This window comes from Leuciscus leuciscus (assembly GCF_965113295.1).
Source record: "Leuciscus leuciscus genome assembly, chromosome: 25".
Taxonomy (NCBI): domain Eukaryota; kingdom Metazoa; phylum Chordata; class Actinopteri; order Cypriniformes; family Leuciscidae; genus Leuciscus; species Leuciscus leuciscus.
In genome coordinates, this window is record NC_138724.1 from 4,686,967 (window position 1) to 4,831,145 (window position 144,179).

The following is a 144,179-nucleotide window of genomic DNA, read 5'->3' on the forward strand; positions in this document are numbered from 1 at the left end:
AAAAAAAAGTGAACATACTGATATCAAGATTTCAATAGGCCTGCACGATTTTGGGAATACATTTTAGATTTTTCAGGTTAAAATTGCTTTTTAAAATTCACAGAATACACACACACACACAAATGTTTCCAACAATATATAATATAATGAACACCAGGTTTGTTGTTCCTTGTAAGCATAGGCTATGCGCAGTGCTGGGTAAAATAATAATAACAATAACCTATAGCAGCCTATAAATCTTCCAAAAGATTAAGAGAAAAATATATTGATTATAATATGTTACTTCAAATGTTTCCATTCGTTATGATGATATGAAATTAGATATTAGTAAAAACATGAAGCCGTTTGGTGCGTTTTGCTTTACAAACGCGATCGCGATCCAAAATATGATACATTCAAACGCACAGCATGCTCCAAAATATGAAACATTATGGTTACCATATTATACATATCTACGTTTGAGCAGATATCCACAAACACAGTAACAGTAAAAACGGGTCTAAATATTATAATATTCACCATATATCTAGCAACAGTTCAACTGCAATGTGAAGTTTATGCAACAATAACATAAACTAATAAGTAAGAATTTCTTACCTTACATCTTTCTTGTCTTCAAATCGCGTTCTTCTTCTTCTGAGGTAAATCCAATGTAAGCTCACGGCACGTCTTTCAAACTCGCGTTCGCGTTCCATGTGGAGATTTGCATGTGAATCTCTTTTGCGCGCGTGGGCGTGGTCAAATAAAAAATAATGAGATACTGGACATCTTGTTGGTTTTATACAAATTTGCTTAAACAGAGAATATTTGTTTTCAGTTTGAATCTGATCATTTAAAAGTACACACTTAAATGTTTATAAAGGTATATGGCTCATAAATGTGTGACAAGTATTCGCTGAGTTTTGTTTCAATTTATAGACGTGCTCAAGAAAAAAAAGTTCACCGCGACGGAGAGGCAGAACGCACACCCTGTTTATTTTCTTTATTTTACAAAAGCACAATGTTTTGATTTGATTGTAAGTGGACACATACAAAAGTCGAAATATCACAGATTATTTTTTCATATTTCTTTTTTCTGGATGACCATAAATGACGGAGAAATTTAAGTTTATAGTGCTACTGTGTGAAGAAAATCCAGCAAAACGCACGGGCGCGTTTGTCAACCCCAGAGGGTTAAGGTCAACACAGAGAATCAACAGAAACGCAAATGTCCTAAGAGAGAGGGCAGCTGTTATTACTGTGGTAAGCATGGACATTGGAGAAAAGAGTGTAGGGAAAAAAAAAAGAACTTTAGAGAAGTTAACAATGTTACTCAGCTTCTACTCAGTCTGCTTGCTACTCTGAAGCAACCCCTCCCCTTGTCATTAAACTCGTGGGGCAGCTTGATGAAGTGTTAACCATTTGGGCTGTGAGTGCTTAATCTCCCCAGTAACCTACAACAAAGATTAAATACTTTTTTTTTTTTTTTTTTTTTAAGAACAAAAGGAAAGTGACTGTCTCAGCCTTCCTTTGGGGGACACTGGTTAACTACACTCACAGCCTTAAATGTTATACTACAGCACAAGCCATTCACTTATCCATCCACTATGGCAGGGGTCGGCAAGTAACTTTGGCCGCGGGCCAATATTTTTTTTAGCCAGTAGATGGCGGGCCAGCTACACAGAGTAGGCCTATGGATACAAATTAAATACTCTTAATGAACTCTGTCTCACCTCCCATTTCAATGTTGTGAATAATAAATTCAATTTTGTACTATCAGCAGAGAAAAAAATGTCACAGAAAAAATTTATGAAATATAAATAACATAAATAGGACAAAGCCTATCACTCAAATTTCTAAGCAACATAAACGAAAACCATATTGCCCTACTGACAAATGAAGTAGGCTATTTTCTGCCAAACTATTTCAAACATCCTTGCAAAAAAAGAATGTTGTTGACTGACAATGGTTTCAGAACCAAACAGCTCCTCAGAGCTAGGTGTAGCCTACAGGTGGTCAGAATCAAGTGCGGATACGCTGTCAAAAGATGTCGGGAGTGGGCTATTGTCAGTCAGACCGCCCGCTCCGTCTAAAGTATAGGTACACCAGAGTTCCGACCGCTACTGTCTTTATACTTTAAAATGTAATCCCGCGCCGCATGATAGTACTTGATCTGTTTAAAATGATTTCATTGGTATATGTCTGCTAAGGTGTTAAATTAAAATTCAAAATTAAAATTTGTCTAAACCCGTTATTATTTTTTTCTATTTTTGATCTGAGTGCACATCAGAAAATCGGAAAACGAGTCGTTATTTGTTTTTTCATTTTAGTTCAGGAAATAAATAATGGAAAAACAAGTCATTTTTGTAATTTTTGGTTTTGATTTGAAAAAACGATTGATACGAATGATACACTGGGCCTATTTGTAAACCGTTATTGTAAAATAAAAATAGGCTAAAAAAAAAAAAAAAAAAAACAGACTTCCAAAATAATCCGGCGGGCCAGAAAATATTGCTGGCGGGCCGCCTGTTGCTGGCCCCTGCTCTATGGGTTATGATGTCTGCTATGACTGATGTTTTCATTGGAAGATGGAGATGTTGCACAGTAAAGTTTGCAAATCACCTACAGGGACAGAATAGGACACACAGACCAGTGAGGAGCCCAGGGAAGAACCGAAGTGCAAGGCCTCGGGGGCCAACCCTGTGGTGAAGACTTCCTCATAGGTTTCCCCCTCTCAGTAGTTTATCCCCACCTTATTGGTCCATAGGTGTCAATTCAATTAAGAATAGGTTATGGAAAAACACTATACAATCACAATGTTTACTGTAATACGGTTACGATAGGTAGTCAACCAGAATGCCTATAACATTCTGATGAAACATAAAACTGCAAATCGACTCATCATTCATGTGGGGAAGAATGATATTCATAAAGAGCAGTCAGAACTCCTTAAGAAGGATTTCAATGAACTTTTTGAAACACTTAAAAGACTGAAAGTTCAAACATTCATCAGTGGACCACTCCCAGCAAGAGGAACAAACAGGTTTTCTCGGCTGCTTGGGATTAATACATGGCTGCAAAAAACCTGCAATATAAAAGGAGTAAACTTCATTGACAACTTCAATCTTTTCTGGAGTCAGAGACAACTGTTTCATCGAGATGGCCATCACCCAAACAAACTTGGTTCAAGAGTGTTAAAGGACAATATCGACTTCTCCCTCAATCATCCTTCTGCAGTGTGTGTCAATCTGAACGACACACACACTCCTGGAAACAGTATGAATGAACACAGGACTTCACTGCAGCAGCAAAATGGACATGCAGTTGACATATCACACAAGGACAATGATAACACCACTGAGCCACAACAACCTCTGCTCACGGACACAATCTCAGCTGAGCCCTGCCCACAGAGCTCACCACAGACATACATATCAGAACTGCTCCAAGATTCAGCACCCAAGGACGACTTCCTGGAAAACAGCCAGGGAAGCCAGGACAGCATATTACAGCATCCGATAACACCTGAGAAACAGCCCCTTTCACCAGATACTCTCTCCCTCTCGCCAGCAACTCCACTTCTGTGCTTCTCACAGAAAATGGAAGAACTGGTGCATGCTGGAACCAGACTATCCCACTCTTTTGCTGCAAGCCCCCAGTTACCAACCAAAAAACGTCAGGCACCTCAAACACCGAAGCCTGCGCGCCGAGCTCGCCCGCCCCCTCCTGTGAGAGCTCTTCGGCCTCTGCCACAACGCCAGGGCCCACACCCTCCTCCATCTGCTCGAGGTGAACCAAAAACAACTGATACCAGCTCTCAGTGATATGTGTCGGGTCCCTGCTATGATAACAGTAACTTTCTCAAATGTTTACAGAACAAGCGGGAACCCAGTGTGCCTGTATCTTTCTCTATTGCTGTTCTATTACAAGATAGAAAGTCTAAGGCCTTCAATAGCCGTACAGTAAAACCAGCAGTAGTGTGTGGGGTAATAATCGTTTAGCCTGGTACTCACAGAAACCTGGAGAAGCTCCTAAACTCCTCATATATTATGCAACAACCCGTAATACTGGAACTCCATCTAGATTCAGTGGCAGTGGATCTGGCAGTGATTTTACTCTGACCATCAGTGGAGTCCAGACTGAAGATACAGGAGATTATTACTGTCAGAGTGCACACAGTATCAGTGGTAGTAGCTGGGTGTTCACACAGTGATAAAGAGTCGTACAAAAACCTCTGTCAGTCAGAAGTCACAGTGACTGCACTGATACAGCTGAGAGAAACTGCAGCTACTGATGGAGGATCACAAACTACACAATATCAATGTTTAGTTCAAAGTTTCTAAAGACCTTATATAAAGGTAAATATTATATAAGATTTTCTTAATGCTAAAATACATTAACCCTCTGAGGTCTGAGGTGTTTTTGGGGTCCTTGAGATGTTCTGACATGCCCTGACATTTGTGCTTTTTTCAGTTGCTTATAAACATATTAATGGCAAAGGTATAATTACACTCTATTTAGCACAATCAGGGCTACCATAATATGTGAGCAACATGCATGTACATATTTGTATTTTTGAGAGAATAATGTTTATGCATGGTTATTGAAAAAACTAAAAACTAAAGTTTCTGAAATAAGGCCACAAAACACATACTAAATATGTGTCAATAAGACTTTTGACTAATTGATGTCTTTGCCTCGAGTTTTTTCTTCAAAATGATGTGAAAATCATCCTGCCCTTATCATTCAAATAACACAATACATTGATTTAAATCTTGTAAAACACTTTTTGTTTGTAAAGGCAATATGCGCAAGGGGCGTCAACCATTCAACAGCATCATGCATATGTAGTGGTTCACACCTGAGGAGACAATGGGGCCCGCATACTTAATGAGCCATTCATTCAGGTGTGTCACCTATAGCCACAAGAAAGAATGCAAGAGCAATATATATACAGTATATATATATATATATATATATATATATATATATATATATATATATATATATTCTACCAAATTGGTTCACAGTTGGAAGCATGTCAATTTTTTTTTTTTTTTTTACAAATTTTGCTTGCAAATTGTATAATATCCAAGGAAAACATGTCTATTAATTGTGCAGTTAATTCTCATACTGTATTTTCAGTTTTGGAATATGTATCCTCTCCCCAAATTTGTCAATAATAAAACACAATAAAAATTATTTAAAGAAAATGCTTATATTTACCTTTTAAAATTTGTTTACATCTACCTTGTAAATATATTTTTTTTTATTAAAAAGGTTACAATTACAACAACAATTGAAGTGTAATCTTTCTTTGTAAAAACTAAAGTATACATTTTATCATACATATTTCAAAGTTAAGGATTCATTACTTCGAATATAGCCTACATTGACAAAACATACTATATTTAACATATTAGCAAAAATTGGCAAACAAAAGCTTATTTGAGGTGGCAGATATTTTACTGTAAAAATGTGTAATCTATCCAAAACTAATCAACGAAATGTTGTCTTTCATTTGTCTGTAAAATAGGTCTTTCGTTTTTATTATAAGGAATATAAATGTTAATTTGCAGTTTAATACGTTGCTTATACAAATACATTTTATTTCAACATATTTCAATCGATTTTACTCAGTATAGCAAAATAGTTTGCTAAAAGCAGATCATTCATTCACACACAGAAACGCAATTCAAATTTAAACCGTCTTTTTGCAAGTTGTGGTAAACAGCGCATCTCTGCGTTCATTCATTCACACAGAAACGCGATTTACTTGAGAATGAAAAAAAAAACTTACTACATTATTCCATCCGTTGCTCCTCGAAATACCAGCACTTCTGAGGTAAGTTTTCCATTATTATTATTCCTCACAGCGCTGCGAGACAGTGTAGACAACTACACTTATCTGAATAAACTTGATGTGTTTTCTCGAGCTGATATGTGGGCGTTCACAGTTTGTATGGGATCGTCTCAGTCATTTGCGTTTGAATAGCGCGCGCTCTCCGTGGGCGTGGCCGATTAAAACGTAATGAGATGAGATGAGCTCGACTGGAATCGCTCTCTTTTAATACAGATTTCACAAGATGAGAATATTTGTTTTTTATATAAATTACTTCATTTAAAAGAAGAGAATTCAAGCTTCATGCCTGTGTGTCTGTATGCCTGTTTGACTGAGTATTCGCTGAGTTATTGTTAATTTTCGGACGCGTTTCAGAATGGACTTCACTGGCAGAGAGAAGGCAGAACTCGCTTCGTGTTTATTTTTCTTTATTTGGCAAAAAGCACAACACTTTGTTTTTATTGTGAGTATACACAAAAATAATACACATTTAACAGAATCGATTGATGTATGAAACTCCTATGGAAAATCAAAGTCAACAGAGTATTTATGAGTTTCTTTTACATTGATAAAAAAAAAGCGAGCTGGTATCGCCGGCGAGACCGTAGACCTCAGGGGGTTAACCCAGTTCACAGTGATGTAGTGGTGCCTGGAGAAGTGGGTATACTCTTAATTTATGCCCCCACTATCTTTTTAAGCGTCCCAGCAAAGGATGAACGCTCTGTGTTATAAACAGTGACATGTAAGACTAGTCTTGCATATTAGTTCACCCCAAAATGGGCCAGTAGTATTTGCACATTATCACTTAACTTTTGCTGCTTGACTTCACGGAGAAAGGATCATTATGAAATTAATATTAGCCACAGAAGAGGAGCAGTTTCTGCAATTAATACTGGCCCACAGACTATAGGAAGAGACAACTAAATAATTATGTATTTTGAGTGACTATTCCTTAGTCCATCCACACATGAAAATTGGACAACTAGTCTCTCACGTTGTAAATAGTCTGCGCCAGTAGTTTATTTTGTGAACTATCTCTTAGAACAGCTGATTTGCAGCAGATAGTGTAGGCCAGAGTGTGCCACCATTATACATTTACACTATCTGTTGCAAATCAGCTGTTCTAAGAGATAGTTCACTCAAAATTCATAATTATTTAGTTGTCTCAATTCCTATAGTCTGTGGGCCAGTAAAAATAAACTAATCTCTGACTGAAACACCATGCTTACCTCATCTTAAATATATCATATTAGATTAGTTTATTTAACATTAAAATATCATCATCATCATCATCATCATTCAAAGAATTCAACAATATATTCAAAACAATGTTAAAACATAACAATATATATAACAAAAATATATACATTTTACAACATTTTCATTAAAACCACAATGATATACTCATGCAGGGTTTCTAAATAAGTGCTTATATTTTTGGCTCAAGGGGCTTAACTTCAGGAGGTAAGTAGCGCAATTTCATAAATATGATATAACAAATAACTGATTTTGAATGTATAGTCAGTGCAGGTTTTTAAACCTGTCAAAAGCCTGTCTACCCCTGTACTCCAGTATATTGCAGACACACTTGCTCTCTGCAGGGGTTTTCACAGAGAGGCAGTACGGTGGCTCTTCAACCAGGTCCTTGTATACTTTCTAGGATCAAACTTTGAAGTAGGGGGTCCGTTGATGTTAATCATCATTAAGTTTGATATGTTTGAGACCAGTAGGACAGCCCTTTTGTCTGTGCTTATATTGTTCATAAGGCTAAAGTTCCTCTCACACTCTGCTGTGCTGACAGGGAATGTTTTCATCCAGTTAATGAGTGGTTTCAGGTCATTGGGCTCACTGTTGGGCTCTTCCAGTAGGTCCCGCATCCCATTCAGTGCTTGGTCTGTGCACAAGTTAAATCGCTTGCACAGTCGCTTAACTTGTTCTTCACCATGGCGGATGCTGGGGTTTGATGGCCATTTACTCTGATCAAGGATGCTGAGGTCTTTGATGGTCTCATCTTCGAAAGACAAGCGTTGCTCAAGATAGTTCACAAGGCTTTGTAAGAACTGTCCTGGATTGATAGACTTGAGCTTTGTATTTATTTTCAAGGCTATAGATCGATACAGCCCACTCTCTTTTGCCTCTGAAGCCTCACCATATTTCTCACCTGGACTCTCTTTAAATGAATGAATCACTCTGATTGTGCGTTTCAGCAGATGCTCTGCTCTGAGGAGAGTTATAGAACGAGCCTGAAGCTCCTGTGACAGGACACTTAGTTCATGGAGTGTGTCATACATGAGCCCAAGGTCACAAATAAATTCAGGACTTTGAACACGGTCCAATAAACCTCTGTACATTTGCTTCTCTGTGTTGGAACTCCTCTCATTAGAACAAGCATTCTTAAAGTTCTGCACAAGAGCTCCCAGTGATGTCCAAACAGCATGAACAGTCCGAAAGCTACTGGCCACCCAGCGTACATCCAAGACTCTGCCAATGCGAAGAAGTTGTGAGCCTACATCAGCTGCTGCATCTTTGAGTTCACGCTCATTTTTGTTTGACATACTATACAGAGAATATAGCTTGTGCATAAAAGCTTTAATGGACATTTTTGTCCTGAAGGTTCTGAGAGGAAGTATTTTGTGTTACAAGTGCAAAATAGATTTTTTAAAAGGAAATGGGGGTGAAATAGTAAAATTCCAATAAAAAATACACACCTGTGCCAACATGTATGCAGTTGGCATTAACACAGGCAAAATTATTAAAAATAATAATAATAATGTCATGATTCTGTCCTCTAGTCCTCGAATTCTCTAGTTCTGAGACAGGATCATGGCAGACCCATGTTTGTGTACAACACATGGTCTTTGGTTTGGGCCATGTGCTTGTGTGTCTCGTTACCTTACCCCGCCCCCTTGTTATCCTCGTTTGTCATGATTGTCTAGTTAGCATCACCTGTTCCCCTTATTGGTTCTCCTATTTAGTCTCCTTGTGTTTGCTGTCTTGTGTTGGTTCATTGTGATCTTTACCTCTGTGTGATCATTGTGAGGTTTGAGACCGTGTGATATCCTGTGAAGTTTCCTGTTCCAGAGTATTGTCTAGTTATTGTTAGTTATAGTCTAGTTTAGTCTCTTTGTGTTCTGTCTACGTTTTGCCCCCTCGTGGGTTTTGTTTTCCCTGTTGTTAGTAAATAAACTATTTGTTATATATCCTGTTTGGGTTCATCCGTATTTATCGTGACAAATAATAAACTGAAAAGGACCAAATTGTCCATAAGATGCACAAGGGTTAAACATTGTTTTCTTGACAGCATTGCTTTAACTGTAAAATTATGCAATCTTTGATAACAGGCTTTCATTCTGTTGGCGAGGCTTCAAACCAAAGGCTTTTTTACCAGATGGTGCCATTTTTTCAGGTTTGGCCTATAAAGCAAATACTCACGTTATTCCTGTTTTCTGCTTCAGCATATTATTGAGACAGTTGGATAAATTATGCAGCGATAATTGTGTGGGTGTGCTAACACAACTTAGATTTATGGCTTTGAATTTCTACCAGTTTTAGAGTTCAACATGTTTCATAAAATATATATTTTATATAAAGTTTTCTTAAGCCCTCAGTACATCATGTTCAGTACATGTTTCTTTAAATGATTGCAACCAATTAGAAGGTTAAAAGAGTATCAAAGAACAGGCCAATAAGGTTTGGGAGTCGCTATCAAAATGATCAAATCAATCAAATGTTCCCAAATGAGCCAAGAAATGATGTGGAATAATTTTTATCATGTGTCATCAAAATGTTTGCAGAGGGTTAATATATATGAATGTCTTCAAATCAATAGTTTCCTCGTCAGTTGTTAATTAAAGGTATAGCGGAGGATTTTCTTTTTCCGGGTGGATCATCAAGACTATTGGTCCTCCAAAGTGTCAATCATTCTAGTGATATGTTTACGTAAGGCCGTCGTACGTGCTCATGCACACGATTCACACGAGGGCGGTTCTTTTCTAAAATTCGGGAAAATCCTCCGCTATACCTTTAAGTGCAATGTAAATATTAATAATGACTGAATCAATAATATGTATGATTCTGTCAATAGACTCTTCAGAAATGTGTGTGTAATAGCTTGACATTTCTCAACATGAGGAAGTTGTTTGATAATGTGTTTGTGACTGATCTACAGTCTTCAGGATAATGATTTAAATAGAGAGAGTCACTTTGCATTGTCAGCACATGCTTCAGTGCTCTGAGTGTTTATAGTGCTGTGAGTTTAACACTTCATGACTGAGAGCAGAACAGAACACAATCTTCATCATCACACAAGACTAAACTACAGCAATGAACACAATCAACATCTTCATCTGGATATTGCTCTGTATATCAGGTATACAATAAGACACTGACATGCTTATAACTACATTAATAAAGTTGGTTCATATTTTATAAACATTTATTTCTATTTCTAATATGACACATTGTTTTTTATATTGTCTTTATGCATTTCTCTTCCAGGCTCCAGTGGACAGATCACAGTAACTCAAACTCCTGTAGTTCATACAGTTTCATCAGGAGAGAATGTTGTGATGAGATGCAGCGCCAGCACTCCTTTAACAGGCTGTAGTCCACCCTGTCTGTCCTGGTACTCACAGAAACCTGGAGAAGCTCCTAAACTCCTCATATATCTGACATCAACCCGTAATACTGGAACTCCATCTAGATTCAGTGGCAGTGGATCTGGCAGTGATTTTACTCTGACCATCAGTGGAGTCCAGACTGAAGATACAGGAGATTATTACTGTCAGAGTTTTCACGTTATCAACAGTCAGTATGTGTTCACACAGTGATAAAGAGTCGTACAAAAACCTCTGTCAGTCAGACGTCACAGTGACTGCACTGATACAGCTGAGAGAAACTGCAGCTACTGATGGAGGATCACAAACTACACAATATCAATGTTTACCAAAGTTTCTGAAGACTTAAAAAAAAGAATGAATTAATTGAGTAAATATACATTTATCTGTAGTACACTGTAAAAAATAAATGTATTTTTACAGAAAAAAAACGGTAGAATTTAACAGTATTATGACATTTTGATCAGAACTGTGAAATTCCATAAAAATGCTAACTTTGACATCTAATGTACATTTTCCCTGTTTTTTAACTATTTAAATTTGTTACTGCAAAAAAAAAGACATTTTCCTTTAAATAACAGTAATTGTTGTCTATTGTTATCCTGACATGTCCTTAAAAAAACATTCCTGTATATTTTTTGGTCAGAGTTGAATTTTTTTTAGTTTTACAGAGAAAACCAGTAGAATTTCACAGTCATATCACATTTTCATCAGAACGGTGAAATTCCACAAAAAATGCATACACTGTAAAAAAAAAAATTACATCCCCAAGTCAAAAATTTCTACCCTTACAGAAAAAACACATGAACTTCACATGTGCAAAAACTCATGTGATCACATGTGACCACATGCACATGTGATTTTGCACATGTGAAATTTAACATGTAAAAATGTGATTTGCACATGTGAAATATGTGGATCACATGTGAAACGTGTTTTGCACATGGGAAATGTGTGCTTTTGGAACATTTACAAATGTGATTACATGTGAAACACATGTGATCATATGTGAAACACATGTGAAACATGTGAAATTCCCATGTGAAACCCATGAGATCACATGTGAAACCCATAATCACATGTGAAACCCATAATCACATGTGAAACCCATGAGATCACATGTGAAACCTGAAATTCCCATGTGAAACCTATAATCACGTTAGAAACGTAAAATTCCCATGCGAGACCCATGGAATAACATTTGAAACCCATCAACAATCTATGTTAAACCTACACCCCATGTAAACCTGCAACTTTATGTGAAACCCATGTAAAAATCATTAAGCAATATACCACAGAAAATGGCAGGCCTACCATGTTCTTTTGTAGGGCCTATAGCCATGTTTCCCAACATTAAAACAAATAATTCAAATTGAGCTTTTATTTCATTTAAAAATATGCAGTACAAATTGAATGTTTAAAAAAAAACATTACATGAAAAATGTAATTTTAACATTTAAAATTAAACAATTAACATTAAACAAAGCAAAAACAAATTAAAATTATACATTAAAAAAAGCCTCTAAAACGATGATGTACAAGAGCGTGTGTGTGTGTATTGTGTGTTTGTGAACGTGTGTTGTCTCAGTCCTCTGTCTCCTTCAGCAGGCATCCTGTTTTGGGATAGAAAAACAATCAAAAATTAGGGCAGTGCAAACACAAGTCTATCCTGATAAACTAAAATTTCCTTTGGATAAAAACCTTAACCCTCTGGAGTCTGAGCGGTTTTCTGGGCCCTGGAGGTGTTCTGACATTCTCTGACATTAGTGCTTTTTTCAGTTATTTATAAACATGTTAATGGCAAAGGTGTAAATTCACTCTATATAGCACAAACAGGGCTACCAAAATATGTGATCACCATGCATGTATATTTTTTAATTTTTAAGAGAATAATGTTTATGCGTGGTTATTGAAAAAAATAAAAATGAAAGTTGCTGAAATATGACCACAAAACTCATAATAAATATGTGTCAATAAGACTTTTGATTAATGGATGTTGTTCCTTCGAGTTCTGACTTATGTGAAAATAGTCTTGCTTTATCGTTCACATAAAACTATACATTTATTTAACCCCCTGAGGTCTACGGTATCGCCGGCGATACCAGCTCGCTTTTTTTTTATCAATGTAAAAGAAACTCATAAATACTCTGTTGACTTTGATTTTCCATAGGAGTTTCATACATCAATCGATTCTGTTAAATGTGTATTATTTTTGTGTATACTCACAATAAAAACAAAGTGTTGTACTTTTTGCCAAATAAAGAAAAATAAACACGAAGCGAGTTCTGCCTTCTCTCTGCCAGTGAAGTCCATTCTGAAACGCGTCCGAAAATGAACAATAACTCAGCGAATACTCAGTCAAACAGGCATACAGACACACAGGCATGAAGCTTGAATTCTCTTCTTTTAAATGAAGTAATTTATATAAAAAACAAATATTCTCATCTTGTGAAATCTGTATTAAAAGAGAGCAATTCTAGTCGAGCTCATCTCATCTCATTACGTTATAATCGGCCACGCCCACGGAGAGCGCGCGCTATTCAAACGCAAATGACTGAGACGATCCCATACAAACTGTGAACGCCCACATATCAGCTCGAGAAAACACATGAAGTTTATTCAGATAAGTGTAGTTGTCTATACTGTCTCGCAGCGCTGTGAGGAATAATAATAATGGAAAACTTACCTCAGAAGTGCTGGTATTTCGAGGAGCAACGGATGGAATAATGTAGTACGTTTTTTTTTTCATTCTCAAGTAAATCGCGTTTCTGTGTGAATGAATGAACGCAGAGATGCGCTGTTTACCACAACTCGCAAAAAGACGGTTTAAATTTGAATTGCGTTTCTGTGTGTGAATGAATGATCTGCTTTTAGCAAACTATTTTGCTATACTGAGTAAAATCGATTGAAATATGTTGAAATAAAATGTATTTGTATAAGCAACGTATTAAACTGCAAATTAACATTTATAATCCTTATAATAAAAACGAAAGACCTATGTTACAGACATATGAAAGACAACATTTCGTTGATTAGTTTTGGATAGATTACACATTTTTACTGTAAAATATCTGCCACCTCAAATAAGCTTTTGTTTGCCAATTTTTGCTAATATGTTAAATATAGTATGTTTTGTCAATGTAGGCTATATTCGAAGTTTGAAATATGTATGATAAAATGTATACTTTAGTTTTTACAAAGAAAGATTACACTTCAATTGTTGTTGTAATTGTAACCTTTTTAATAAAAAAATATATATTTACAAGGTAGATGTAAACAAATTTTAAAAGGTAAATATAAGCATTTTCTTTAAATAATTTTTATTGTGTTTTATTATTGACAAATTTGGGGAGAGGATACATATTCCAAAACTGAAAATACAGTATGAGAATTAACTGCACAATTAATAGACATGTTTTCCTTGGATATTATACAATTTGCAAGCAAAATTTATGAAAAAAAAAAAAAATTGACATGCTTCCAACTGTGAACCAATTTGGTAGAATATATATATATATATATATATATATATATATATATATATATACAGTATATATATATATATATATTGCTCTTGCAATCCTTTCTTGTGGCTATAGGTGACACACCTGAATGAATGGCTCATTAAGTATGCGGGCCCCATTGTCTCCTAAGGTGTGAACCACTACATATGCATGATGCTGTTGAATGGTTGACGCCCCTTGCGCATATTGCCTTTACAAACAAAAAGTGTTTTACAAGATTTAAATCAATGTATTGTGTTATGTGAATGATAAGGGCAGGATGATTTTCACATCATTTTGAAGAAAAAACTCTAGGCAAAGACATCAATTAGTCAAAATTCTTATTGACACGTATTTAGTATGTGTTTTGTGGCCTTATTTCAGAAACTTTAGTTTTTAGTTTTTTCAATAACCATGCATAAACATTATTCTCTCAAAAATACAAACATGTACATGCATGTTGCTCACATATTATGGTAGCCCTGTTTGTGCTAAATAGAGTGTAATTATACCTTTGCCATTAATATGTTTATAAGCAACTGAAAAAAGCACAAATGTCAGGGCATGTCAGAACATCTCAAGGACCCCAAAAACCCCTCAGACCTCAGAGGGTTAAATTGATGTAAAACAGGTTCTCTTACGAGAGGTACTCTCGTACTGCGTAAATCTTACGCTAGGGGAAAATCTCTTTTCCGCGAGATACTGAAGCCAAAAATTATCCTTAATTTTGAAATAATGTAAAACGCGTTGTGGCAGCATGCAGACACAGGCGAGACGGCTTGTGCGCCTATTGGCTGCCCTGCGGCAACTGCAGCAGCCTATCGATAAGGCCCACTCGTGACGTCAGCTCCAATGGGGGCGCTTCGCGCCCAATACGTCACGTCCCGCCAGAATGGGCGTGGTCTAGGGCTATAAACATAGCTTCGAGAGGCTAGCTCACTGATTTTTCATCTCTTCAGCGAAGCTCTCGCATCGCTGGATCCGGAGAGAAGCCGCGCCGTCTGAAAAAGCCTTTCAGCGGGACGAGTCGACACTCTGAAGCCGCTGGCCGCGCTGCCTTCAGTCGCCTTCCTGCTGTGCTATCCGGCGTTATATCCTTTCTCTGCTACTGTGTTTTGTGTATGTGTGTGTGCTCGCCGCCGCGACACACACTCTCATTGCACTAAAAGAGCCGGGCGTCTTTTTCAAGACGCCCCTTTCCTGAGGATCACGCAGCTCTCGCGCTCGCGCTGACGGCGACCGCCCTCACTGCGAGCCAGTTACTGCCTATGGTGACTCTGAGGACTCACCTGGCATCCTTCTCCGAGACTGCTCCTCCGCCCCCCCCAACCCGCAAAGCTCGCCGGTTCGCCCGCTTGCCTTGCCTGCTTGGGGGATGATACCTGCTCTCCCTCTGTTCGAGCCGCGCAAACCGCGCCGTTCACAGGGGATGTCAGGAGCGGACGGTCACGGGGCTAGCTTTCTCTCTCCCTCTGTTCGAGCCGCGCAAACTGCGCCGTTCACAAGGGAGGCTGGAAGCGGACGATCGGGGTTAGTTTTTCTTTACGTTACAAGAAAGCTACCCTGCCCTTGCGCCCCATTCACGCGTCACTCACCGGCGAAAAGACAACTCAGTTCCCTGATTAGGCGACTGGAAATATCAATATTGCAGCAAACGAGCCTGTTGTAACACGCACGCTTGCAAGCAAACGCCGAAGAAAACATGTTGACGCTCTCTTATATGCTCATGCATCTACACACCTTTGTGTTCCCCCCTGTGGCTCAGTGGCGGAATCTTAGGTTTTTCGCACGAGAGACCGGGGTTCGAATCCCGGTCTAACGGCAGATATATTATGCCGCCAATGCTTCGCTCTGTCAGTTCCCTGAAAGGCGACTGCAGATGTGCATTTTGCAGCCAACGAGCGCGCTGTACAACCCGCTCGCCTGCACCCAAACACCGTTTCTATGGTTCCCGTGCGTCACTGGCGAAAGGAGAAAAGGGTGTTTTTAGCCCCGCTGCGGCCGGGCCGACCTCCACTCCTGACACATTTCTCATTCCCCTCTTAAGTTCAGGTGACTGGAAATGTCAATATTGCAGTGAGCGAGCCTGTTGTTTTGCACGCACGCCTGCAAACAAACGCCAGCATGTTGACGCTCTTTGATAATACTCGCGCTACTGAATGTTTATGTGTCTTCCTCTGTGGTCCAGTGGTAGATCGTCAGATTTTCGCGCGAGAGACCCGCGATCGAATCCCGGGTCTACCGGCAAAACACACTTTTTGCCGTCAATTCTCGCTCTGGCAGTTCCCTGAAAAGGCGACTGCAGATGTGTATTTTGCAGCCAACGAGCGCGTGGTACAACCCGTTCGCCTGCACCCAAACTCTGTTTCTATGGTTTCCGCCTCTGAAGTTCAGACGACTGGAAATGTCAATATTGCAGTGAACAAGCCTGCTGTAATACACGCACGCCTGCAAACAAACGCCAGCATGTTGACGCTCTCTGTTTCTATGGCAACTTCTCGCTCGTTCAGTTCCAGTAAATGCGACTGTTCCAGTGTATTCTGCAGTAAACAAGTCGGCGAAACAGCCCGCTTGCCTGCACACAAACGCCGCTTTTACGGCTACCCAGATAAATCCCATAAGAGTGTATTTTCTGGTGTCCCGGCCACGGCCGATGGTGTTACGAATGTAGACGAAATTCCTACACACAAACACAGCCCGTCACACAGGGCTCGCGCACATGAAATCGACCCAGGTCGATTGCGCATTAAACGTGGTAAATGTGCCCACTCCCCAGTGCCCACAAACACTACGTTCCGCATATCTCAAGGTTTCTGTAAAAACAAAACCAACGTGCATTCGCTCTGCTCAGGCGGACAATGCTCTCAGTGTTGTAAATGTGCCCGCTATCCCGCGCCCACATTCACACATAGACATGACAGGTCCTACGGGACTCGCCCAGCCCTCCCCTCTCGGTTGACCACCGCAGAGGAGTCGAGCGCGGGCAATCTGCCTCGAAGCGCGACGCTTATGTTACAGCACACCGAAGCCCCTCTGTCGCTGAGCGACCAGAGCGCGCTCCGCATTCAGCCCCTAGCCATTCGTGCAGATGCATGGGCAAGGGCTACCCGGGGGTTTTGAAGTGGGTGCTAGACATTATAGAAAGAGGCTATTCGCTACAGTTTCGCCGACGCCCTCGCCGCTATGTGACGCGCGTCGAAGCTACGGTAAAAACAGAAGTAGCACCACCTACTTCGAGCCGAAATTTTGAAACTGTTGAGCAAAGGGGCCATAGAGCCTTTATCTCAAGCTCAGAGTGAAGGAGGGCTATACAGCAGATACTTCCTGGTACTGAAAAAAGACGGGGGTCTCAGACCCATACTAGATCTAAGGCAACTGAACAGAGTGCTTGCGAAGCAACAGTTCAGAATGCTCACGACCAGAAAAACCCTCACGCACATTCGCCGAGGAGATTGGTTTGTGTCAATAGATCTGAAAGACGCATATTTTCAAATACAAATAGCGTCACGTCACAGGCGACGTTTGAGATTCGCCTTCGAGGGCCAGGCATATCAGTGCTCAGTCCTACCGTTCGGCTTGTCTCTAGCCGCTCGCACCCCTCAGACTACAGGGCATGCGAGTATTGAACTACTTGGACGATTGGCTGATTCTAGCTCAATCTCACTCGGTGCTCATAGAGCACAGGACCATTTTGCTCGATCACCTCGAGAATCTGGGTCAATTGGGCGAAGAGTTCTCTGTCCCCCAGACAGATAATATCTTTTCTGGGCACAGAACTGGACTCGCTGTCTATGATAGCGAGACTGTCACCAGAGCGCGTACTAGACATTCAGCGCGCAGCGAGCTCTTTCCGCTGCGGCGCATCTGTCCCGCTCAAGAAATTTCAGAGGATGCTAGGTCTCATGGCCTCAGCATCATCAGTACTTCAGCTGGGCTTGCTTCGCATGCGCCCGCTACAGTTCTGGCTGAAAGCGCGAGTACCGCGCCGAGCGTGGGCTTCCGGTCTGCTTCGTCTCAAGGTCAATCAGAAATGCATCGCAGCTCTGAAACCTTGGAAAGCAAACGACTTGTACCAATCAGGTGTTAGCCTGGGGACTTCCTCGAGTGTGAAGGTAGTGTCTACGGACGCCTCCACCTTGGGATGGGGAGCACTGCTCAAGGGCAGACCGTTCTTCGGCCAATGGTCAGAACGGGAGAAGCTTCTACACATAAACTGCCTCGAAATGTTGGCAGTAGACAACGCACTGACGCGTTTTTGTCCCTAAATACAAGGACACCACGTCCTGGTCCGCTCGGACAACATGTCAGTGGTGTCCTACATAAATCGCCAGGGCGGCCTCAGGTCCCGAAACCTGCACAGGCTGACAGAACGCCTCCTGGTGTGGGCTCAGCGCAACCTGCTCTCGCCGAGAGCAGCGCATGTGCCAGGGCTCCTGAACGTAGGACCGGACAGACTGTCCAGAAACAATGTTCCGACAGGCGAATGGCCTCTACACCCACAGACAGTCCAGCTGCTGTGGAAGAAATTCGGCAGAGCGGAAGTAGACCTGTTCGCGTCTCAAGAAAACGCTCACTGTCTGGAATTTTTCTCCAAGAGCAGGGACGCGCTGGCTCACGTATGGCCCCGCCGCCCGCTCTATGCCTTTCCTCCCGTCTTTCTCCTGCCTCAGGTGATAGAACGGATCAGAGAAGGGTGCTCAGTGCTACTCGTAGCGCCGTTCTGGAAAAACCAACCCTGGTTCCCAGTTCTGATGCAGCTAGCAAGCACTGCCCCATGGCCAGTGCCAGTGAGGAGGGACCTCCTCTCTCAGGCCAAGGGCTCGTTTTGGCATCCGCGCCCAGAGCTGTGGTCCCTTCATGTTTGGGCCATCAACGGGTACCCGCTGACCTCCCCAAGCGGAGTGTTAAACACGATCACGCAGGCTAGAGCTCCGTCTATGCGACGTCTCTATTCCTCGAAATGGTCAGTGTTCTCCAGCTGGTGCACAGCTCGTGGCGTGTCGCCCCTAGACTGTGGGGTGACGGAGGTTCTCTCCTTCCTACAAGAGCTGTTGGACAAGGGCAGGACCCCTTCCACGCTCAAAGTGTATGTGGCGGCCATAGCAGCGTTCTCAAAAACAACGCTGGGTCAGTCAGTAGGAAGGAACGATTTAGTCATCGTCTTCCTTAGAGGAGCTAAGAGACTGAATCCTCCCAGACCTCCCTCAGTCCCTGTATGGAACCTTTCTACAGTGCTGGAAGCCATGAAAGGTGACCCATTCGAGCCTTTACAGACGATTGATCTTAAACACCTGTCTTTCAAGACAGTGTTTCTTCTGGCTCTCGCTTCAGTGAAGCGCACAGGGGACTTACACGCGCTCTCAGTAAGCGCGACGTGTATGGAGTTTGGGCCTAATGACTCAAGAGTTATACTCAAACCTAAGCACGGTTATGTTCCAAAATCCCTCAACACACCGTTTAGGGCGCAGGTCATTCCCTGTCAGCCTTACCGGTCTCTGACGAGGAAGGAGACGCAAGCTTCCTTTGCCCAGTCAGAGCATTAAGAGCTTATGTGTCTCGCACGTCTGTTTTCAGACAGACAGAGCAGCTCTTTGTTTTCACTCTACGGACGTTCTAAGGGACTTGCCGTGTCGAAACAGAGCCTATCCAGTTGGATAGTTGATGCTATAGCGCTGGCTTATACCTCTAAGGGCTTACAGTGCCCATTTGGAGTCAGAGCACACTCCACGAGAGGCGTGGCCTCGTCGTGGGCTTGGTCTAGTGGGATTGCCTTGCAAGATATCTGTATGGCGGCAGGCTGGGCCTCCCCGTCTACATTTATAAGGTTTTATAACCTAGAGGTTCCCGCCTTGCAGGCTAAGCTGCTTTCGGTCTAAAATTGGTACTGTCTGCCCTGATGTGTTCGGGCCAGAATACTGAAACTGCTTGAGCAAATGCTCGCTGTTGGATCGCGCAGCTCTATGGGCAGTGTGTAAGACCCACTATATTCGTCAGTCCAGGCCGGGGGTCGCCCTGACTGTACGACACATCATCAGTATAACTGCTCCTTATAAGATGTTATATTATTACAGGAATGATGCTATTCTAGCCACTCTTTCCTGGGCTCTCTGTGAGTCCCTTATGATCATGTACTATATGAGCCCGGGCACTTGCCCTTGGGACTTTGGTGCTGGATCTTAGCATGCACGGCGTTTTACACTGTTTCCCCTAGCGTAAGATTTACGCAGTACGAGAGTACCTCTCGTAAGAGAACGTACTCGGTTACTAACGTAACCTCGGTTCTCTCTAGAGAGGAAACGAGTACTGCGTATCTTGCCATGCCTGCACACGCTCTGGTTCGCTTCGGCGATGAAAAACCAGTGAGCTAGCCTCTCGAAGCTATGTTTATAGCCCTAGACCACGCCCATTCTGGCGGGCCTTATCGATAGGCTGCTGCAGTTGCCGCAGGGCAGCCAATAGGCGCACAAGCCGTCTCGCCTGTGTCTGCATGCTGCCGCAACGCGTTTTACATTATTTCAAAATTAAGGATAATTTTTGGCTTCAGTATCTCGCGGAAAAGAGATTTTCCCCTAGCGTAAGATTTACGCAGTACTCTTTTCCTCTCTAGAGAGAACCGAGGTTACGTTAGTAACCGAGTACGTTTTGCTTGGAAAGCCAATATGCGAGGGGGGCGTGAACGAGGAGTGGTTTACACCTGAAAATACAATGTCCCACCCACTCTGCATAATGATGAGCCATTCACTCAGGTGTGACACAGTGACTGAGCCACAATGCAAGGACAAAAGATATATTTAGAAGAAGACTTATATTGACCATTTAAGATTTTGCTTACATCTATCTTGTAAATATGTTTTGCTATTTTATTAAAAAGGTTACAATTACAACAATAATTACAATTTCAACAATATTTCAAGTGTACTCTTTCTTTGTAAAAAAAATGATTATAGGCCTACATTTTATCTATGTATTCATTAGTTTTAATATAGCCAACATTGGAACAGCTAACATCTTAGTTGATGACTTTATTTTTGACAAAAATTGTATTTTATATATAGAAATTGCTAAACAAAAGCTTATTTGATGTGGCAGTATATTCTACAGTAAAAACTGTACCCACATCTAGTCAACAAAATGTTGTCTTTCATATTTCGCCTGACTGTAACGTTGTTTTTATGAAATATTAGGGCATATAAATGTTAATTTGCAGTTTAATACGTTGCTTATACAAATAGCCTACATTTCGATTTTTACTCATCTCAGTATAGCAATACAGTTTGCTAAAACATCATCATTCATTCACACACGCGATTTAAATTTAAACTGTCTTTTTGCGAGCTGTGGTAAACAGCGCGCATCTCTGCCGTTCATTCATTCACAAAACAGAAACGCGATTCACGTGAGAAGGAAAAAAACTTACTACAGTTTTCCTCAGCTCAGTGGGATCCTTGCTCCTCGATACCCGCACTTCTGAGGGACATTTTCCATTATTATTATTCCTCACAGCGCTGCGAGACGGTGTAGTAATGATCTGAATAAATTAGTTTTCTCGAGCTGATATGGGGGCGTTCACAGGTTTGCGTGGATTGCCTCAATCATTTGCGTTTGAATAGCGCGCGCTCTCCGTGGGCGGAGTCACATTACATTTGAATGAGCTGTAATGAGCTCGACTGGAATCGCTCTCTTTTAATACAGATTTCACAAGATGAGAATATTTGTTTTTTATATAAATTACTTCATTTAAAAGAAGAGAATTCAAGCTTCATGCCTGTGTGTCTGTATGCCTGTTTGACTGAGTATTCGCTGAGTTATTGTTCATTTTCGGCCGCGTTTCAGAATTGACTTCACTGGCAGAGAGAAGGCAGAACTCGCTTCATGTTTATTTTTCTTTATTTGGCAAAAAGCACAACACTTTGTTTTTATTGTGAGTATACACAAAAATAATACACATTTAACAGAATCGATTGATGTATGAAACTCCTATGGAAAATCAAAGTCAACAGAGTATTTATGAGTTTCTTTTACACTAATAAAAAAAAAAGCGAGCTGGTATCGCCGGCGATACCGTCGACCTCAGGGGGTTAAAATGGATTTAGTGTCATCGGTATCTTAGCATTACAGCAAGGGTACCCAATCCTGTGCCCAATGATCAAGCATTTCTGAAGATCTTAAGGAGTTGGTTCAGCTGTGTTTGATTAGGGCTGGAGCTGAACTTTGCAGGAAGGTAGATCTTCAGAAACGTGATTGGGCACCCCTGATATGCAGTACAAATTACTGTGTTGGGCGATATGCTCAATTTTCATATCGTCCTATCGTCAGCCTGTTCGATCGGCGATACACGATATTATTGTGTGACTCAGAGTATTCCATTTATTATGTCAGTTGTGATGTAAATAATAAAGTATTCCAACATGTAAGCGGGAAACTTACGGACACATTATCCTCTCATGCCGTTACATAGGATTTTGACAGTACTTCTGCACCAGATGAAAACACATTTCAAGAAAGATTCAGAGTTTGCGGCCGCGAAAAGCTCGCTCTGTCTGGACTTGAACGTTTTAACACGTTTACGTGACCACATGCATGGTCGGCTTATTAAGCATAATAACATTAAGAACATGGATGTAAACGTGCTCTTATTCCCTAAAAGTGAAAGCAAAATGGTCCTATCCTTTGGCATCTGTCTCTTCATTAAAGTCTGCGTGAATCGGAAGTTGCAACCGACTTTATTTCAGTGTTGTGACGCATTTCCAAGTGAAAGGGAATATTGAACAGAGGGCAGGGTTTTTGCTTTAGCGCTCCTCCTCTCCATCTCTGCTCATAGCAGACTAACGGTTGGAAGGGAGGGTGTTAAGGATGTTCAAACCCAACTCGTCAAACAGACGTCATCAGAGAGGGGACGCCATTCCATGCCATTCCAGGGCGGAAGCAAATTTTCAGATTTTGATTAATGATTACCACGAGAAATAATTTGTTTTCTGTGTATTAACTTAAACGGATTAATTGTTCACCTCAAGACAAAGTAATGTGCGATAACAAAGTAAATAGGGTAAATTTTGATTTCATGATATAAGTTTTCTTTTAACGCGGTGTTTGAAGCTGCTTTTGATTTTCACAGATGACTTATTTGCTGTGTTCGTATCTAAAGACTGTTAGTTGTAATTGTATTGTTATTAGTCAGTCATTAAATGTTTTGTGAATATGCTATGGAAACAAAAAATGCTGGCGAACAGCAATGTCGTTTTCATCTTGACTTAAACAACTGTATAAGAGTGATGAGTCTCTTTTATAAAAAGCACTATTGACAATTTGTGAATAGATCACAAAATAGACTGAGGAATAGACTGATGTTGGATCATCTGAAGATTACCTTTCTGCTCGTCTCCTCAGATCTTTTAACTTTTGTGCCATGCAGACCTTGATCTCAGTGCCTCCGATGTGTCTTTTTGACATGGTCTGTAAGAAATGAGATTGATAACATTAAAATTTGAAAACAAGTTTGGAATTAGCTGCCAAAGTGGGCCTAAATCAGGGTATATGCAGGAATCATAGAGATGAATTTACTACCTTTTTTACCACCTCCACAATATTTTTGACTACCAACACAACATCAAGCAGCAGCCCTTTTTTGGGGGGTGTGGGGGGGGGGGGTGGGGTGGGAGGGGTATGCAAAGCACCACTTACTATAAGGTATAAGTGTGACACTGTCACACCCATCATAATAAATAATAAATAATTGTCGCTTAGAACTCCATTATAGTTTTTTTGTTTTTTTTATCTGTTGATAATGATTAGACTATAAACACTTCAGTGCCCTCCAAAGGCAATTTAGATGGTTTGGCATGCAGAGATTGTGTGTGCATGCAAGATGTGAGAGTGTGTGCGTGTGAGAGAGAAAGATAGTGTGTGTGTCTGAAAAAAGTAAAAAAAAAGTAGCACAAATAAATACAATAGAATAAAGATACCAATAAAGAGAAATAAAGAGAAAAGTTGTTGCTTAGGTCTAACACTAGTATTCAGAAATACTACAGAGACTGAATAAAGTAATCAAATGTAAAATAACACTGGACCGTAGTATTTTAGTCCTGACTAAATTAAATACATAGGCTATTAATCCTGATTCCTGTTTTGTTGTTTTGACAACCAAATGACAGACACATATGTCTGCTGTCACTGTAAGAGCTAGTGCACGGATCCTGTGTTCATTATACGGTCACATGCGATTAATGCTTATTTAAGACATAACCGACTGTGTTTAGAGCAGGGGTTTTCAAATTGGTTGAATGTGAGCCTCCCCTTAGAGTAGGTAAGGACAGCCGAGCCCCCCCTTCCCCAAAATCCCATCCGCCTGCCCTAACCCACTCTCGCCTCTGCAGTAAATGCCATCTTTTGTGTGTTCCAGGTAATGATGAGTTTCAATAACAACTGATAAAATGTAAATATTATTTTATTTCCACAACTTTCTTAAAAGTGCATTCATAAACGATTCTTTGCAACAGCAAATAATTTCCAACTTCATGCAGGCCTAATTGAGGCTACTTTTAAAATCCCTGAACATCAGTAGGCCTAACCACAAGTCAACAAAACATGCTTAACATGTGCAATCGGCGCCAAAGCTACCACCGACGACACCTGATGGCTGAAATTGGCACGGTGTGTCTGGGCTTTAAGCGCACATTTGAAGGAGATGCACATCATCTTGAACAAAATCGAGAGTACTGAAAAAACATACTCAAGTAAAAGTACCATTACATTCCAAAAAATGTAGTGTGAGTAGAGTACAAAGTACCTGTCCAAAAAACTACTTGAGTAAGAGTAAAAAAGTAGCTTATTTAAATGTACTCATGAGTCGTGAGTACTGAGCTGCGGATTCTACCCCCTTATAATAAACACTGTGCACTACAATTTATAAATTTTTAAAAATTGCACATACTGTAATTCACATTATATTTTGTTCTTTGTCAGAAAGATTGAAGAATATCTATCATCCATCTTTTTAAAATGCTTAAAATCAGTACACTCATCACCATTAAAATCATATTACAGTATAAAAAAAAAAAAAAAGCATTTAAAATTAGGCGAAAGGCCACTGAGCCTGAACATGCTATTGTAGCACATAAAATACCAATATTCATAACTGAGCAAAGAATTCAAAAACCTTTAGAAACTCATATGATAGTTCAGCATCACACACCATGAGATGGGTTAAATAGAGAGATTAAAAAATACCCAATTTCTCTCCAAAACGGTACCAGTTTTAGTGTTTTGATAAATGAGAATCACTAATATTATCAGATTACCTCACCTAATGCACTGAAAAAGGCTAAGATAGTGAGCTAACACTAATTTAACTGGAACTGCATTTCTGTCAGTGCGTGACTACAGCTCGTTAATAAACTACAGCTCGTTTTTTTTTTTTTATCCATTTCATACATTCCGTCTTCATTTGGCAAGTGCACTTGCGCAAAAACATTTATGTTCAACTGTTTTTGTTTTTTTGTGTGTGGATGCAGCTGATAATACAGCTTCGCGAGAGACTACAAAGAGACATGCATTTGTGTGTGTGTGTGTCTGTGTGTGTGTGTTTGTTTGTTTCTTTTGTAAAAGTTTCCCGGATATAACTTCCCTATTTAATGCACAATTTTTCTTACAAATTATATTATCAGCATTACAATGTGAGTAAATGTAGCCGTGTAAAATGTAAGGGATGATGCCACCCTTATAGAACAATGTGCATTTGCGTTTAAATTGTAACATATTTAATAGCATGGAATTACAGTGCATGGTTCATAAGGTGCACTGATACTGAAGCTGGCTGCATGGCGAGCGCGAGACGCGGCAGAGCACAGAACAGATCGTGACGCGCGTCTCTCTATAATGAGATTGTGAAGTAAATGGGAGCGGGAATTCACCGCATTATGAACTCCAGTGTTGTAATGTAACGGAGTACAAATACTTCGTTACTGTACTTAAGTAGAAATTTCACGTATCTGTACTTTACTTCGCTATTTAAATTTATGTCAACTTTCACTTTTACTCCACTACATTTCCTAGATAAAATTGATACTTTTACTCCGATATATTTCCACTAAGCATCTTCGTTACTCGTTACTACAAAATAAAATCAGAAGAAATGTGTGCGACTGCAATAAGGCAGGTTTGGCGAATCACTGCTTCTAGATTGCATTACGCACGCTCCGCACGGCGCGCGCTCCAGTGTAATGCTTGTTTGTTGCCATGCCAAAGAAGGAGGAAGCACAACTGAAACTGCCATGGAAGCACGAGCACCAATATCTATGCGAGCGCACCTACCTTTTGATTTAATTAAACAGAGAACTCTCAAAGACATGTCCATAATACTGAAACACGCTTAACTGTTTTTGGTATAGCATAACTGCCGGGCCGAATATTTCCTCAGGTAGGCTAATGTTAGACTGAGAAATATTTTTTGAGAACTGCTACGTTAATCAGTGGCAGGTTAGAAAGAAAGTGTTAAGGGCTATTCACGTCTTTAAAAGCATCATACATTTTGTCAAACTTGAGATTTCCTTTTATGTTAATTAACTCAAAACTCAGTGGTTATAGGATAATGTTGGGCTAATGTTGCTGTGTGTGTGTGTGAGATGGTGACCTGGGGAGTAAGCCCTACAAATGCTCATACCACATGACCAAAATATTCTCCTTACCATCAGGTCTTTTTTTTTTTTTTTTTTTTTTTTTAAGAAATAGGTTATTATTTATTTTCATTTTTACCTGAAGTTCATACAAAAGTGAAATTTCTGTTTCAGTTTTTTTTCTTTGATGTCAGCTCTAAAAATATGCTGTTTGTTCTTTGAACTTAAGAGAATTGTGCCTGAAAAGTCCTGGAAAAGACTGTGATTTTGATTTGATGAGTGAGATTAAGAAGATATAGGAAGTTGGAACCCTGAATATGCTTTATAAGAAAGCCACAATAAAGTTCACAAACCCAAAGTTCTAACCACTTGCTTTAAAAAAACAACTTTTTACTTTTACTTCAATTACTTAAGTACATTAAATATCAGAAAATTACTTTTGATACTTAAGTACAGTATATATCAGATACTTTAAGACTTTTACTTAAGTAATATTCTAAAAGGTAACTTTCACTTCTACCAAAGTCTTTTTCTAGTACGATACTTGTACTTTTACTCAAGTATTGCTTTCTAGTACTTTATACAACACTGATGAACTCGTCACGCAATACTACGTGGGAACGGATTGCGAAAATAAATTTTCGGTTAACAATTCTGAGAGCGCGGATTAGAAACTCGTGGGCACGATTTGTTAAACCGAGGGAACAGTTTGAGAATTCGTGACTGTTTATAAAGTACTGTTTATAAACTGAGCGGACGGATTGCAAAACCGTCGCCACGGATCGTTTTTTTACTCACACAGGTGACTTCCCAGGCTCCGTATCCTCCCTTAATGCTGACTTCTGTTGACTTGGGACAAGGAAACAACGCATTTTAAAGCTAATACTCGCACACACAATTACCGATATCAATAGAGCTGCATACAGTTATTTTTTCTCTGCGTGTTGCTCTTTGGCGCCCCCCAGGGGAGGCGCGCCTCACCTATTGAAAACCGCTGGTTTAGAGGATACTCACCAAGACCGAAATTGACATAATTTTCGCATGTTTTTGACTGTTAAAGCGATATAATCGCCGAAAAATAACTTTTGTTACCCGCGAGCTGTGTCTGAGGCGGCTTTACTCTATGTATGTGTGCAGAGAAACATCTCTCAGACAGCGCGCAAGTAGGCCTACCGAAGAAATCACGTGAATGTTTAAACTGGTAAGACTTAAAAAGATGTGCAGATGGTAAACTTTAGTTACTCATGATGCAATGCTGGCCCGATTATGCAAGTGACATTTCCGTCTATCCCGACTCCCGAAACGCGAGTGTGTATTATCGCCGCCTGCAGCGTGCAAACCATTTTGAGAGACGAGAGATAGAAGACGCAGCACCGCTGAATCACTCACGCTGTTTGTGAAATTGCGTCTCGCAGAGTTTTAAAATGACTGATTTGATTTTATAATCTGTGTGGATTAATTTACTAATACAACCTACATGCTAAAGTGAATCAATGTTTGCGGGAATTTCCCGCATTATAAATGGCAGACCTGCGGGAATGATTAAAATTGTGTGCAATACCCGCGCCGAAATTCGAGCCCTACTCGCTGATAGGCTATCAACCAGGAACTCAGTTTACTTCTACGTCATTGCTATCAACTCCGACTCAGGTCCTGTTAGCACCGTATATATTTTTAAACTATGCTAGATGAAGTTAAAACATGGAGACACAAATATGGAAACTCATATATTGAGATGGTGATGAAAAATTTACTTCCAAGTCAAATTGCGTTTGTTACCTTTTACTACCTTTCAAGGGCCTTAATTTTGGTAGATTCTTTTTACTACCTTTTACTACTGCACGGACACCCTGTAAATAATCCAATAATCCATACTGTGTAAAACAGATGTCAATGATTCATCAAAAAGTGCAAAAGTATTATTTCATTAGAGTATGACCTCTTTAAATTGGAGACGTGAAAAAGAACATTTTTGTGTGCTAAAGGAGTCATGAAATGGATTCAAAATATTCTTGATATTTAAACATTTAAGAGGTGAGATTAGAAAATGATCACATTTACAAACATTGGACATTTTTAGCGCAAAACACTTTGCAAACTTTATGACCTCCAGGAACAAAATATAAAATACCGAAACTGCATTTAAAGTGTCAACGATTTCGATGTTGGCACACTGCAGCAGCTGACCACTAAGGAGCGAATGTACAGTGAAGTGACAACGTGACATTAGGGGTGTTGAAATTAATCGTTTCAACGATGCATCGCGATGCAAACGAGGACGATACGGTATCGGTATAGTAATAGACCATAACGGATTATAATGTACTGACACTTTTCTGACGTCATTTGTCGCGTACGTGCTTTGTCGCGGTAGCACTGAGGGAGGCGAGACGCGAGTGTAAACGCAGCCATAGTGGTACACAGTAATTAAAGTTGTATATTATTTCGATGAGGATAAAGATGTTTATGTCAGTGAGTGGTCAGTGTGAAACAAAGCAAAGGCGATACATGTATGAATGATCAAATTAAAATTGTTCACCCAAAAATCTAAATTTTGTCATCACTTACTCACCCTCAAGCTTTTTCAAACCTCTTTTTTGTTTAACAGAAGAAGGAAACTCATACAGGTTTGTATCAACTTGAGGGTGAAATTTTGGGTGCACATTTCTTGAAATTACCACCACAAAACCAGTCATTTTGATCACAAAACTCACTAGGAGAAATTTTTTTTTTGCAAAATGCAGTACAGGTGGAACTGTAAAATTGAAATGCTTACCCTCTTGCATTTGAAAGTTTAATTTTCGCAAACGCCTTATCTCGTTTTCCTTGGTTTTTCAGCCTCTCCTCAAGCTCCTTTACATCATTTTTGTAGTCTCTCTATCAGTGTAGAAAGAGGAGAAGTATACAAGAGAAAGAAAATAGAGAAAGCCACTTGAAGTGCTTAAGAACTTTCTAGAATCTTGTAATTATGAAAAGATAGGCCTATCTGTTATCTGTTGCTCAGGTAGAGACAACTAATGAATTGTGTTTTGTTTTCTCTCACCATGTACTGCCTATTTGGTGACATATGTATGAAAAATACACTTTTGCCACATACTCCCTCTTCAGTTACAAATTGTTCGCAATGCGTTAAAACAGATAATTTTAAATCATGTGGAGTTTGTTTTTGTGCGTTTTAAAAGTTGATAATATATTTGTTTCAAATATACAGTTTGCAAAAGGGCATGTTACAGTCTCATGTTGCTTTAGATGGCTAAAATGTCTTTTCCTCACAGTGTTATGGATCTGTGAAGGAGGACTCAAATGCAGGATGACAATTAACAGCTTTATTGAAAAACAGATGACACGACGAGGAGGGAGAAGGTAGCAATCCAAACAATAGGTAGAGATGAGACAATGACAACAGTAGAGCAGCAGATGTAATGAGGTGTCCGTAAGCTGGAGTGTAGATATGGCAGAACAGAGTGAGACCAGAGGTAACCAGCTAAAGCCAGACAGGAACTTCTTACAGCTTGGCGCTCAGGTATCTCAGGCTCAGAACAGGACTGCTTGCTGGACAGGACTTGGACAGGACTGGAACAGGGAAACAAGACAGAGCCAATGGCAGTAACCAGAGCACTAACAAACTTTTACAACAAAACACTAAAGACTTAGCGATATGATACTGAGACACAGTAGTACTCTGAGGTACAACATTTAACGAACTGGCAAACACAAGAGGGAAAGAGCGAACATATAAAGGGAGCTAGGAACATGAGGAACAGGTGAGCACACTCAGACAAACAAGGACTTAACGAGACGACAGGTGCCAACACTCAAACAAGGACTCAACTAAACAATGGGGCGTGGTAACAGGAAACAAGGAGGAAGGGACAGAGGAGCACATGGCAAACACAAACAAAGACACAACCATGTGTTAAAACACAACGTAAACATAGAAACATTAAACAGACACAAGACAGACAACGCTGCCAGGGCAGAACCCTGACAGTACCCCCCCTCTAAAGGACGCCTCCAGGCGTCCAAAACAGGCAGAGACCATGGAGAGAACAACTGGGGGGGAGGGAAGGGCAAAGACATGGAAGTCCCAAACTGACCAGGGAACACAAAAGGTGGCATATGGCAGGTGGGAACAGAACTGGGAAAAAGATTAGGAGCTGACAAAGGGGATACTGGCTTATAACCAGGAAACACAGAGGGTGGAATGGGAACTTGATATGGGGCACTTTGGGGACCAGGAACTGGCCTAGCTGGTCTGGGCTTCCAAGGGGGCTTGATAGACCTGGGGGCAAAGACAGGGCTGGTAGGGTCAGGGAAGGTCTTGGGAACAGGTAAGGGGTGTGACTCGGGGACACCCTCCTGGGCTGTGCGGACATGCACGGGGACTGACTCGGGGACACCCTCCTGGGCTGTGCAGATGTGCACGGGGACGCCCTCCTGGGCTGTGCAGACGTGCATGGGGACGCCCTCCTGGGCTGTGCAGACATGCACGGGGACTGACTCAGGGACGCCCTCCTGGGCTGTGCAGACATGCACGGGGACTGACTCGGGGACACCCTCCTGGGCTGTGCAGACGCGATTCACGTGAGAAGGAAAAAAACTTACTACAGTTTTCCTCAGCTCAGTGGGATCCTTGCTCCTCGATACCCGCACTTCTGAGGGACATTTTCCATTATTATTATTCCTCACAGCGCTGCGAGACGGTGTAGTAATGATCTGAATAAATTAGTTTTCTCGAGCTGATATGGGGGCGTTCACAGGTTTGCGTGGATTGCCTCAATCATTTGCGTTTGAATAGCGCGCGCTCTCCGTGGGCGGAGTCACATTACATTTGAATGAGCTGTAATGAGCTCGACTGGAATCGCTCTCTTTTAATACAGATTTCACAAGATGAGAATATTTGTTTTTTATATAAATTACTTCATTTAAAAGAAGAGAATTCAAGCTTCATGCCTGTGTGTCTGTATGCCTGTTTGACTGAGTATTCGCTGAGTTATTGTTCATTTTCGGCCGCTTTTCAGAATTGACTTCACTGGCAGAGAGAAGGCAGAACTCGCTTCATGTTTATTTTTCTTTATTTGGCAAAAAGCACAACACTTTGTTTTTATTGTGAGTATACACAAAAATAATACACATTTAACAGAATCGATTGATGTATGAAACTCCTATGGAAAATCAAAGTCAACAGAGTATTTATGAGTTTCTTTTACACTAATAAAAAAAAAAGCGAGCTGGTATCGCCGGCGATACCGTCGACCTCAGGGGGTTAAAATGGATTTAGTGTCATCGGTATCTTAGCATTACAGCAAGGGTACCCAATCCTGTGCCCAATGATCAAGCATTTCTGAAGATCTTAAGGAGTTGGTTCAGCTGTGTTTGATTAGGGCTGGAGCTGAACTTTGCAGGAAGGTAGATCTTCAGAAACGTGATTGGGCACCCCTGATATGCAGTACAAATTACTGTGTTGGGCGATATGCTCAATTTTCATATCGTCCTATCGTCAGCCTGTTCGATCGGCGATACACGATATTATTGTGTGACTCAGAGTATTCCATTTATTATGTCAGTTGTGATGTAAATAATAAAGTATTCCAACATGTAAGCGGGAAACTTACGGACACATTATCCTCTCATGCCGTTACATAGGATTTTGACAGTACTTCTGCACCAGATGAAAACACATTTCAAGAAAGATTCAGAGTTTGCGGCCGCGAAAAGCTCGCTCTGTCTGGACTTGAACGTTTTAACACGTTTACGTGACCACATGCATGGTCGGCTTATTAAGCATAATAACATTAAGAACATGGATGTAAACGTGCTCTTATTCCCTAAAAGTGAAAGCAAAATGGTCCTATCCTTTGGCATCTGTCTGATGGACGCCCTCCTGGGCTGTGCAGACGTGCATGGGGACGCCCTCCTGGGCTGTGCAGACATGCACGGGGACTGACTCAGGGACGCCCTCCTGGGCTGTGCAGACATGCACGGGGACTGACTCGGGGACACCCTCCTGGGCTGTGCAGACGTGCACGGGGACACCCTCCTGGGCTGTGCAGACGTGCACGGGGACACCCTCCTGGGCTGTGCAGACGTGCACGGGGACACCCTCCTGGGCTGTGCAGACTGGAGCAGAAGGCTTGGAAACAGTGCTTTCTATAGCCTCAGCGGGCTCTGGGACAGCACCTTCTGTAGCATCAGCAGGCTTTGGGACAGCCCTTTCAGTTGCATCAGCGGGCGCTGGGACAGCACTTTCAGTAGCATCAGCGGGCGCTGGGACAGCACTTTCAGTAGCATCTGCGGGCTCTGGGACAGCGCTTTCAGTAGCATCTGCGGGCTCTGGGACAGCGCTTTCAGTTGCATCAGCGGGCTCTGGGACAGCGCTTTCAGTTGCATCAGCGGGCTCTGGGACAGCGCTTTCAGTTGCATCAGCGGACTCTGGGACAGCGCTTCCAGTTGCATCAGCGGACTCTGGGACAGCGCTTCCAGTTGCATCAGCGGACTCTGGGACAGCGCTTTCAGTTGCATCTGCGGGCTCTGGGACAGCGCTTTCAGTAGCATCTGCGGGCTCTGGGACAGCGCTTTCAGTAGCAGAGGGCTCGGGCAACGCCCTCTCTGTAGCTGCAGCGGGCTCGGGAAACGCCCTCTCTGTAGCAGCAGCGGGCTCGGGAAACGCCCTCTCTGTTGCAGCAGCGGGCTCGGGAAACGCCCTCTCTGTAGCAGCAGCGGGCTCGGGAAACGCCCTCTCTGTAGCAGCAGCGGGCTCGGGAAACGCCCTCTCTGTAGCAGCAGCGGGCTCGGGAAACGCCCTCTCTGTAGCAGCGGGCTCGGGAAACGCCCTCTCTGTAGCAGCAGCGGGCTCAGTGAATGCCCTCTCAACAGCAGACTTGGGACTAATGGACAAGACAGGATTGACAGGCATCTCCAGGATCTTGACAAGACTAGTTAGAAGTTCAGATAAAGCCTCTGCAGCAATGACAATAGGCATCTTGGGACTGGGATCAGTAAACATAACAGGACTGGTAGAGGTTGTCTCGGCGGGAATGACATCGCTTATCAACGGTATGGGAATAGAACTCACTTGGCTTGACACCTCAGAAACCACTGGATCTGGGGCTTGGGAATGGAGAAATGTAGACTGTTCAGCACGTACCCTTTTCTTCTTCCTCTTACGACGAGCTGATACTGCTTGCTGGGCTGTTTCTGTAGTATCTGTAGCCAACTCGGCCAACCCAGGCGGAGAAGCAGTAACCCTCGTAGAATCAGCACTGACTGAAACAGATTGAGCAGGCTCTGAAGATACAGGATAGTTCTCGTTAGTAACAGGGAAAACAGAGGTTAAGTCGACAGACTCAGAGATGACTAGAACAGGCGTAATTGACTGAGGGAAGACAGCGGTTGACTTGGCTGTATCATGAAGAACAGATGGAGACTCAGATCTTGAAGTGACCGGGAGTGACATAATTCTCTGAGAGATGACTACGGTGGATCTGACAGTGTCTTGAATAACAGACAGTGACTCCGATCCTGGAGTGACTGGGGCTGGCGTTATTGTCTGAGAGGTGACAGCGGTTAATTTGACTAAGTCTTGAATAACAGTTAATGAGTCAGATCTTGAATTGACTGGCGTTATTGTCTGAGAGGTGATAGCGGTAGATTTGACTGTGTCTTGAATAACAGATGGTACCTCAAATCTTGAAGTGACTGGAACTGGCATATCTGTCTGAGAGACGACAGCGGTTGATTTGGCTGTAGCTTGAATAACAGATAGTGAGTCAGATCTTGAAGTAATTGGCATAGTTGACTGAGAGATGACAGCAGTTGACTTAGCTGTGTCTTGAATAGCAGATAGTAATTCAGATCTTGAAGTGATTGGGACTGACCTGGATGTCTGAGAAGTGGTGGGGGTTGGTTTGACTGGCTCTGAGGTAGATGTGGTGGACTGGACTGCCCTATTCCATCTGGATCTCAGTCTCCTCGTAGAAGCCAAAGGAGGATCATAAATGTGACGAGACAGGCGGGGAAAGTTGAAGGCAGATGCAGGTGGGCTTGGTGGCATTCCCCACTTACTGCGATTACTAAGGTAACTAGTGAAATCCCAGAAATCCAGAATATGGAGAGAATCCATCTCCCATGCAGGCAAGGGGTCATCCAGGCAGGAGTTAAAGATATGCTTGAGAGCAGCATCATTATAATCTAGCCCCCTAGACCAGGTCCAAAACTTCTGGGCAAAACCCCCAACTCCTAAGCCATCCTGGCGAAGAGCAGTGAGACTACGATGACGGGCCATTCTCTCTTGCATGTTGGCAGGTGGCAGGACCTTGATGCTCATCCTGCTGAGTCCTGTAGTGGCCAGTTCGTTCTGTTATGGATCTGTGAAGGAGGACTCAAATGCAGGATGACAATTAACCCTCTGGGGACCAAAAACGTGCCCCCGCGTTTTGCTCGTTTTTTTTTTTTAGCAATGAAAATAAACACTAAATGCTCTGTTAATTTGGATCTTTCATTTTCGTGTAATACATCAATCGATCCTGTTCAGTTTCTATTTTTTTTCTGTATATTCACAATAAAAATAAAGTGTTTTGCTTTTTGACAAATAAAGAAACTTTAACATGATGCGATTTCTGCCTTCTCTCTGTCAGTGAACTCCCGTTTGAAACGCGTTCGAAAATGATCTATAACTCTGCGAAAATTCAGTCAAACAGGCAAACAGACCCACGGGCATAAAGCTTGAGATCGCAGCTTTTAAATGAAGTAATTTATATAAAAAACAAATATTATCAGCTTCTGTAATCTGTATAAAAAGAGAGCGACTCCAGTCGAGCTCATTACGAGCCATTCAAAAGTAATTTGACCACGCCCCGGAGAGCGCGTGCTATTCAAACGCAAATTCTGAGAACCATTTCAGTCTGTGAAACGCCCCCACATCAGCTGTAAACAAAGAGGCATAATATAGCCTACCTTATGGAGAAAATTTTCCGTGCTGATATGAGGAGCAGATCCCGCTGAGGAGTGAGGTAGGCTAAGTTATCCTTTCTCAAGTGTTAACCCCCTGAGGTCTACGGTATCGCCGGCGATACCAGCTCGCTTTTTTTTTATTAGTGTAAAAGAAACTCATAAATACTCTGTTGACTTTGATTTTCCATAGGAGTTTCATACATCAATCGATTCTGTTAAATGTGTATTATTTTTGTGTATACTCACAATAAAAACAAAGTGTTGTGCTTTTTGCCAAATAAAGAAAAATAAACACGAAGCGAGTTCTGCCTTCTCTCTGCCAGTGAAGTCCATTCTGAAACGCGTCCGAAAATGAACAATAACTCAGCGAATACTCAGTCAAACAGACATACAGACAGACAGGCATGAAGCTTGAATTCTCTTCTTTTAAATGAAGTCATTTATATAAAAAAACAATTATTCTCATCTTGTGAAATCTGTATTAAAAGAGAGCGATTCCAGTCGAGCTCATCTCATCTCATTACGTTATAATCGGCCCCGCCCACGGAGAGCGCGCGCTATTCAAACGCAAATGGCTGAGGCAATCCTGTGAACGCCCACATCAGCTCGAGAAAACACACAAGTTTATTTAGATCATTACTTGTTTACACCGTCTTGCAGCGCTGTGAGGAATAATACTAATGGAAAATGTCCCTCAGAAGTGCGGGTATATCGAGGAGCGAGCTGAGGAATACAAGTAAGTTTTTTCCTTCTCACGTGAATTTCTTCACGTGGGTTTCTGTTTATGAATGAATAAACGGCAGAGATGCGCGCTGTTTACCACAGCTGGCAAAGACAGTTTAAATTTAAATCGCGTGTGTGAATGAATGATGATGTTTTAGCAAACTGTATTGCTATACTGAGATAAGTAAACATCGACTGAATGTTGAAATAAAATGTAGGCTATTTGTATAAGCAACGTATTAAACTGCAAATTAACAATATGCCCTAATATTTCATGAAAACAACGTTACAGTCAGACGAAATATGAAAGACAACATTTTGTTGACCAGATTTGGGTACAGTTTTTACTGTAGAATATACTGCCACATCAAATAAGCTTTTGTTTAGCCATTTCTATATATAAAATACTATTTTTGTCAAAAATAAAGTCATCAACTAAGATGTTAGCTGTTCCAATGTTGGTTATATTCAAACTAATGAATACATAGATAAAATGTAGGGCCTATAATCATTTTTTTTTTACAAAGAAAGAGTACACTTGAAATATTGTTGAAATTGTAATTATTGTTGTAATTGTAACCATTTTAATAAAATAGCAAAACATATTTACAAGATAGATGTAAGCAAAATCTTAAATGGTCAATATAAGTCTTCTTCTAAATATATCTTTTGTCTTTGCATTGTGGCTCAGTCAGTGTCACACCTGAGTGAATGGCTAATTATGCAGAGTGGGTGTATTCTAAGGTGTAAACCACTCCTCGTTCACGCCCCCTCGCATATTGGCTTTCCAAGCAAAACCTGTTTTACATCAATTTAAATCAATGTATGGTTTTATGTGAACGATAAAGCAAGACTATTTTCACATAATTTTGAAGAAAAAACTATAGGCGACGACATCCATAAGTCAAAAGTCTTATTGCCACATATTTAGTATGTGTTTTGTGGTCTTATTTCAAAATTTTAAATTTTTAGTTTTTTCGATAACCACGCATAAACATTATTCTCTCAAAAATGAAAACATGTACATACATGTGGCTCACATATTATTGTAGTCCTGTTTGTGCTATATAGAGTGAATTTACACCTTTGCCATTAATATGTTTATAAGCAACTGAAAAAAGCACAAATGTCAGAGCATGTCAGAACACCCCCAGGGCCCAAAAAAACGCTCAGACTCCAGAGGGTTAATGTGGAATAACGTTATGGAATAACGTTGTAGGCTTATGTAAACAAAAAGATGAATCGCGTTTCTATAATACGAATCGCGTTTCTGTGAGATGAATGAAGGGTACATATTTGTAAAGACTGTTTAGCCTAAATATGAATCGCGTTTCTGTGAGATGAATGAAGGGTACATATTTGTAAAGACTGTTTAGCCTAAATATGAATCGCGTTTCTGTGAGATGAATGAAGGGTACATATTTGTAAAGACTGTTTAGCCTAAAATGAATCGCGTTTCTGTGAGATGAATGAAGGGTACATATTTGTAAAGAGTGTTTAGCCTAAATATGAATCGCGCGTCTGTGTGTGAAAGAATAAACTGCTTTTACAGTTACAGTTACTGCGTTACAGTCAGGCGAAGTATGAAAGACAACATTTTGTTGACTAGATTTGGGTACAGTTTTTACTGTAGAATATACTGTCACATCAAATAAGCTTTTCTGCTCAAATATATAAAATACTATTTGTCAAAAATAAAGTCATAGACTAAGATGTTCCAATGTTGGCTATATTCAAACTAATGAATACATATGATAAAATGTAGGCCTATAATCTTTTTTTTTTTTTTTTTACAAAGAAAGAGTACTTTTTTGCAGAAATATTGCTGAAATTGTAATTAGTGGTGCTTTTCAAAGCAACACTATTGTTATTCTCCATACTTATTATTAGTGGTGCTTTTTCAAAGCACCACTAGTGTTATTGTCACTCATACTTATTATTAGTGGTGCTTTGAAAAGCACCACTATTGTTATCCTCCATACTTATTATTATTCTTATTCTTATTATTCTGGACAAAAGTTTGGCGCGTAACTCGTCCCGCACCGTTTGTCACAGACCCATGAATGAGGTGTCAAATCGACCAGCGTATTGAGGAGAGGTGTGCTATGACTTTTATAAGCGATCGGGGGTACGGTGTTCGCCCCAGGGGCGAAAAAGCGGCCGAAAAATCCCATAGACTTAACATTGCAACGAACTTTGATGACTCGTAGCTCTGAGTGAGGATTTCGCAGAAACGTGTGATTTGCCACATTTGAAGAGGCTGACAGGCTCTGTAAGAACATACCTCACAATGGGGTAAAAGTTGCACCCCTGGGGGGCAGGAGCTGCCCAAAGTTTCCCATTGACTTACTATGGTGTAGGACGGCCCATGAAAGGGGCCGTCCTACACCATAGCATGTGTTTTTCCTACTATGGTAAATTACATAAGGTTTTTGTATTGAACGTAGCTCTGGATCACAGTGTCATAGAGACAAGGGGGCGGGCTCATTTTACTCAGACGACCAATCAGTCTCTCAGGATCATTGTGAAGCTATCAAGCCACGCCCTAGCAACCATTTAGAGCACCTTAGCAACAAGTTCCATAGACTTCCATTGAAAGAGATCAAAGGGATATCTCTGGACTGAATTGTCATAGAAACATGAGGGTGGTCTCATTTGACTCGGGGCAGCAAACAGCCAATCATGAATCACCTCAACACTTCCTAGCCCATCCCTAGCAACCATTGTCGAGCACCTTAGCAACAAAAATCCAAAGAGGGATATCTTCCATTCTGAATGTCACAGAGGCATGGGAGTTGGTTTATATCATTCATACTGACAAGCAGCCTTTGGAGTTTCATGACTGGCAGCTGCCAAGCCACTCCCTAACAACCAAATAGAGTACCCTAGCAACCAAAATCCAGAGAGGGATATCTTCCATTCTGTATGTCACAGAGGCATGGGAGTTGGTTTATATCATTCATACTGACAAGCAGCCTTTGGACTTTCATGTTTGGCAGCTGCCAAGCCACTCCCTAGCAACCAAACAGAGTACCCTAGCAACCAAAATCCAAAGAAGGATATCTTCCATTCTGAATGTCACAGAGGCATGGGAGTTGGTTTATATCATTCATAGTGACAAGAAGCCTTTGCAGTTTCATCATTGGCAGTTGTCAAGCAACTCCATAGCAACCAAACAGAGTACCCTAGCAACCAAAATCCAAAGAGGGATATCTTCCATTCTGAATGTCACAGAGGCATGGGAGTTGGTTTATATAATTAATACTGACAAGCAGCCTTTGGAATTTCATGATTGGCAGCTGCTACGCCACTCCCTAGCAACCAAACCGAGTACCCTAGCAACCAAAATCCAAAGAGGGATATCTTCCGTTCTGAATGTCACAGAGGCATGGGAGTTGGTTTATATCATTCATAGTGGCAAGAAGCCTTTGGAGTTTCATCATTGGCAGCTGCCTAGCAACTCCATAGCAACCAAACAGAGTACCCTAGCAACCAAAATCCAAAGAGGCATTTCTTCCATTCTGAATGTCACAGAGGCATGGGAGTTGGTTTATATCATTCATAGTGACAAGAAGCCTTTGGAGTTTCATCATTGGCAGCTGCCTAGCAACTCCATAGCAACCAAACAGAGTACCCTAGCAACCGTTTATCAAGACCCATGTCTTTTCATCAGAACATCGTATAGAGATGGGGTTTGGCTCTTTTGTTTCGTTTGGGAAACAGTCTGTAAAATATCACCACGGTTACTGTGTATTCACACCATAGCAACCGTTTAGAGCCACCTAGCAACCATATTGAAACATATAGAAGCCATATTTCAGCTCCACAACATCGTACAGACATGGTTGTTGGCTCGTATGCAATCATGTACAACACCCTAGCAACCGAGTGGTGAGTTTTGCCACTGCAAGCACCACTTCACATTTTCTTCAGGAAATGTACATTCTAGTGTTGTGATTACTATTCACCTAGACAAAACTTTGGCGCGTAACTCGCCCCACACCGTTTGTCACAGACCCCTGAATGAGGTGTCAAATCGACCGGTTTATTGAGGAGAGGTGTGCTATGACTTTTATAAGCGATCGGGTGTAAGATGTTCGTCTGGCGGGTGAAAAATTTGCCGAAAAATGTCCCATAGACTTAACATAGGCACAAAATTTGAAAAATCTTTTCTTTGGCTCAGAAGGTCATAGAGGCTTGGGGTTGGGCTCTTTTGATTCGTCCTATCAAGCAGCCAATAAGTAGTGACATAACAACTTAATTGCCACGCCCTAGCAACCAGTTACAGGCCCCTAGCAACCATTGAACAACCTTTATAAGCCATATCACAGTAACAAAACATTGTAAAAACACAGAGTTGGGCATTTTTTTGACCCAGACCTGCAAATATTCTTTAAATATTACCCCATAAACTCTATAAACAAACCTTAGCAACCATTTGGAGTACCCTAGCAACCGTACAAACACATGAATAAGCTATATCTCAGCACCAGAACATCTTATAGACATGGGGGTGTGCTTGTTTGTTTCGGTTGGGAAACCAGTCTGTAAATATCATCATGGTAACTGTGTAACCACACCTTAGCAACCGTTTAAAGCTACCTAGCAACCAAATTGCAACATATAGAAGCCATATTTCAGCTCCACAAAATCGTACAGACATGTTTGTTGGTTCGTATGCAATCATGTACCACACACTAGCAACCGAGAGGCGAGTTTTGCCACTGCAAGCACCACTTCACATTTTCTTCAGGAAATGTACATTCTAGTGTTGTGATTACTATTCACCTAGACAAAACTTTGGCGCGTAACTCGCCCCACACCGTTTGTCACAGACCCCTGAATGAGGTGTCAAATCGATCGGTTTATTGAGGAGAGGTGTGCTATGACTTTTATAAGTGATCGGGTGTACGATGTTCGTCTGGCAGGCGAAAAATTTGCCGAAAAATGTCCCATAGACTTAACATAGGCACAAAATTTGCTAAATCATATCTTTGGCTCAGAAGGTCATAGAGCCTTGGGGTTGGGCTCTTTTGATTCATCCTATCAAGCAGCCAATAAGTAGTGACATATTGCAATATATAGAAGCCATATTTCAGCTCCACAACATCGTACAGACATGGTTGTTGGCTCGTATGCAATCATGTACAACACCGTAGCAACCGAGTGGCGAATTTTGCCACTGCAAGCACCACTTCACATTTTCTTCAGGAAATGTACATTCTAGTTCTTCTTCTTCTTCTTCTTATTATTCCGCCACAAGTTTGGCGCGTAACTTGCCCCGCACCGTTTGTCACAGACCCCTGAGTGAGGTGTCAAATCGACCGGCTCATTGAGGAGAGGTGTGCTATGACTTTTCTAAGCGATCGGGTGTACGATGTTTGCACAGCGGACGAAAAAGCGGCCAAAAAAGTCCCATTGACTTAACATTGGGCATTCTAAAAACATTTGAATCCCAACTGCCGTTTTCACACACACCACTCCAAAGGGCCTGACACCCCTGCGTTTCTCTCCCTCTCTCTCTCCCTCAGAGGATTTATATTATCAAGCAGCCAATAAGTAATGGCCTAAAATCTTCATAGCCACACCCTAGCAACCAGTTACAGCACCCTAGCAACCACTCTGAGCTCCCTAGCAACCACCCTAAACCAATAAATAATATAAAAAATTTTTTTTTACATTTTTTAAAGCAATATCACACTCGTAGCCTTGCGATATTGCTCCATGCTTGTGCCTATTCGGCCATAGGCACGAGGCCGCAGGCCGAGTGCCGTACTGAAGGAACTCGTCATTAAAGATTTTAAGAACTCTATAAAAACTCCATAGTAACCATATTTGACAACTACCAACCACCTAGTAACACCATAGCAACTACCAAAAATACCTTAGCAACCACCCTGAACACCCTAGCAACGTCTAGAAATGCTCTAGTAACCACCAAAAAACTCTAGCAACCACCCAGAACACCCTAGCAACTGCCTAGCAACCACCCAGAACACCTAGCAACTGCCTAGTAACCACCCAGAACGCCTAGCAACCACCCAGAACACCCTAGCAACTGCCTAGCAACGCCCTAGCATCCACCCAGAATACCATAGCAACTGCCTAGCAACACCATAGCAACCACCTAGCAACCACCCTAGCAACTGTCTAGCAACCACCAAGAATACCCTAGCAACCACCCAGAACACCTTAGCAACTGCCTAGCAACACCATAGCAACCACCCAGAAAACCCTAGCAACCACCTCGCAACAGCATCTTGCTAAAAACATGCTAGCAACATACTAATCAAGCTAGCATCATGCTAGCAACATGCTAATCAAGCTAGCATCATGCTAGCATCATGCTAATAATGCTAGCATTATGCTAGCAACATGCTAATCAAGCTAGCATAATATTAGTAACATGCTAATCAAGCTAGCATTATGCTAGCTACATGCTAATCAAGCTAGCATAATGCTAGCAACATGCTAATCATGTTAGCATCTAGCTAAAAACATGCTAGCAAAATGCTAACATCAAGCTACCAACATGCTAATCAAGCTAGCATCATGCTAACATAATGCTAATCATGCTAGCATCATGCTACCAATATGCTAATTAAGCTAGCACAATGCTATTCAAGCTAGCATCATGCTAACAACATGTTAATCAAGCTAGCATAATGCTAGCAACATGCTAATCATGTTAGCATCTAGCTAAAAATATGCTAGCAAAATGCTAATCATGCTAACATCTTGTTAAAAGCATGTTAGCAACATGCTAATCATGCTAGCATCATGCTACCAACATGCTAATCATGTTAACAACATGCTAATCATGCTAGCATCATGCTTAACAACATGTTAATCAAGCTAGCATAATGCTAGCAACATGCTAATCATGTTAGCATCTAGCTAAAAACATGCTAGCAAAATGCTAATAATGCTAACATCTTGTTAAAAGCATGTTAGTAAACATACTAATCATGCTAGCATAATGCTAGCAACATGCTAATCATGTTAGCATCTAGCTAAAAACATGCTAGCAACATGCTAATCATGCTAACATCAAGCTACCAACATGCTAATCATGCTAGCATCATGCTACCAATATGCTAATTAAGCTAGCACAATGCTATTCAAGCTAGCATCATGCTAACAACATGTTAATCAAGCTAGCATAATGCTAGCAACATGCTAATCATGTTAGCATCTAGCTAAAAACATGCTAGCAAAATGCTAATCATGCTAGCATCATGCTACCAACATGCTAATCATGTTAACAACATGCTAATCATGCTAGCATCATTTTAACATGTTAATCATAGTAAATCATGCTGGAATGTGGTAAATTGTAGTAAATCATCTTAGAAACATGATAAATCGTGGTAAATAATGCTAAACCGTGGTATATCATGGTATCACAACATGTTAATTGTGTTAGCATCTGCCCAGTGGCGAGTTTTGCCACTGCAAGCACCACTTCACATTTTCTTCAGGAAATGTACATTCTAGTGTTGTGATTACTATTCACCTAGACAAAACTTCGGCGCGTAACTCGCCCCACACCGTTTGTCACAGACCCCTGAATGAGGTATCAAATCGACCGGTTTATTGAGGAGAGGTGTGCTATGACTTTTATAAGCGATCGGGTGTAAGATGTTCGTCTGGCGGGCGAAAAATTAGCCGAAAAATGTCCCATAGACTTAACATAGGCACGAAATTAGCAAAATCATATCTTTGGCTCAGAAGGTCATAGAGCCTTGGGGTTGGGCTCTTTTGATTCATCCTATCAAGCAGCCAATAAGTAGTGACATAACAACTTCATAGCCACGCCCTAGCAACCAGTTACAGGCCCCTAGCAACCATTGAACAACATTTACAAGCCATATCTCAGCATCAAAACATTGTAAAAACACAGAGTTGGGCATTTTTTGACCCAGACCTGCAAATACTCTTTAAATATTACCCCATAAACTGTATAAACAAACCTTAGCAACCATTTGGCGTACCCTAGCAACCGTACAAACACATGAATGAGCTATATCTCAGCACCAGAACATCGTATAGACATGGGGGTGTGCTTGTTTGTTTCGGTTGGGAAACCAGTCTGTAAATATCATCATGGTAACTGTGTAACCACTCCTTAGCAACCGTTTAAAGCTACCTAGCAACCATATTGCAACATATAGAAGCCATATTATAGCTCCACAACATCGTACAGACATGGTTGTTGTCTCGTATGCAATCATGTACAACACCCTTAGCAACCGAGTGGCGAGTTTTGCCACTGCAAGCACCACTTCACATTTTCTTCAGGAAATGTACATTCTAGTGTTGTGATTACTATTCACCTAGACAAAACTTCGGCGCGTAACTCACCCCACAGCGTTTGTCACAGACCCCTGAATGAGGTGTCAAATCGATCGGTTTATTGAGGAGAGGTGTGCTATGACTTTTATAAGTGATCGGGTGTACGATGTTCGTCTGGCGGGGGAAAAATTTGCAGAAAAATGTCCCATAGACTTAACATAGGCACAAATTTAGCAAAATCATATCTTTGGCTCAGAAGGTCATAGAGCCTTGGGGTTGGGCTCTTTTGATTCATCCTATCAAGCAGCCAATAAGTAGTGACATAACAACTTCATAGCCATGCCCTAGCAACCAGTTACAGGCCCCTAGCAACCATTGAACAACATTTACAAGCCATATCTCAGCATCAAAAGATTGTAAAAACACAGAGTTGGGCATTTTTTTACCCAGACCTGCAAATACTCTTTAAATATGACCCCATAAACTGTATAAACAAACCTTAGCAACCATTTGGCGTACCCTAGCAACCGTACAAACACATGAATGAGCTATATCTCAGCACCAAAACATCATATAGACATGGGGGTGTGCTTGTTTGTTTCGGTTGGGAAACCAGTCTGTAAATATCATCATGGTAACTGTGTAACCACACCTTAGCAACCGTTTAAAGCTACCTAGCAACCATATTGCAACATATAGAAGCCATATTTCAGCTCCACAACATCGTACAGACATGGTTGTTGGCTCGTATGCAATCATGTACAACACCGTAGCAACCGAGTGGCGAATTTTGCCACTGCAAGCACCACTTCACATTTTCTTCAGGAAATGTACATTCTAGTTCTTATTATTATTATTCTTCCACACAAAAGTTTGGCGCGTAACTCGTCCCGCACCGTTTGTCACAGACCCATGAATGAGGTGTCAAATCGACCAGCGTATTGAGGAGAGGTGTGCTATGACTTTTATAAGCGATCGGGGGTACGGTGATCGCCCCAGGGGCGAAAAAGCGGCCGAAAAAATCCCATAGACTTAACATTGCGACGAACTTTGATGACTCGTAGCTCTGAGTGAGGATTTCGCAGAAACGTGTGATTTGCCACATTTGAAGAGGCTGACAGGCTCTGTAAGAACATACCTCACAATGGGGTAAAAGTTGCACCCCTGGGGGGCAGGAGCTGCCCAAAGTTTCCCATTGACTTACTATGGTGTAGGACGGCCCATGAAATGGGCCGTCCTACACCATAGCATGTGTTTTTCCTACTATGGTAAATTACATAAGGTTTTTGTATTGAACATAGCTCTGGATCACAGTGTCATAGAGACAAGGGGGCGGGCTCATTTTACTCAGATGACCAATCAGTCTCTCAGGATCATTGTGAAGCTATCAAGCCACGCCCTAGCAACCATTTAGAGCACCTTAGCAACAAGTTCCATAGACTTCCATTGAAAGACATCAAAGGGATATCTCCGGACTGATTTGTCATAGAAACATGAGGGTGGTCTCATTTGACTCGGGGCAGCAAACAGCCAATCATAAATCACCTCAACACTTCCTAGCCCATCCCTAGCAACCATTGTCGAGCACCTTAGCAACCAAAATCCAAAGAGGGATATCTTCCATTCTGAATGTCACAGAGGCATGGGAGTTGGTTTATATCATTCATACTGACAAGCAGCCTTTGGAGTTTCATGACTGGCAGCTGCCAAGCCACTCCCTAGCAACCAAACAGAGTACCCTAGCAACCAAAATCCAAAGAGGGATATCTTCCATTCTGAATGTCACAGAGGCATGGGAGTTGGTTTATATCATTCATAGTGACAAGAAGCCTTTGCAGTTTCATCATTGGCAGTTGTCAAGCAACTCCATAGCAACCAAACAGAGTACCCTAGCAACCAAAATCCAAAGAGGGATATCTTCCATTCTGAATGTCACAGAGGCATGGGAGTTGGTTTATATAATTCATACTGACAAGCAGCCTTTGGAATTTCATGATTGGCAGCTGCAACGCCACTCCCTAGCAACCAAACAGAGTACCCTAGCAACCAAAATCCAAAGAGGGATATCTTCCATTCTGAATGTCACAGAGGCATGGGAGTTGGTTTATATCATTCATACTGACAAGCAGCCTTTGGAGTTTCATGACTGGCAGCTGCCAAGCAACTCCGTAGCAACCAAACAGAGTACACTAGCAACCAAAATCCAAAGAGGCATATCTTCCATTCTGAATGTCACAGAGACATGGGAGTTGGTTTATATCATTCATACTGACAAGCAACCATTGGAATTTCATCATTGGCAGCTACCAAGTAACTCCATAGCAACCAGACAGAGTACCCTAGCAACCAAAATCCAAAGAGGCATATCTTCCATTCTGAATGTCACAGAGACTTGGGAGTTGGTTTATATCATTCATACTGACAAGCAGCCTTTGGAGTTTCATGATTGGCAGCTGCCAAGCCACTCCCTAGCAACCAAACAGAGTACCCTAGCAACCAACATCCAAAGAGGGATATCTTCCATTCTGAATGTCATAGAAGCATGGGAGTCGGTTTATATCATTCATAATAACAAGAAGCCTTTGCAGTTTCATCATTGGCAGCTGTCAAGCAACTCCATAGCAACCAAACAGAGTACCCTAGCAACCAAAATCCAAAGAGGGATATCTTCCATTCTGAATGTCACAGAGGCATGGGAGTTGGTTTATATCATTCATAGTGACAAGAAGCCTTTGGAATTGCATCATTGGCAGCTGCCAAGTAACTCCATAGCAACCAAACAGAGTACCCTAGCAACCAAAATCCAAAGAGGCATATCTTCCATTCTGAATGTCACAGAGACATGGGAGTTGGATTATATCATTCATAGTGACAAGAAGCCTTTGGAATTTCATCATTGACAGCTGACAAGCCACTCCCTAGCAACCAAACAGAGTACCCTAGCAACCGTTTAGCAAAACGTATATCTCTGCGTCAGAACATTGTATAGAGATGGGAGTTGGTTTATATCATTCATACTGACAAGAAGCCTTTGCAGTTTCATCATTAGCAGCTGCCAAGCAACTCCATAGCAACCAAACAGAGTACCCTAGCAACCATTTTACAAGACCTACATCTCTGCATCAGAATATTGTATAGAGATGGGGGTTGGCTCATTAGTTTCAGTTGGAAAACAGTCTGTAAATATCAACCTGGTAACTGTGTATTCACACCCTAGCAACCATTTAGAGCCACCTAGCAACCATATTGCAACACATAGAAGCCATATTTCAGCTCCACAACATCGTACAGACATGGTTGTTGGCTCGTATGCAATCATGTACAACACCCCTGCAACCGAGTGGCGAGTTTTGCCACTGCAAGCACCACTTCACATTTTCTTCAGGAAATGTACATTCTAGTTATTGTTGTAATTGTAACCTTTTTAATAAAATAGCAAAACATATTTACAAGATAGATGTAAGCAAAATCTTAAATGGTCAATATAAGTCTTCTTCAAAATATATATTTTGTCCTTGCAATTGGCTCAGTCAGTGTCACACCTGAATGAATGGCTAATTATGCAGAGTCATTATGCAGAGTGGGTGGGACTAAGGTGTAAACTACTCCTCCCCCTCGCATATTGGCTTTCCAAGCAAAACCTGTTTTACACCATTTAAATCAATGTATTTTTTTTTGTGAACGATAAAGCAAGACTATTTTCACATAATTTTGAAGCTAGAACTGAAAGGGACAACATCCATTAGTCAAAAGTCTTGTGGGCACATATTTTGTATGAGTTTTGTGGTCTTATTTCAGCAACTTTCATTTTTATTTTTTTAAATAACCACGCATAAACATTATTCTCTTAAAAATACAAACATCTACATACATGTTGCTCGCATATTATGGTAGGCCTGTTTGTGCTATATAGAGTGAATTTACACCTTTGCCATTAACATGTTTATAAATAACTGAAAAAAGCACAAATGTCAGAGCATGTCAGAACATCTCAAGGGCCCCAAAAACAGCTTGGTCCCCAGAGGGTTAACAGCTTTATTGAAAAACAGATGACACGACGAGGAGGGAGAAGGTAGCAATCCAAACAATAGGTAGAGATGAGACAATGACAACAGCAGAGCAGCAGATGTAATGAGGTGTCCGTAAGCTGGAGTGTAGATATGGCAGAACAGAGTGAGACCAGAGGTAACCAGCTAAAGCCAGACAGGAACTTCTTACAGCTTGGCGCTCAGGTATCTCAGGCTCAGAACAGGACTGCTTGCTGGACAGGACTTGGACAGGACTGGAACAGGGAAACAAGACAGAGCCAATGGCAGTAACCAGAGCACTAACAAACTTTTACAACAAAACACTAAAGACTTAGCGATACGATACTGAGACACAGTAGTACTCTGAGGTACAACATTTAACAAACTGGCAAACACAAGAGGGAAAGAGCGAACATATAAAGGGAGCTAGGAACATGAGGAACAGGTGAGCACACTCAGACAAACAAGGACTTAACGAGACGACAGGTGCCAACACTCAAACAAGGACTCAACTAAACAATGGGGCGTGGTAACAGGAAACAAGGAGGAAGGGACAGAGGAGCACATGGCAAACACAAACAAAGACACAACCATGTGTTAAAACACAACGTAAACATAGAAACATTAAACAGACACAAGACAGACAACGCTGCCAGGGCAGAACCCTGACACACAGATGTCACTGAACTCACAAACTGAACAACTAAATGTAGAAAACTCTCTTGCTTTTTTCTCAGAGTGAAATCTTGCCAGATGAGTCTTTAACGCACCTTTGGTTTTGAATGTATGTAAATGCAGTGAAGTGTTCTGGTCATGTTCCAGTGTTTCAGTAGATCTTGCTGTAGGAGAATTGACTGGCTTTTTGTCAGAAAACTTGCAATGACGACAGAGCATCACTTTGGCTACACCCTGATGGAGAAATAAAAGTACAATTGATCACAAAAAATAAAAGTACAATTGATCACAAAATAATAATAATTTTACGCTTATAAAATAAAATAAAATAATTTAACATAACTATATTAGTTAGGCCTGTTTCCTTAAATTTGTGATGAAACCGGAGTTGCAACCAATTTTACTCCATATAATGAAAATATACTTGGGCTATACAATACAAAGTGTTTCACAAATTGAAGAACTCTAATCCAAAATTATGTGATCACTAATATAAATCACTTACCACCAGTGCACAAATTTGAGTACAATATTAGTACAATATTATACAATATTATCTTACTCAATATTAGTGCCATTGAATTACTTTTTTTGATGTGGATGTGGATGTTGCATCCTGTAATTGTGAATAGTTCTTCAATACATATTGTATATGAATCTGCATCTGGTCAGTATTTTTACTTTGGTATTTTTTACATTTGTGGTGTATGTATTGCCTTTTAATTGATCTACATTGCCTTTTTATTTACATTAATCAATTTTGCGAAAAATGTGTGCTTGTCAGTACTTAATTATCACTTTTGTATCCAGCACTAGACTGCATAGCTCAGCTTATGGGGATGAATGAAACATCAACATCGTGTAAGTTGTGTTTGGGGATTTGTCCATTAACATATAACATTTTATAAACGAGATTCAAAAGATCCGAGTCAGTAAAATATCTGCACTTCCCATTACAAAGAAGCTGAAAATGTACAGTATTTGTGACGTGGTAACATGATTCACATTTTAAAAATTATTTTACAATATGTGCAAATATATTTCACATGAGCTCCACATTATAACCTATAGTAACATGTTTTCCACATGTGCCATTATGTTCACATGTGGTGACATGTTGTTCACATGAGAACACATGTGATCACATGAGGTCACATGTAATCACATGTGGAAAACATGTGATAACGTGAAATTCATGTTTTTTTTTTCTGTAAGGGGTGTTACGGTGATGAAGTTATATGCTTGTATGTTGAACTTCTGCATCTCCTCTAGTAAAGTTATATGTTGTTAAACGAACCTTTGCCTTGCCGCTCGTCATTCAACAAATGTGTTTGTGACTGATCTACAGTCTTCAGGATAATGATTTAAATAGAGAGAGTCACTTTGCATTGTCAGCACATGCTTCAGTGCTCTGAGAGTGTTTATAGTGCTGTGAGTTTAACACTTCATGACTGAGAGCAGAACACAATCTTCATCATCACACAAGACTAAACTACAGCAATGAACACAATCTACATCTTCATCTGGACCATTGCACTGTTTATTCAAGGTAAGATGTAAAAACTGACTCTGGTTTTGGTGTTTTTGTAAAAGTATATGATGATAATAGTTTTAAACACTAATTATTTTTCTTTTCTCTTCTTCAGAATCCAGAGGAGTGACTCTGACTCAACCTGAAGTTAAAACTGTCCAACAGAGTCAAACAGCAACAATAGAGTGTAATATAGATGTAGGAATATACAGCAATGACTTATACTGGTATCAGCAGAAACCTGGAGAAGCTCCTAAACTCCTGATTTATTATATAAGCAGCCGTTATACTGGAACTCCATCTAGATTCAGTGGCAGTGGATCTGGCAGTGATTTTACTCTGACCATCAGTGGAGTCCAGACTGAAGATACAGGAGATTATTATTGTCAGAGTGAACACTATATCAACAGTCAGTATGTGTTCACACAGTGATAAAGAGTCGTACAAAAACCTCTGTCAGTCAGACGTCACAGTGACTGCACTGATACAGCTGAGAGAAACTGCAGCTGCTGATGGAGGATCACAAACTACACAATATCAAACCTTTCACACACTTTATTCATTTATTATGATATACTAAGTAAACACATAATCTTTTATCTCTTACTAAACTGGACTAAAATGTGTAGAAAATGTGAGTGGTGATTGTCCTTGTAAAACTTCTTGTTCTTGTAAAGCCGCTACAATGTAATTATTGCACTTCCATCCTTCACCACTAGAGGACACATCTTTATATTACTGAGTTCCCTCTGTCAGTGAGAGAGTTTTCCTGCACTTCAACGAGCATCTAGAAAGAGAAAGGTCTCACTTCACATCAGAAGACCTACTCTCTCATCCCTGCATAGAAAGACACACGTACGAATGAGACGCTAAAATGAAAATGGTTAAAAGCACAATTTTTAAGGAGAATGTACTAATCACACTGATGCACATTATGACAGAAACTCTTAACAATGTTCTAAAACCATAAATGATTATGATACAAATAAATAAATAAAACTACCATTGCAATGTATCTTCCTTTGGTTTCCCTATAATTAAGATTCACCCACAACAACTGACTGGAACTCAGATCAGAACCATTAGAAATAGAACATTTCATTCAAGTCTGGCTGAAGTTAACTCACTTATAGAACATTTCTCCTTATACATGAAAACATATAAATTAAACTCGGATGTCCAAAATCAACTGACTACACTGACATTACTGTTTTATCTCTTTATAATGTGGTATTAATCAACTTTTTCTAATATACTTGTGTCTCTTTTTGCCCTCAGTGGTACTGAACCTGTTCTATTCTTAAAGGGGTGGCGTAGTCTGCTCTTTATATTGTATTCATATTAAGGATTTTGTTTCAATAGTGTCATCTCGGTTTAGTTCCCACACAACGCTACACAAGCTGTGCTTATATGCGTAATTATTCACTCATTGCATCATTTACAACTTGTAAAACAGCAAACTAGTGATGGGTGTTTCCAAACACTGCTTCATGAAGCTCTGAAAATAATTTATCTTGAAACAGTGATTCAGAGCGTGTATTAAAACTCAGTCACGTGACTGCACTACACTAGACTTTGTGTCATAATGGTTTAGAAAATTTCAATGGTTCGTCACTGGGGGGCGATGTGATCTCTGCGAATATTTATAATAAAAAAGGAGTTGTAGTTAAAAGTGTCTGATTGGTCTGATTAACCAAGCTCTCCATTAAACAAACAAAACAAGCCCTTCAATTTAATAAAGTAACACATAATAAAAAAAACATTTCATATTTAATGATATTAGATGATTTGGTAATTCCATTTACATTACACCTTCAATAAAACATTTGCATTTGGTGTGTAAAAGGTGTTTTTATGCTGAGTTTCCGCTGTTCTGACCAGCATGTGGCATTTCCAGAGCTTCAATACAGTGAATCATTATGCAAATCAATCGGTTCAATGGTTTATAAAAGCTTTGTTTCTCTCATCACTAGAGCAACACTATTTTGGTCATTTTTAAATTCATAACAGCAGACTATGCGGTTGCACTTTATTTTACTGTATGTGCACTTACATGTACTTACAATGTACTAGGAAAAGTACTGGGTAATATAAGTTAACTACATTGGGTTCAGGGTTAGTACCTAGTTATTACCCAGTTATTTCAATTACTATAATAAGTACATAGTAAGAACATGGGGAACAGGACTGAAAAATAAAAAGCTACTGACTATCAAACATTGTTTAGTGTGGAATAATAAAATACAGTTCAATTGTCAAGCATTCTCATTGGCTACAGGATCAGCAGAGGCCAATCAGCTTGTGTAATTTGGTAATGATGTGATTGTTTACAGCTTATTCGTCCATGAATCCTGAAAAAAGTATCACAGGTAAAAAAAAAAAAAAAAATGTTTCTAACATTGATAATAAATCAGCATATTAGAATGATTTCTGAAAAATCTTTTGACACTGAAGACTGGAGTTATGGCTGTGTCACGGACTGGGTTGGTGAAAGGAGCGAGGACTCAAGTGCAGAAACAAATGGGTATTTATTAACAAAAGAAATAAAACAACACTACAAACAAAAACTCCCCATGGGGGAAAACAGGACAGGCATCGGCAGGAACAGGAAACACAAGGGAACTTAGACAACGAACCAGCACAGGACTGCAAACACAGGGAGACTAAATAGGAAAGCAAACAAAAGAGGGTAACAAGAAAAGCAGGTGGGGCAAATTAAACCATAATCAGGTAACAAGTTAGACAATTGACAGGAGAGCACATGGCACAAGGAAATACATGACAAGCCATGTGCTCACAACAAACCAGACTATACACAAACATGTGACAAACCGGGAATGCCAGAGCTCTGTCACCAACCCAAGATGTAACCCAAACAGAAGTGACAGAACTCTGACAGGCTGTTGAAAATCCGGCTTTGCATCACAGAAATAAATTATATTTTTCTATTTTTTTAAATAGAAAACCATTATTTTAAATTGTGATGATATTTAAAAACATAAAAATAGTCATGTGTCCAAATGTTTGACCAGTAGTACTGTACTATTATACTATTGCTGCATAATTATCACAAATGTTGAAGTCCTTTCACGTCTCCATTTGGCGTGTTGTTGTCCGCCTACACTTCACATAATAGTTCTGTACACTCTAAAAAATGCTGGGTTATTTTTTAAACCCAAATGCTGGGTTGAGCATTTTGACTATGTTGCTGGGTTATTTTCTCCGTAATCAGCTGACAATGACCCAGCATTTGGGTTTGTTTTGGAAATTTTGGCCCAGCGCTTACATCCTCGCGAGTCGCGCGCTTTTGTCCACACTGTTCGTACACTACGTCAACAGGAGGACGAGAGGTTCAAGCAGGAGCGAGCGTAGAGGTGAGCAACCCTGTTTTATTAAAACTATCCTAACGTTAAGTAACTTTAGTCAAAGAAGTCAGAAAGTCAACAAGAAGTTATGTTGAAATGAACTATGAATTATTGACGACGGACCAAATGCTTTAGTCTAGATTTTGCGTCTGTCGAACTAGCGACCGTTATGCTAACGTTACGTTACACATAACATTCATTATTTTTACACGGTCTGTCATCAATTATTCCACTTATAACACGGTCACAATGTCTAAGTACAGTTGTTGGTGTCTGTTTTATCTCCAGAAATGTTGCGGGTTACTTGACTCGGCGGTGTTGGATGGATGCAGTGTTACGTCACTGGCTACTGGCTGGATATGCTAAAAAAGCTGTAAGTCTAACGTTACCTATTATTTAACTGTTTTTGTTAGTCATTTTCGAAAGGTAGCTTTACATAAAATATTTTATTATGCTGCAGTATGTTCTCTGTGTTTGGGTGCGTGCGCCTTAGTTCAATTTGGCTAAGCATTTCTGCAGAAAACAGTGATGTCATCGTCCAGCTCAGTACAATTCTTATCAAAAACTGTCATTGTTCATTTGAAGTCAGTTCAGTGTTGCTTCAGTTACGTTCAGAAACTATGTAAAGATAATCAAAGTAGTTACTGAAGTACAATTTGGTCTTAAACTGGCTTAAAGAGTCATTCAGTTCAGTTCAGCTCTCATCTGATATTGTCAGTGCAATTAAATCAATAATATTGTTGAAAATTAAGTGCCCCTAACTAAGCAAGCCAGAGACAACAGTGGCAAGGAACCCACACTCCATCAGGTGACAGAATGGAGAAAAAAAAAAAAAAAAAAAGGATGGGTTTGAAAAGCACTGCTTTAAGGGATAGTTCACCTGAAAAGGAAAATTCTGTCGTCATTTACTCACCCTCATGTTATTACAAACCTGAATGGCTTTCTTCTCCTGAACACAAAAGAAGATATTTTAAAAAATGTTGGTAACAAAACAGTTAACAGTAGCCATTGACTTTTATAGTACTTTTTTCCTATTATGGAAGTCAGTGGCTACCGTCAACTATCTTCTTACTGACATTCTTTAAAAAATCTTTTTGTGTTCAGCAGAAGAAAGAAACTTGTACAGGTTTGGAACAACGTGAGGGTGAGTAAATGAGGCGAGTAAATTTGACATGAGGGTGAGTAAATTTGCATTTTAAGGTGAACTATAACTTTAATAACACTAAATGTTTTCAGATTACCAGAGTACATATTTAACTGTTATATATTTAAGCTAATTTCACTTATTCTAAGTTGACCTTAGTTAGAAATGCACTTTGCTTAATTTAAAAGCTGATGAACGAACAAGTTCTAATTTGCCATGTTTCTATTTTTAGATTCCAAAGGCATGCTAGCACTTACAATCCTGCCTGTCATTCTTCCCCCGCCTGTGTACAAGATTGGCCACAAAACCTTTCGGCCAACTGTTCAAGAGGCAAGAACCACATTCATTGATGTACAACCGGTAAGTAAAACAACAAGGGACAAAAAGAGCAGGCTCATTTCTTTACACCTGTTTGTAGGGCTGCACGATAAATCGTTTTAATCGTTTATGGTTATTGCTGCTTGGATCTGACATGCATTTCATTTTCTCACAACTCTTTAAAGGATTAGTTCACCCCAAAATGAAAATTTCCTAATAATTTACTCACCCCAATGTCTTCCAAGATATCCATGTCTTTCTTTCTTCAGTGGAAGAGAAATTAAGTTTTTTGAGGAAAACATTTCAGGATTATTCTACACAGAATGGACTTTAATGACAACCAACTATCCTAACGTTCAAAGAAGGTTCAAATGTCCGTCTCAATGCAGCTTCAGAGTCTCTACACACTCCCAGTCAAGAAATAAGGGTCTTATCTAGCGAAACCATCGGCCATTTGTGGTTTAATAGTATATAAATGTTTTTTTGTTTTTGTTTTTTAAATGACCAATCGTTTCGCTAGATAAGACCCTTATTTCTCGACTGGGATTGTGTAGAGACTCTGAAGCTGCATTGAGACTGACATTTGAACCTTCTTTGAACATTGGGATAGTTGGTTGCCATTTAAGTCCACTCTGTTTTCTCTGTTGTGCCTCTGTTTTTAAGTTTTCCTCAAAAAAAACTTAATTTCTTTTCCACTGAAGAAAGAAAGACATTGATATCTTGGATGGCATTGGGGTGAGTAAATGATTAGGACATTTATATTTTGGGGTGAACTAATTCTTTAAGTTAATTTAAGACGGTATAACTAATTTAAGACTGCTCTTATGAAAACCTAAGACACTTTTAAATAATTATCTGTGTCTGATATTGTCTTTCCCTCATTTAGTCTGGAACCAACATGGTGCTTTACCTGGAAAGGCAGAGAGAAGCAAAACCCTTCCCCTTTGTCTTGGAGCTTGGAATGGCTGGACAGTTTTTTGGTGAATGGGGAAACGTCTCGGGTTATGACTATAACCCTTGTTCCCTGAGAAGGGAACGAGACACTGCGTCGTTGAAAACGACTCTTTGGGGACGCTCCCTTAGCGTGCGCCTCTGAAGTATGAATGAAACTAATCCAATCCTGATTGGTGTTGCGTCATGACGTAACATGTGACGGCATAACCGGATGCATAAAAGTGACGCTGGCACACACACACATTAGCCTCGCGATGAAGCAAGCCGCTCTCAGGCATTGAGGGGCGTGGCAGGACGACGCAGTGTCTCGTTCCCTTCTCAGGGAACAAGGGTTATAGTCATAACCCGAGACGTTCCCTTTCGAGGGAACTCGCACTGCGTCGTTGAAAACGACTCTTTGGGGAACGAATGCCCACTAGGCCACGCACCGAGAAAAGGCCTGCCCTAGAGTGAAACTGAACTCAGGCACCCATCTAGGACGAGAGCACATGTGCGCCAGGCATACTAGGGAGGTGCAGACTATAAAACCTGATAAAAGTGTGTGGGGTAGCCCAACCGGCTTGCCTCACAGATCTCCTGGAGGGGCACTCCCAAGAGGAGGGCTCTAGAGGACACCATGCCTCTAGTAGAATGAGCCCTTACAGCCAAAGGTGAAGGCAAATTGCGCACCTTGTAGGCCTACTTATGGTTTGTTTAGCCGGGAGCCCCTCATTAGGTGACCCGAAACACACTACAGTAAGTCCGACCTCCTCCAAGAAGAGGACCTCTCAAGGTAATACTCGGAACTCTGACTGGCAGAGCAAGGAACCTCTTCTCTTCTGCCGACACATGTGGTGGAGGATGAAATGCTTGCAGGACCATGGACCTAGCCATGTTAAATTGCACTTAAGGCACATAGCTGGGTCTCGGATGCAGGATGGCCTTAACTCCGCCGGGGCAAACCCCAAGCAAGCTGGCGTTAATGCCAGGGCTTGGAGGTCTCCCAGTCTCTTTATAAGAAGTAGCTAAGAGAAAGGCTATCTAGAACGTGAGGTCCTAGGCAAAGCCGACTGAAGGGATTCGAAGGGAGCCAGGGATAGCCCTTCGAGAACCACCGCCAGGTACCAGGAAGGAACCCTGGACCTGACTGTCAGTCTCATCCTCTATGTACCAAGGAGAAATAGTATGACCAGATGGTGCCTCCCCAAAGGCCCAATATTCAGTGGTGCATGGAACGCCGCAATGGCATCCATGTGCACCATCCATGTGGACGGGGAGAGATTCGCAGAGAACGATCTTGAAGAAAATCCAGAACTGAAGCCACTGGGCAGTTAACTGGGCCTAACTCATGTTCTCTATACCAAGTGGAAGAACATTCCACTTAAGGCCATATAATCTCCTAGTAGACGGAACCCAGAGATAAGTATGGTTCCGTGCACCCCAAATGATAGAACAGCATTTAGGTACTGAGCCCCCTCAGAGGCCAGACCCACAATTTCCACAGCTCTGGGCGAGGATGGAATATAGTACCCTCCGCCTGAGATAACAGATCCCTCCTCAGAGGAATCTGCCATGGCGGAGCTATCCGGAGTGAAATTAAATCCGAAAACCATACTCGGGCCGGCCAAAACGGGGCTACCAGAAGAAGACTGATGCCCTACTGACGGACCCTCTCCAGGACTCCCGGGAGCAGAGTGATCGGGGGAAAAGCGTACAGGCGAAGCCTCGGCCAGGCCTGTACCATGGCATCCAACCCCAACGGGGCTGGATGAGTGAGGGAGAACCAAAGTGGACAGTGGGACGTCCCTTGAGACGCAACAGATCCACTTCCATTGGTCCAAACCTCTGCCATATCAGCTCCACCACCTCTGGATGGAGTCTCTATTCCCCGGGCCTCAGCCCCTGCCTTGACAGGATGTCTGCTCCCTGATTCTGAACCCCCGGGACATATATTGCTCTTATAGATAATATTTTCCCTTGGGACCATAAAATAATCTGATGCGCCAATCTGGATAGAGGGCGCGATCTGAGTCCCCCTTGTCGGTTCAGATACGCTACCACTGATGTATTGTCCGAACGTATCAAGACGTGGTAACCTTTGATGTCTGGGAGGAAACTCCTCAGAGCCCTGAACACAGCCAACATTTCTAGGCAATTTATATGCCAAGAATGATGAAGGTCCTGCCACAGACCCCTGGCAAAGCGCCGATAACCGCGCCCCAGCCAGTGAGGGAAGCGTCTGTTGAAATGGTTTTCCGGCGACATGACGCCCCTAATACTGGCCCTTGGGACAAGAACCAAGATTTCTTCCATATTAATAAGGAACGAAGGCATCTGCGCGTAACCTTTATTATACGGAACGGATTCCCCTTGGGGGAAAAACCCCTTGGCTTTGAGCCACCACTGAAGGGGCCTCATGTGAAGAAGGCCCAAAGGAATTATGTTGGATGCCGCTGCCATGAGGCCCAGCAGTCTTTGAAATTGCTTTACAGTGATGGCCTGGCCTAGCTTTATCCCTGACACCATGGTCAGGATGGATTTCGATACGTGCGGGAGACATAGGTGCCTGCATCGTAACCGAATTCCATACTATGCCCAGAAAAGTAGTTTTCTGAGCTGGTTCTAACACACTTTTCCTAGTGTTGAGTCTCAACCCCAATTTCTGAATGTGGCCAAGAACGACATCTCGATGCCGAATTGCCATTTCTCGAGACTGGGCCAATATGAGCCAGTCATCGATATAATTCAGAATATGGATGCCCTGAAGCCTCAGTGGAGCCAGAGCTGCATCCATACACTTAGTGAACGTGCGGGGAGAGAGTGCTAGGCCGCACGGAAGAACCCGATATTGGTACGCTTTGCCCCCGAAAGCAAACCTCAGGAACCTCCTGTGACATGGAAGGATGGAGACATAAAAATAGGCGTCTTTTAGATCGATCGTGACAAACCAATCCTCGGATCTGATTTGATTCACGATGATGGGAACAGTGAGCATCTTGAACCTGAATCTCCTCAGAGAAAACTATTCAACTGCCTCAAATCTAAAATCGGCCTCAGCCCGCCATCCTCCTTTGGAACTATAAAGTACCGGCTGTAAAACCCGGACTCTTTCTCTGGTAGGGGAACAATTTATATGGCCCCTTTGACCAGTAGAGTTCTGTACCTCTTGTTCCATAACCCGAGCCTGTTCTGGAACCACTGCAGTCAGTACCACCCCAGCAAACTTGGGAGGTCGGTGACCGAACTGCAGTCTTTAGCCATATTTTATAATATTCAGGACCCATATAGATATATTCGGAAGGCGTTGCCATTCTTCTACAAAATCTACTAAGGGAACCAGCCCCTCGAGACTGACCTCGGGTGTTTTTCGAGCACTATTCTCGACCTCCTGAAGCGGAGGACCGGCAGGAAAAAGTCGAGAAAGATTTTGTGACCATAGACGGTGCCCTATTGCAAGCTTTTGGGGAGAACGCCACGGTGTGCGTTCGCTGGAAATCATTGTGGCCCGAAGCGCACTTTACGGCGGGATACAGATATCGATTTCCTGAGGGCTCCCCCAGAGGGGAGACTTTTTGGGTTTCGTTCTCGACACCCTGAAGCGGAGGACCGGCAGGGAATAAATCGAAAACAGTTCCGATTGGCGAACGCGAACACTGGCCGCAAGCCTTTTGGGCGCCTTTTACAGCGTGCATTCGCTGAAAACCGATGTGTCCCAAAGCGCACTTGAAGCTGGATACAAACATCGATTTCCTGAGAGCTCCGCGGAGGAGCGATTCTCGCTCATACCTCCACGGGGGGGGGGGGGGACAGCCATCTTCGTCTCGTTTTCGATACCCTGAAGCGGAGGACCGGCAGGGAAAAATCTTAAACGATTTTTGATGTTCGCTGCTCATCATTTTAATTCTTCAGAATTAAATGCAGCCAAAAACACTCGATAAGTGAAACACGGTCTGGATGGTAGGTTGAATTAAAATATCTAACTTCTTAAAGTCAGATAATATATTCCATCATTTCAATTCCATCATATTAATTCATAGAATTTAATGCAGCCATAATCACCAGACAATACTGTTTTAATATTTATTTATACGGTCTCGTAATCTACACGCTGCCTCGGCAAACGCGAGATTCGAGCCGTTACAATATATTTGGCTTTCATCCCTCGAGAAGAAAGTCATCAGGTGCGAGGTTGAAACATCCGACAGCGCACGGATTGCACTCGCGCCGATATATTTCTCAATGAAGTGAACACTGCCAGCACCCTCAGGAGCTGATTGTGAATGCCTCGCACCCAAACAGTATTATTTCACAGATCGCGTGTGTCCCTTTTATTGCAGACTCGTAATCTAAGCGCTGCCTCAACAAACGCGAGATTCGAGTCGTTCACAATATATTTGGCTTTCATCTCTTCGAAAAGAAAGTCAACGGGCTCGAGGCTGAAACACCCGAAACGCACGGCTGTGTGCGTCGAGATATTTCTTAAAAACCACAGCCAGCACCCTCAGGAGCTGACAGTGCATGCCTCGCACCCACTCAGAATCTTTATTGCAGAGTAGCCGTCATCTACGCGCTGCCTCGACAAACGCGAGATCCGAGCTATAGATTCTGTATTGCAATGTAGTGGGACAACTCTTTATTATGGGTTACAACAACACCGGCGAGTGTGACTCATGTTCCTCGTCCCCGATGCTGAGCACATCCACTTCCTCAGAAGCAGATAGCTCGAGCATCGGGCACTCGTCACGGGCAGAAGAAGGCACATCGCGGGCTTCTGCGTCGTGAGCGAGCGTTATAGAATCTGCGGATGATGAACATGAAAGTGCCTCGGCAGTCTCGTTCTCATCCGCGAGATCCTTCTGCGATCCCCACGATCCAAGCCACCGCGCCGCCTCAACGGACGCGGGACCCGAACCGCGGGGATCGCGAGCCAAGTGGGAGCGCAGCACTCTATAGTACTTTCACAGTGTTCACAGGCAGCCCCCTCGAGAACTGCCTGTGCGTGCTGCCCTCCTAACAGTGTACACACAACTGATGCGTGTCTCCACCCGTGAGAAATATAGGGCAGGGGTGCACACACTTAGTGTATCTTTCACTCGCCATAATATAGAGGATTTCACTGACAAACAACATCAAATAAGACAGACAGTTTCACAGAGAGCGCTTGCTGAAGAGCGAAAGCTAATGTGTGTGTGTGCCAGCGTCACTTTTATGCATCCGGTTATGCCGTCACATGTTACGTCATGACGCAACACCAATCAGGATTGGATTAGTTTCATTCATACTTCAGAGGCGCACGCTAAGGGAGCGTCCCCAAAGAGTCGTTTTCAACGACGCAGTGCGAGTTCCCTCGAAAGGGAACTCTGGAACAGTTGACTCAGTTTCTTTTTTTTGTTCTTTTTTTTTTTGTGAAGATAATTTTTATAGGTATAGAGTTTCATGTTTTTATTTTGCTACACCGGACTAAATTATTGCTTATTTAAAATGAATTGCAATGTATGTACTTACTGTTTATATGCAGGGTTTTTATGTGCTTCACATTTTTGCTGCACAGGACTAAATGATTGCTTATTTAAGTGAATTGCAATGTATGTACTTATGTGTTTTTTATTGTATTCTTTGTGAAGAGAATCTTTAGCTATAGGCCATTTTACAGTTTATAAGAGTAGAGTTTTGAATTTTGAGAATCTTACCATTTTATAATCTTTTAACATACCAACATTTTAGCACATTTTTTTTTATTCGTATTTTTATTATTATTATCTAAAATGAATAACCTGTAGCATGGGGGTTGTTTGACCCAGCACTGATTAAAAACAACCCAGCAGATGGGTTAATGTATAAAAACCCAACCTGCTGGGTCAAAATAACCCAGCATGTGTTCTGTCCAATATTTACCCAGCGCTGGGTTGCCAAATAACCCAAATTGGGTTGTTTTTAACCCAGCATTTTTTAGAGTGTAGGCCTGGGCTTCATTTAACCAACTATGATAGTTTGATCAGATGGTAAACGGTGTATCAATATACATAGACTAAATAAAAAGTGACTTTAATACTTCTTACCATTAATGCAACTTTCGGTGCTGGTTTTGTGCAGTGCTCTGTAGTCAATTAGCATCCATTGTTTAAATGGCGCAGATTCAGATCGCTTCATAAATGTAAATTTGTCTGTCCATCTAATTTTCAAACCATTTATGAATGACTGGAAAATTACCGCTCCACTTCACATTGTCCAATGAAATTTGAACTTGTTGTGCCAGATGATGATTGGTCGGTGTATTATACATGACAAACAGGCTTCAGTGAATTATGTAATATTTTAAAATATGTGATATGTGGATTTTTAATTGAATCGACACACTACCTTTCATTATTGAAAAAAAAAACGTTTAAAAATGGTTTGGTTTATTCCTTCCTGCCGTTGAGCCGTTTACTCACTGAAATAACTATATCTGTCCCGAGAGCATCGGTTCCCGAGCAGACTGTGGAAAACCTACGGTGACTGGACAAGCTTTCTTGCGTGCGTCCGCTTTACACGCGTCTTGACTGTCGTACAGTCTGACATTAATGACGACTGAGATCTTACAGTGTGACATGGCTTACAGCGAGGATCATGTTCGTAGCAACAATCGTAAAGGACTATTATAAATGGCACAGTGTGCGTCCGGCTTTAGTCTTGAGTTGTTGAGTTGTTGTATTATGTGGGGAACTGGTATGCATGTAAGAGGGACAGAAAGTTGTTTTTGTACATGCAATGCTAGCAAAGAGACATGTGAGTTACCTGAATGTGATCTCTTGATTTACGTGACTATACAACAATGTCCACTAACTCTCATTAGAGTATTAGTAGACTGTATAGTATTAGTATACTAAGTATTAGTTGTGATATCAGAGCTACACAACTCTTGTTCTCTCCAGACTGGACTATTGTAATGCTCTCTTGGCCTTCCAGCATCAACTGTCAAACCTCTGCCACTGATCCAAACACTAATAAGTAGTGTTTCTAGATCTTTTCTAGATCTGTCAGTACAGTTCAGGACCACACCCGTTAGACTGGATTTTTACAATGTAATATTATAACATTGGTTTTATAATGAGATGTTTGTAGCTGACGATAACCTTGGTGGGTGGTGGTTTATTCTGTGGCTCAATTGTTTATTTAGGTGGATCAGCATGGACACACTAAAGGAGGGTCACTTTTCATTTTCAGACTCCCTCATTCAAGATGTCCGAGAGCTCTTGGGAAGTGGTGCTGAACAACCTCTCCCCTCACACTGGAGGAACAGGCAAACTTCCTGTCTGGAGAATTGGACAGTAATGAGGCCCTTCATGGTGAACAATATGTTGTAATCTGAGAAGCCCAAGGAGGGGGTTTGCCATCATTGTGGACACAAGGCTGCAGTAGTGATGTGTAGGGACTGTTTACCACGATCACGCTACTGCACAGCCTGTGACCTTTCCACACATGAGGCCCTGGAGCTTCATAACAGAGCATCCATGGTGGAGGGGTTCTTCAGACACCTGCCGCCATCCACTTTTGTTCAGTAGCATGAGGAAGGGAAATTCTCCTATCATGAAAAAGGTAGTTTTTAAGTCTCAGGTTAAATAGGCTGTTTTACATTTTACACAAACCCTGGTTTACTCCAACAAACTGGATGAAGTTTTGTTTGATAGAAACAATACATTGTTGAGTTTTTAGTTTCATTTACTCTGATCAGTCCTTCCAGGAAAATGCAGAGTATTTTTGTGATTGTTGCGGGCAAAAATCCTTAATTATGCGGCACCTTCATACCTTCATGTTGATGTAGGTCAGCAATGGTTTCTTCACTGGAATCATCATCACTCCTGCCTACTTCATCTGGTTGGGTAAAAAAAAAGAACAGTTTGGACCAAGTATTTAAATCAAAGACTAAATACACTTATACATGTGATATGAGAAGTACTTATAAATAGGGATGGGCGATACCACACTTTTAGGATTCGATACAATACCGGTACTTTTTCTTGCATTTTCATCGATATCGATACCGTTCATTTCTTATTGCCACTTTTTGTCAGTAAAAATATTATTACATTTAAGACAAATCACAAGACAAATACAGACAAATACAGACCATTTATACAAAATTTATTATGGTCAATACATAATAAAATTAAAATAAATAACATAAATATGAATGAAATCAATTAAATATGAACAAAAACATACACATTTTCACTTTTCTTATTTCTCACAAAAAGAAAAAAGACCAATCTTGGTAGAAAAAGCTAAAAGGAAAAATAAAACTAAAACAAAAAAAAACTAATACATCATAACAATGTTATGTTTCGAGCCTCTTTGTAGAAGTAAACATGTAACACTTCACTGAAGCAAAAACAAGATGTCATAAAGATCATAATAAACTAGGATTTACTTATCCTATAAACCTGCATAACAAAGACAGTTGTTCCCTGAGAAAATGAACTTGGAAAAATGAACTAGAAAACTGTCTGACACCATCACGCCTTTAGTGCACTCGAGATATGTCATCACACTTTACTGAAGTTTCAGATTGCTGTTCAGAAAAAGTAGCATATTCACATTTTTTGCTTTAAGACGATTACGCCTCTGGCTGATTATTTCTCCGGCCTTAGAGAAGAGTCTCTCTGCTGGAACAGACGTTGCAACAGTTCTGAAGTATTTTTTCGCAACTTTGTTCAGCAGTGGAAATGTGGTTTCATTTTTTTTCCACCTAATCAAAGGGTCCTCACTCCTTGGGATCACCTTTTCCTCCATGTATCTTCTCATTTCAATATATGTATCCGTGTTTACTGTGCGTTTGCTCTGAAAAGCCACAACCCGACTGTCAAACTCCCGCCATAATCCCTTGGATGATGAACACTCAGCAGGTGACCCTTGTGTCACTTGTGTCACAGTTGATGCAGTCGCAGCGGCTTCATGTCTGGTTGACTGTGTTTCAGCGTAAGCCAGAGCTTGCATCTCTGTGATGATCCGTGATTTAATCATTTCCACATTTGCAGAATCACAGAACACAATGTTTCTGAAGCGAATGTCCAAAAAGGTGCTGACTGCAAGAATGTGGTTGCGTTCAATGTTTTGGAACCGTCACTTGCATTGTGCTTCAAGTTGTGAAGCCAGACTGTTACTCTGCCCAGCAGATGCGGTTGCTTGCTGGAGAAGAGAGACCAGAGGTATGACTTTGGAAATTGTCACATACTGCTCTGCTGAAATCTCCTTAGTGGCCTCTTCAAAAGGCCTGAGGTCGTCAATGGCCTGACTGATGTGGGACCATTCTCCATCACTTAGGCACATGTTGTTTCTTCCAAGAAGACAAAGTGCAGTTGTGATGGCTTGATGTTGTTCATACAGTCTGTCAATCATGTACAACACCGAGTTCCATCTAGTATCCACTGCTTGGATTAGTTTATGCTGTGGCAAGTTCAACTGATTTTGTACTTCTGTTAGTTTGTCAGTCGCTCTGGTGCTGTGGTGGAAGAACCGAACAATAGCACTGCATTTCTCCAAGCTGGACTTAAGACTTGTGTCAGCCTTAATTGAGTCCTTCACAATGAGGGTTGAGTGTGTGAGAGAAACAAGGAATATGTTTCCAACCAGTTTTACGCACAGCAGAGACCATATTGGCTCCATTGTCTGTAACAAATGCATGAACCTTACTGGTGATGCCCCATTCATCAGTTATTTTTGTGAGGAGTTCAGATATGTTGTCTGCTGTGTGCTGCACAGCTACATGGATTGTTGTAAGATTGCAAGACTGCATCTGCCCGTCCTTGTCAATAAAATGTCCTGACAGAGTCAAATAAGCTTCGGTGGTTCTTGCAGTCCACATGTCGGTTGTTAACCCCCTGGGGTCGGCTATCGCGCCGCACGTTTTTTTCCGTATCAGTGCAAAAAAAAAAAAAAAAATATATATATATATATATATATTACCTGTGAGGGCATTACACGTGACGTCATGTCATTGTTGTTGTTCCGGCGCGGTGTGCAAGAGCTGGAGAGGTAAGAGCTGCTGGTTAGCGACTCTGTTGCAAATGATTCCTGTGGCACTGGGTGATGTGGACTTCTTTGTTGTAGTGGACAGGGGAACTAATCGGCATACACTCGGCGGCGCTCGTTGTCGTGCGAACTTCTAGAGAAGCGGATGAGTTTTGTGGTTCTTTAATGACGTGCTGTTCAGGTATGTTTTCAACCTTTTATATTTAATGCCTTTGTCCGACTTAAGTCCGCTTAGTGAGTTTCCTCTTTGTTTTAGTCCAGGTGTGTTTCATATGCCTGTTTAAGGTTATGGTGGGTTGTTTCGTCGTCATTGTCGTTCACTGGACGCTTTAATCAGAAGTCCGGTTCAACATAAACTGCTGAGCGACCACAAACTTACTGCGTGCTGCTGTTTGGCTTGATTTCACGGATATACGACTGCTGAGCGACCACAAACTTACTACGTGCTGCTCTGCTGTGTAGCCTTATTGACTAGCGTCACTGCGACATCTCCGACCTCAACGGCACCAATAACGTTAACTTTTCTCTTTCATTCCATGAGAACTGGTGTGGATGTTTTCATTGCCCGGGATTTGATATTGGGTACTCGGAATGTAAGGAGCTGTATTTAAAGTGGCTTTTGATGCTCATTATTCTTAGTCATCACTGTTCATTGTTGTTTTGATTTAAGTTTTCCTTTTTTTTTGGTCTATTTATCATTTGTGAATGTGTGTTTTGTTTAATTCTTTCTTTTTGGCTCAAGTGCGGTCTTTGTGGCCCGGTACGAGTTAAACAAACACCTGGTCTGTATTTTCCTGATGCTGTCTAGGATATCCGGTTATCCAACCTTTCTCATAAGAGTACCCTGGATTTAAGTGGTGAACGTGTAAAATTCAACAATGTTGTGAGGTGACGATCATCTGGAACGTATCTGTCTATGATGAGAATGCTTGTTATCATACTGGTTTGAGATGAACATTGTGCATTTGGGTCAAACAATTGTTTTTGTGTATTTCTTGTTTTCTCCTTTGGTTTTCTTCATTTTGTGGTGTATGAGTCTGATGTGTGTTCTTTATTGTAGGCCTGGGCGGCAAGGAAACTAAGGGCGGCAGCCCTCCTCATCTTGGTGGTGGTATTTTGGAGTGATTGCTGTGCCACCCGGAGGTGTTTGACTGAGTGCAGTGTGAGTGCACGTGTGTTTGTGGTTTTCTTTGTTTCTTTCTTTTTAGGAGAATAGAGAGGCCCCTTGGGTTAAGGGACTTGGCTGCCGTCCCCAATTTCCGTCGCCAGGAGCGTCCAATTTTGTATATCCTTTTTGTTGATAGTGGTTTTCCTTCTCTGTGATTGTTTGGATCATTTTAATTAATAAAAGTGATTTTACTGTTTGTACCTCACCCATGTCTCATGCCTGAATCCAGCCGATACGAGCCTGTGAGCCTTGTGTGCTCCTAGTATGTCAAGGGCGATTCCCTGGTAAAAAGCCCCCAGGGTGGCGTAGTTGGTTTATTTATTTTGTGTCCCTGTTTTAAGAACTCGGTCGCCACATACTCATAATAAAAACAAAGTGTTGTGCTTTTCGCCAAATAAAGCAAAATAAACATGATGGGAGTTCTGCCTACTCTCCGTCAGTGAAGTCAATTCTGAAACGCGTCCGAAAATGAACTGTAACTCAGCGAATACTCAGTCAAACAGGCATACAGGCACACAGGCATGAAGCTTGAATTCTCTTCTTTTAAATGAAGTATTTTTTATAAAAAACAAATATTCACAGTTTATGTAATATGTATGTAAAGAGAGAGATGTCAGTCGTTCTCATCTCAGCTAATTAAGTTTTAATGTGACTCCGCCCATGGAGACCGCGCTATACAAACGCAAATGTGAGGCGATCCATACAAACCTGTGAAACGCCCACATCCGCTGGATAAGGCCGGTGACACACTGGATGCGTGGCGTAAGCGTCTCAGCTGCGTGGCGTGTCCGTTTTTATTTCGGCTCCCATGTTAACAGTTTAGAGTTTGCACACTGCCTGCGTGAGACGCGCGTCTCAGGCGCAGCACGAGCCGCGTGGAAAACGCGTGCATGCTAGAAATAGAACCGACGCCTATTTTTCACGCGACACGCAAGCGTCTTGGAAGTGTTTCCATGCAAAATTGAATAGGAAAATCTGTTTATATGTCATTTTGACACGAGTACATATTAATAAATGTCATTTTGATGTTTAAAAGTGTCTAGGTTTTGACATAAATGCAAATATAAATGTAATTTTACAAAATATTATCGATTTTCAAATACTGCTGTATTGAATGAACAGCTTTTAGCAAACTCTATTGCTATACTGAGATGAGGAATATATACTGTATGTGTTTTGTCAAAAATAAAGTCATCAACTAACTAATGAATCCTTTACTTTGAAATACGTATGATAAAAAGTATACTTTAGTTTTGAAAGACGTTGACTAGTTTTGAATAGATTATAAAGTTTTTACTGTACAATAGACTGCCACATCAAATAAGCTTTTGTTTGCCAATTTTGCTCATATGTTAAATATAGTATTTTTTGTCAAAAATAAAGTCATCAAATAATACGTTTTGTATACTTTAGTTTTTACAAAGAAAGATTACAGTTGAATTGTTGTATGTGTATGCATATATATATGTGTGTGTGTGTGCATATATATATCTATGTGTATATATGAAGAGTTCAGATGCAAAAGCCTCTAAATGCCATCTGAAATTTTCTTCAAGAATGATCATTTTTATGAAGCTTGTATATTTAAGTTAGCTATAGGTGACACACCTGAATGAATGTCTCATTAAGTATGCAGGGGCATTGTCTCATCAGGTGTGAACTACTAAATATGCATGATGCTGTTGGAGCGTTTACGCCCCATCCTGTCACGAATCTGGTCTGTGGCCTTCCGCCCGATAGCCACCAGAGGTCGCTTCTCCATCATATTAAATCTCACACCACACAGCACACTGGACTGCATTTCCCATCATCCATTGCACAGACAACACACACAGCTGATTACACTAATCATGCTCCCAGCTGAGAACTATCTCACAATCACTATCACCCAATCACACACTCTTTATAAGCCTTGGACATTCTCTCTGTGATCGTCGAGTATTGTATAGCGCATATCCTAGCGACAGCTACTCTACGAAGCCCACTCAGTTGTTTTAAATCTTGCCTTGCCTGTTTTGATATCTGCCTGTGTTTCCTGGATTAACCCTTTGCCTTGCCCTTCGGACTCTGTTTGCCCCTCATTTGGATCATTGCTTGTGTGCCTGGATTATCTCTCTGCCTTGCCCTGTTGGATATTGTTCACCGATCGTAGACCCACGCTTGCCCTAGGATCTCTCTTGTGTCTTGCCCGTACCATACCTGTTTACCGTTGTCTGACCCTTGCCTGTTTACCATGTTTATAAATAAAAGCTTGCACATGGATCCGCACGACTCACGTCTTGTTCGCCCTGTTACACATCCGCATATTGGCTTTCCAAACTAAAAGTGTTTCACAAAACTTAAATCAATGTATTGTGTTATGTGAATGATTAGGCAGGATGATTTTCACATCATTTTGAAGAAAAAACTCTAGGCGACGACATCCATTAGTCAAAAGTCTTATTGACACATATTTAGTATGTGTTTTGTGGCCTTATTTCAGAAACTTTCATTTTTAGTTTTTTCAATAACCATGCATAAACATTATTCTCTCAAAAATGAAATAAATATAAATATATATATAGGGGAGCGCGGGGCACAACCTAACGCGGGGCTAGTTGTAACACGCTTGTTTTAAATACTTCCGCACATGCTTGGATGATGAAACTTTGTGTATTTACTAGTTGCCATATCAGCGACAGGCATACTAGAGGCACAGCTAGAACGCGCAAGTGTTTTTGCCAGAATACTCTGTTCACCCTGTTATTTCATTGTTGTTTTTAGTCAAGGTAAGCCTATCTTCGATTCTATTGTTACTTTGTATTTTTAACTTCACATAATCCTGTATTTTAGAGAGACGCGTTGGCACAATTAACAACAGCCGCGAGTGAAAATTAAAATTATTGTTACATTTGCACTTAAGCCTTTGCTCCTAGCAGGTTGGAATTGCCACATTTTCGCGTTATTTACACTTAATTGCCCGACCGAAACAGCTGTACTCACTCAAGCGGTGAAAGCATTATCCTATATCTTTGTAATTTGCGCGCTGTCGCGGAAGCGTCAGCGGAAGCGTTCAGCTCTCGTGTTCAGCCTCCTCGTGTGAAGACCGACTCGGGAAAAGACCAGCGACTCTACCTGCGCGACTCCACCGAGCAAGGACACCAGAAAGGCACTTACGTATCTCCTCTTCCCTTTCTCTTCCCTCTACTTACCTTATTGTTCACCTTAATCAACATGTGCTTTCAATACATTCCTGTTATCTCTCGGCACCGTCCTTTCATCACGCGCAATAGGCAGCGCAATACTGCCAATCTGCGTCCCATCCCCACATCCTCACATACTCCTCTCTCTCTTTCCGTGGGTCTATGGAATTGTCAGTCAGCAGTCAATAAAGCTGACTTCATTCCAGCCTTTGCATCTCATTCTACTCTTAGTATCTTGGGGCTGACTGAGACCTGGATTCGTCCAGAAGACTCAGCAACCCCTGCTGCTCTCTCTAGCAATTTCTCCTTCTCCCACTCCCCTCGCCAGTCTGGGAGAGGTGGGGGTACAGGGCTTCTCGTTTCTAACAATTGCAAATACTCCACGCTCTCTTCTCTATGCAACAACAACTCATTTGAATATCATGCTATTACACTTACAACCCCCATCAAAATCCATATTGTAGTCATTTATCGCCCCCCAGGTCAGCTGGGTAACTTTGTAGATGAGCTGGATGTGCTGCTGTCCACTTTCCCTGAGGACGGCACCCCACTTCTAGTCTTCGGTGACTTCAACATTCATCTCGAAAAGCCACATGCAACAGACTTCACCTCTCTCCTAGCCTCTTTCGATCTCAAACGACTCATCACCACAGCTACTCACAAATCAGGCAACCAACTGGACCTGGTTTACACACGCAACTGCACCACAGAAAACATCCTGGTGACACCTCTCCACGTTTCAGATCATTTCCTCATTACTTTCAGTCTACAACTCTCTACCCCTGCACCCCCACCCCCACCACCAGTCACTTTCAGACGAAACCTGCGCTCACTTTCCCCCTCCCATCTCTCCTCTGCCGTGTCATCCTCTCTTCCCCCACCCTCACAATTCTCATCTCTGGATGTGAATACCGCAACGGACACCTTATGCTCCACTCTAATCTCTTCTCTAGACATTATCTGCCCTCTCTCCTCCAGGCCAGCACGCACTACTCCCTCTAACCCCTGGTTATCTGAGGTTCTTCGGGAACACCGGACCAAACTCAGGGCAGCGGAGAGGAAATGGCACAAATCAAAAGACGCATCTGACCTGAGTATGTATCAATCTCTCCTCTCCTCCTTTTCTGTTGATGTTCATGCTGCAAAATCTTCATACTTCCACAACAAGATCAACAGCTCCTCCAACACACGATTACTCTTCAAGACATTCAACTCTCTCCTCTGTCCACCTCCACCACCTCCCGCCTCCTCCTTAACTGCTGACGATTTTGCGACCTTCTTCACCAACAAAACAACAGCTATCAGCAGTCAGTTCTCAGCTCCACACACACAGCAACCCAGACCGACCCCTTCCACAGCCAATACCCCTCTGTCCTCCTTTTCTTCGCTAACCGAGGAAGAAGTATCTACACTTCTCCTCTCCAGTCACCCTACCACCTGCACGCTTGACCCCATCCCCTCACACCTTCTACAAGCCATCTCTCCCACACTTCTACCATCACTCACACACATCATCAACTCATCCCTCCACACTGGCACCTTCCCTACAGCATTCAAGCAGGCTCGGGTTACTCCACTGCTCAAAAAACCAACGCTAAACACATCATTGGTAGAGAATTACAGACCTATCTCTCTCCTACCATTCATTGCGAAGACACTTGAAAGAGCTGTCTTCAACCAACTAACATCCTTCTTGTCTCTAAACAACCAGCTGGATGTCAACCAATCTGGCTTCAAGAAAGGACATTCAACTGAGACTGCATTACTGTCAGTCACAGAAGCCCTACGGATCGCAAAAGCTGCTTCCAAATCTTCAGTCCTCATTCTCCTGGATCTGTCTGCTGCCTTCGACACGGTGAATCATCAGATCCTTCTGTCCACCCTCTCATCACTGGGCATCACAGGAACTTCACTCCACTGGTTTGAGTCCTATCTCACAGGTAGGTCCTTCAAGGTCGCATGGAGAGGCGAGGTATCCAGAGCACATCAGCTGACCACAGGGGTTCCCCAGGGTTCAGTTCTTGGTCCCCTCCTCTTCTCCATCTACACCACATCACTGGGACACATCATACAGGCACACGGTTTTTCCTACCACTGCTATGCTGATGACACACAGCTCTTCCTCTCCTTTCAACCAGATGATCCCACAGTAGCTGCACGGGTCTCAAGCTGTCTGGCGGACATCTCCACATGGATGAAGGAACACCACCTGCAGCTCAACCTGGCAAAGACTGAGCTTCTCGTCCTCCCTGCCAATCCGTCTCTACAGCACGACTTCACCATCCAGCTAGAGTCATCATTAATCACCCCATCAAGATCAGTCAGAAATCTTGGAGTAACGTTTGATGACCAGCTGACCTTCACAGATCACATTTCAAAGACAGCTCGATCATGCAGGTTTGCACTGCACAACATCAGGAAGATCAGGCCTTTCCTAACTGAGCATGCAACACAACTTATCGTCCAGGCCCTGGTCATCTCTAGGCTTGACTACTGCAATGCCCTTCTGGCTGGACTCCCAGCATGTGCGACCAAACCCCTACAGATGATCCAGAATGCTGCAGCTCGTCTTGTCTTCAACGAGCCCAAGAGGGCCCACGTCACTCCTCTGTTCATCTCTCTGCACTGGCTACCTCTAGCTGCTCGCATCAAGTTCAAGGCACTGACGCTTGCTTACAGAACTATCACAGGCTCAGCTCCCTCCTACTTTCACTCACTCCTACGAGTCTACATCCCTACCAGACACCTACGATCGGTCAACGAGCGACGTCTCGTGGTTCCATCACAGAAAGCCACAAAATCACTTTCCAGAACATTCTCATTTACAGTTCCATGCTGGTGGAACGCTCTCCCCACCCTCATCCGGAATGCAGAATCCCTGACAACATTCAAAAAACAGCTGAAAACCAATCTCTTCCGTGAGCACTTAACCTTATAAAAAAAAAATAAAAAAAAAAAATAAAATAAAAAAAAATCCTTTCCCTTTGAAACATCACTTATCAGGCTTATGCTACTCTGAATAATACCAGAACTTCGTATTTTGAGCACTTCCTGCGTTGTTGTTGCTTTTGCCTCTTTATGATGACTCGCTGAACTTAGTCCTAATTTGTAAGTCGCTTTGGATAAGGGCGTCTGCTAAATGACTAAATGTAAATGTAAATATCAACACTATATAGAAAAAAAAAATTCTGCCAAAATTATAATTTTTTTGGAAGATATCCATAGACATTTATTAAACCATAGCAAAAGTAAATTTCTTACTTAAGTTAATTTTCCATCTCTATTTTTTGTGTTTATTTAAAATAAGACAAATCTGATATTATTTTAACCCTCTGAGGTCGAGAAACGCGCCGACGCGTTTTGCTGGATTTTTTTCACATAGCAGCAACATAAACGTAAAAAAATCAGTCATTTATGGTCATATAAATAAAATAAATACATGATTATAAACTATAGAGGGTCTTCTTTTTTTTGTGTACACTCACATTAACATCAAAACCTTGTTTTTATTTTTAAATAAATAAAATAAACAGGGTGCGCTTTCAGCTCACTCTGTCTCCGCAAAAATCTTTCTGAAACAAGTCTGGAAAATGAACTGAAACTCAGCTAATACTTATCACACAACCATGAAACATGCGTCTAAAGAAAGCTTTAAATTTCTACTTTTAATTAAAACAGTTCACATTCAAAACAAATATTCTCCTGCAATGTAATCTGTATGAAACTAAAGAGAAGTACAGTTTCTCCCGTCTCATCTAATTAGCTGTAATGAGTTCACGCCCTCTTGCAGAGCGCGCTATTCATAAGATAATGTGCTGAGGTGATATGCAAAATAAGGTAAACGCCCCCTGAAATGAGTTCACACCCACTCGCAGAGCGCGCTATTCATGAGATAATGTACTGAGGTGATCTATGCAAAATAAGGTAAAAAGCCCCCTGAAATGCTTTAAAACCAGCAAGTTTCATTCATTCACTTTCCTGCGCCGTTGGAAGATGACACACTAGTCCTGGATAGCGATGAAGAGTTCACTTTTTCCTCAGAAGAAGAACAGGACTCTGACAATGAACGTTTGTATTTTGAAGAGCGACTTGATCCAGCCGTGGATAATATTTCGGATGAGTAAGTCTTTTTAAATTTACTTGCATTAGTTGACAAGCTATTTTGTATAAACGTAGGCTACATATTTTACTGGTTGGACCATTTCCATACTTGTCATTCAGAGTAATTATATTTAAATGGTCTAGGCTATGCTTTATAAAGTAGGAGAGAGGCTTCATGCAGTCTGTTTTCTTTCGTTTTTAATAGTTTTGTTTAAAATAACACATTTCGAGCTTTCTATATATTTCTCTGGTATTTTAGGCAAAGCTTATGAGTTTGGGTTCATTTATGAGGCCTCCAGTTCCTGCTATTTTTAATTATTATGTATTAATTACAGGCAATTGGTTGATGAAACAACTATTAAAATTAAGATACAATTAATACAAAACGAAAGACCTATGTTAGAGACATATGAAAGACAACATTTCGTTGATTAGTTTTGGATAGATTACACATTTTTACTGTAAAATATCTGCCACCTCAAATAAGCTTTTGTTTGCCAATTTTTGCTAATATGTTAAATATAGTATGTTTTGTCAATGTAGGCTATATTCGAAGTAATGAATCCTTAACTTTGAAATATGTATGATAAAATGTATACTTTAGTTTTTACAAAGAAAGATTACACTTCAATTGTTGTTGTAATTGTAACCTTTTTAATAAAAATATATATATATTTACAAGGTAGATGTAAACAAATTTTAAAAGGTAAATATAAGCCTTTTCTTTAAATAATTTTTATTGTGTTTTATTATTGACAAATTTGGGGAGAGGATACATATTCCAAAACTGAAAATACAGTATGAGAATTAACTGCACAATTACTAGACATGTTTTCCTTGGATATTATACAATTTGCAAGCAAAATTTGTGAAAAAAAAATAAAATAAAAAATTGACATGCTTCCAACTGTGAACCAATTTGGTAGAATGAATATATATATATATATATATATATATATATATATATATATATATATATATATATATATTGCTCTTGCATTCTTTCTTGTGGCTATAGGTGACACACCTGAATGAATGGCTCATTAAGTATGCGGGCCCCATTGGCTCCTCAGGTGTGAACCACTACATATGCATGATGCTGTTGAATGGTTGACGCCCCTTGCGCATATTGCCTTTACAAACAAAAAGTGTTTTACAAGATTTAAATCAATGTATTGTGTTATGTGAATGTTAAGGGCAGGATGATTTTCACATCATTTTGAAGAAAAAACTCTAGGCAACGACATCCATTTGTCAAAAGTCTTATTGTCACATATTTAGTATGTGTTTTGTGGCCTTATTTCAGAAACTTTAGTTTTTAGTTTTTTCAATAACCATGCATAAACATTATTCTCTCAAAAATACAAACATGTACATGCATGTTGCTCACATATTATGGTAGCCCTGTTTGTGCTAAATAGAGTGTAATTATACCTTTGCCATTCATATGTTTATAAGCAACTGAAAAAAGCACCAATGTCAGGGCATGACAGAACATCTCAAGGACCCCAAAAACCCCTCAGACCTCAGAGGGTTAATCTCCAAGATGTTATTTAACAGTTGAGAGTTATTTAATGCTTCGCTAACTAGCAGAAGACACTAGCAGGGTTTAAATCCCAGTTGTGCAGGCGGGGGCATGTTGTAACACTGCGTTACAATGTGCCCCTATTAGAAATATGCTATTATATTCTATACTTTTATTAATTTTATTGAGAAAACGTGAGAAAAAGGTGAATAAAGACTGAGGGCCCTATTTTAACGATCTGAAACGCAAGTGTCAAAGCGCAAAGCACAAGTAACTTTGTTGGGCGGGTCTCGGCGCTGTTGCTATTTTCCCGGCGGGATAAATGACTCTTGCACCCGACGCAAATCTAAAAGGGGTTAGCTTCATTATTTATAGGTGTGGTTTAGGCGTAACGTGAAATAAACCAATCAGAGCATCATCTCACATTCCCTTTAAGAGCAGACACGATTTTTCCATAGCGGATTGCTATTATAACGGCGGATTTGCAGGCGCGCGCCAGGAGCAGTTCACAGCCGAGGAGACCGACGTTCTCGTCACGGCTGTAAAAGAGAGAGAAGTGACATTGGGGATGGAGAAACACACCCAAATTAGCTTCGGTTAAACATATAATAATGTGGGTAAATGTGTAAGCTAGATGTATGCTTTTATAATAAATTGTCTGTCTGTCTGTCTGTCTGTCTGTCTATCTATCTATCTATCTATCTATCTATCTATCTATCTATCTATCTATCTATCGTAATAATATGATTTGCAAAAATGAAAACTGCTGCTTCTGTGTAGATTAGAGAATCAAAGTGTATGCGTGTTGTGCACGCTATACATTATGGTCAAGCATGCGCCCTTAAAATAACATTTGAACAACGCGCAACGCGCCACTGACTTTAGACTAGGTTTTTTCTGGCCAGTGGCGCAATTGTTTTATGGAACAGTAAAATAGCACCAGGGATTGTTTGCGCCGGAACACGCCTCCTTTTTTGCGCTGAACCGCCCAGGGAGCGCAAGTTCATTCCCTAGTTTAGCGACGTGCTTCTGTGGAGGGAAAAGCGCGCTTTGCGCGGGTGCAAAATAGGAATGAAACATGCGTCGGTGTACAAAGTCAATTGCGCTGGGTGCAAGATAGGGCCCTGAGAGTCAATGTTCAGAAATGACTAATTATTTATTTGTTTTGAACTATGTTGTATAGCTGTGTTTTCATGTGTTCGTAGTCAAAACTCAAAAATGAGTTTATATTTAATTATTAAAAATTGCCATTATTTTATATGAAAAAGTTTTTTAATTGTATTTTATTTAGAAAATATTTTAGTTTGTTTTGTATTTTTTTGTATTAGATCAGATAACATTTTAAGCTGTCATATGTTATGTTACAATGTGCCCCACCTATGGGGCATGTTGTCACATTTCACTTCCATTCTTTCGGGGTGTGTCAAGAAAAAAGTATATACTGTATTAATAAAACAAAACCACATAATTGTAGTAGACATGTGGGAAATTAATGTGGGAAAAAAATAAATACTCTGAACCATAAGTAGACTGAGGTACATTTTCCATTATTATTATTCCTCACAGCACTGTGAGACTGTGTAAACAAGTAATGATCTGAATAAACTCTGAATCACTTTTCTAGTGATGTGTCGTTCATAAACGATTCGTTCATATCTTAAATATGACTCGGGACTACCGAGTTGTCTCAGAGAGTGATTCGTTCATTTTGTGTTGACCGCGCATGTGCAATACGCACCATATGGGTTCTGAATCTGTACTGGAAACAGAATAATTAGTTCATCTCTCGAGTCTTCGGGTTCGGGTCCGAGTCTTTCGTTCTTCCTGTCAGTCCCATAGAGGCTATGCTGTCAGTACCGGATAGAGAAAAGATTAGTTCATCTTTCGAGTCTCGAGTTCGGGTTCGGGTCTGAGTCTTTCTTCAGCAGTATGATGTCAGAAGTGGGGTTTTTACCTTGAGAACACCAAGATTGTTCGATGAAGCCATTAATGGTTGTGTTGATGGTATAAAGAGAGACTTTCCTTTAAACAGACTGGCTCACTTTCATGCTGCAAAAGGATTTCAGGTTGGTGGCTATCATTAACTCAGAATATAGACCTCGATCCATCCCCAGCCCACCTGTTGGTAATAATGGGGCTCTTTTTTATTTTAATGACCTGTCGTTGTCATCCATAATCAGTCAAAACTCAACCACACCCCTCATATCCTGCGTGAAAACCACTTAACGAGGCATTAGCTTACTATAATGCAATATTAGCTCATTAAAAATGACTGGAGACATATGAGGTCTTTCACATCTGTCCCCATTCAGTCTAGCTATAGGGACATTATTAAGATTTGTGGCCTTCTCAATTTGCTGAAATGACCACTTTGAAACTCTTATGAATAAATGTCAGCCATGGTTGTTTCCCAGGTAGTGTTGTTTATGCAAAATATGTGACGTGAACAGAACAAACCAAATTCAGTATTAACACAGCTCATAAAATCTATTCAGATGCATTGATTATGCTCTATTTAAAATGTGAGATTCATACTTCACACAACTGAATTACATTAAGGGTCATACATATACTAATTAATACATATTAATACATATATTAAAGGTCATACACACAGAGCACTCTACTGCGTTACTTTTTCAATGTTTTTATAGGTAAATACGTGCTAGATGGATGTGTTTGACCATTTACGAGATACCTAAAATACATACGACTGAGCAAAAAACGTACGAATTTGTGTGATTTTTGCTCAATCGTACGTATTTTACGAGTTGCCCAATTCGTATGAATTCATACAAATGACTTGCCCCTGACCCCGCCCCTAAACCTACCCGTCACTGGGGTTTAGACAAATCGTACACATTCGTACAAGTGAGGTCATACGAATTAGCCAACTCGTAAAATATGTACGAACTGGCCGTGAGATAGCGTTGAAATAACGCAAGAGCTTGCAGTTTTTTTTCTTTCCGCTTGTTGTTTTAACTTCATTCGTTTTTACTGATCGGATATCTATCTGTTTTGTTATAACGTTTCCAAAACGGATATAACTTCAAACCTCAATTCCCACGCTATATGCAAATTTGCTACGTCCACGTCAACAAAAGCTTATCATCAGCTAATTTCAAGATCAAAAATCACTATAGGAGAGAGATTGGCATCAGCACCAGTAAGATCATTTAGTCTAACTCATTTTAATGAAGATGATTGAGTTTTGAGCGGCTGTGACTTTCAGTTTCATTTGCGGCAGTTTGCGCGTTGGCTTGCTGAAGACTCATCAAGAATTCAAGAACGCTGTGCAAGTTTACTGCAACAATGGTCCCGTGAACTTGAAAATCCATTGTTTGGTTAATCCTGGAAAGTGGTCATTGTCACAGTTGTAAACATGTTTCTTCTTCCATGAGGGGGTTTGGCGTCACGGCATTTGTTTCCAGGCGGACCATTAAAGAACGCGACACACTCATCTCCCGGACATCCTGTATAATTCAACCAACCAGATGATGACTTCAAAAATCCTTAAGTGTGTCTTATGCATCAGACGTTCAGCCAATGGTCCGTTAGTGTGACGTTAATGGTAATTAACGACGTAATTAACGTATTTAACTTTAACGTAATTAACGGGTTAATCAGCATCTTGATATGCCACACCTGTGAGGTGGATGGATTATCTCGGCAAAGGAGAAGTGCTCACTAACACAGATTTAGACAGATTTGTGAACAATATTTCAGAGAAATAGGCCTTTTGTGTACATAGAAAAAGTCTTAGATCTTTGAGTTCAGCTCATAAAAAATGGGGCCAAAAACAAAAGTGTTGCGTTTATAATTTTGTCTAGTGTATAATTATACACAGTACACACACAAATATTATAGAAACACAAACTTTTATTTTGGATGCTATTAATCACGATTAATCATTGCACAGCACTTTTACAAGTAATTCAGTGCAGTGAGCTCAACAGCACTTGGCATTTAGTGATACTACAACACACACAGGTAGGCTACAGATTCTGTTCCCGTGTTCATTTGTGACCTCCTGCATTAATTAACAACGGGTTAAAGATTTTTTATTCGGAATATGAATGCTGATGTCACAAACTCCCAGATCAATAATAGCCTACTGTAGCCTCTCTACCTGAATCACACCGTCTGAACTGCACGCGCACGATCCTCCCCGCTGCTGACGGGCACGAGCTCTGTCCAGCAGCGCGCGACTCTATCACTGCCGAGGCTCGCGAGCACGGAGGAGGAGCTGTCAAAGTTTACAGCCAAGTCGAGCAAGTTTTCTCAAGAAGACGAGAAGGCAAGATCTCTGGACATTTAGAACCCCCCGAAAGAAGAGCTCTTCAAACTATGGAGTGAAGTCTGAGAGGTTTGAAACATAAGAAATGGCAGGACCAACTGAGCTGGGATTGATTTTTACCTTTCTGCTCTCATGGAGCCTCTGTGTGACGCCGGAAAAGAAAGGTAGGAGACACTCAGTATTATGAAACGGCTTGTTGTGTAAGATTAAACCTTCATCTTTGAATGCTCTCCGGTAGATCTAGATGGGATCGTCGCACATACCTTCAGAGATGTGCGTGCGCTTAGAGGAACCTCAGTCAGTCAGCGTGGGAACAGTGGAAGTTTGTGTTCACTGTCCCACAGAGAACTTACTCTTGGACTCGATTAGTCTTTTAAATTACGTTTTTATTGAACGTTACATTTACAGACAATAATACTCCTTCTGGAGGAACCTGAGGTTGAGTCTATAGTTCACACAGGGATCAGCCCAAATTTTAAGGCTCTATAACCCCACCCCATACTTTTAATAAGGTTGTGATTTCTTTGCGTTCATTAGTGAACTGGCATGATTTATATACGGTAGTTGAGGCGAAGAGAAGAGGATATTGCCTTGAACTACTTCTTCACTATAGATTAAACAGCTGTAATAATACTCTAAAATGTGCTTCATGTGGCAATTTGACAGTTTTTATTCAAGTCAAAATATTACTTTTATGAAAAAAAATGAACATAAGGTGACGGTTATGACATATGGTGACGCTTACAATAAGGTTTCGGTTGTTAACATTAGTTAACTACAGTGACTAATTTATTAATATTAGTTCATGTTGATCTCAACATTTACTACATTATTTCTTTTCCATCTTTAAAAAAAAAAAAAATGTATTCAAAGTGGCTGAAAAACTCCAGTGAACAGCAGCAGGTTATGAATTTTGAATGAAATTTAGTTTTTAATTTTAGTGTGTTGACATTTTTTTTTTTTTTTATTGAATGCCAGTTGTTACCTGAAGGATTTCTACCTGATCCAACCCTGAAAATGACTTTTGTCGGTTTAACAAAATGTAGTCAGGTAAGTTCAGTCATAATAAACATTATATTTGACTTCATATTACATGAAGCTTCATTAGGTTATCTAAAATGCGTGCTAATGTGCTGGTCCACCACATTTTCTTTGATGTGAATCCAATTAACTAAAGCCATTTATTTAATCTATGATGTTAGTGTTAGAGTTTGTCACATTTATTCGATTTGTTTAAAGTGTGTTTATATGTCACTCTGCATATTATTTAGACGGTCTCAGGGGTGTCCTGTGTGTAAACACATGGCTCTGCCAATACTGACAGATGGGACACAAATCACTTTATTACAGTCTGCTTCCTCATTAGGACTCATTCAGGTTTACAGTCACGGTGCCAAGAGAGGAATCTCCTCCCTTTATTATAAGTTCTGTTTTGACAGTCGTCAGTGACGTTACCTTTTCATGCAGATTTTGGTTTGTTTGAATTGCTTTCTACTACATTTGCAATTTATATAGTGGGAGTCTATTGAACAAGTTTACGTGGTCACTCATTATCATTGTGAAATGCACTGATTGCCAGTTTTCCAGACCCCATATTGGTTTAGAGGACGGGTATTATAGTGTCAATGAGGACAGTCGTGACGTCCCATAATGTCTTCGGGCTCCCTGTTGTGCCTCGCTCAAGGTCAAGGTCAGAGAAATGCTGCTGCTATCTGTTATGTTTAAGAGCGAAACAGCTGTTTAGTCTTCATAGACTATCCATCTGAATACCAGATAAAAATGCGTTCACTGGCCCTGATCCCAAGGTGCACCGTGTTGAGCTATATTTGAATTTTCAGTAAAATGTCCCACATTTGGTCATCAGTCCAGCCACATGCAACATAGACTTTCAAATGTCTCTTTCATTTAGTTTGGCATTGACCTCTGGATGCCCTCCAGCCTCATTGTGACCTAGAACAATGTCTCTCAGGTGGTCACCTCAATGCAGTGCAGTTAGAGCCATATGTGGGTACGGATGCTGGACATTTTTTTTTTATTGTACTTTGCCACCTAATTAAAGTAGCTTTGAAGCATACATCCCCAATAGTACAGACAGAACTCCTAATTTCTTCTGAAAAAGGGATGGGCTATAAAGCAAAGCTTGTCACATCAAAGTGGATAAGCTTGTATTCTTTAAACTCAAGTTTTTGGAGTTTTGTTCCAATTTCATTGGACCCAATTTATTCCAAAATGAGAAAGTCCCTAATAACTTGCCCTCATTGCATGTTTTAAGTGGGTTTGTCTACAGGCACTGAGATTTAATCTAGTCCATCTGAGAGAGTTGCTCTCACAGGTCTTCTTCAGACACATCCAGACGGCTCAGAGGTGACTCAAAGTTAAAGCATACAAATACGTGTGAGATGAGCTTTAGTTGTGTTTGCCGGGTCTGGGGCTTTGACTGGTTTAGTAGTAAAGGTGTAGGAATGAGGTTTGTCTGCATGTTTATACTGTACAGTATGTCTGGAAAAGTCAAAGTCTTATTATACTTTTTAGTAAAATGCTGCTCTTCTCACGAAGTTAAGATAAAATCTCTTGTGATCCTTCTCTGTTTAACAGTCCAAAGGTACAAGTTACATTAGTATTTCACCCTCTTTTTCCACCATAATATAGTTTCTTAAAGCATTTTAATTCTGCAGAACTGCTGCAGAAAACCATATTCACCCTTATGTTGTTCCAAACCTGCATGATTTTATTTCTTCTGTGGGAACACAAAGAAAGATATACAGTGAAAGTCAATGGGGTCCAAAACAACATTGGACCCCAATGATTTTCATTGTTCGGACAAAAACAGTTGAAACATTCTTCAAAATTGCTTAGGCTATGTTCAGACTGCCAGCAAAAATCCAGATCCAGATGGGTTTTGAAGGTCCGTACAGCAAAAAAACCAAAACAAAACAAAAAACAAATGAAAACAATTTTTAGGTGGTTTGAAATGTGATTGCAATGCAATTTTTACAGATGCGTCTGAGTCTGAATGCTCTGGCTGCTCAAATCTGATTTTAAATAGTTTTTGCATCACTCTTAACATACACACAATGATGTCGTCAAAACTGGTGAGGAACACGGTATTCATACACGGTATTCAAACAGTATGTCCAAAGATTTCAGCCGTGACTACATCAGAGTATACTTCAGTCTTAGTCTTAGTTTTGCACCACAACTCAACAGGGTTTGAGGAGCGAGATGATGCATCTCCATTTGTCCTGTATTCTTTCTGAAAGCCTCGCCACATAGGTGTGAATGTCTACGCCATGACCAAAGCAACCCATGCGGATACCGGTAGATTGGTTATATCTGGACTCGTGAATCTTATTTGATCACTTGCAAATTATAGTGTGGACTTTCTGCCTGATCAGATCTGATTCGAGAAACAATCTGATTCCTAAAGTCTGAACACAACACAGCACTGTTATTGAATCAACTTTGAACAGACTTGAGCTGAATAATGACACTATCATTGCTGAGTTGAACTAATTTCATAATTGATGAACTTTGCAACACTGACAGTTATTGAACTGTATTGAAACAACACTGAACTATATTAAGCAGAATAATGACACAATTTTCTTCCGCTGCTTTATAGCTGAAATTGAACAACTTTAACACAAATTTCCTGTTTATTAATATGAAGCTGTGAAGCTTTGAAAATGTGAAAAAAATATGAAGGTGCTTTGAATAAAGCGCTATATAAAAGTGACTTCATTTACATTTCTTTTTCGTGTGATCTGTCCTTTTTTCACTTCCTTGTAAAAACATTCAGAATTTAAAAAGTCTGCAGGATAAATGTTTTACAGTATATAATCACAAAAACATGCAATGCATCTTTTGATTGACACTTTTAGTGTGTCGATTACATGTACGAGACGGTCCGATTGTGTGTCTTCATCGAAGAGTCAGCTTGTTGAGTCAGGCCTCATCTAATCATTTGCAAGTTGCTTGTGTTTGTGAGCCAAAAGACAGATCTCCTAAATATTTCAAAACAGCTAAACAAAACAGTCCTTGTGTGCTGTACCCTTCCTTATGCAGTCGCTGGCATGTTGCGTAAGGCGTGCTCAGGAACTGTCCAGAGTATCAGTGAATAAGAGCATGATCATCAAGAGTGTCCATTAAAGGGATAGTTCACTCAAAGATGAAACGTCTATCGTCATCTACTCATCCTCATGCCATTCCAAACCTGTATGCCTTTCTTTCTTTTGTAGACGTCAGGAGGTCATTCTTTCCATTCACTCATAATGAATGAGGAGTTTTCGAAATTCAAACAAGATGCAACAATGCCATAAAAATATCAGAAAATAAGTTTATAGTTTTGCATTTTTAATTGAGTTTTTATTTTTTAGCATCATTTTCAAATTTCCTATAAATTTCAGTTTAGTTTTAGTTAGTTTCATTAATGGTTTTGTTAGTTTTAGTTTAGTTTTTATTTCGTGAACACATATATTTTAGTTTTTATATATTTCGTTTTGGCTAAAAATAAAACAGTTGTTTGAGGATGAACAAAGAACCAAACAAATGCAACTAAAAAGTAAAAATTATTCATTCATACTCATTCATATTAAAAATCAAATTTTCTTAAACGTGGTGTATAAGAAAAAGGAAAAAAAATATGCGTATAATTATTCTTTAAGGTTATTTCAATGATTAATCCTTTCAAACATCATTCTTGTATTGATACATTTATGCTTTTTGTCTATTGCATCGTTTAAAATCTTATAGTTATACTCATAGTATAGGCCTACTTCTACAAATGTAGCCTCTACATCTATTTCTGGGCTAGACATTAACTAACATTAAAAAAGATGAACAAATACAGTATCAAATGTATTGCTCATGGCTTTATACATTAATTAATGTTAACAAATGAAACTTATTGTAAAGTGTTACCCATTATTCTTCTGGCACAATCACTTTAGCAAAATATCCCACCCCTCACTGTTACGTCCATGGTTGCACTTAAAATCACATGGTCTAAAACACAATTGTCATCATGTTTTGCCAGAAGGACAGCAATTGTGAGTAAATTTTCAGTCATCTTTGCAGGAATGCAATATGAAGACTGTACAAAGGAGCATTTCTCTTTATCAACACTATGAAAGTATATAGCAAGCAATTACAATGCCAGTATAACCATATATCTGTGTACGATATGCGTCACATGACTAAACGTGTCATCGTTTTCAAATACCGCCGTTTTCACAGTCAACACTGCAACGCGTAAACGTCGCTTGTAAATGCATCCACGTGGGAGAGCTCCGTCTTCGTGGACAGAAACTATGTGGATGAAAGTTCAAAACAGAGAGATAAAGATGTGTTTTTTCATCAAGATTTCATCAATTATTTTACGTTACTCTCCATTTGTTCATCTCAGGTCTCTCTCATTTTACGTAACTCTCCATTTGTTCATCTCAGGTCTCTCTCATTTACTGAAAATTCAGATTTTTCTCCTGGAACTGTTAAACATGAAGGTCAAACCTGGATTTGTTTTGCGCTCTTGTGCCCCAGGCATCAAACCATTCAGATTTCTCTGGAAAACACCCTGATATCCTTGCCAATGCTGAGATCTTATCAAATTTAACAAAGAAAAAGACCATTTGCATAATTATAGACTCGCCTAATGTTCAAAACACAGATTGTACATAACTCCATGTTCCTCAGGTCTGCCAATTCAGCTTATTATGATAAATGGTCTTTTTGATTTGTCATGTAGCCGATAACAAAAGCATGATAATCCGATTGTCCTCTATCGCAGTCACATATCCTTCTCCCATTACCCTCCTCCCCCGCCTCAGGACGTTCCAAGATGGAGGACCGTTGCGTTAAACCGCCCGTCAGGCATCATTTCATCGCGTTGTCATGCTGGAACATCTTGGTCCCGTTAATTGACATCATGGGAACAGTGTTTGGCACTGGATTGTTGGTCTCATGCGACTTTAACAGCTCTTTCTCTCTGTCTCTGACTCTAACAATTTCTCAGCAAATAAAAAATCACTGCAAAGGAATGCTTTGAGCCCGCAGCCTTTCTGTAGGTCAACAGGTTGGTGGCGCTAGCGACACCAAAGGTTGAGTTAACTGTAGTTTTGGCGAATTCAAAATGCTTTCCATAATTTTGAGAAAAGAACAAGGGAAAACGTTTAAACTTTTCATTTTACAGTTTTCATCATCATGAGCACTCAATTAGTCCCATTGTCTAACAATCTCAGACGGCTAGACAACAGCACTTTTTCATATGGATTAGTTTTACGATCTCTTTATGAACTTATTGAAGTGTCAAAGTGATAGCATGTCAATGGAGGGACAGGAATCTCTCAGATTTCATTAAAAAAAATCTTAATTTGTGTTCTGAAGATTGACGGAAGTCAAGTTTGGAACAACATGAGAGTGAGTAAATGATGACAATTTTCAGTTTTGGGTGAACTATCCCTTTAAGGTTTTTAAATCACCCAAAAAAAAAAAAAAAAAAACAGATTCCATGGGATAATTTTTACTTTTTAAATGATTATACATCTCTACATAAATATAGTGTCAAATGGACAGTTTTTTTTTTCTCAGTGACAATCTGATTTCTCGATTCATTTGCAAAAGCTTTGCTTGCTGCCTATAAATGCTTATTTTTGCAAATCCATTGACACAAGCCTCCACCTACTGATAGGCCACTCACTCCACGTGCCTGACACCATGACTTTTTGTCTCAATAATGTTTATTCTATTTCAGCATTATTGTTTAGACTATAAAATGAGTTGCAGAATGCCTTGAAACCTCACAGTCTCTTCACCATCCTGATTTGCTGTCCGATTGTCCTCATCTGTCACCGATCTCCCACACTGTTTGCACACGCTTTGCATGACCCAGTGATCGGTTTTGCAGACGGCCGGCTGTAATTTCTCTCAGCAAATCCTAATGCCCAGCGTCAATTTCCTGTCTTTAATATCTGCATACTTCCCCCTCCACCTCTGCTAAGTTTTCATCATCCGTCCTGAACGCTCTTTCAAGAGTTACCAGAGCTCACTCACGGCTCCATATTGAGTTCCCTGGAGGGCGATTGTAAAAAACTGTCCGTTACTAAGGGGCCTTCGGCATGTGAAGGCTGGTTGTTTCTGGGTCTTGATGCCTCTCCCCGGTGATTGGCTTTTCCCAGAATCACATCTGCTGAAGCGGTTGGAGTTTCAAGAGCTGCGGAGAAAGTCAAACGAGTTTGTCGGGAAAAAAGCAGACCTCCTGCTTTGATAAACTGTTGAGCAGTTTCCTAAAACTGGCGAAGATTTTGCTGGAGTGACTCTCTCTCTTTGGCAGAGAACAATGAGGGTTTTCTTCAAGCAGTTTTTGAATGTTTCTCCATACGACCGCTATAAAGGAAAGAGCTGTGTGACAGAAGTGTCATGTTTTTGAGTTCCTTTGTCGTTCACAGTCGTGTGGCGGCTCTTACAGTTTGATTGTGAGATGATTGCGATGACAGCGACTGAGCTTGAAATGGCCAGAATCTATTTAGAGATAAACGCTGTGATTACCTGTGACAGTCTTTCTTTCTTTCTTTCTTTCTTTATTTCTTTCTTATCTCTCTTATCGTCTCTGCATGTTATCACACATGCTAATTCTCAAGCAAATTTTGTGACGTTTGCCAGCTCACGGGAAGTCTATGTTTGGAAACATTGAACCTGCACGTCATGGAGTTTGTAGTATTTCCATTATTGAGTGAGCCACTGTGATGGAAAGAGACCTTGGAATCCAGGCTGGAAAAAATAAACGTTCCTTGTCGTTCTTGACATCTCAGTAGGGTGTGGCTTCATGTGAGAAGCTGCCGTTTCTGCAAATCCCACATCATTCCTCATCACATTTAATTGACCAATAGAAAAGACCACTGTGTAATTCCTTTTATTTATTCCAAGGTAGGGAAAGGGAACAGAATCTTGTTTAAAACTAATTGCCAAGTGCCAAGTTCTTAGAAATGGTATATATATATGTGTGTGTGTGTATGTGTGTGTGTGTGTGTGTGTGTGTGTGTGTATATATATATTATCTCATATGTATATAACTATCACACAGAGGTGAAACTCGAAAAATTTGAAGTGATAATTTTGATGATTATGGCTTACAGCTTATGAAAACCCCAAATTCAAAATCTCAGAAAATTTGAATATTACCTGAAATCAATAAGAAAAAGGATTTTAAATACAGAAATGTCGGCCCTCTGAAAAGTATAATCATGCATATGTATATAGTTATATATACTAAATATATTAGTTTCACCTTTTAATTTTAATTACTGAAATACACAAACTTTTGCACGATTTTCAAATTTTTCGAGTTTCACCTGTATAGGATTTATTTATTACCAAACAAACGATTAATTATTTTTTAATTAATGAAAAAAAACACACACAAAAAAACAAACATTTAACTATCCTAAATAGGTAAACTTGTCTGATATTTCAAGAGACAACTTGGATTTGGTGACAATTTTTTAAATATTAATAATATTTGAACAAAATTAAGAAAATTAAGAAAAACATTATAAATGTATTTTATATTATTTTATTATTTATATATTTTATTATATATATTTATTTATTTATTTTGGATATAAGGAAATTTGTCCATATTGATCAAAATGAAATATCGAAATTGATATCAAAATGATAAAAAATAAAACAATGCTTATAATAGGTGTATTCATGCCACTGTATTGATTTAATGAATCGAGCTGGTCAAAATTACAGCATCACAGCATTGACTGTGTGGTGCATCACACTGGCATTCATTTGCGGTTATATTTCATTCACTATTGGAAATCACTGAGGTGTGATATTGGAGGGAACACATTGTCCAGGATTTTGACAGAAGCAATAACACAGCAAACAGAGCCTGTACTGTGTAAAGCGTCAAACATTTACTCAAATATTTGATCAAACAGTGCCAGTTGTCCTATAGCAATATAACACTGCTTATGAACCCTTCGCTTCTGATATCTAGTGTCTCGTGTATGTGTATTAGACGGACAATCTGGGAGGATGCAGAACAGTTGTTGTTTTTAGAATTATTCTTAGACGTTCAGGTGCTTGTTCTCAGACCCTTTGAATTGAAAAGTGCTGTTTCCATTTATTATTCCATGAGGTGTATATTGAGCAAATCTTAAAGGAAAACAAAAAAGAAAACGGTAAAGGAAAACATTGAGAAACAGGATGACAGTTTTAGGCCAAGAGCTCCTGACACACATACGCTGAAATGCACACTAATGCAAGACCGCGCAGAAAAAAACCCCTGCTGTTTATTGAGCCTGTAACATATTCGTGGTTGACAGTGGCCCATTTTGAAGTCTTGAACAGTCTTTTATCCTAAAATGTTTTTCAAAAAAGCCAATTGAAATCTCAGCATGTCAGCTGTACTGTCTGCATAGTCAGTGAATTGCTGACTAAACAAAGATGTCAAGAAAGATGGTTTTTTTTATTTTTTTAAAGGAGTCATGACCTGTAATTTTCACTTTTCCACAAGAAAAAATGTATGTTATGATTGCCTAACGATTATACACTGGCCGGGAAGCTGATATTTAAAAGTGAAGTGTTTGTTTACCCCCTGGGTCCGTCAACCAGCTCACGTGCACGCGCACTCAAATACGTGATGTTAATTTCTGCGCCGACTTGACGTCAAGACGGGGCAGGATATCCCATATATGGACACCGCAGACCTATGCTGCAGGAAGCCCTCCCTGCCCCTCTCCCCCTCATATTCAGTCGAGCGCCGCCATTACTGAATTCCGATTCGAAGTACGCACTCGACTGTGAAAGATGCAGAAACGTGGTGCACACGTGAGTTGCTCTGTTGTTGACTGCCAGAATCAGAATCATGGAAATGTTTTTTCTCTCCCAAGAACGGACCAAGCTATCAGGGACCAGTGGATTAAATTCATTTTTAATGACGCGGTTCCTACAACCCTTCCCACTGACTTAGGTGTCTGTGCTAAACATTTTACAAAAATTGCGTTGCAATGATAAGATCTTTATTCACGCGATCAACAGACTGTCTGTCATCTGCTCAGTCAGTGCTCATCATGCTGCAACCTTTCATGTGATGGAATAGATTTAAATATAATGCTTTAAACGATACTTTTCACGATTTGTTAATCTCGATAGCTGTAATAGTAAAAACGTAGTAAAAGTTTTCGAGAGAGTTCATGTAATACTAGCTATTTCATATGCAAGCATGTCAGCCAATCACAGCAGTGGGCGTTTGCACTGCAGTCTCACAGCAGACACGCCCCTTAAAACAGAGTGTTCAAATCTGAAGCTGAAATCAGGCTTGGAAAAATGGCTTTTATTTATAAATTATGACAATTTTTAATGTAAAAATCATACTAACATTATAAGGGCACCCCAGGCAACATTATAAAATAATAAAACAATCCAGTTCATTACTCCTTTAAGCAAAGGCAACCATTTTGATTCACCTCTTCCCAAACCTGACCACATCTGACCGGCCTTTCAAACCATAATTTATAACTTATGTTCATAAAAATTTTTATTTGAGGCAGAGCTTGTAAGGAAATCTCCCTCAGCCAAAGTGAAACATTCAGCTCTCAATAACCTCCTGTGTCTTCTTGGATGATCAGGTTTCAAAATAACACTTGATCCGAACAGGCAGCAGATGCCCTGGGATAGGTGATATGGCTATCAGTGACACTCCCTCTACACACTTCTATTGTGAGAACACAGTATAGGACATGGTGTGAAAATATAGTAGACGTGTACGAAGTGAATTGTAATGGATCTCTTTGTTTACCTGCTTTGTTTAGTGTATTGTTGCTTTCGGGTGAATGGCCACCGAGGCAGAATACAAACACCTTCGGACACAAAAACTTTGCTTTATTTTATTTATTGCCATTTTGCCTTTATTTTATAGGACAGTGGAAAACTGAAAGGAAAGTGGAGGAAGAATGGGGTCAGGACATAACCCAGGCCAAAGTTGAACTCAGGATCCCACTGCGATACAAACTGGTTGAGCGTTTAAGTCTGTTTTTAGGTCTTTTAGGGTGTGTTTACAATTGTCAGGTTTGGTTCGATAAAAACGAACCCTGGTGTGATTGCTCTGTTAGTGCGGTTCATTTGAATAAGTGTGAACGCTGCCATCTGAACCCTAGTGGCATCAAACAAGCGGATGGGTCTCGGTCCACTTCTAAACCAACTCTGGTGTGGTTCGGATGAAATATGAACACAACACCGAACAAAGACATGTAAACTAACCAAAAACAGGATGTGATGTTACAAGATGTGACCCTAAAGAGGACAGAATGCTCAAGCAAACCTGTTTTTTCACAACATTGCCCATTACAGTTCGGTTCAGGCATCAGAACCGCATCTTCTTGCTGCAGATCTTCATTTGTCTATAAAGTCCTTTACACATTTCATAAACTCTTCATGAGATCTCAGCTAGTACAAATACTGTGATATACACATACAACGAGCGAGTTAAACCCAGTACAGCATTGGTTTAGATGTTCGGCAAGTACCGTCACAAAATATACTTAATAAAAGCTGTTTGTTTGTTCTTTAGATTCAGTCTTAAAAATGACAGTGTGAACGCTAAGCGAACTAAGAACTAAATGTATAATTTTCTTTTTTGGTCCTCATCAAAAGAACCAAGAAAACCGAACAACCAGTGTGAACACACCCTTAAAGTACTTTTTTCTTCTTTAAAATGATATATTTATGTTTTCATTGCAGTGTAATATTCGGACTTTACTATACAGTAGGGTTTGGATTAGTGTTAAGCTTCTTGTAACTATGCATCATTTATTAACTTTTTCTAATAAAGAGTTACCAAACATTTTAAGCTTGACTGATAACATTTGCAGACATTTTATAGAAAATTATTTAGATTCACGTTGTAAAAACAAACAAAAAACAAATTGCACTAATGGGAGTCACAATATTAAAATTGGTTAAAATCATTTTCTGCGGTAATCGATAGTATTCCACGAATGTTTTTGTATTTATAATGTTGACTTGTATTTAACATGGAAAATTCCTTTATAATCGATGCATTTCCAACTAACAATGGTAAAAATGTCTATGCTAATAAATAAATAGATGGATTTTGCATCCCAATCATAATTAAGTGTCATTTATCTTGGCAAACATCAAGAATTAGACAATCTTCTTGAGTCAAATGCATCCTATCTCAGTAAACTTGCACTTCAGTGATATACATCTCGGATGCAGGCCCTGCTGGATGTGGTTTTCCCAGCCCTAGGCTCTCTGCCTTGTGAGAACAGCTCAACTTTTTTCTCTCTTTCATTCTTTCCTACTCCCTTTTAATTCACCAAAGTCTTCTACTGTTCAGTGCAACGGAACCAATTCATCACCGTGCAGCACATCCTCATGTTGACATATTCATTTCTGCGATCGCTGTGTTATTTGCTCACTTTGCTGAAGGCATTTTTGGCTAAACCTCTTCAGATGTGCATTAGGGATATTAGATGCTCTGACAAAACTGACATGTACCCCTTTTCCACCAACAAGAACCGGGTGCTGGTTCAGAGCTAGAGCTATTGCCAGTTCGGAGTTGGTTCGACTGACGAACCGGTTTGCGTTTCCACCGGCCAGAGAGCCACAACAGAGCTATATCTTACGTCACTGCATACGTATCATGTTGCCCAGCAACGCTAGCGCGGCAGCGCCAAACACAAACACACCAGACTTGTTCGAGATGCATCGGCTTCTCGCAGAACGATCAGCACATGAAATCAAAGCACTGCGAAAGCGATCAAAAAGCACAAGGAGTCGTATGATCTCCAAACACTCCCGCAGCTCTGATCGGTCCACGCTGCTCCGATGCATCTCGAACAAGGCATCAACAATAATAGACGTTGCGTTACTATGGATGCTCATGGGTTTGCGAAAATAAATCGGCATCCAAACACGGCGAATCCAACGCGTTCGTGCAGCTCGCCGTAACTTACATAGACGGATATTATAATCGAGCTGCTATTAGCTCGACTAGCTGCTATTTAAAAATGGCGGTCACAAGTTTCTCTTCAGTCTTGTTGGCCACGGTAACCCCGCCCCCAGCCTCTGACGCAAGCGGTTCTTTCTTGGCTCCGTTCTAGACCCTGCAATGATTTGGTGCTACTTAAGAACCAGTTTTACTGGTTCGGAGCTGGTGCTTTGGCGGTGGAAAAACAAAGAACCGATTTGAAACTAGGCTCTGGCTCCGAACCAGCACCAGCTCTGCCTTGGTGGAAAAGGGGTAATGGAAACCTCCACAGGCATGTTTTCACATGAATGCTTTTGAAACTGAAGAAATTCAGGTGTGATTGCAATAAAAGCAAGTGTATGGCTCATTTAGAGTTTACTGGGATCTGTTGTCTTGCTTCATATCCATCCTGCTCTACTCTTGGACGTTTTTGACTCATGTTATGATAGCCTGATGATTTAGCCTTGGTTTCTGCAAACCGTATCTCTTGATTTCTTTTATATCGCACGGACCAGTGTCTTTTTAGTCAGACTGTGTTTGTTTGGTCTAGAGGTGCGTTATGGTAGTCCCAAAAGCGAGACTGCATGTCTCGCCTGCAAGGTCTCGCAGCAAGTGTTGATTTGCAAAGTGGATCTAATCCAAGACGTCCCACTATTCTTTAGATAATTCTTCGGTTAATTTGACCAATATCCTCCAAGCAGAACAGCAACTCCTCATAATGAATGAGGCAATGCATGCCATAGTGTTTGGGGAAACATTAGTGCCTGCAAATGTAATCACAGAACCATTACATGAGATGAGATTCTTGTGAAGTACCACTTCAGGGCTGAAAAATTTGAATCTTTTGTGTTAAAAGTCTTTTTAGTGGCAAAACAACACATGTCCTTAGTGTTAATTTCATTAATGAAAAAAATATGACGAAAATTTTTCGTTGATTACCTTTTGACCATGACTAAAACAAAACGATGAGATGACAACGACATCACAGCCAGTCTGTGGTCGTTCACGAGTCATTTGTGCTGTTTGCTGCAACTAAATCGGCCATCAAACATTCTCAGAAGAGCTGCACGACTCTGGATAAATGGAGAATCACAATTTTTTTGTTTTTGTTTCAAACAGAGATCACGATTCTCTCATGAATTTGAACAGATAACTAAACAAAAAAACATGTAATTTACTAAAGGCTCTGACAAAATGTTAATTGCTGCAGTCTTTTCAATATATTTAATCTAAATTAATGATTTAAAAAAATCGGTTTGAATGAATGATTCAATGACTCGTAAACACTTATTCAGCATTTTTGAACGATTCTCTTTAAATAATAATTTAATGACAAATACATTTTCTAACAGTCACTTGTCGCCACCTACTGGTGTAACGATGTAATTGATAAAATCGTTATTTGAATTGCTTTGAGATTACTTTCAAAAGGTGATTTCCTCTACTTTGATCTATACTGTAGATAATATGCATATTTTGTAACACAGAAATGATGATTCTGTGTGATTGAAAAGACTGTTTGTGAAGCTTTTTCATACTTATACATGACAACTGCTCTCCCTGGCTCAACTGCAGCGCAAACACAGATATGAATTTTCGCTGCAATTGTACTTGGAAAAGGTTTAATAGACATATAGCCGAATCACTGTCATTTAAGAATAATATTGCATGGGTGTTTGAATCGAGATCGTGATTTTATTTAAATGGTTAATTGTACAGCTCTACTTCTCAGTGATAAACTGTAATAAATCCAAGCATAGATCTCAATCATATTGTTTGCGATTGTGATTGCGGAATAAATGCGACCTCTTTTATATCTTTTAATATAAAAACATTAACGTTTGGTATTACTATTAGGAATTTGGGAAGTTTTTAGCTTTGGAGATAAACTTTTGAGTTTTACCAGTTTTCATAATGGAGAGAATATGGGTTTGTGCTTATAGGTAAAAGTGCAATAAATTGACAACCATCATGCTCAATAATCAAGATTTTGAAACAGGATTTACCGCCATTGTTGGCAGCATAATGCTTTGTATACACATGACTTTGCTTACAATATTACTCCCTTTTACAGCAAAGACTGCGGTAAAGGAAGATTATTATCCTATCTTACTAACCCCTTTGAAACTAAGTAATCCACAAAATGAACAAACCTTAGCGTTAAGCAATAAGAGTCATGCTGAGAGTCAGAATAAGTCACCTAATGCCGTGTTGATGAGATCTCCTCCAGCAGGAAGTTGAATCATTCTGTGGATTTTCTGTCTTTTACAGAGATACATGGGTGATTATGATAGCACAGGTCCTGCTCAGAAGCTCTAATAATGAAAAGATTTGAGTTTGTGCAATTCTTCATCATTAGTTGAATTAACTGAGTTAATTTCATTTTACACTGGCAGTGTATGTTGATAACGGACACATCTGTGGTCATAAAATGATCTTCTTCCGATAATTTATTGTGATTGAATTGATATTTTTGTATCACCCTGGTTCCCACGACAAAAACGCAATAGTATTTTTCCATTGGCTTTTAGATTGTTGCAGAAAATAAGCTCTGTGACCATCAAAGTTTATGATTGGCTGAAGTAAAAAGCTAGACGTAGGCTATAAACAAACTACAGCATCACTAAGCTTCCTATAAACTTATTAAAAAAAAGTTTTAAAAAAAAAGTTCCTTTGCTGTGGGAGTGTTTTTGGCTGCTATTCCTTAGTATTTTATGATTTGGCTTTAGAAAAGTAAGGTGGCTCACAGTGAATCAAAGACTTGAGTGTTCAGAAAAATGCAGGTTAACAATTGAATAGTGGCAAACTGCCAAGAAAAAGATCTGGTTCGCCTTTCAGAAGTAAAATGGACCCTGTATTTTCAGTTATGTGCAAATGTCCAGGCCTCCTTGTGTATTTCCTTTCTGACAATAAACTAGCCTTTATAGTATTTAGACTGCAGGTGTGTTAGCCAAGCTAAACAAGACAGAACCTGTTAACAGACTTTTTCTTGACAGTTGACGTCCAAACTAAAGCAATAGTAATGGAAGTCACATTTTGTGAAATTTCACAAAAAAGAAAGAGGCATTTCTGTTGCTGAGAGTTGAGACGAGGGCATAAGAACACTATATTGTACTGTATGTTGTATATTGTACAAAACCGTCAGGTGACATGCTGTTGGTGAGGAATTTTACTACGTTTCCTCCTAAGTCATGTTTCAAGTATGCTGTGAAAGAATGCAGGAAGCCCATGAGCGGCAAATAAGAACAATATCGCTCACACTTGAGCTCTGTTTCAAACTGTCTTGCTGTCTGTTCCCTACATAGGCAGCTGCCTTCTAAGGCAGTATCTTAACTGAAATAGAGACCCGTAACTGGCTGATTTGGAGCCATCTTTAAAGGTACCAATGGGACACAAACTCTCCTCATGTGAAGCGTACAGAAGATATAACTCAAAATTGATTGCAATCATTTTTATTGTTAGCATGTTGCTAAGCTAACAACGATATACCAAAGATTTTGGTCTGAAATTGTCCTCTACTTTTAGTGTTGGGTTTGATTTATTACCAAGTAATTGTAGTGTAACTGTAATTTAATTACTTTTCCCTGGAAAAAGTAATGGATTACTCTTAATTTTTCTGTAATTTAATTATAGTTACTTCTGATGTTGCATTATATACTGCGTTGACTATAGAACAATTCTAAATAAAACAATAGTGGATTAAACATCAACATTTAACGTCTACCGCATTTGTCAAACTGCTTTCAGAAGAGATAGTTGCAGACATGAAAGCAGCTCAGAAGGATGTTTCATGCGTCAGAGCAAAGCAATTCATCTGTATCATTTCTAGTGATAGGTGTAGAGTCTCTTCGGGACACTGATAACATCTCCCTATAGAGATAAGCTTGGAATGGGTCCAGGCGCAGATTAACTCCCTGACTGGTCCAGGGACATTGTTTTCTGTTTTTAATTTCTCTCATCAGACTGATTCTGAAAAGGAAAGAACTTGTTTTGGTTTTACAACCATATTTATCCATTGCCTAATCTAATCTAATCTAACCGTGTGCTCATAACTCTTCCGATTAGAGGATTCATAATGGTTAAAGGGTCAAGGGGGCATGAATGTGAGAGGCTGTTTTCGTAGTGGCTAGCCAAAGCTATGAGAGGAATTTGAGGCAGCCGATGAGCGTATTCCACAGTTTTCCACTCTTACAATGCCAGCCGAACACTGAGCTGCATCAGGAGTTTAAAGCCAGTTTACCAAAATGCATTCAGGTCTGACACCATAGAGATAATGCTTCTGTTTTGCATTTTTTTAATGTAAAATTTGTTATTACCCATTATTCTATTCTATTCTATTCTATTCTATTCTATTCCACTTTATTTCGATAGTCCACTTTAGACATTCTATACGAACTATAAGTAACTTTGCAACTACATGTCAACTAACTCTCATTAGAGTATAAGTAGACTGTAGTAGACTGTTAGTTTAGGGTTAGAGTTAGTAGTTGCAAAGTTACTTATAGTCAGTAGAATGTCTGTTTGGGAACCATCAAAATAAAGTGTTAGTAGATATTAAGCAGACAGTCTACTAATACTCTAATGAGAGTTAGTTGACGTAGTTGCAAAGTTACTTATAGTTAGTTGAATGTCTAAAGTGGACTAAGTGTTCTATTCTATTCTATTCTATTCTATTCTATTCTATTCGCATGCTGCATGAATCCACACATTTGTTATCCTGCGTGGTTTGAGAATGATACACAAGCTCAATATTACAAATTTACATATTTATCTATAGTTCTACTATAGATCAGATATAGATAATTGCTATTTAAAATATTTTATCTTGATTTTTTTGTCATAACTTTTCTTGATTTAAAAATTTCAACATTTCTACAACTTCTAAATGTTAAATCACCAAATGTGGTCTCAGACTTTTGGACACCACTGCATTGACCCATAATGTGCAATGAATATATTTTTAGTTGTTTATGAAATTTAGGCAAAGTTAAGACCCTCGTGAACTTTCCCCTTTTCCCTTTAATTTCCCCCTACATTTTGTATACAAACTTCACAGTTACAACTTCCATAAAATATCCTTTGTTCAGAAGAAAGGCTTGAAGAATTTTCAAGGTGCAAATTAGGTTTAGTCATAAGTGCAATTTCTTGTTATGCAAAGATTTGCCAGTGTCCAAAGGCTGAAAAATGCGAAGCATGAAACAAATGGTAATGTTCTTTGATTTAAAACCCGCAAGGTGCTGTTTCACACCTGACTATTTGCTAACCTCAAGCACATCTGAAAACAAATCATCCAGCCAAGTTACATGGTCCATGCTGGTGCAACATGCAGCATTCTTCCCAGGAAGCATCAGCACATCTGCAGCCGGGCGAACATCTGTTCTGACTGATGTAATCCAGTTACTGCACGTGAGCATTCTTCACTTATGCTGCTGAAAACCATCCATATAAACAAACAAGGAAAATTATTCAACTGAATTCTAGTTGTGACTACAGACTTAGACGTTCAATTGGAGATTAAAGTCCCACTCCGATCATATTTTGAGCTATTTTTAAACATTCTCAGTGGTCTTTAAATGATGATTATGCCGTTTTTAGCCAAAATCACAAAACCTGTGCCGTTTTCTGGGACTTCGCTTCAGCAGAGCGGCAGTAGCTCATTAGCAATTCGCCTCTGCGTTGTGGGCGGAGCCGTTGGCTGAAGCGAGATACATAGGCAGCAACAGCCTCTTTCTGTCTTTCTTTCTTTCTGTCAACACAGAAAACATTTCATCACTGGATAGTTTTTTTCGTTTAATTAAAGTGTTGTTTTATGTCAGCTGAATGTCCGGAACGCTTTTCAGAGAAGATAAGGCAACTTATTTAGCACAATTCACACCCAGCGGCAATTCAGAAAAAGAAAAAAAAAAATCTCAGAATGCTCCACATGAAACTTTGGTCTTCCGACCTTTTACCGCCGTGTCGATTTATTTTGATTAATATGTGCGAGGGAGAGAGAGCAAGACAGCGCTTAGTTTGGAGACGGTGAGGTCTTGTTTACATTTTCGCCTGGCTCCGAAGACAGAGAGTGCGCGCGCGCGCGTCCGGGTCTCTCTCTCTGCTCGTTCTTTCATTTAAACAAGCGCAGCAGTTCATCTACATTACTCACCGATCAAATAAGACTTTGGCGGGACAAAAATTCACTTTGGCGGGCGCTAAAACAAGTTCAATGCAGGAAAATTCATGCGTGAATTTAACTGAGTAGTACATGACCATGCACTTGCACAAATGCGACCACATAAAATTTTAACTCGCACATTCTCAAAAAATGGTCGCAGTCTGGAACCCTGGAACGTAATCCATTCATCTCTCACAGCAACATGTTTTGGTAAAGCATGAAAGCTAATACCAATTATCTCTCCTCTTAGCATTGCAACCCGCTACCGCACATAGGTATTGATCCGCCATTGTCTTCTCTACAGAACCTGAGCGGGCGGGGCGGAGGGGAGTATGAGCTTGTGGCCCCGCCCAGTGGAGTTACTACGTCACAACTCCAGTCTATTTTAGCCGGCATTTTAGCGTCTGCTACTGATTCACAGCCATTTGAATGCAGAAATACTCAGAAATACAACTTTGAGCTTATTTTTCTCAAGATATGTCCTCTAACATCAGAAAAATACCACAAGAACATGTTAACACCTAGAAAAACATGATTTTCATCGGAGTGGGTCTTTAATTATATTTATAGAAATAATAAAAACATTTTGTAATTAATAATAAACAGTTTGTTTTCTCTTTCAAGTCTAAATGATATTTTGGAGACTTTTTAAAGTAACCAGAAGAGGAATGCTCTGGATCTGTGGTATGCTATTGATTATAGCAGAAAGTGAACTCATCCCTCAGTTTGCAAAAACAAACAAGAGAATCATGTGTGCATTTATGTGCTTCCAATGAAAGTGTATGGGGCAAGTCATTCTGAAGGGTTTATAAATTGACCGATAATTGGTTTAAGACTTAATATATAGACTTTAGGGGTGTAACGATACCCTCATGTCACGATTCGATAGATATCACGATACTGAACTCACAATACGATATTATTGCGATACTCCAAGACATTTGGAAAAAGGTTAACAAAAAATTAACTGTTGATTAAAATTTTATATTTTGGTATTGCATTGGGTGTGGAAATCAATAAGCTTGGACTTGGTGCTGATAACCCAGTGCACAGGACAATGGTAACTAAATAAAAATAAATAATAAATAAAATATAATTATGATTCTGAGGCTGAAAATCCAGATTTATTTTAGGACGAATATGCTTGCAGTCTGTCACTGACTGGATATATTTAAAATAATGCAAGCCACTTTTTACAGACATTTGGCATTATCAGGACCCACAAATATTTCCCCATTGCATTATTATACATTATATTCAACATTACATATGGTAGTTTAATGTAGTACTAACACTAAAACTCTATAAACTTTAAAAAAACTGTAAACTGTGAATTTTTTCATGCACAGTAATTTTCATTTTGGGTGAACTATTGTAACTATTTGGGTGATACATATTGTCACTATCCACGATAAATATTGTTGCATTTTTGTATTGCGATATATTGTGACACGATATATTGTTACACCCCTAATAGACTTAAAGAATGTAACTTTCATGGTTTCACTGTATGTTGCTTTACTCCTTTCAATAAGGTGAAATTCCATTTGGAGGGTCTCTAAATAATAGCACCCAACACTGGCATTGCGAGTGACAATTAAACCAAATTAAACCAAAAGTGAGATGTGCTACAAAAAGGTTTGACATATTCATTGTATAAAATATAAATAAATTAAAAATCAGAATTTTATTGTAGTTCTAGACTTAATGTGAGGCATTTACTCATCTCTCTTGCACAAAAACAGATTCAGTACTCCTCAAAATGAATGAAAGGAATGAATTGCAAACAGAATATTACGCAAACCTGCAATAATTAAATATGTTAAATTACACAAATACACTTTGGGCCCTATTTTAACGATCTGAAACGCAAGTGTCAAAGCGCAAAGCGCAAGTAACTTTGTGGGCGGGTCTCGGCGCTGTTGCTATTTTCCCGGCGGGATAAATGACTCTTGCGCCAGGCGCAAATCTAAAAGGGGTTGGTCTGAAGTAGCTTCATTATTCATAGGTGTGGTTTGGGCGTAACGTGAAATAAACCAATCAGAGCGTCATCTCACATTCCCTTTAAGAGCAGATGCGCTTTTTCCATAGCGGATTGCTATTGTAACGGCGGATTTGCCAGGCGCGCGCCAGCAGCGGTTCACAGCCAAGGAGAGCAACGCTCTCGTCACGGCCGTAAAAGAGAGAAGTTACATTGAAATGGAGAAATCCACCCAAATTAACTTCGGTTAATTTGGGTAAATGTGTAAGCTAGATGTATGCTTTTATAATAAATTGTTTATCTATCTATCTATCTATCTATCTATCTATCTATCTATCTATCTATCTATCTATCTATCGTAATAATGTATGATTTGCAAAAATGAAAACTGCTGCTTCTGTGTAGATGAGAGAATCAAAGTGCGCGTTGTGCACACGCTACATTGATTATGGCCAAGCATGCGCCCTTAAAATAGCCTATGAATAACATGCGCAACGCGCCACTGACTTTAAACTATTTTTTCCTGGTTAGTGGCGCAATTGTTTTCTAAACCTGCAAAATAGCAAGAAGCAACGTTTGCGCCGGAACACGCCTCCTCTTTGCGCTGAACCGCCCCCGGGAGCGCAAGTGTATTTCTTAGTTAACCGACGTGCTTCTGTGGAGGGAAAAGTCCGCTTTGCGCGGGTGCAAAATAGGAATGATACATGCGTCGGTGTACAAAGTCACTTGCGCTGGGTGCAAGATAGGGCCCAATATGTATTTAATCTCACTTTATTAACCATTGTCTTTACTGCTGACTTTCAATCATTCAAATAACCCATACCTATAAGCATAAATCACTTTAAATAAACATCCTATTTGTGTTTCATTCCCCCCTCCCCTATTCTTCTGCAATTCAGAATGGCAGAACAACTGAACAGTTTTTTTGTGCTGCGCCCTCTACTGTACAGGGCATGAATCTGCATTTACTTCAATCTGAGGCTTTTTCATTTCACTTCTGTCCTTTACATTTGTCAAAAATATACCTTTTTTGTTATTAAAAAACAAACAAGCAAGCCCAGTTCAGGTGAGAAAAAGTAATGCAAAAGTAACATAATGCATTACTTTCCTTAAAAAGTAACTCAATTAGTTTCTTTTTTAATGAGTTATGCAATATTGTAATGCATTTTTTTTTTATAACTTTCCCAACACTGATTATTAGTAAGTAAAAAAACAAACAAACAAAACTATACAAATCAGTTCTTATTGGTAATTGGACACTTGGTCTTAAATATAATAAATACTGGTCATAAAAAAAATATTTTGTTCTAGTTTAAAAGCTTATATGTGCAATTCCTGACATATGAAAGTGCTTATACACGCAATTGTTTTTTATAAATGTGTTCTTCATTCTACAGATGTTGAATATCTTGTATTGAACCCAGAACATTCCTTTAACAAACTCACAAATTAATATCTTTTAGTCATATTCGTCATCAGACATTGGTGCGTGATCTTAGATTTGATCACACAGTGGAACGTTCTTCAAACCACAAAGCTTTTGGCAATGTGACTGCTCTTCAGTCTCAGGCTGTCACAGTATTGGCTGCATCTCCCAACACATCATCTCATGTTTCATTGGACCAGTGGAAGTCTGGCCATTTCAAAGTAGAATTTATCTTGAAAAAAGTTTATTTCAAGCCAACTTCTATGCCCAGTTGAGTGATACAGGGCAGGCCGCTCGACCCTTTCGAGTTTAGAGTGAGGGGGTGGGCTTAAAACAACTGACTTGAGGATGTGATTGTAGTTTTAAACAAATAGTGCCATTGTTTTGAGAGCTCTGCCTTGGCCAGTACCTTGTTTTCAATGGAAAAGATGACTATTGCAAAGACATTGGTGAACTCCAGATGAGATTCAACACTGAAACTGCAATATGTGAAATATATGGCATTTCAACTTTGAGTCTTACTCATTTCCACACAATATTTCCTTAGATTAACTCCTGTCGATCACAGTTTTTGGCACATGATCTGCATTTTAAACATGACTCCTTAATGTGTCATCCAAACCTCTTTGGATTTTGGAGCGAAAAAGCTGATTGGTCACAGTTTCAGAGGCTTGCCAAAAATACACTAAGACCCTTTTTGCTATTGCGAAACATGATGTGTACCTCGGGAATCTTTACGATTAGTGCGAGTAGTCCATCTTCTGCGTCATTCTCTTGAAGAGAGTCATTCTTAATCAGCATGAACAAAACCATGTGTGCCATAATGTGAAATGCAGAATGCTACAATGAGTAAATGATGAGTAACGGTTGGGAGCAGCACACAGGAAGCTCATCCCTGTGCTCTCCACTCTCACTCTTTAAATCAGAGCTCCGTCCCCCCGGTCACTCACACACTCCTAATCAAAAACATCACATCTTGTTCTGCATGCCTGAACATCTGTTATAATGATACAAAAATCTAGGTTGTTAGGGCGGCTGAATAAACATATTCATACATTACATATTGATGTTCATAAATATGCCTGATAAGGGTGTTGTTTCATGTTTTTGTCCTAAAGATACATCTGTAGTTTGTGGTTAGCTGTCACCTCTCAGATTCATTGTGTGCTGCTCTGTAGCTTGTGGAAAAGGTTCAGGGCAACAGGGGATTCCCGAAATGCAGCTGCCTCTTTCCGGTTGGAATGATGTGTGAAATGTGTGGGTTATCCAGCAAATGGTGTAGTAGACTCTTTTATTGCAGAGTAGGGCTAGGGGAAAATGGGAAAGTGACCACAATTTTGCCCATGTTGCCCACACATTTTCTCTCTGCTCTCGTAACCTTCTTTCCTGTAATGATAAAATGTATTGTAGTGTAAAAGGTATGTGTGTGAATATTGCTGAGGGCTTAGAGCTGATGTAATAGCAGATATTCCACATTTCCCGGAAGAGTCGAGAGTCTACTGCATATTGATAGCGGATCCCTGACGGCCGCAAATTATATACAATATCCTGGAAATCGAGCGAGACGCCCTGTTTACACATGGTATTATAACGCGTTTTCGATGATCCGATCACAAGTGGCCAGCCAAAACACTTTACCATTTTACCTCGTATAATCAATGACGATTAAAGATTGTTTCAATTATGTTCAGATTTCGTTGAGACCCTCGCCTCTTATTTCACCACACTTCGACATCACTTTCACTTTTGCCTCATGAATACTATTGAATGAGCGAAGACGTGTTACGCAGCTTACATTGAAAGGGAATCGGACCAAGCACCAAAAACAAACTTGTAGCCAATCAGCAGTAAGGGGCGGACACACTCATTAGGAGGGAGGTGCCTGTGTTGCATAGCGTGTTCATGAATTTGGTGGTGGAGCTATCAAGATTGGGTGTGATCCTTTTGGGTAGGGGCGTGTTTACTTTAGTGATTTCAAATATCAACAGCGTTTCTCAGACATCTCTTACTGCACATTTAAGGTCATTAGGACACAAAAACATTCTACTCAACTCAACAATGTGAATGCAAATGTAAAAGCCTGAGCAAATGTAGAACCAGAGCAAATGTTTGAAACTGTTGCTCTGTTTATAGTTAGCTACTGGAATAATAGCACATTTTGCTCAATGGCACAGACAATTGAAGGTCTAATAATACCACAATAACTTAAGGGGCCCTATTTTAACGATCTGAAACGCAAGTATCAAGCGCAAAATGCAAGTAACTTTGTGGGCGGGTCTTGGGCGCTGTTGCTATTATACCGGCGGGATAAATGACTCTTGTGCCCGACGCAAATCTAAAAGGGGTTGGTCTGAAGTAGCTTCATTATTCATAGGTGTGGTTTGGGCGTAACGTGAAATAAACCAATCAGAGCGACATCTCACATTCCCTTTAAGAGCAGGCGTGCTTGTTCCATGGCGGATTGCTATTATAACGGCGGATTTGCCAGGCGCACGCCAGGAGCGGTTCACAGCCGAGGAGACCGACGTTCTCGTCAGGGACGTTGAGGATGGAGAAACACACCCAAATTAACTTTGGTTAAACAGGCGTATGATAATTTGGGTAAATGTGTAAGCTAGATGTATGCTTTTATAATAAACTGTTTATCTATCTATCTATCTATCTATCTATCTATCATAATAATGTAGGCTATGATTTGCAAAAATGAAAACTGCTGCTTCTGTGTAGATGAGAGAATCAAAGTGTATGCGCGTTGTGCACACGCTACATTGATTATGGCCAAGCATGCACCCTTAAAATAGCAAATGAATAACATGCGCAACACGCCACTGACTTTAAACTAGTTTTTTTCGGTCAGTGGCGGAATTGTTTTCTAAACCTGCAAAATAGCACGAGGGAACGTTTGCGCCGGAACAAGCCTCCTCTTTGCGCTGAACCGCCCCAAGGAGCGCAAGTGTATTTCTTAGTTAACCGACGTGCGTCTGTGGAGGGAAAAGTCCGCTGTGCGCGGGTGCAAAATAGGAATGATACATGCGTCGGTGTACAAAGTCAATTGCGCTGGGTGCAAGATAGGGCCCAAGAACTCAACAGGACTGTGCTCTTCTTTTCACTTGCACAGAGTGAGTTGGAATAATAAGTAAACTTGTAAGCTTAAGTTTTAGCACATTCATTAGCCAGCATTGCCTCACACTCAAGAAATAAGGACAAAAGCTAGCCAGGGATTTTGACTCATAAAACAGTTTTCTTCACTTACTTGACATGACACATTTTCTGGAAGTTCACTTTGAAGTTTTCAAAACCCTACTGACCTCACTGGCTCCCTGGTTGCTGTATTAAAATATAATGTCCTTCTCAACTTTGCCTAGTCATCTGATGTTCTAGGGTTATGACAGACTTGATGGCATAATTACAGCCCTGCGGACACTAATGTTGGGTTTCATACACCATTGGGAATGAACTGGCTGGATTTGGGATGGAACATTGTTTCAACTCATATCCAGCCATACACAGCAACAAAAGAGGTTGTACATAATGTTGTAAGTCAGTAAAGCCCCTTTCACACAGCGCTTTGAACCCGGGAAATTTCCGGCAAATTGCTGTGTGAACGCAAACACGACCCGGGATTGATGCCGGGATCGATGCCGTGTTGGGGACCTAGTAACATTGCCGTGTTCAGTCCCGGAACGCGCGCTGTGTGAACAAAAGCCGTAATAATGCCGTGTCGTAGTGATGACGCTGAAGCCGGGATCGTTCGCCAGCTGTGAAACGGTACGTAATGCGCAAGTTTATGATCGAATCAGAGAAAAAAATGCACAAGCGTGGTTTCTCGAGAGAGAGATCGCAGCTCATAAGCAAACTTAAGACGCTGCTGAGACATTAAAGTCACATCGATGTCACGTGTCTTTACGGGATTTTTACGGGTTGTGTGTGAACGCACTCTCTGATTCCGGAAAATCACTGGCAGTGTGAATGAACCAAAATCAAACGAACCCTGGTCAAATCCCGGGTCACTTTATCTGTGTATTTTCCGGAATCTCTGTGTGAAAGGGGCTTAAGTGCTCTTAACTTGATGCTGATGAGAACAGTGCATCTTTGTTACTATAAAAACACAGATGCAGTGTTTACTTCTTGAGAAGAAAGAGACACAAATCAAATCTGTGGACAAAAAGAAGACAACCAATGAATCAGCTCTTGGCTCCCTCTGGTTCTTCCAAAATGATTAATAAAGCCCACGACTGTGTAAGCACCAGTGATCCCATTAGCAACTCAATGGGTAACGGATCTGAGTATCATGAATGGGCACGTTTTGTTCACACGGTCAACATAAGATGAATGTTCTCCAGTTTTGTAGCTTTCCAATAGATTAATTTGGGTCATTCTGACAATTTGGTGCCATTTAGGTTCCTAACAGCTACAAGTTATAATGTTCTACTGATTAAGCCCAAAAGCCACCAAGTTAGGAATGACCTATAGTTGCATGAAATCCCGCAGACGTGATCTCACTGCAACTTGATCACAAGTCCACAAGGAAGATGTGAAATGCTAGCGTGCTAATGTTTCGCTAATGTTACAACTAGGTGCTCAAAAGTCCCTTTCTCCAGCATTCCAGCCCTGAGCCTCAGGATAAACAAAGTCAAAGATTTGCAAAGTGTAACTGGAGATGTACACCGAGTTGTTAGGGAGCACTTTCCAAGAGAGATAAACATTTGCCTCAGTTTAGGTCCTTATTTGTCTCTCTCAGGAGTTTTTATAGAAAAAAGTGTGATGCTTTGCGAGATGAATGACCTTAAATTGATTATCCATACAGTTCTTAAAAAAACAAAACAACAACAACAATCCAAAACCAATATCTAAGAACACAGTGTCCATCAGATTCAATTTATATCTCCTGTGTAGATGAAAAAGAGTGGGCAAAATGTTATTTTCTAATGGAGACATTTTGCTAAAATGTTTTGCTAAAATGTTTTTGTTTGAACTCACCATTATGGTGATGAGTGTTCCCTATGGTTGGGCACTTGGAACTTCAATTATATTATTGTAAGTTTCCTCCTACTGATGCAGCGATGCAACAAGAAATCACAGTTATTTGGTTTTAAAGGAAGGAAAGTAATAAATAGGTTGCTTAAAAAAAAAAAAAAAATCTGATAATCAATAACTAGTCTATTTTCATGTCAAATAATGATCTTGCAATTGACCATGCTTGAGTCACAAACAGACTTCAACATTCAGCATGCCAAACACAACAATGGTAGCTATACTAAATCAAGAGTAAATCTAAAGTAAATGATCAAGTACTCTCTACGGTTCTTTTTTAGTCACTAGAACTCTCGTGTAAGTACTGTAACTACGCGTTTGTCAGTACAAAATACCATTCCTATTTCACTTTACTTCGTTTTTTACGTCAATTTACAATTGGTTTGCATGCTTTTTTTTAAGTAAGTCTAACTAGATTTGTTACGTTTGTTACTCCCAACACTGAAACCTACGAACTTGTGTGCAACAGAGGAAGAAGCTTTACAGCGAGTGAAATGAAATCAACACAGTATCACTTTCTGGTAATAAAGCCAATAATGCATTTGAAGTACACTCTGTGAAATAAAATACATGGCTCTTCTGTGGGTGTTTTGCATCTGGCTCGGTTCAACACTTTCTTCCCAGTTCTCTCAATTCCGCCCTTTCCATCCCTCTTTCTTGCTCCCTCAGCCCTCCCCAGAGGCCACTATAGCATCTGGGTTTGGAGTAACGCAATAACCGACCCCATACAAGGAACTTCCTGAAATGTCAGAAGGGCCTTTTTTTTTTGGTTTCTCTGCTTTATTGCCATCCACTTTTTTCAAATGGTAGTGGTGTTGGTTTTTTGAGTGTGTGAGTGTGTCTCTGTTTGTTCCATCTTCTTCCTGTGTGTTCTTCAAGTCCCTGATCTGGAACACCCCCAAATCTCCACAGTTTTGAGTCTATATCCCACTCATTGGATCCACTCCCGGATGGAATCCAGAATTTAGCTTCAAAGACACAGAATACATTATTGTCATCTACACCCTGAGAATCTTTCATTGTGTTTTGATGCTATCTTTGTTTACATTGCGCCATATGTAGCGGAATACACCTCCTCTCCTCAGCCTCAAACAATTCTGTCCTAGCAGGAGAGGGAAGTGTGGGCTTAATGCACAGGAAGACCTGAGGAAATGCTTTATTTTCATCATTAAAACTGGAAGTGGTCCTGAGAGGTTTAAACTGCTCTTGAAACCTAAAGCCTTGAGCTCTAGATCCAAGAAGGATTATTCAGAGACTTCAAAATTACTTTACAAAAAACATCTGCCTTTATTCTTGCAAGAAAAAAAAAAAATGCATGTGTTCATTTTTGTGCTATCCATCTTCCAGACGGACAAATGAAACTTTCAACCAAAGTGGGGATAAACTTGGGGTCACGTAATGAAATTTGGAAAATAATCATCTAAATGAATGTTATCTTAATATGTTATTTTATACAGGGAGTTCCTAATTTAACCTGTTATTTTTGGTGTAAATGTTTATAAAAAAAATATATATATACAATAAAAATATATTTTAAAAATGAATACATTTTATTATAAAACAATGATCATATTTTTAATTTTTGTTTTCTCACCTTCGTGTGATTAATTGTAATTCGTTTTATTAATAAATTGGCATATCATATAAACAAAACAAAAAATAAAAAAAACGACTTATACCGACTGCATGTTCAATGTTGCAATGTTCAGTTGAATGCCGCACTAAAAAAGGCCAATGTGTTCTCTGAATAAAAGACACCTTATCGGTATCAGCCGATACTGTTTCCTGTGATTGGTATCAGCCGATACTGCTTCTTATCGGTATCAGTCTATTCTGCTTCTTATCGGTATCAGCCGATACTGCTTCTTATCGGTATCAGTCTATTCTGCTTCTTATCGGTATCAGCCGATACTGCTTCTTATCGGTATCAGTCTATTCTGCTTCTTATCGGTATCAGCCGATACTGCTTCTTATCGGTATCAGTCTATTCTGCTTCTTATCGGTATCAGGTTCTTATCGGTATCAGTCGATTCTGCTTTTTGTGATTGGTATCAGCCGATACTGGTTCTTATCGGTATCAGCCGATACTGCTTCTTGTGATTGGTATCAGCCGATTCTGGTTCTTATCGGTATCAGTCGATTCTGCTTTTTGTGATTGGTATCAGCCGATACTGGTTCTTATCGGTATCAGTCTATTCTGCTTCTTGTGATTGGTATCACCCGATACTGCTTCTTGTGATTGGTATCAGCCGATTCTGGTTCTTATCGGTATCAGTCGATTCTACTTTTTGTGATTGGTATCAGCCGATACTGGTTCCTATCGATATCAGCCGATACTGCTTCCTGTGATTGGTATCAGCCGATACTGGTTCTTATCGGTATCAGCCGATACTGCTTCTTGTGATTGGTATCAGCCGATACTGGTTCTTATCGGTATCAGCCGATACTGCTTCTTGTGATTGGTATCAGCCGATACTGGTTCTTATCGGTATCAGCCGATACTGCTTCTTGTGATTGGTATCAGCCGATACTGCTTCTTGTGATTGGTATCAGCCGATACTGCTTCCTGTGATCGTTATTGGCTCCAAAAATCCTCTTTGGAGCACCCTCAGAATTTTGTTTGTACATACCATGAAAGTCAAAGGGTTCACAATGTTGTTTTGGACCCCACTTACTTTCATTGTAGGGTCAAACATTCTTTTAAAAACATTTCTTCTGTCTGTGTTCTGCAGAAGAAAGAATGACATGAGGTTGAGTAAATTACAACAGAATTTTTATGCTTGGGTGAACTTTCACTTTTAAATCCTTTTTAAGCAAGATGAAATGTGAGACTTTTGTCGTTCAGTTGTTTACAAGCTTTAGCTTTTCCTTCAAGAACAGACACGTTAAAGAATGCAACCCAACAACCCAACAATAGCGAGTATCCTCCATGATAAATCTCACCTGCTACGTCAACACCTCATCTCACGGTACAATACTAGTTTTGCTAAGAAGACTTGAAGGAGGGGTTTCTGTAAATGTGTTGTGCAGTTCATCCATTCAGTGTTTATAGAGAGCACTTTTTGCACTTGTGTGACTATAAAGCTCCATTATTCAGCTCCTGGTCTCAAGCTGGCTCCTATAAACTGTCTCAACATACTTTTATCTTGAAAGTGGATTCTAGCTTATCCTAAAACTAGAAACAACTTTGACCTGAGGCTAGTTGAGTTGTTTGGCCTCTCTGTTATCTAAGCCTATTAAAGAACTGAATTGCCACCCACACAACAACCCTTTCTACCACTGACATTGCACCATATATGCCTAACTAATGCAGTGGTTCTCAACTGGTTTTGGTTCAGGACCCAGAGTTGACCTTGAACATCATGTGGTGACCCAGCACAGCACCAAAAGGTCTTTAAAATCCACATTGAAAGTATTAAAATCACCATGAACTTCACATTATAATGTGAATAATAATATGTTTTAATCACATTTTGAATCACAATATTAATTAGTTTTTTTTCTCTCCATCAAATCATGAAGCCATGGTCTAAGCTACCAAATAATAGATGAGTTTGCTCTAAAATACCATACAGTTTGCTGTTTATTTGATATTAATACAGTTTATTTTGCTTTGCACAATTGTTTAACATTGTTTTACCCTGCAGTTTGTTACCTTAAAGGGATAGTTCACCCAGAAAGTCATTCTGAAAGTCATTTACTCACCCTCAATTATGAATTTCTTTCTTCTGCTGAACACAAAAGAAGATATTTTGAAGAATGTTGGTAACCAGACTGTTGACTGGCCCCATAGTATTTTATTTCCATTCTATGGAAGTCAATGGTGTACATCAACTGTCAGGTTATCAACATTCTTCAAAATATCTTCTTTTGTGTTCAGCAGAAGAAAGTAGTTTATGCTTGGTGAGTATTACATAATTTTCATTTTTAAACACAAAATTTCATTTAAATTTCATTTCATTTACTCAACCTCAATAGATCTTCTTTTATTTCCCAAAAGATGACAGAATTTTTTTTGGTAAACTAGGCTTGCGACCCATTTTTACGTCCCCACCACCACAGTTGAAGACCACTGCAATTTAGTATTGTATAGTGATGGAAATATTGAGGATGAAGTAATGAAAGAATTACGGAGGAAGAAGAGAAAGGACTGTAGCAGAACAGACCAGAAGGCATGAACACATCACTGTTGATTCATTGTTTTGTATTTGTATTGAGGTTACTTTTTTCTGTCATATTTGTCTTATCTAACGTTTGAATGCTAATTTCTTTCAAATGAGTGGGAATTCCCATCACCCTTTCCAGCTAATCAAGTGATGTCTTAGGAAGTCACTTTTGAAATGACTGGATCTTTCTTCTGTTGCACAATAACTTAATTATTACTTATGCAGTAATGCAATTATTCACAATTTTACAGTCTGATGCATCTATAAGATGTTGGTCTCATTGGGGATATCTTGTGGTGCAAAATAGGGGTTGTTGATACAAATTTTGTCATTAATAATTGACGCCTCACAGTTTTATCTGTTTTGATTGCTACTTTTTTCATAATGGTGTCTCTGCAGCAATATAGACCAGAATGAGTAAATGTAGTAGTTATTTTTTCCCAGATGAGTGTGTGAGAAAGAGTAAGTTCTCGTAGCATTCATACGAGCTCTCTCTTTGCCACAAGCACTATTTATCTTGGCCCACCGCAGTCTTTCCTTTGCCGCTCAGAGCACTTAAAACAAACGCCCACCTACACTGAATTCTGATTGGTTCATTAGCTGTAAAAGACACCTACATGCCTCAGATTGGCTCCGGCTCTAGCATTTGCATTCACAGATGATTTATTACAATCATTTTAGTCTTTTATTTGTTTTTAATAAAGATTTTGGAAATGGCTTGGCCAGAGCCTAGACTTAAATTCAAGTGAAAACCTGTGGTTTGACCTGCAAATTGCAGTCTACAGACACACTCCATCTAATTTGTGTAATTGGAACAAATTTGCATTGCAAAATGGGCTAAAATTCCACAAATGTGAAATAAACAAGAAGGCTCAAGACTGTGATTGATGTTAAAGGGCTGTGTATAAAGCTTTTTATGCTCAACCAAGACTGTATTTGATCCAAAAAATACAGGAAAAAACAGTAATATTGTGAAATATTATTACAAATAAAATAACTGTTTTTGACAGTTAATGTTTTCAAAAAATATATATATATACTTAATTCCTTTGATGGCAAAGCTGATGCCAATTTGGTGCTCAAGAATATCATATACATAATTCACCCACTATATTGCTAAATGTACCTTATTTTTCATATAAACAGACAAATATACCAGTATGGCTTCTCTTGAAACTCCTCTGCTTCAGAGCGGTCATAGTTTTTTGCGACATAAGAAAAACTGGAGATTTCAAACCTCATTTTTGAGACAGTCTTTATACTCAGCAATGGTGTTGACTTATGAATTTGCACATGGTTTAAAAATGTCACAGACATATAAACAACATTAAAAACTTTTATATATTTGAGGAAACTGTGATAGATGTGTTTAAAGAATTCTTTGATAAATAGAAAGTAAAAAAAAAAACAGCATTTATTTTGAAATATAAATATTTTGTAACATAGCCTAATAAAAGTCACTTATGATCAATTTAATGCATCTTTGCTCAATAAAATTATTTTAATTTAATTTAAAATATCTTACTGACCCCATGTCTTACTGTATTATTGAATGAATAAAACTGATTCCAATGTGTTTGAAAATATGTTCAAAAATAATTTGGTTGGGAGGTTTTAAACAAATTGCAAAAAGAAACCAAAAGCATTTTTGCTTCTACTGGAATTTGAGTTTTATTATGCTTTTTTCCATGAAGGCCCCAGTGGATTGAATTCTTTCTTTCTCTCTGTGTGTTTAAGTGTGTCGGGGAACGAACATCAAACTGGCCCTTCTGGGAACAGTGGATGAACATTATCAGATCCTGGTAAAAATGTACAGCAACTGCACCGTGGTTCTGGAAAACCTGGAAATCACATATCTGACTGAAAAACACGACTTGTCTTTTCTCAGGGTATGGTATATATATATATATATCTGTTTACAAACACTACGTTCAGTGCTATTTTACTGTTATCTTACTGTTTGGTTATTGTAAGTCATCTATATACCAATGTTTTATTATATTTTGTATTTCATGACAGATGCCTCAACAATATTTAAATTATGCAGTATAACAACTCTTTATATAGTATTAGTGATGGATGTTAGTGAGCTTTATGTGTAATGTTTCTGATTTTTAGAGCATCCAAGAAGTTGGTGGGTATGTTCTTATTGGGATCAACTCAGCTCCCAGCATTCCCCTTGAGAATCTGCGCATCATTCGTGGCCACTCCCTTTATGAAGACAGATTTGCCTTGGTCGTCCTACTAAACTCCGACATCAGCATCGGACAAGGCGTGAACCAGTTACCACTGACTAGCTTAACTGGTATGTGCTTATATAAAAGTGTTTTTTTTCTTCCAAATGAGAATAACACATGCTTCTCTAGCTAACCTGTGTGTCTTTCGCACATTTGTTTTGTAGAGGGAATCACAATTATTAATCTCCATGCCTAGTGCTGAAAGTTATATTTGGAAAACTATAATAGACCTAAATTTCAACTGTCACTAAGTGAAGTTCGTCATACAGTACATAAATGCATTGTTCAAACACTGTCATTTTCCCTCCTAGAAATACTGAAGGGTGGAATAAAATTTACCAGTAACCATTATTTATGTAATGTGGAGACCATCCAGTGGACTGATATTCTGAACATGGAGACCCAGCCTACAATCATAGAGCCGCTACCAAACTTGGCTAGAGACTGTAAGTCTCTCAAGATTATTTTTATTTTTTTTAAATATACACGCATATTAAATGGTACTAATTAATTTTGCACGTTGATTAAGAATGTTCTACTCTACCTCCCGCAGGTGAGGAGTGTGACCTGAGCTGTCCCAATGGTTCCTGTTGGGGCCCTGGCCCTCAAAACTGCCAAACAAGTAAGTGGTCCTAAAAACTACTCGAGTAACTGAATCTGAATGTTTTTCCTACTTTCAGGCTTTTTAGAAGTGACTTTTTAAAAAAACACAACAACAAAAAAAAAAAACACAGAATTAATCCGTGCAAGTTAATACACAGAAAAAAATTGTTTGCCGTGGTAATCTTTAATCAAAGTCTGAAAAGTTACCTCCGGTCTGAAATACCGTCTTTTTCTGATGACGTAGACTTGACGGCTTGGGTTGAAAAACGCTTAACCACTCCCCTCAAACCGTTAGTCTGCTATGAGCGAGAGATGGAGAGGAGGAGCGCTGACACTAAAACCCTGCCCTCTGTTCAATATTCCCTTTCACTTGGAAGTACATCACAACACTGGAGAAAAGTCGTTTGCAACTTCCGGTTCACGCGGACTTTAAAAGCTAGAGACTGGGAACACAGATACTTTACACTACTATTCAAGTTTGGTTCTGAAAACAGTTTATTTGAAGATTCAGTCTCTATAAACACTGCCTTTCTGATAGCCTACTCTGCTCTGATTGGTCAGTTGACTCAGTCTGTTGTGATTGGTCTGCTCTCCTCTGATTGGCCAGATGGCTCAGTCTGTTGTGATTGGTCTACTCTCCTCTGATTGGTCAGTTGACTCAGTCTGTTGTGATTGGTCTACTCTCCTCTGATTGGCCAGATGGCTCAGTCTGTTGTGATTGGTCTACTCTCCTCTGATTGGTCAGTTGACTCAGTCTGTTGTGATTGGTCTACTCTCCTCTGATTGGTCAGATAGCTCAGTCTGTTGTGATTGGTCTACTCTGCTCTGATTAGCCAGATGGCTCAGTCTGTTGTGATTGGTCTACTCTCCTCTGATTGGTCAGATAGCTCAGTCTGTTGTGATTGGTCTACTCTGCTCTGATTGGCCAGATGGCTCAGTCTGTTGTGATTGGTCTACTCTCCTCTGATTGGTCAGATAGCTCAGTCTGTTGTGATTGGTCTACTCTGCTCTGATTGGCCAGATGGCTCAGTCTGTTGTGATTGGTCTACTCTGCTCTGATTGGCCAGATGGCTCAGTCTGTTGTGATTGGTCTACTCTCCTCTGATTGGTCAGATAGCTCAGTCTGTTGTGATTGGTCTACTCTGCTCTGATTGGCCAGATGGCTCAGTCTGTTGTGATTGGTCTACTCTCCTCTGATTGGTCTACTCTGCTCTGATTGGTCAGTTGACTCAGTCTGTTGTGATTGGTCTACTCTCCTCTGATTGGTCTACTCTGCTCTGATTGGTCAGATAGCTCAGTCTGTTGTGATTGGTCTACTCTCCTCTGATTGGTCAGATAGCTCAGTCTGTTGTGATTGGTCTACTCTGCTCTGATTGGCCAGATGGCTCAGTCTGTTGTGATTGGTCTACTCTCCTCTGATTGGTCAGATAGCTCAGTATGTTGTGATTGGTCTACTCTGCTCTGATTGGCCAGATGGCTCAGTCTATTGTGATTGGTCTACTCTCATCTGATTGGTCAGATAGCTCAGTCTGTTGTGATTGGTCTATTCTGCTCTGATTGGTCAGATGGCCCAGTCTGTTGTGATTGGTCTACTCTCCTCTGATTGGTCAGTTGACTCAGTCTGTTGTGATTGGTCTACTCTGCTCTGATTGGTCAGATAGCTCAGTCTGTTGTGATTGGTCTACTCTCCTCTGATTGGTCAGATAGCTCAGTCTGTTGTGATTGGTCTACTCTGCTCTGATTGGTCAGTTGACTCAGTCTGTTGTGATTGGTCTACTCTCCTCTGATTGGTCAGATAGCTCAGTCTGTTGTGATTGGTCTACTCTCCTCTGATTGGTCAGTTGACTCAGTCTGTTGTGATTGGTCTACTCTGCTCTGATTGGCCAGACAGCTCAGTCTGTTGTGATTGGTCTACTCTCCTCTGATTGGTCAGATAGCTCAGTCTGTTGTGATTGGTCTACTCTGCTCTGATTGGTCAGATGGCTCAGTATGTTGTGATTGGTCTACTCTCCTTTGATTGGTCAGATAGCTCAGTCTGTTGTGATTGGTCTACTCTCCTCTGATTGGTCAGATGGCCCAGTCTGTTGTGATTGGTCAACTCTGCTCTGATTGGTCAGATGGCTCAGTCTGTTGTGATTGGTCTACTCTCCTCTGATTGGTCAGTTGACTCAGTCTGTTGTGATTGGTCTACTCTGCTCTGATTGGTCAGATGGCCCAGTCTGTTGTGATTGGTCAACTCTGCTCTGATTGGTCAGTTGACTCAGTCTGTTGTGATTTGTCCACTCTGCTCTGATTGGTCAGATGACCCAGTCTGTTGTGATTGGTCACTTACAGCTCATGTCAGAAACTTTTTTTTGTTTTTTTTTGTGGTAATTGTAATTATTGTGAGAATATGGCTAAAACTGATACATTTATGGATGTTTTCAGTAATAAGAGGTTATGGTTATCGGTTATCTTAAACTTGGGTTATCTTGTTTCATGCTGTACTGGTTAGTAATGCACAATATCACTGCAAAATACAGTGAATTGACAGTTTTTGGATTTCTGTAAGGATTTCTGCTTTTTGAGTAGTTTTTTTTTTTTTAAATGCTCCTCTTTAGTTTGTTTAGTTGATCCTTGACTTATATTTCACGACTGCCGAAGAACACTACTTGACCCCTACTTGTCTGTTAGCATCTCTGAAGTTTCTTCTCTCTCTGAATCTAGTGACTAAGGTGATCTGTGCGGAGCAGTGCTCGGGCAGGTGTAAGGGACTCACACCTATGGACTGCTGCAATGAACATTGTGCTGCTGGCTGCACTGGACCCAAACCAACCGACTGCCTGGTGAGAAACACATGTGCACACGTTAGATTCATTTTCCAACCATTCATTGTTTGCTCATTTATCATTTACCACATACTGTATGTTATATGTGAGCGTAAATACAGTTAGTTAATTAGGTTAGGTATTTATGAACTGAACTAGTGTGAATAACAATAGCAGTATGACTCAACATGTGAGAAATTCACAGCCACTTGAATGTGTTAATAAAAACTAAAATAACTGTTTTCTATTTGAATATATATTAAAATGCAGTTTATTCCTGTGATCAAAGCTGACTTTTCGGCATAATTTCTTCAGTCTTCAGTGTCACATGATCCTTCAGAAGTCATTCAAATATGATGATTTGCTGCTCAAGAAACATTTCTTGTTATTATCAATGTTGAAAACAGTTGCTATACTGCTGCTATTTTTTTTTTTTTGAAACCGTGATATTTTTGATGAATAGATATTTAAAGGAGCAGCATTTTTTTTTAAATAGAAATCTATAGAAATCTTTGGTACAGCCCTGTTTCGCATGTACATACTATGTACTTCTTATAGCAATAACTATAACTGGGTTTAACTATAGGTTCTAACCTTGAACCTTCCCCTAAACCTAACCTTAACCCATGTAGTTACCTTAAATTACCAGTACTTTTTTTGGGGAAGTACACTGCCAGTACACTATAGTACACATACTGTAAAATATAGTGTAACCACATATTTTGTAACATTTAAATCTTGTTACTATCACTTTTGATAAAAAGCATCCTTGCTGAATAATCAAAATATTCATTTTTTTGTTAGAAACTTTTGCACTATAGTGTACTATATAGCATATAAGCCTTTGAAAAAAAGGTTTGACAAAAAACCTTTTAGAAGTTATCTAGCGGCTGGAAACATTTGTTACAGTGAAACATTCATTACCAATGAAGTGCACAGCTGCAGTAAATGTAACCTCAAGGGCAATGAAGATGATTTCGGACTAGTTGCCTCATGGGAAATGCTGTTTGTTTTCTGCAGGCCTGTAAGGACTTCCAGGATGAAGGGACATGCAAGGACGCATGTCCACCGCTCATGCTTTACGACCCTAACACCCACCAGCTCGCTCTCAACCCCGACGGGAAGTACAGCTTTGGGGCAACTTGTATCAAGAAATGCCCACGTAAGGCCAGGCTGAGACACCAATCTTCGAAACCTGCTATTTATTTATACATTTTTTTTCACTTGAAACACACAATCAGATTCTAATTATATCTTTCATGCAAATTCAAAGCTGTTAGGTCTTGAATTCTTGCATTCTGCAGATTAATGTTTTAGGTGTTCAGGGTTAAAATCTAAACAACACAATCCAGGTAAAGAGAATCACTCTGGTGTGGATCGTGAGCCTGCAACTCAAACTCTGGTTTCTGAATAACATCTCAGAAAGCAGGATAACTATGACAGAATGATTTGACGCATTAGGATTGTGTTGCTGGTTGGTTGTGGTTAACGACTCTGGAATGACTGATGGTTTGATGTTTTTCTCAGGTAACTATGTCGCGACAGACCATGGGGCATGTGTGAGAACATGCAGCCCTGGCACCTATGAGGTGGATGAGGGTGGAGTTTGGAAATGTAAGAAGTGTGATGGCCTGTGTCCAAAAGGTACAGTTGAGACTGCCGGTCAGGTCGGCAACAAGATGTTTTTTTTTTTTTAGTGGAAAGATTGTTTGTCTGTTTGTTTTCTCTCTCTATTTTTTCTAGTTTGACAAACACATTAGTCTTGTTTTAGTTGCATTTACAACTGTATTCTAATATAATTTAAAAGATATAATTAAAACTATGTAGAAGGCATAAAAACGTACTCGGTTACTAACGTAACCTCGGTTCTCTCTAGAGAGGGAACGAGTACTTGCGTAATATCTTACGCTAGGGGAAAACCTCTTTTCCACGAGATATTGAAGCCAAAAAATTATCCTTAATTTTGCAATAATGTAAAACGCATTGCAGCAGCATGCAGACATGGGCGAGACAGCTCGCGCGCCCATTGGCTGCTCTGCGGCAACTGCACCAGCCTATCGAGAGAGGCCCCTCATGACGTCAAAACCAATGAGGGTGCTTCGCACCCACTACGTCATGTCTCGCCGAAAGCGGGTGGGGCTTGGGCTAAAAATACAGCCCCGAGAGGCTGGTTTGGTCAGTTTTTCATCGCCGAAGCGAACCAGAGCGTGATGCATGCACGGCAAGATACGCAAGTACTCGTTCCCTCTCTAGAGAGAACCGAGGTTACATTAGTAACCGAGTACGTTCTCTTACGAGAGGTTCTCTCGTACTTGCGTAATATCTTACGCTAGGGGAACACAGTGTAAAACGCTGTGCGTGCTGAGATTCAACACTAAGATCCCAAGGGCAGGTGCCCGGGGCTCATACAGTGCCTAATCACAAGGGACTCACAGAGAATCCGGGAAGAGGGGCTAGAATAGCATCATTCCTGTAATATGGAGCTCTGATAAGAGCATGTTATATCAAGTGTTCCACACAGCCAGGGCGAACTGGGCCTGGACTGATAAATATGGGGGACTTACGCACTGCCCACAGAAGTATACAGACGATCAGTGATCGACGCTCTAGCAGTTTCAGCATCCTGAGCCGATAGCATCGGGCAGGCAATACTGAAAAATTAGACCGAGAGCAACTTAGCTTGTAAAGCAGGAACCTCGAGGTTATAAAACCTTATAAATGTAGACGGGGAGGCCCAGCCTGCCGCCATACAGATATCTTGCAAGGCAATCCCACTAGACCAAGCCCACGACGAGGCCATGCCTCTCGTGGAGTGCGCTTTGACACCTAACGGGCATTGCAGGCCCTTAGATGTATAAGCTAGCGCTATAGCATCAACTATCCATCTGGATAAACTCTGTTTTGACGCAGCTAGTCCCTTAGAACGGCCGCTGAACAAAACAAAGAGCTGCTCCGTCTTGTCTAAAAACAGATGAGCAAGACACATAGGCTCTTAAAGCCCTGACCCCTGCGAAACCCTGCGTCCCCTTCCTCTTCAGATTCAGCAGGGCCGACAGGGAGATCACCTGTGCCCTAAACGGTGTATTGAGGGATTTAGGAACATATCCGTGCTTTGGTTTGAGTATGACTTTCATGGCTTCCAGAACCGTGGAAAGGTCCCAAACGGGAACTGAGGGAGGTCTGAGAGGATTCAGCCTCTTAGCTCCTCTAAGGAAGCAAATGACCAGATCGTTCCTACCTAGTGACTGACCAAGCGTTGGTTCAGCGAACGCTGCTATGGCCGCCACATAAACTTTGAGCGTGGATGGGGCTCTGCCCTTATCCAGAAGCTCTTGTAGAAAGAAAAGAACCTCCGACATCCCACAGTCTGAGGGTGAAGTACCACGACCTGTACACCAGCTAGTGAACACAGACCATTTTGAGGAATAGAGCCGTCTAGTAGATGGGGCTCTAGCCTGCGTGATCGTGTTTAACACTCCCGCTGGGAGGTTAATGGGTACCCGTTGATGGCCCACACATGTAGGGACCAAAGCTCCGTGCGAGGATGCCAGATCGAGCCGTTGGCCTGCGAGAGGAGATCCCTCCTCACCGGTATCGGCCACGGGGCGGTACTCATCAGCTGCATCAGGACTGGAAACAAGGCTTGGTTCGTCCATAATGGGGCCACAAGTAGCACTGAGCATCCATTTTCCCTGATTCGCTCTAACACCTGGGGTAGGAGCATGACAGGGGGAAACGCATAGGGTGGGCAGCGGGGCCAGACGTGGGCCAGCGCATCCCTGCTCTTGGAGAAAAACTCCTGACAGTGAGCATTCTCTTGAGACGCAAATCTATTTTCACTCTGCCGAATGTTTCCCATAGCAGTTTGACTGTCTGTGGGTGTAAAGACCATTCTCCTGCCGGAAGATTGTTCCTGGACAGTCTGTCTGGTCCCACATTCAGGTGGCCGGGCACATGCGCTGCTCTCAGCGAGCGCAGATTGTGCTGAGCCCAGACCAGGAGGCGTTCCGTCAGCCTGTGAAGGGTTCTGGATCTGATACCTCCTTGGTGATTTTATATGAGCCACCACCGACATGTTGTCCGAACGGACCAAGACGTGGTGTCCTTTTATCTGGGGACAAAAGCGCCTCAGCGCGTTGTCGACTGCCATCATTTCCAGGCAGTTTATGTGTAGAAGCTTTTTCCGTTCTGACCACTGGCCGAAGAACGGTCTGCCCTCGAGCAGCGCTCCCCATCCCGAGGTTGAGGCGTCGGTAGACACTACCTTCACACTCGAGGAAGTCCCAAGGTTTACACCTGACCGGTACCAATTGGTCGCTGTCCAAGGTTTCAGAGCTGAGATGCATTTCTGATCGACCTTGAGGCGCAAGAGACCGGAGGTCCACGCTCGGCGCGGTACGTGCACTTTCAACCAGTACTGCAGCGGTGCATGCGAAGCAGACCCAGCTGAAGCACTGAAGATGCTGAAGCCATGAGACCCAGCATCTTCTGAAACTTTTGAGCGGGACTAAAGTGCCATTTGAATTGTTCTGTTTGAAAGTAGACATTTCAAGCTTTCTATATATTTCTCAGGTCTGTGAGGCAAGTAGGCTATACCATACGCTGAGTTTCGGTTCATTTATGAGACGAGCTCCAGTTCACTCGCCGGCGCCTCTGTGTCATCATGATTATCTATTTTCTATATTTAATTCTTATTTATTAAATCCAGGCCATTTGGATGATGAAACATTGATTAAAATTAAGATACAATTAATAAAAAAAACGAAATTCACTTTAATGAAAGGCTTTGTGCTTTCTGTTTGAGGTCTCTGTGAAAGTTTTAAAGTCGCTCTCAGAGCAGTCATGTCCGTAACGGAGAACTGTCACGTCCATAACATTGTTTTTTTTCCTTATAAAAGCGAACACGAAAAATAAAATAAAAATAATATTTTATGTTCTGTGGAGGCCGACCCTTCTTCATCCGGTGGGTATATTACTTTTGGTTTGCGCAGTGCAACTCATAGAACTACTAAAGAATATTTTGCCACCTAAAAGTTAAAGATTTTTTGTCACCTCACATGTGTATTTCCCTCATATTAAATATAAAACGCATGTGTAGACTGATATTTTTCTAATGTCTTGTCTCCTTTATTAAGGGAGTATGATATAAACAGACGTTTCAATATGTTGGTATTAAATGCATTTTCTGAGAATTATTTCAAGTTTTGACTGCAAATGTCACGTCCATATAACGCTGGAATTGCCCAATTTTAACGAATTTATCCTCAACTAGTTTTTTGGTCTAGGTCTACGTATTTTATTCCTACCTTAGTAATTTAAAGATGTGGTAGCCCTACATCTTACACATCACACTCCACTGTTATGGTGGCAATTTCAGTAAATTTACTCACTAACATTATTGTGGAAACAAAATAAGAATGGAAACTAAAATATGGTAGTATCGCGCTACAGCGCACATTCTATCAGCTGCAGTTCTGGCGCCTCAGTCCCAATACTGTAAAACTCGACGTACATTCACATCACATCCACATGTTAATGCAGCGGTAGATTTACACTCACAGGACACTGCACTTATTATTCGCAATCACAAAAGTTAATTATTTGCTCGTGCTTTAAAGCTTTGCCGGGTAAACATTTCATTGGCGTTCTGTTCTGACATGATGCACTTTTTCTGAGCGGCGCGTACTTTAGTGCGCGCGCACTGTCAAACAGCGCCAAACTGGATTTTTGTTGGGTCAGACCCATCTGATAGCGATGGGGGGCTGATACCGCCAGAGCAACATGGAGCTACATGTAAAAAAAATATGCACCAAACAAGCCACTTTGAAATGTTGCTGTTTTCACAAAAGTTGGGTGACCCTCCCCCTAGACTAAAAAAAGTTGGATGACCCTCCCCTCAACAAAGAATAAAAAGACCCTCCCCTATTTTCCTCCGGTGGCCCCTTCCATAAATACCGAACGGTCCCTAAAGAATTCTTTGATAAATAGAAAGTAAAAAAAAAAACAGCATTTATTTTGAAATATAAATATTTTGTAACATAGCCTAATAAAAGTCACTTATGATCAATTTAATGCATCTTTGCTCAATAAAATTATTTTAATTTAATTTAAAATATCTTACTGACCCCATGTCTTACTGTATTATTGAATGAATAAAACTGATTCCAATGTGTTTGAAAATATGTTCAAAAATAATTTGGTTGGGAGGTTTTAAACAAATTGCACAAAGAAACCAAAAGCATTTTTGCTTCTACTGGAATTTGAGTTTTATTCTGCTTTTTTCCATGAAGGCCCCAGTGGATTGAATTGTTCTTTCTTTCTCTGTGTGTGTTTAAGTGTGTCGGGGAACGAACATCAAACTGGCCCTTCTGGGAACAGTGGATGAACATTATCAGATCCTGGTAAAAATGTACAGCAACTGCACCGTGGTTCTGGAAAACCTGGAAATCGCATATCTGACTGAAAAACACGACTTGTCTTTTCTCAGGGTATGGTATATATATATATATATCTGTTTACAAACACTACGTTCAGTGCTATTTTACTGTTATCTTACTGTTTGGTTATTGTAAGTCATCTATATACCAATGTTTTATTATATTTTGTATTTCATGACAGATGCCTCAACAATATTTGAATTATGCAGTATAACAACTCTTTATATAGTATTAGTGATGGATGTTAGTGAGCTTTATGTGTAATGTTTCTGATTTTTAGAGCATCCAAGAAGTTGGTGGGTATGTTCTTATTGGGCTCAACTCAGCTCCCAGCATTCCCCTTGAGAATCTGCGCATCATTCGTGGCCACTCCCTTTATGATGACAGATTTGCCTTGGTCGTCCTACTAAACTCCGACATCAGCATCGGAAAAGGCGACAGCATCGGACAAGGCGTGAACCAGTTACCACTGACTAGCTTAACTGGTATGTGGTTATATAAAAGTGTTCTTTGTCCTAGTGTTTTTTTTCTTCCAAATGAGAATAACACTTTAACTTTAACGCTTCTAACTGACCTGTGTGTCTTTCGCACATTTGTTTTGTAGAGGGAATAACATTCATTAATCTCCATGCCTAGTGCTGAAAGTTATATTTGGAAAACAATAATAGACCTAAATTTCAACTGTCACTAAGTGAAGTTCGTCATACAGTACATAAATGCATTGTTCAAACACTGTCATTTTCCCTCCTAGAAATACTGAAGGGTGGAATAAAATTTACCAGTAACCGTTATTTATGTAATGTGGAGACCATCCAGTGGACTGATATTCTGAACATGGAGACCCAGCCTACAATCAGAGAGCCGGCACCAAACTTGGCTAGAGACTGTAAGTCCCTCAAGATTTTTTTTTTTTTTTTTTAAATATACACGCATATTAAATGGTACTAATTAATTTTGCACGTTGATTAAGAATGTTCTACTCTACCTCCCGCAGGTGAGAAGTGTGACCTGAGCTGTCCCAATGGTTCCTGTTGGGGCCCTGGCCCTCAAAACTGCCAAACAAGTAAGTGGTCCTAAAAACTACTCGAGTAACTGAATCTGAATGTTTTTCCTACTTTCAGGCTTTTTAGTAAATTTGTGAAAACATTCTATGTAGAAGTGTTTAAAAAAACACAACAACAACAACAACAAAAACACAGAAACCTTTTTAAAGCTAGAGACTGGGAACACAGATACTTTACACTACTATTCAAAAGTTTGGCTCTGAAAACAGTTTATTTGAAGATTCAGTCTCTATAAACACTGCCTTTCTGATAGCCTACTCTGCTCTGATTGGTCAGTTGACTCAGTCTGTTGTGATCGGTCTACTCTGCTCTGATTGGCCAGACAGCTCAGTCTGCTGTGATTGGTCTACTCTCCTCTGATTGGCCAGACAGCTCAGTCTGCTGTGATTGGTCTACTCTGCTCTGACTGGTCAGATAGCTCAGTCTGTTGTGATTGGTCTACTCTCCTCTGATTGGTCAGATAGCTCAGTCTGTTGTGATTGGTCTACTCTGCTCTGATTGGCCAGACAGCTCAGTCTGCTGTGATTGGTCTACTCTGCTCTGACTGGTCAGATAGCTCAGTCTGTTGTGATTGGTCTACTCTCCTCTGATTGGTCAGATAGCTCAGTCTGTTGTAATTAGGGTGACCACCCGTCCCGCGTAGCGCGTGCGCGCACAGCGTTTGAAACCCAATTCATGCGTCCCGCAAATTGAGACCGTGTCACGCATAATCTGTGCTTGCTAAAAAAAAGGTTGGTCGCTCTATATCCTCGAGCCCCAGGCAGCCAAACGAACATTACTTGACAGTTCAGCACGCTACTGTTGCCACACAAACCCCTCAGTTGAACTGCTAACTAGGTTGTCATCAACTTTTTCGTTGTTGTCATGACAGCGCACGCACGCGCATACCAGACACACTGGGAAGAAACTTTTAGATGCGCGCTTTCCAATTCGAAAAATGGAGAAAGAGACTGAGTCTGAGAGGCACCGCCATCATTAATTATAAAGAGAAGGTGTGGGTACAAGAAAGACTGGGAAAATGAATATTTGTGGCTGAAAGGTGTTGAGGGGGATACCGAGAGGGCTTTTTGGGACATGGAGGGGAATAGGCTACGATGTCAATCGTATTTTTTTTTAAATACTTTTTTTAAAAACTGTTCCTGTGGTGTTTAACTACAATTCCTGTTAATCCTATAATTTTATATTATAATTTATTTAAAGTGAATAAATTGTAATGAAAAATAAATAAAATTATAGTAAATCTTAAGTGGAAGTGCATCTGTCAATTCATTGAATGTTCAAAATATTATGAATCTTTATTTAGAAAAAAAATACACATTGGTTGGCCTATTCATGAGCATACATCAGCAATTACACATGTTTAGGGGAATAGGGCATTATTAATATACCATGTAAGGTGGTATGTGCTAGAAATGGGTAAACCACTATCAGTGAGTCTGCCCGTGGGGTGGGGGCACCGCCGTGCCAGGCAGTGTCCCCCATTGTCCCTCAGAAACATACCCCTTGTCCCCCCTTGGGCTTATTAGCAGGTGGTCACCCTACTTGTGATTGGTCTACTCTGCTCTGATTGGTCAGATGGCCCAGTCTGTTGTGATTGGTCACTTACAGCTCATGTCAGAAACTTTTTTTTTTTTTTTTTTTGTAATTGTAATTATTGTGAGAATATGGCTAAAACTGATACATTTATGGATGTTTTCAGTAATAAGAGGTTATGGTTATCGGTTATCTTAAACTTGGGTTATCTTGTTTCATGCTGTACTGGTTAGTAATGCACAAAATACAGTGAATTGACAGTTTTTGGATTTCTGTAAGGATTTCTGCTTTTTTGAGTAGTTTTTTTTTTTTTTTTTAAATGCTCCTCTTTAGTTTGTTTAGTTGATCCTTGACTTATATTTCATGACTGCTGAAGAACACTACTTGACCCCTACTTGTCTGTTAGCATCTCTGAAGTTTCTTCTCTCTCTGAATCTAGTGACTAAGGTGATCTGTGCGGAGCAGTGCTCGGGCAGGTGTAAGGGACTCACACCTATGGACTGCTGCAATGAACATTGTGCTGCTGGCTGCACTGGACCCAAACCAACCGACTGCCTGGTGAGAAACACATGTGCAGATACGTTAGATTCATTTCCCAACCATTCATTGTTTGCTCATTTATCATTTACCACATACTGTATGCTATATGTGAGCGTAAATACAGTTAGTTAATTAGGTTAGGTATTTATGAACTGAACTAGTGTGAATAACAATAGCAGTATGACTCAACATGTGAGAAATTCACAGCCACTTGAATGTGTTAATAAAAACTAAAATAACTGTTTTCTATTTGAATATATATTAAAATACATTTTATTCCTGTGATCAAAGCTGACTTTTCGGCATCATTTCTTCAGTCTTCAGAGTCACATGATCCTTCAGAAGTCATTCAAATATGATGATTTGCTGCTCAAGAAACATTTCTTGTTATTATCAATGTTGAAAACAGTTGCTATACTGCTGCTATATATATTTTTTTTTTTTTGAAACCGTGATATTTTTGATGAATAGATATTTAAAGGAGCAGCATTTTTTTTTAAATAGAAATCTAAAGAAATCTTTGGTACAGTCCTGTTTCGCATGTACATACTATGTACTTCTTATAGCAATAACTATAACTGGGTTTAACTATAGGTTCTAACCTTGAACCTTCCCCTAAACCTAACCTTAACCCATGTAGTTACCTTAAATTACCAGTACTTTCTTGGGGAAGTACACTGCCAGTACACTATAGTACACATACTGTAAAATATAGTGCAACCACATCTTTTGTAACATTTTAAATCTTGTTACTATCACTTTTGATAAAAAGCATCCTTGCTGAATAATCAAAATATTCCTTTTTTGCTGTTAAAAACTTTTGAACTATAGCATATAAGCCTTTGAAAAAAAGGTTTGACAAGAAACCTTTTAGAAGTTATCTAGCGGCTGGAAACATTTGTTACAGTGAAACATTCATTACCAATGAAGTGCACAGCTGCAGTAAATGTAACCTCAAGGGCAATGAAGATGATTTCGGACTAGTTGCCTCATGGGAAATGCTGTTTGTTTTCTGCAGGCCTGTAAGGACTTCCAGGATGAAGGGACATGCAAGGACGCATGTCCACCGCTCATGCTTTACGACCCTAACACCCACCAGCTCGCTCTCAACCCCGACGGGAAGTACAGCTTTGGGGCAACTTGTATCAAGAAATGCCCACGTAAGGCCAGGCTGAGACACGAATCTTCGAAACCTGCTATTTATTTATTTTAATTTTTTTTCACTTGAAACACACAATCAGATTCTAATTATATCTTTCATGCAAATTCAAAGCTGTTAGGTCTTGAATTCTTGCATTCTGGAGATTAATGTTTTAGGTGTTCAGGGTTAAAATCTAAACAACACAATCCAGGTAAAGAGAATCACTCTGGTGTGGATCGTGAGCCTGCAACTCAAACTCTGGTTTCTGAATAACATCTCAGAAAGCAGGATAACTATGACAGAATGATTTGACGCATTAGGATTGTGTTGCTGGTTGGTTGTGGTTAACAACTCTGGAATGACTGATGGTTTGATGTTTTTCTCAGGTAACTATGCCGTGACAGACCATGGGGCATGTGTGAGAACATGCAGCCCTGGCACCTATGAGGTGGATGAGGGTGGAGTTCGGAAATGTAAGAAGTGTGATGGCCATTGTCCAAAAGGTACAGTTGAGACTGCCGGTCAGGTCGGCAACAAGATGTTGAAAACAACAAGATAAGTGGAAAGATTGTTTGTCTGTTTGTTTTCTCTCTCTATTTTTTCTAGTTTGACAAACACATTAGTCTTGCTTTAGTTGCATTTACAACTGTATTCTAATATAATTTAAAATATATAATTAAAACTATGTAGAAGGCATAAAAACGACAATCCATTGCAGTGTCTGTTAGTGATCTGTCCTTCCATAGTATTGCATGTCAACTATTGTAACTAAGCTTTTCCAACAACACAGACAACATATAGCCATGATATGTTGTATTTCAATAAAATAAAATAAAAATAAAAAACACACACGTGTGTGTGTGTGTGTGTGTACACTATTGTTCAAAGGTTTGGGGTTCTTTTAACCCCCTGAGGTCGGCTATCGCGGCGATTCCTTAACAGTGAAAAAAAAATGTGCTTGTGTTATACATCAATTGATCCTGTTAAATGTGTATTATTTTTGTGTATACTCACAATAAAAACAAAGTGTTGTGCTTTTCGCCAAATAAAGAAAAATAAACATGATGCGAGTTCTGCCTTCTCTCTGTCAGTGTAGTCCATTCTGAAACGCGTCCGAAAATGAACCATAACTCAGCGAATACTCAGTCAAACAGGCATACAGACACACAGGCATGAAGCTTGAATTCTCTTCTTTTATTATAAAAAAATATTCTCTGTTTATGTAATCTTTATGAAAAGAGAGAGATTTCAGTCGTTCTCATCTTAGCTCATTACGTTTTAATCTGCCCCGCCCACAGAGAGCGCGCCCTATTCAAACGCAAATGACTGAGGCAATCCATGCAAACTGTGAACCATATCAGCTCGAGAAATTACATCAAGTTTATTCAGATCATTGTACTTGTTTACACTGTCTCGCAGCGCTGTGAGGAATAATAATAATGGAAAATGTAACTCAGAAGTGCTGGTATTTCGAGGAGCAACGGATGGAATACTGTAGTAAGTTTTTTTCATTCTCAAGTAAATCGCGTTTCTGTGTGAATGAGTGAATGGCAGAGATGCGCTGTTTACCACAACTCGCAAAAAGACGGTTTAAATTTGAATTGCGTTTCTGTGTGTGAATGAATGATCCGCTTTTAGCAAACTGTATTGCTATACTGAGATGAGTAAAAATCGACTGAAATATGTTGAAATAAAATGTATTTGTATAAGCAACGTATTAAACTGCAAATTAACATTTATATTCCTTATAATAAAAATGAAAGACCTATGTTACAGACATATGAAAGACAACATTTCGTTGATTAGTTTTGGATAGATTACACATTTTTACTGTAAAATATCTACCACCTCAAATAAGCTTTTGTTTGCCAATTTTTGCTAATATAGTATGTTTTGTCAATGTAGTCTATATTCAAAGTAATGAATCCTTAACTTTGAAATATGTATGATAAAATGTATACTTTAGTTTTTACAAAGAAAGATTACACTTGAATTGTTGTTGTAATTGTAACCTTTTTAATAAAATATATATATATATATTTACAAGGTAGATGTAAACAAATTTTAAAAGGTCAATATAAGCCTTTTCTTTAAATAATTTTTATTGTGTTTTATTATTGACAAATTTGGGGAGAGGATACATATTCCAAAACTGAAAATAAAGTATGAGAATTAACTGCACAATTACTAGACATGTTTTCCTTGGATATTATACAATTTGAAAGCACAATTTGTGAAAAAAATTAAATAAAAATTGAGATGGTTCCAACTGTGAACCAATTTGGTAGAATATATATATATATATATATATATACATATATATACACACATATATGTATATATATATATATATATATATATATATATATATATATATATATATATATATATACATACATACAGGTCCTTCTCAATAAATTAGCATATTGTGATAAAGTTCATTATTTTCCATAATGTAATGATAAAAATTTAACTTTCATATATTTTAGATTCATTGCACACCAACTGAAATATTTCAGGTCTTTTATTGTTTTAATACTGATGATTTTGGCATACAGCTCATGAAAACTTCTCAGGTTACGTATGAGAGGGAACGAGACGCTGCGTCGAGACGCGGTGGGAACGCCCTGCGTGATTGCGTCGTGAAGCACGTGTATAATCAGTCCAATGGAAAGACGAGACGTCATAGGCGGGTGACGTCATCGACCAGGAAGCTATAAAGCAGCGCTGAAAACAGACCGCGACAGCTTCTGAAAAGCCGAAGCAAGTCGATCACAGGCATGCAGGGAGTATGGCAGGGCGACGCAGCGTCTCGTTCCCTTTCAGGGAACCAGGGTTACATACGTAACCTGAGACGTTCCCTTTCAAGGGAACTCGAGCTGCGTCGAGACGCGGTGGGAACCCTATACCCACGACGCCATATTACAAATGCCTGTTCTGTATGAAGACCACGTGCACACTAGGAACAAGCACCGTAGACCCTGGAGTGGAGCCTAGGACCAAGTCATAAAATCTAACAAATGTATACGGTGAGGACCAGCCTGCCGCATTACAGATGTCATAGAGTGAAACTCCTGATAATAAAGCCTTAGAGGCAGCCATACTCCTGGTAGAATGGGCCGGGACAGCCAAAGGTGAAGGCTGTCCGGCCGCTCCATAAGCAAGTGAGATAGCCTCAACTACTCACTTGCTCATTATCTGTTTAGATGCAGGGCAACCTATCTTACATGTAGGTAACCCGAAGCAGACGAATAATTGCTTTTATATATACGCCACAGCTTCTTCTTTGGCAGCTCTGTGGACATAAGCACCCAAAGCCCGGACAGGGCATAACAGATTAAGTTCTTCCTGATCTGGGGTATAAAGGTGGAGGACAGAAGGCCTGCAGCACAAATGACCCGCAAATTTAGTAGGGACCTAGGAATACAACCCGGCAGGGGGTGAAGAAAGACTATCACCATACCAGGTGCAAATCCAAGTACGTGCAGGCCTCAGCCTCATGTACCACGGAGAAGACGAAATAAGGATCTCTCCTAAGAGATAACCCAGCAAAGAAACATTCATTGCAGAAATCAAGTACTGTACCATAGGGCAGATAGCAAGATTCAGAAGGCGTTCTCCACACCAGGCAGAGAACAGTTTCCATTTCAATGCATATTCAGTCTTCTCGTGGAGGGAGCTCTAGACTGGAGTATGGTCTCCACGACCTCAGTCGAGAGACCTGAATCTATGAGCTGGGCCCCCTTAGAGGCCGAGCCCACAGTATCCATAACTCCGGATGAGAGTAACTCCCGGGAGCAAAAATATCGGGAAATGCGTACAGGTGTAGCCTCAACCATACCTAATACGTTGCATCCAGTTCAAGCAGAGCTGGATGCGTCAGGGAGAATCACATAGGGCAATGTGTTGAATAAACGATGCGAAAGATAGACTTGAGTCTTGACCGAAGATCTCCCAAAGGAGCTCCACCACCTCGGGGTGAAATCTCCATTCCCCAGGCCTCAGCCCCTGCCTCAACAGGATATCTGCTCTGATATACAAGACCATCAGTGTGTTGTCCGGAAGGACAAGCGCATGGTGACCTCTCAGGTCTGGAAGGAAGTATTTGAGAGCTCGAAATACCGCCATAATTTCTAGCCGATTTATATGCCAGAACGTTAATGGTCCTGCCAAAGACCTTTCGCCGAGCGGCCACTCATGACCGCCCGCCATCCCGTGAGGGAAGCATCCGTCGAAAGCGTTACGCGTCGACAAGAAGCCCCCAGCACTGGGCCCTGGGTGAGGAACCAAGGTTTCTTCCACATGACCAAGGCACGAAGGCATCGCCGCGTGACCTTGATCGTGCGAAATGGATTTCCCCTCGGAGAAAACCCCTTGGTCCTGAGCCACCACTGCAGAGGTCTCATGTACAGAAGGCCAAAAGTAATTACGTTGGACGCAGCTGCCATGAGCCCCAACAGTCTGAAACTGTTCCACAGTGAGTGACTGGCCTAGTTTTACCCCAGTTACGGCGAAGCCGCAACCCCAACATTACTTTAACTTTAACTTTAACAACTTTAAATGAGACAGAACGACATCTCGATGCCGAACTGCCATCTGCTCAGATTGAGCTAGGATCAACCAATAATCGATAAAGTATAATACGTGAATACCCTGGAGTCTCAGAGGAGCCAGAGCTGCATCCACGCATATTTTAAAGGTGCGGGGTGATAAAAAGGCCGAATGGAAGAACCCGAAACTGGTATGCTTTGCCCCCAAAAGCAAACCTCAGGAACCTCCTGTGATGAGGATGGAAAGATAAGTAAGCGTCCTTCAAGTCTATTGTGACAAACCAGTCCTCGGACTGAATCTGTGACACAATCATATTAGCTTAAGCATACTTTGAACTTGAGATTCTGAAACCTGCTGTTTAATTGACGCAGGTCTAGAATAGGACGCAACCCCTCATCCCCTTTCGGAACAATGAAGTAACGGCTGTAAAACCCTGACTGTCTGCTGGGAGGAGGAACCCCTTCTATAGCTCCTTTTGCAGAAGTGTCAGTACTGTGGGGAGGACCCATAGAAATCTGGGCGGACGAGAACCGAACTGAATTCTGAAACCCTTTTCTAAAGTGTGCAGGACCCACTGAGAAATATGTGGCAGTAGTTTCCACGCTGCCAGAAATTCTACTAAGGGAACCAGTCTCTCGAGACTGGCCTCTGGATTTGGTTGAACAGTCACTTAGGTGCCCTGAAACGGCGAACCGGCAGGGAACAACCGAACTGACCGTTCTACGCCCCTCCTCGGAGGATCGTATGGGGACGCTGACACCTCGGTGCCCTGAACGGAGAACCGGCAGGGAACAACCGAACTGGCAGCGCTGCGACCCTCCTCAGAGAGTCGCACCCCAGAGGGTGCCGAGGAGAAACGATTTCTCAAAACCGTCCCTGCCCCGGAGGAACCTTCAGAAGCCTGATAGCCTCAGCGTCAGGACTTCTTATTTAAGTTTTATTAGAGATAACGACAGTCCTCAGATCTTGCCTACCTCTAACTAGCTTTGTTCCTACGACCCTCCTTGGAGGGCCTCCTCGCCTCAGCGTCAGGGCTTCTTACAGAAGATACTTTGCTATTTTAGAGATAAAACAGTCCTCAGATCTTGCATATCCCTAACTGGCTAGACTGCGACCGCCACCCAGGTCCGATTGTGGATGAGCCTGAATGGCGAATCTCTGTTTTGCCGCACTCTATGCTGCGAGGAGCTTAGTAGGCTGAGACTGCTCCCGCCCAGCAGTCTCAGGAACATTAGATCGGTGAGGAAGAAACCTCTGGAACGCCCCTGAAGAGTTTATTTCTTCGTCTCTTGAAAGCGGAGCGTCCAGAAGAACAGACATATTTTATTATCTTTATTTTTCTTTACATCAGAAAAAACTATATATATATATATACATATATATAAATATATATCACTCCGTGGCCACCAGCAGGAAACAACCGAACTGGCAGCGCTGCGACCCTCCTCAGAGAGTCGCCCCCCAGAGGACGCCGAGGAGAAAACGATTTCTCGAAACCGTCCCTCCCCGGTATAGTTTATCTGTTGCGCAACGCAATTCTCGAATAGCATCAGTTCTGACATCCTCACATTCATCCATGTTCTTATATACTTTACCCACCAGTGCTGCCTAATAATATTTATCTATTATTTTATGATGGCTGGTGGGTAACGTCGGGGTTATGATGACGCCGACCCGGGAGAGATAGCTCGCAAGCGTCTCTTTAACCCGAGGCACTGTCATACAAAAATACTTAATACCCATAGCATTACAATAGTAAAAGTTTAGGGATTAAACACATAAATAGAAACCGGTTTATTCCACGATCTCGACACCTCAGTGTGGAGCTAGGGAAAAACGGCACTCCCCGACGAGGAGGCTTGAAATATAGAGTTTTCCTTATATTTTCACTCTCATATATGTTCGGCTGGCCAGTAATATTTAACTTGGCAACAGCACTAGATAAAACCTCCTATTATTTACATTTATATTCATTTAGCTGACGCTTTTATCCAAAGCGACTTACAATTGCTATATATGTCAGAGGTCGCACGCCTCTGGAGCAACTAGGGGTTAAGTGTCTTGCTCAGGGACACATTGGTGTCTCACAGTGGATTCGAACCCGGGTCTCTCACACCAAAGGCATGTGTCTTATCCATTGCGCCACATTATATGTTATTATAAGCTCCTCTTTATTCAACAGAGTTATGAGCTGACTTTATTTATTTATTGAAAACTCATAAACATCTGCTTTATTTCTCTTTTATTTATTTATTTATTTATTTTTTAAACAAAAACACTAACGATACCAATTCCTCGGAACTGGAAATCGCAGGATGAATGCCTCATCCCGGGGAGGAGAAACCGCAGAGCGTGCTTCTCCCCGAGATAAAGCACTGGATCCAATAGGTGTTTGTTAGAACCATTTGCGATCCCCAAGATGCGCGTCGACGCCGTGCCTCGGCAGCAGCGGGACCCGCGCCTCGGGGCGCGCGCACCGAACCGTCCTCCTCGAAGAACGACCGGCGGGAGCGGAGCGTCCTCACGGACAGCTTCTCGCAATGCTCACAGTCAGCCCCCTCGAGAACTGACTGTTGGCATGCTCCACTCCCAAACAAGCAACACAAAGCTTTTTACTCTGGAGTGTGTGTCCCCACCTGTGATATAACGTGGGCAGGGAACAACACAACGCTTGCTTGCTCTCCTTTTTTGCCATAATATATATGAATTGCAACTTGACAGACAACAATGTTACGTCCTGAGGACGTATTATGTAAAGTGTTTGTGAGCTGTATTTTACTTTGTTGAATGTTGTTGTTTTTGTCATGCGCTCTGTCTCTCCCTCACTCTGCTTGCCTTGCAGCTAATTAGCCACACCTGCAGCTCATAAGGACTGTTGAAGAGCTACACTATAAGAGAGCAGAGTGAACACTGCTTGAGAGAGGTTCACTTCTCCCCTGCACCAGACTTGTGTGTTACTATAATCAAGTGTGAAACTGGTGTGTTGTCCTGGTGTATTGCAGTGCATCGTTTGTGTGTGCTTGGGTGTCAGCATTACAGCATTATAGTTTTGATATCAGGTAGTGATTTTTCTTTTATCTCTTCTTGTTTTTGTTTAACTCTGTTTCGGTATTAAAAGGTATTGTAACATTATTATATCAATCTTTTTTGTTTATTTTGTTATTGGAAGCTGTAGGGAGTTGGTGCCACCTTTTTCTTTTTGTAAAACATTAATCCCTGTTTTTGGTTAGTCAGGGAGTGGAGGGAAGCATATGTTGTTTATTTATTTTCTTTTACCTGCGTAGGTCATTTAGTTTTCCTCCCAATAGTAAGTTTCATCTTTTGTTTGTTGTTTTGGCATAACCTTCTCCTGAAAATTGAATGCTTCCATTTTCTTTGTCTAAGCAAAATAAATTAATTTAATTTATTGCATTAAGTGTTGGCTCACATTTCTGGGGCAGAGGACTGAAGGGAACTCTCCACGTTTTCGTTTATGTTTACGTTTTGATTTAATTTAATCCTGTTACCCTCTCTCAACCCTAGACTGGGAGAGCTTGTAACAACAATAAATATGACAAGGACAGAATACACAGATCGCTTGCTGAAGGCACAGAAGCTGTCGCGGTCTGTTTTCAGCGCTGCTTTATAGCTTCCTGGTCGATGACGTCACCCGCCGCCATCACGCAGGGCGTTCCCACCGCGTCTCGACGCAGCTCGAGTTCCCTTGAAAGGGAACCCAAAATTCCTGTCTCAAAAAATTAGCATATCATGAAAAGGTTCTCTAAACGAGCTATTAACCTAATCATCTGAATCAACTAATTAATCAACTAATTAACTCTAAACACCTGCAAAAGATTCCTGAGGCTTTTAAAAACTCCCAACCTGGTTCATTACTCAAAACCACAATCATGGGTAAGACTGCTGTCCAGAAGGCCATCATTGACACCCTCAAGCAAGAGGGTAAGACACAGAAAGAAATTTCTGAACGAATAGGCTGTTCCCAGAGTGCTGTATCAAGGCACCTCAGTGGGAAGTCTGTGGGAAGGAAAAAGTGTGGCAAAAAAATGCTGCACAACGAGAAGAGGTGACCGGACCCTGAGGAAGATTGTGGAGAAGGACCGATTCCAGACCTTGGGGGACCTGCGGAAGCAGTGGACTGAGTCTGGAGTAGAAACATCCAGAGCCACCGTGCACAGGCGTGTGCAGGAAATGGGCTACAGGTGCCGCATTCCCCAGGTCAAGCCACTTTTGAACCAGAAACAGCGGCAGAAGCGCCTGACCTGGGCTACAGAGAAGCAGCACTGGACTTTTGGACAAATTTTGCGTGTCATTCGGAAATCAAGGTGCCAGAGTCTGGAGGAAGAGTGGGGAGAAGGAAATGCCAAAATGACTGAAGTCCAGTGTCAAGTACTCACAGTCAGTGATGGTCTGGGGTGCCATGTCAGCTGCTGGTGTTGGTCCACTGTGTTTTATCAAGGGCAGGGTCAATGCAGCTAGCTATCAGGAGATTTTGGAGCACTTCATGCTTCCATCTGCTGAAAAGCTTTATGGAGATGAAGATTTCATTCTTCAGCATGACCTGGCACCTGCTCACAGTGCCAAAACCACTGGTAAATGGTTTACTGACCATGGTATCACTGTGCTCAATTGGCCTGCCAACTCTCCTGACCTGAACCCCATAGAGAATCTGTGGGATATTGTGAAGAGAAAGTTGAGAGACGCAAGACCCAACACTCTGGATGAGCTTAAGGCCGCTATCGAAGCATCCTGGGCCTCCATAACACCTCAGCAGTGCCACAGGCTGATTACGGCCATGCCACGCCGCATTGAAGCAGTCATTTCTGCAAAAGGATTCCCGACCAAGTATTGAGTGCATAACTGAACATATTTATTTGAAGGTTGACTTTTTTTTGTATTAAAAACACTTTTCTTTTATTGGTCGGATGAAATATGCTAATTTATTGAGATAGGAATTTTGGGTTTTCATGAGCTGTATGCCAAAATCATCAGCATTAAAACAATAAAAGACCTGAAATATTTCAGTTGGTGTGCAATGAATCTAAAATATATGAAAGTTTAATTTTTATCATTACATTATGGAAAATAATGAATTTCATCACAATATGCTAATTTATTGAGAAGGACCTGCAGTATATTTACACCATTGCCTATAAATGTAATGATTATGTAACAATTAGTGTCAGAACAGCTGATTCTTGATCTTGATCTTTTTTATGATATTTTTATATAATAAACTTTTTAATTTCCTATAAATGAAATGATCAGTTTGTCTGCGCTGCTTCACTAAAGCAGAAGTGAAAGTGTTCCAGTCCAGATCATGTAACCAATCAGAGAGTGAGACTGAAAACCCCATTTGCATTGTCAGGGTGGAGTGATTGTGATCCTCTCAGAATAGAGCAGCTCTGTCTCCAGAGACCATGTTCAAACCCCAAGAGCTTTATTTGACATTTACTGCTACATCAACCTTCTGAAAAGCACCTGCATCTTCATCTGTTAGTTGAATGATGTTGTCAGACACAAAGTGAACTTGTTGAGAAGCTTTATTGAATGTTGCAGCAAACACAGCAGATTGAAAGATCACACACACACACACACACACACACACACACACACACACACACACACACACACACACACACACACACACACACACACTCAGTTTCAGTATTGAGTTGTAAATCACTACAGCTGCAGCACTAGACTCATGTGAATCCTGCCTGACACAGGACACTCAGATACGGCTCATCTTCAGGAGAGAAACATCAGCACTCAGAGCTCTTGTGGAACGAGACCTCATGAGGAGCTCCATCATGTGTTACTCTGCAGACGTACAGCTCTCCCGCTTCCCAGCGTGCTTTGCTGAGGGTCAGGACGCTACTGCGGCTGTAGCGGCCGTCCTGCTGGCTCTCTGCGCTGGTCAGAACCCCCTCGGTGACCTCTGACCCGTCCAGTGTCCAGCTCACCAGCGCCCCCTGTGGAGAGTAAGAGCTGAGCAGGCAGAGCAGTGCGGCTGAGTCTCCAGAGATCTGCAGAGAAGAGGGCGGCAGCAGAGACACTGAGGGCTTCACTGTGGGACCAGCTGCAGGAGACAAACACAACACATTCACACACACACAACACACACACACACACACACACACACACACACACACACACACACAATTACATTTTCAATGCATTAATTATGCACTGCTATATACATTAAAATGCATGTATGATCTAATCAATAAGTGTAACAGCAGTTATAACACATATTATCTATTATTCCAGCAATTATTCACTCTGAACATAAATATCTTAAATTTTGAGATATTCACCTGAACTGAAAATGTAACTCGATTTCAAACAGAGTTAAAACACAATTGAATCATACAGAATGAACAAAACACTGAATTATAAGCACAACATGAGCAAAAGAGATTCAGTATCATTGACTGAACTACAGAAAGCAGCAACATTTACATTCTGATGTCAAATCTCTTTTTTCCATGTATGATTTCTACAATAAAAGATTAACTAAATCTATCTCTCTCTCTCTCTATATATATATTTTTTTTTTTTAAGGAATAATGCTATTCTTATAATAATATCATTGTTTTAGATTAAATAATTATACAAAAATATCAGTAACACTTTAATTAAAGACGTTATACATATTGCATTATAAAAGTATTGTTAATGTATTAATTATATATTGTTTTACACATTATAATGCATGTATGATCTCATCAATAATTGTAACCGCAGTTATAACACATTATAATATTATCTATTCATTGTTACACCTTAAGAAATTGTAATACTTTAAAACTCATGACAAACAACCAATTTCAGAGGAAATAAGGAATTTTTAAGTATTATAAGACATTTTAACTTTGGTTGCAGTTATTTACGAAAATATATACTGCATTATAACATTCATTATGAAAACCTTTATAATGCATTATACATAAAAGTATCGCCACAATATATAATAATCATTATTATTAATAAATGTTGTTCTTGTTTCCACTGTAAAACACTTTCTGAAATCTAAATGTTATTTTTTTAAATATGTAATTAAATAGACTTACATTTGATCACCAGTTTAGTTCCTCCACCGAAAGTCCACCACAGTGATACAATCTAATGAAACGCTCGTACAAAAACCTCTATTCCACTCGAGTGAACACACACTCCAGCAGAGAGAGAGAAACAACACTTCAACACACTGATATTAGAAGATCCTCAGCTCTTCTCAACACTCACTCATTCAGATTTGACTAAATGCTTTCTGATATAACACTGTTTAAAGAAATATATTTGATGAGCTGTGACCTCTGAGGTGACCTTTGACCTCTTTGATCATGGATGATGTTGTGGAGTTTCTCATAATGATGCTTCTGTTCTTCATATGCAGATCAATCATCATGATTCACAGAAAAACCTGCAGCTTCAAATAAATGAATCAATAATTCTGAACATTTCAGATGCACATTGTTTAATATATAATGACCTGATTATGAGTCCTGATGAACTTCATGCATGTGGAAAATGTGGGAAAAATAGACATCATGAAAATATTTCCCAGAGAGGAACATGTCAACATTGATTCCAAAGACCATAATGGACTTTTTTATTATTACTCTAAATATAGTAAAACTGATTTATTTAGTTCTTGATTTCTCATTGTTAACATGCTTGTAAAGGTGTAGCACAGAACTGAACTCAGAGAAACTGCTGCGTATGACATATGTTTAAAATGATCTACATTCATGATTCTCCAGACAAAACCTAGTGTCTTATCAGCCTGACACACATAAACACAAATATTTCACAATTAATAAATATGTGCAATTAATCACTAAATGGTTCAATAACATTATTCTGAAAGTAAAATCTTCTATGTAGAGTTTATGAGTTTGTTATCAGCACAAGCTGTTGTAAATCCTGCCCACTTCTTTGCATTGTCAGCACATGCTTCAGTGCTCTGAGAGTGTTTATAGTGCTGTGAGTTTAACACTTCATGACTGAGAGCAGAACACAATCTTCATCATCACACAAGACTAAACTACAGCAATGAACACAATCAACATCTTCATCTGGACCATTGCACTGTTTATTCAAGGTTGTTACTTTTTTATATAAATATAATATGTTGTTTTGATCATTTTAATATACAAACATTGTTTTCTTAAAAGGTGATTAACAAACTAATTGACTTTATTTTCTCTTCTTCAGAATCCAGAGGAGTGACTCTGACTCAACCTGAAGTTAAAACTGTCCAACAGAGTCAAACAGCAACAATAGAGTGTAATATAGATGTAGGAATATACAGCAGCTACTTAGCCTGGTATCAGCAGAAACCTGGAGAAGCTCCTAAACTCCTGATTTATGGCATAAACACCCGTTATACTGGAACTCCATCTAGATTCAGTGGCAGTGGAACAGCAAGTACTGGACGAGATTTTACTCTGACCATCAGTGGAGTCCAGACTGAAGATACAGGAGATTATTACTGTCAGAGTTATCACAGTGGTGATGTGTTCACACAGTGATAAAGAGTCGTACAAAAACCTCTGTCAGTCAGACGTCACAGTGACTGCACTGATACAGCTGAGAGAAACTGCAGCTGCTGATGGAGGATCACAAACTACACAATATCAAACCTTTCACACACTTTATTCAATTATTATGATGCAAGTAAACATGTAACATAATATTATACAGACCCTTTCCAAAAAAATTGAATATCATGGAAAAGTTTATTTATTTCCATAATTCCATTCAAAACGTTAAACTTCCATAGATTATAGATTCAGGGCCCACAACTTAAACGATTTCAAGTATTTAGTTTTTTATTTGTACATAATTTGGGCTTCCAGCTCATAAAACCCACGAAAACAGGATTTCAAAAAATTAGAATATTACATGAAATCACACAGTAATTACACAGTGGTCATTGAACCAGGTTTTGGTTATTTTGGCAGTGTGGGCCAGTGCAAATCCTGCTGGAAAATGAAGGAAGCATCTCCATAAAGCTTGTCTGCTGAAGGAAGCATGAAGTTCTCTGGAAATGTCCTGGTAGACGGCTGATGACTGATTTTATGAACTACATGCACACTTGAGTTTTATTTATTAACCAATTAGTCTATAAAATGTAGGTGTTTGAAAACCGCCAAACCAATTTTTACCAGCACAATCAAACTCAAAACTGGCCAAATCTGGCAGCACTGGCTTCATGTCGTTACTGTTTCCAAATGTCACTGGTTCGTCACTAGGGGGCGATGATCTCTGTGAACCCATGAACCACTGTCTATTTCATTTTACCTGATCTCAGATCAGTTTTTTAAATATTAATATTTATTGACACATTTTTATAATAAAAAATGAGTTGTACTTAAAAGTGTCTAATTGGTCTGATGGGTTAAAAATAACCCAACTTGGGTTGTTTTATAACCCAACCGCTGGATCAATATTGCACCAGACCAGCAGTAGTTAATTTGACCCAGCAAGATGGGTTGCTCATTTTTAACCCAACAGATGAGTTAAATATTCTACCCAAATGCTGGGTCAAATTAAATACAATTCTGGGTTGATTCAACTACATATTTGTTATATAGTGTACCCAAATGCTGGGTAAAATTAACCCATATGCCAGAGTAATTCTAACACATTACAGTACAATTTAAGAAAATAAATTGCAATAGAATACCCATAGCTATACAACTGTTAAACTACAAACCTAGAACAGAATACATGCTAGATTTATGCATATATTATGCAATAAACACTTAAACAATACAAAAACAAAACAACATAATGGAATCTTTGAAAAAATGTATTATATTGCATTAATTAATATCAACAATATAGTGGAACTGGTGCAGTTCATTTCACTCAAGTAGGAAAACATTCAGAGCAAAACAACAATTGCGAATGAACTGGCTGAACATTCAACAGGCCAACAGTCAACAGGTCTATAGTGAACAAATTCATGAAATTCAAATTCCTATTAAAAAGCTGCTATTAAGAGCCATTAGCTCTATTAAATACTCAGAAATAAATACAGTGTGTGGAAAACTGAAGAATTGAGCCTCTCATGTCTACACTGATCTTACAAGTCCTCTAAATGTTTGAGGAACTTCAGCCTAGGGCCAGCTCTTGGGATCAACTGGTCTAAAAGAAGAAAACGTCTCAGGTTACTATTGTAAGACGCTGTACTACTGTACTACTGTACTATTGAGACGCTGCATTGATACTCGACCCTTTGGGGAATGCCTTCGGCATGACGCGTCTGAAGTCTGTAATGGAACTACTCCAATCTTGATTGGTCCTGTGTCTTTCGTCATTCGTGACGTTGCATGTGACGGTGATCCGGAAGCTATAAAAGGACACTGGCACATAGCCGCGTCAGCTTTCTGTCTTCAGCAAGCGTTCTGTGTGACTGTATTGTCTTATTTGGTGTTGTTTGTCTATCTCAATATATATGGCGAATATAGAGAAACGACTCAGACGGTGTGCGTCCCCTTGCCCAAGCTATTTGAGCGAGGATGACACGCACTCGTTCTGTGTTGTTTGTCTGGGAGTGGAGCATGCACGGGCAGTGCTCGAGGGCGCTGTCTATGCAAACTGTTTTCAGTTACCTATGAAAAAGCTCCGCTCCCGTTTGAGTCTGTTCGATCAATTAGATCAGGCTCGCGTTCCCAGTGCATCAGGTCCCGCGT

General features: G+C 40.3%; 2 protein-coding genes, 3 long non-coding RNA genes and 1 gene segment (V, D, J or C); 3 read left to right on the forward strand and 3 right to left on the reverse strand.

The window, feature by feature from the left end:
• Positions 1 to 10,056: 10,056 nt before the first annotated feature.
• Positions 10,057 to 10,726, forward strand: LOC309490140 (immunoglobulin kappa variable 3-15-like). The segment is given in 2 exons: positions 10,057 to 10,190; positions 10,319 to 10,726.
• A 1,195-nt stretch (positions 10,727 to 11,921) lies between these two features.
• On the reverse strand, positions 11,922 to 49,716 carry LOC309490613. Of its 2 annotated transcripts, XR_014202764.1 has the most exons (4): positions 49,320 to 49,716; positions 29,328 to 29,428; positions 23,308 to 23,393; positions 11,922 to 12,050 (listed from the first exon to the last, which is right to left on the reverse strand). It is a non-coding gene; the product is annotated as an uncharacterized lncRNA (long non-coding RNA). The 2 variants fall into 2 exon arrangements; XR_014202765.1 differs by lacking the exon at positions 49,320 to 49,716 and having other exon boundaries at positions 29,328 to 29,763.
• Positions 32,403 to 34,949, reverse strand: LOC309489966 (uncharacterized protein; the record flags this gene model as incomplete). Its single annotated transcript, XM_082158921.1, has 2 exons — positions 34,233 to 34,949; positions 32,403 to 34,064 (listed from the first exon to the last, which is right to left on the reverse strand). Exons 1-2 carry the CDS (start codon positions 34,875 to 34,877, stop codon positions 32,403 to 32,405), a joined length of 2,307 nt encoding a protein of 768 aa, XP_082015047.1. The 5' UTR covers positions 34,878 to 34,949.
• Positions 49,717 to 66,456: 16,740 nt separating the features above from the next.
• On the forward strand, positions 66,457 to 67,896 carry LOC309490736. Its single transcript, XR_014202818.1, has 3 exons — positions 66,457 to 66,529; positions 66,605 to 66,707; positions 66,812 to 67,896. It is a non-coding gene; the product is annotated as an uncharacterized lncRNA (long non-coding RNA).
• A 12,808-nt stretch (positions 67,897 to 80,704) lies between these two features.
• Positions 80,705 to 129,987, forward strand: LOC309490167 (epidermal growth factor receptor-like). Its single transcript, XM_082159178.1, has 15 exons — positions 80,705 to 80,963; positions 114,298 to 114,449; positions 114,679 to 114,865; positions 115,109 to 115,243; positions 115,351 to 115,419; positions 118,107 to 118,225; positions 119,228 to 119,369; positions 119,735 to 119,851; positions 124,544 to 124,695; positions 124,925 to 125,129; positions 125,396 to 125,530; positions 125,639 to 125,707; positions 127,681 to 127,799; positions 128,800 to 128,941; positions 129,309 to 129,987. Exons 1-15 carry the CDS (start codon positions 80,885 to 80,887, stop codon positions 129,479 to 129,481), a joined length of 1,995 nt encoding a protein of 664 aa, XP_082015304.1. The 5' UTR covers positions 80,705 to 80,884; the 3' UTR covers positions 129,482 to 129,987.
• LOC309490168 lies at positions 129,479 to 131,489 on the reverse strand. Its single transcript, XR_014202617.1, has 2 exons — positions 131,324 to 131,489; positions 129,479 to 130,134 (listed from the first exon to the last, which is right to left on the reverse strand). It is a non-coding gene; the product is annotated as an uncharacterized lncRNA (long non-coding RNA).
• Positions 131,490 to 144,179: the final 12,690 nt, after the last annotated feature.

What these genes read in the sequence shown, in the direction of transcription:
- LOC309490167 (XM_082159178.1), top strand. Translation starts at nt 80,885, where the DNA reads ATGGCAGGACCAACTGAGCTGGGATTGATTTTTACCTTTCTGCTCTCA. An exon ending in ACCAAACTTGGCTAGAGACT is followed by an intron (nt 125,531 to 125,638) that starts GTAAGTCCCTCA and finishes TACCTCCCGCAG; the next exon opens with GTGAGAAGTGTGACCTGAGC. An exon ending in CCAAACCAACCGACTGCCTG is followed by an intron (nt 127,800 to 128,799) that starts GTGAGAAACACA and finishes TGTTTTCTGCAG; the next exon opens with GCCTGTAAGGACTTCCAGGA.